At 32.2% G+C, this 118,021-nt stretch overlaps 1 protein-coding gene and 2 long non-coding RNA genes across 5 annotated transcripts in view; 1 reads left to right on the top strand and 2 right to left on the bottom strand.

Annotated features, from left to right (window-relative positions):
* Positions 1–16,353: 16,353 nt before the first annotated feature.
* On the bottom strand, positions 16,354–31,393 carry LOC127712510 (uncharacterized). Of its 2 annotated transcripts, none has more exons than XR_007987111.1 (2): positions 31,331–31,393; positions 16,354–16,862 (listed from the first exon to the last, which is right to left on the bottom strand). It is a non-coding gene; the product is annotated as an uncharacterized LOC127712510 (long non-coding RNA). The 2 variants fall into 2 exon arrangements; XR_007987110.1 differs by lacking the exon at positions 31,331–31,393 and adding an exon at positions 24,996–25,055.
* Positions 31,394–44,271: 12,878 nt separating this feature from the next.
* LOC127712507 (uncharacterized) lies at positions 44,272–88,576 on the bottom strand. 2 transcript variants are annotated; one of them, XR_007987107.1, is made up of 9 exons: positions 88,357–88,576; positions 70,371–70,459; positions 59,679–59,767; positions 57,719–57,790; positions 51,738–52,043; positions 49,506–49,612; positions 48,709–48,910; positions 46,138–46,251; positions 44,272–44,922 (listed from the first exon to the last, which is right to left on the bottom strand). XR_007987107.1 is itself a non-coding variant. In XM_052218983.1 (7 exons), exons 2-7 carry the CDS (start codon positions 57,786–57,788, stop codon positions 44,846–44,848), a joined length of 876 nt encoding a protein of 291 aa, XP_052074943.1. In that variant the 5' UTR covers positions 57,789–57,790; positions 59,679–59,761; the 3' UTR covers positions 44,272–44,845. The 2 variants fall into 2 exon arrangements, 1 of the variants encoding a protein (XP_052074943.1); XM_052218983.1 differs by lacking the exons at positions 70,371–70,459; positions 88,357–88,576 and having other exon boundaries at positions 59,679–59,761.
* Positions 88,577–113,687: 25,111 nt separating this feature from the next.
* LOC127711640 (uncharacterized) overlaps positions 113,688–118,021 on the top strand; it is a 10,198-nt gene continuing 5,864 nt past the window's right edge. Inside the window, exons 1-2 of the long non-coding RNA XR_007986818.1 lie at positions 113,688–113,779; positions 116,884–116,905. This is a non-coding gene — a long non-coding RNA (uncharacterized LOC127711640). The remainder of the gene's footprint in view (positions 113,780–116,883; positions 116,906–118,021) is intronic.

Raw genomic sequence — 118,021 nt, 5'->3', positions numbered from 1 at the left:
TATAAATGCAGTATGCCAAATATATAAACTGATTGTCTGTATACTGAATTAACGTTTTTCAGAAGTTCTGTCGTGTAAAAACGATTTTCCAGTATCAATAATGATTAATGATTTAAAGTTTTACAGAAATATCTTAATCGTGACTTTATACATTTAGCATTTGGAGTTTTAAACTTTTAGGTTAGGTCCTTTGCATCTGCAAAAAAAATCAAACATAAATATGTAATGTATACCTTTATATCGAATAACGATTTACACCGATAGTGCGCATGGTATATTATATTACATGATATAAAATCCAAAACCTTAATACAAACATAGACATCGGACTCGGACTTCTCTTGAACTGAGTTGAACTGTGCGTACTGTTGTGCCTTTGTTTTTTTCTACATTGGCTAGAGGTATAGGGGAGGGTTGAGATCTCAAAAAACATGTTAAACCCCGCCGCATTTTTGCGCCTGTCCCAAGTCAGGAGCCTCTGGCCTTTGTTAGTCTTGTATCATTTTTAATTTTAGTTTCTTGTGTATAATTTGGAGTTTAGTATGACGTCCATTATCACTGAACTAGTATACATATTTGTTTAGGGGCCAGCTGAAGGACGCCTCCGGGTGCGGGAGTTTCTCGCTGCATTGAAGACCCATTGGTGGCCTTCAGCTGTTGTCTGCTCTATGGTCGGGTTGTTGTCTCTTTGACACATTTCCCATTTCCATTCTCAATTTTATTGAACAGCTGATGTATCAAAAAGGACAACAATAGCAACCAAATAAGGCACAGGACATGAATGAGCTTAATCTAGGAATTTACAGGTATACAAACGTCATTAGGTTTTATTAAGCTTAAACATATGCAGTAAAAGCTTAAATGTTAGCATTTGTTTTTTTTTTAAATTTCTTAAAAGATCTGTACACAACCTGCAATTTTGAATGGATAAGTTATTTTGAGTGGATAAGTTAATATCTCAACGGCACAACTTTACATTTTGAATAAACCGTTTGTCACCATATAAGCAAATCAAATATTCGGTAGTGGATACCTCCTTGGGAGAAGACTTTATAAGTTTTATTAACTTGTGTCTCATCCCTTTTCCATACTAAAGCAAATAAAATATGTTTAAACTAATAGTTTTTTTTTTAAATAAACATTAATGTTTCAGTCTCTTTTGTGACTGATTTAACTCATTATTTATAACTCCTATGCAAGACCATAAATCAACAAACTCACAAACATAACATGTTTAATCTCATGCGTAAACTATCGAAGTCAATTAGCATATCCAGAGCCTCACGCGGGAGAGGATAGGCATGACACCATGGAACTTTCCAGGTGTGGTCATTTACCCCCCATCAAGTGCACTTTTTTGCTAATTTTTGTTCTTTTGCAATATGCCCATATTTTATCAAAGTAGTCAATGTATTAAGTTTAATTAAAAATTCTTAATCAAATGAACATGTTAAAACTTGCATGTAGTTTAATCTCCCGTTTATAACTTAACATTTTAAAACGTTTAATGCCGGCTGAAGTGATTTATTGCAAGATTCTTTATATTTTCAAATTATTAAAATGCACTTATATAATTAGTCACATTGTTTTCTAATTTGCTAACCAAAATATTTCTGACCCATACAATCAAATTACTTGTTTTTGTAAATATTTAACCAACGGATTGATCACTTATGAAGGCACATATATATTGAAAAAAATACCAAATTCCTGCAATCCCGTATGAATTTGCTAAATAAGAATTGTACATACATTGTAAGTCTCTGTCGATAAGTTCGATAACTTGGAATAGCTCTTTTACCTAAAATCTAACATTTTCATTTGTATTACCCAGATTGATTGAGTGTGTTTTTGTTTTTGAGTGTTCATTAATTAAAACAACATCTGATACAAAAATGTAATAATATTTGTAGATATTTGGATGATTTCTTAGCTCTCAATATACTTATGTATTTACACTCGAGGGATCTGTTAAACTTACTTTAAATAAAGCTAATACTTACTAATGGAATGAAGACTGCCCTTTCCTTTATCGTGATATCTTTATATCAAACGGGAAGATTAATACTAAAATTTACAATAAAGAGATGATTTTACATTTCCTATTGTTGATTAGGTGTTTTAAGATAAAGACTTCCCTTGGCACGAAAAACATCTAACTACCTTCGCAGGTTCTCCGAACCAAAATCGGCAGAAGTTACTAACTGAAATCCTTTATGCTTGACATTGGTGTATCTGTTATCTTGCCGTCCCTAGAGGCAATTTATTGCGCCTCTATCCTGTAGACGTTTTCCGTAAACCACAGGCATTTGGGGAATGGTGTTAAGGTTAATCTTTTTTTCATTTTTACTTATTTTCGCTTAATTTAAATCAACGTAAGGCCTTCAACAATGAGTAAAGCCCACACCGCATAGTCAGCTATAAAAGGCCCCGAAATGACAAATGTAAAACAATTCAAACGAGAAAACTAATATATTTCAGTAAATGAGATATGGTGCATGTAAAATTACTTTGTCCTTTAAGCTGTACTTGGTTTTGAAATAAAGTATCATTATTAGAAATACCAGGACCGTAATATAAGCTGCATATACGCATATTGTCATGACCACACATGCATGTTCCAAATATATTTTTTGTTCTCATATGGTCCGGAACATATTATTAACAAGCACTCATTGTTATATGCTTCCGTACGAGTTTTAAAAGTTGAAAGAATTTCAGGTTATTAGGTCATTAAATCATAATTGAATATATTCTAAATATATCATGGTTGATAATGTTAAATATTTAAAGCTTTAAACCTAAAAAATGTAAGGTTATCTTTATAAGTTCCACTGGGGGTAAAATTCTTTCAATTGATAAAATTCAACAGTTAAAAAACCAATTTACAATTATATTACTAAAAAAACTATGTTTATGACCGTAAAAATAGTGATATCCATAAATTTGTCGGATATTTTGTATTTATGTAGTCTGTCACATAAAATTTTTTACACCGAAAGTAATGCAGGAAATAATTTTTTAATAAAAAGTAGTAATTCGTAAAATTGTTAGTCCATTACAAAAAACAAAATTGTAAAATATGAAATGGAAAGCATTTTGTTGTGTGGGGAATGGATTAAGGAACTAAAGGGAAACTTAATATTACTTTGCGTCTTATGGTATGGAGAGGTCCTGCTGGCCAGGGAGAGCAGAGAGCATGGAGAGATTGGAGGGGAGGTGGAGGAGGTCGTCTAACAATGTCAGCTCTGATAATTTTAACCGCATTAGTTTAATGTCATTGGGAAGTCAAGAAAAAGAAAATGTCAAAAATAAAACGGACGCCGTATTCCTAGACCTTTACATAATGTTCAAATCATGAAGCCCTGTACAAAAAAGTAATTATGAAATGAGGGCCGGACAACAATATACAACTGCAGACTCGGCTTTGATTAACAATTCTTTCTGGCATAAGTTTAAACTTTCCAAACAGGCATAGGGTGATTCGCATTATCATTAATTTACTTTAGGTTCTGTATTGGTGACTTAAAACTAAGACAAGACAGTTTGATTTTTTGCATCAGTATTTATCACTGTTTTCGGGTACCTTTATCTTGAATTCAGGTTAGATATTATAACTAGTAAGGTATACAAAGTGCAACACCAAAGAGAACATGCTCGGTTCTAAAGGTCACGGATAAGGACTGCGAAGGGACAATTTAACATGGAATAGTTTAAATTAAAAGTCATTAGAAAAAGAAGGATACAGTTTGATCTCCTTGATAAGACTGACACACGATATCGCGATATCGTAATCCTGAAATATTTTCGATATCTCTGATGAAAAAATATTTCTGATAAATGGAAGTAAATTGATACAACGACTCATTGAACATGTGACGCTTAGAAACAGTACTAAGAAATAGTACTGTTTGAAAAGAAAATCCGAAAGCATCGTTTGAAGGTTATTATAGAATAAATTGGATATCAAACCTTTATATTACATGCACTTCAGACAATAAAATAAATGTAGGGGAAGGAAACACCAATATTTCCGTATACAATCCCATATAATCATAATCTCCTATCTTATATATACGGAAGACCGGTAGGGACATTCTGTTGTTAAATCTTGAAATTTCTCATTTCCAAAGTTGGAACTCTGGAAGTCAACTTGTAACTAAGAATGAAAAACATTAAGTTCGAAGTGAAAAATTGCAACTTGTAAGTGAGAAAAGTCAAGTTGGAAGTGAGAAGAGTTAAGTAGGTAGTGAGAATTATCAAGTTGGGTATGGAAAGAGTCAATTTGGAAGTGAGAAATATTCAGTTGGAAGTATAAAAAATCAACTTCGAAGTGAGAAATGTCAAGTTGAAAGTGATAAATGTCACCTTGTAAGTGAGAAATATCCAGTTGGAAGTGGAAAGAATCAACTTCTAAGAGAGAAATGTCAAGTTGAAAGTGATAAATGTCACCTTGTAAGTGAGAAATATCCAGTTGGAAGTGGAAAGAATCAACTTCTAAGTGAGAAATGTCAACTTAGAAATGAGAAATATCAGGTTGGAAGTAAGGAGAGTCAACTTGGAACGGAGAAATATCCAGTCCAAAGTGAGAAATATCAAGTAGGAAGTCAGAAGAATCAACTTGGAAGAGAGAAATTTCAAGTTAGAAGTGAGAAGAACCAAATTGGAAGAGAGAAATATCAAGTGGGAAGTCAGATGAATCAACTTGGAACAACGAAATATCAAGTGGGAAGTCAGAAGAATCATCTTGGAAAAGGGAAATATCAAGTGGGAAGTCAGAAGAATCATCTTGGAAGAGATAAATTTTAAGTTGGAAGTTAGAAGAATCAACATAAAAGTGAAAAATATCATATCAAAAGTCAGAAGAAGCAACTTAGAACCGAGAAATATCAAGTTGGAAGTGAGAAATATCAAGTAAGAACTGAGACTATCAAGTAGGAACTGAGAATATCAAGTCGCAAGTGAGGAGAGGTAACGATGAACTGAGAAATATCAAGTTAGAAGTGAGAAGAATCAGCTTGGACATGTTGGACGAGAGAAATATCAAATCCGAAGTGAGAAGATGGAACTTAAAATTGAAAAATATCAAGTTGGAAGTGAGAGTTGTCAACTTAGCAGTGAGAAATATCAAATTAGATGCGGAAAATATTAAGCTGCAAGTAAGAAATGTTAAAATTGAAATCAGAACTTTCAAAGATTAAATTTCTATAACATGCTTTTCTTGTTATATGACATGTAAAATATATTTGAATACCCCTTGGCCAAAAAAAAAAAACGAAATTGAAAGCCACATAACTAAGAAAAGGAACTGATCCATCGTCATTCTTCTATAAATCGTTAGTAATTAATTATCTTCAAGAACAATTTATGACATTATTCACTTTGAAATTCAGTAAAATTCATTAACATAGTACATAATATAAAAAATCAGTCACATCGTGTTGAATAATGTTTTAATACCTTTACTAACAAAATAATCTTGTGTAGTTGTTGTCTGACTACTTAGCTCTTAGTTTCGGCTTTCAAATTCACAAAATCGCCTAGCAAGTTTTGATTAAAAGATGGGTGACGTCATGAACTGCAATAGAAATTCGTAAGTAATTTAAAACGTTGTTGTTCATTTTGTAAATGACTTACGTTACAGCGAGTTATGCCTACATAGAAACACAGTTTCAAAGTTTATGATGGTAAAGCTTGCACTTTGTAAATACAGCTGTTTCACAAACCACGTCTTTTTTGGGGAGAAATTTAATATTCATAGATATTTTTTTTGTTTGCTTACTGGTTCCCAGATATTATCTTTATGCTTCATCTCGTAGAGACACAACTTGAGAATGTTACCTATATAAATACACATGGAAAGTGGCCATATTGAATTCTTAGGAATACCCAAAGTGAAGGGATGGGGTAGTACAGAATTTTAGTGTAAGTTTAAACTCTTAGAAATCCGAGGCATATAAATGTTGAAAATATGCCGCACACCCTTATGTTCTGACCTTTGAATAAAATATAAACTTCTATTCTAGGAAATAATTTTTCACGAAATTTCATAGTAAAAGTGGCACATTTTTATCCGCAAAGAGGGTTCCTATGGGAAATTGCATTGTCTATATTTACAGAAGTGCAACTTATAGTGGATGTCACTTATTGATAAGATCTTGAGCCCACATGACAGCTTTTAGGCAACCCAATAGTCTGCGGAACTTGTTGTTGCTGGCTGAAGCGTCTGAGTTCAGTATTACTTCTGGAGAATTCCTTTTGTGTTGTGACGAACGCTGTACATTTTGCCTACAGATGCACCATTCGTCAACATTCCACAGTAAGGCCATCAAAAATAACTATAACATCTTTTGCAATGTGACCTGCAAAAGTATGAATGTTATTTACATTCATTCTAGAATGTTCGATTCGTGGCCTCTACTATGCCAAACCAGCCTTTCCACAAACGCCTCGATGGCCATAGACGTGAAATATCTAAGTAGCCACCTCTCCCAGTTAGACATTTCAGATAGTGGGATAATTAACTCGATGACTTTAACCACATTAAAGTCCTAGTTATTTAGCAAAACATTCCCTAGAGTGACGTGGTTCCCAGCGAGAGGTTTTGGAACGCTTCTAGATAAAGGAACTAAATGTACCTCAACCTGGAGATTTGTCTCACTGGCAATCATACCACATCTTCTTTGATACAATAATATTGTTTTACATTTATTGAAAATACATACACTGACAAAGGCTATTTTTCAGCCGAAATGTTTGACAACAATGATTTGATATCATCCTCTTCGTACATCACCATTTGAAATTAGTATCGTTGCGCTAAACTTTTATTAATATTTTCCTTATCTGTGCTGTATCGGTAATTCTAAACGATCCAGTACATGTTACATTTGCTGGTTGATCATTTTTATAGACTTCTATATATGTATATGTATGTGAAGTGTTTGTTTGAACAGTATGGGGAAATCGATATGAAACGCATGGAAAAAACTTTAGTGATACAATTAATTTCATATACAATAAAACGATAAAAGATATTGCTTTCAAAAAAATGACAAGGGTCTATAATAAACGTTGATCTTTCATTGACAGCGGTTTTACTATAACGGAGCCTATCACACATCAGCCACAGAGAACAATATATATTCAAAGACATTACATCCTTAGAAATGACCACAAACAGGCACTAATACTGAATAGATTCCTCATTTTTTGACAAGCACATTCCTCTGAAGCAGATTTTGTGTTTACTCAACCCTACAACTTTCGAATTATATTCAGCAGAATTAACAAAAAGCACACCAAACCACACAGTCAAAGTTTTCAGAATACAAAACGGTAACACTATAGGGTAAGTAAAACAACCTAGTAAATGATATTGTTTATAATCCTAACAGTTAACGAATGCAAGCTGAATGAACCTTTTATACTGATAAAGAATGTAGAAACAATAGTTTATACACTTTGATTGTGGCTGTTTTACATTTTATTTTTTAAAGGCACCCACAAATAGTGCAGCAAACAAGATATTGTGCATTGTTCAAGGGTGAAAATTTACTTTTCATCAAAGTAAGCATATAAATATGTCTATCGTACATATTTCCATTTTGACATTAATATTGAAGTAATAAATCGTTACTGAAAACATAGATAAAATAATACATTTATCAACTGACAGGTTATACAATTTTTTTTTTTAAGAGCGTCAAGACTCATTGACCGACTGAAACAGAAGCAGGAGTTATAAAGTTTTTGTTTTACAAAAGGATACCAGATAAGAATTTTCCTTTTTGCGAATTATATAGTCTAGACTGGTGATACTTGTAATATTATATGAATGACTTTGCATGATATAAATTATAGCGACGGCATCAACATGATTATCAAATAAAACCTTAATATGCTTGATCTTGATTTATTATTCAAACTATCATTATGTAATAGTATTTATTCGTTGCATATACATATCTTTTTAATTCAGTTGACCTATATAAAAAAGCGTACGTACTGAAAAAAAACCCTCATCTAGACCTTTGTATATCGAGGGTAAACCGTCTTTATTATATTCTTTCGTTTCGACCTCATGCAAAGACTTTTACTGTTATTTAAGTATTGTCAAAATGAATTGAGGTTTTTAGATTTCTATTATTCCATATTTTTAAAAATAACTGCAATAACACTTTTCTATCTGCTTTTTTAAGTCTACTTTTAAAAATACAGTTAAACATTTTACTCAATCAAAGTAGTTAAAATATACAAAATAATACTACATTATATTAATCCTTGTTTTAAAAACACATGTGCTTATGTTATAAATTGCGTTAAAATAAATAATTTAGTTACAGGAATTTTGAAGAAAGGAGAGTTTATATCTAATTAGTTGTTGTTTTTTCTTTTACTTTCTTGACTTTTTTGTACTTCGATTATTGTATAGATGTTTTTGCTTACGAAAATGTATATAGAAACTAAAAATCAGGGAATCAGATTCGTAGATGAGCAGGAAAATTACATTCACGTTAAGATTGTATTCGAAGTTAATGATTGTACATTCAATTTTCTTAATATTTATTGTGAAAGGTGTATGTTTTAGTCTTTATTTGTACGACAGCATACATTCCAAATAATTTAACAAAATCTAAAACATAATTTGAAAAAAAATATATAAGTCGATAGTTACCAAAGTCATAACGGTAACATTAAAGTCATATGCAACTTCAAATTAAAAGAAACATGTTGATTATATTTTATTTACAGAATGGCTTTTACTATAAAACAAGTGTACGTGAACTTTCTTGAAAAAAATCCTTTATTTCAAAATCTTTATAAATGTACTGCTATAGAATTATTGTCTTCCCGTACATTAATTCGTCGGTGTTTTCCGTATTCAGTGACCCTAACTACGAGACCACTCGTTAAAACTTTGGCCATCGCACAGAGCATGTGGATAACAGGTCCGCTGACGTAGGACCTCAGGTAATAGGTGGCCTAAGGTAACCGGTGGAATTTGTCATCGATTAATTCGCACGAAAATATAGTTCCCTATTTAGATCAATCTTAATACCAAAGGAGTATGGCCACGAAGTGCCGATATTGGCCCTGTGAGGTGACAAAAAATAAAAGAGAAATTAGGTGGATCCTTTATAACTAAAACATACCTACGTATATCGTTATTTGTTATTATAGTATAAAATATTTTTATTATGACGTCATCAATGTGACGTAATACCCGGAATCAAACCGGAATGCTCAAAATGTCCAAATTATTAAAGAATTTCACACTTCCTGGTTAAAATTCGCATTGGCCACAGGCCTCGACCAAAGTGATTTTACTCTTATTTTGCTTGTTTGACACTTTGACTCAGTTTGCAACAATATTTAGCGTGGTCGAGGCCTGTGGTCACATCGAAAATTTAACTTTTGCTAACATTTAGTAACAAGCAAATCCTGATTCAACGCCGCCATTTTCGAAGTACGATAGATTCTCTGACGGAAAATAACTGTACCAAGAAATTGTACAATTGATATAAATAGAATAAATTCTATAATTTTATTATTTTCTTATTTATAACAAAAAAAAAAAAAAGAAAATGGAATAACAAGTCTTTGTTTTTAGCTTCGTTAACCGCCGATCCGGCGAGGTTTTTAAACACGGATAGATACGTCCTGACAACTGTTTTCAGCCGGGCAGCAATTCTCATAATGGCGTCAAAAATGCGACAAAGCTCACGTGCTTTTCCATTCAAAAAATTGCATTTTTTAGAAACGGCATTGACGTCACGAAAAAGGCTGCGTAAAGGCATTTAACCTGTTTCCCATTCTAAACGAAGTATACCCTTTGATGCGGCAGGTTCCAAACTTTAACTACGTTATTATTAAAAGGCTGAAAATACAATATTCATTGCAAATTTGGTGGTGAAAGATGAAAATACGGGCCGCGGAAGTGACACTTAAAAATAAATAAATGTAAATTGAAATGACACACGAAATAGTAACGTCTATTCCTATAGATGAGATGATAACTATTGATATTTTGTTGAAGAAAAGCCCAACGATAGAAAAACTCGACAGGTAAACCGGCCCAGTGACGATTCAACAAGTCGAAAAATCGGACGTTTAAAAGGGAATAACTCGATCCGAAAACAACAATAATACGACGGTGATCATAAATGGCTGATTGAAAAAATGTTTCCCCCTTATTATAGATCTGTAAACAGTGTTACTGGGCACAAAATGGAAAGTTTAATAAAAATGTGAGTTTCAGTTTATAAAAATATCATTGAAAAGCTGTCATTTGTTAAATATCGTGTCTGCCAGCTGTTAGTGTATGATCTGATAACTGTAAAGTGTAATTGGAAGGAGGTTTAAGTCCCGTCAGGATATAAACAGTGATCATCATGCCCCTCATCTGTTACAAATTTATGTATTTAATTGAAGTAAATGGTGGTCTCTAGAAGCTGACTGTTTGAATTTAACACGTCCACCAGTTTTAATGGTGGATAAACTCCTGATATTTGTACGTCTTAGAATGGATTGAAATATATTTCATGGAATCATGGTTTTTATTTCAGTTAGAATCTACTCTTCCCATAAAAAATGTCATCCCTATTTTAACAAGAAAAGTTCATAGTTGTGATTCTTAATTGAATTAATCAGAGACATATTAAACCACATATCTCAGGTTAAATAATTGTTTCTGAATAAATGTCAATGAAAAAAACATTGTTTTTATATTTATTTTTTTTAACTGAAATTGAAACCACAGAAATATATTTTTTGTCCATACTTTTCTAACAATATCCAGAGGATATTTTATTCGGGTAATTTAACTAGCAAAAAATAAATTGAAAAAAATATATTAATGATCTTCATCTTCCTTTAAAAAAAATCCAGAGGAAATAAATTAAAGTAACTAGATTATATCTGACATACAGAATATTTTGCAAAGTGCATTTACATGTAATAAATTTTATATTAAATTTTTCAATAAAAAATAACCAGATCCTTTGAACTGAATCATGAGCAGATCTCTTGTTCATTACCCCTTCATTGATAATTCAAAAACCCTTCTTCAATCATTAAAAGGGGAAAAAATGCATTTGAAAAATATTGTCATCTTCGATATCTACGGAGGGCTTAGATTGTCACTTTTCAGCTAAAATTGTCAAACTTTCAGGACAAAGGGCACAGGGGAATGGTGAGAGCCCCCTGATCTCTCAATCTTTCTAATATTATACAGACATTTAGTAAATATGTAGATACAAACGTGACTAAAAGGAATTTGGGTAAACTTCCTGTTTTGCATATTTACGGAGGGCCCAAAGTGCCAGTTTGATAATCAAAATATATAGTGAAAACTTACCCGAGACCGTTTAAATGAGGGTGAGACCCTCTGGTCTTTCAATGTCCATAAAATTCAACTAAATCACAGACTCTGTATATATAGAGGTTGTATCAGAAGGATTTCCCAGAATATTGTCATCTTCGATATCTTTGGAGGGCTTAGATTGTCACTTTTCAGCTAAAAATTGTCAACATTTCAGGACAAAGAGCACAGGGCAATGATAAGAGCCCCCTGATCTCTCAATCTTTCTAATATTATGCAGACATTTAGTTAATAGGTAGATACAAATCTCACTAAAAGGAATTTGGGTAGACTTTATGTCTTATATATTTACGGAGGGCCCAAACTGCCAGTTTGATATTCAAAATATACGGTGAAAACCTACCTGTGACCGCTTAAATGAGGATGATACCCCCTGGTCTTTCAATGTCCATAAAATTCAACCAAATCATAGACTCTGTATATATATAAAGGTTGTATCAGAAGCATTTTGCAGAATATTGTCATCTTCGATATCTACGGAGGGCTTAGATTGTCACTTTGCAGCTAAAAATTGTCAGAATTTCAGGACAAAGGACACAGGGCAATGGTAAGAGCCCCCTGATCTCTCAATCTTTCTAATATTACGCAGACATTTAGTTAATAGGTAGATACAAACGTGACTAAAAGGATTTTGGGAAAAATTCCTGTCTTCTATATTTACGGAGAGCCCAAAGTGCCAGTTTGATAATCAAAATATATAATGAAAACAACCGTTATATATACAAATTCTATGATTTAGTTGAATTTTATTGACATTGAAAAACCAGGGGGGTCTCACTCTCATTTAAGCGGTCTCAGGTAGGTTTTCACTATATATTTTGAATATCAAACTGGCACTTTTGGTCCTCTGTTAATATAGAAGACAGGAAGTTTTACCATATTCCTTTTAGTCACTTTTGTATCTGCCTATTTCCTAAATGTCTGCATAATATTAGAAAGATTGAGAGATCATTGGGCTCTCACCATTGCCCTGTGCACTTTGTCCTGACATTTTGACAATTTTTAGCTGAAAAGTGACAATCTAAGCCCTCCGTAGATATCGAAGATGACATTATTCTGGGAAATCCTTCTGATACAACCTTTATATGTAAAGAGTCTGTGATTTAGTTGAAATTTATGGACATTGAAAGACCAGGGGGTCTCACCCTCATTTAAACGGTCTCAGGAAGGTTTTCACTATATATTTTGAATATCAAACTGGCACTTTGGGCCCTCCGTAAATATAAAAGACAGGAAGTCTACCCAAATCCCTTTTAGTCACGTTTGTATCTATCTATTAACTAAATGTCTGCATAATATTAGAAATATTGAGAGATCAGGGGGCTCTCACCATTGCCCTGCGCCCTTTGTACTGAAATTTAGACAATTTTTTAGCTGAAAAGTGACAATCTAAGCCCTCCGTAGATATCGAAGATGACATTATTCTGTAAAATCCTTCTGATACAACCTTTATATATACAGAGTCTATGATGTAGTTGAATTGTAAGGACATTGAAAGACCAGGGGGTCCCACCCTCATTTAAGCGGTCTCAGGTAGCCTTTCACTATATATTTGGAATATCAAACTGGCACATTTGGCCCTCCGTAAATATAGAAGACAGGAAGTTTACCCAAATCCCTTTTAGTCACGTTTGTATCTACTTATTAACTAAATGTTTGCATAATATTAGAAAAATTGTGAGATCAGGGGGCTCTCACCAATGACCTGTGCCCTTTGTCCTTAAATTTTGACAATTTGTAGCTGAAAAGTGACAATCTAAGCCCTCCGTAGATATCGAAGATGACAATATTCTGGGAAATCCTTCTAATACAACCTTGACATATATAGAGTTAATGATTGAGTGGAATGTTTTGGACATTGAATGACCAGGGGGTCTCACTCTTATTTAAGCGGTGTCAGGTAGGCTTTCACTATATATTTTGAATATCAAACTGGCACTTTGGGCCCTCCGTAAATATGAAAGACAGGAAGTTTACCCAAATCCCTTTTAGTCACGTTTGTATCTACCTATTAACTAAATGTCTGCATAATATTAAAAAGATTGAGAGATCATGGAGCTCTCACTATTGCCCTGTGCCCTTTGTCCTGAAATTTTGACAAATTTTAGCTGAAAAGTGACAATCAAAGCCCTCCGTAGATATCGAAGATGACATTATTCTGGGAAATCCTTCTAATAAAATCTTGACATATACAGAGTCTATGATTTAGTTGAATTTTTTGGACATTGAAAGACCAGGGGGTCTCACCCTCATTTAAGCGGTCTAAGGTAGTCTTTCACTATATATTTTGAATATCAAACTGGCACTTTGGGCCCTCCGTAAATATGAAAGACAGGAAGTTTACCCAAATCCCTTTTAGTCACGTTTGAATCTACCTATTAACTAAATGTCTGCATAATATTAAAAAGATTGAGAGATCATGGGGCTCTCACTATTGCCCTGTGCCCTTTGTCCTGAAATTTTGACAAATTTTAGCTGAAAAGTGACAATCAAAGCCCTCCGTAGTAACGAAGATGACATTATTCTAGGAAATCCTTCTAATAAAATCTTGACATATACAGAGTCTATGATTTAGTTGAATTTTTTGGACATTGAAAGACCAGGGGGTCTCACCCTCATTTAAGCGGTCTAAGGTAGCCTTTCACTATATATTTTGAATATCAAACTGGCACTTTGGGCCCTCCGTAAATATAAAAGACAGAAAGTGTACCCAATCCCTTGAATTCACGTTTGTATCTACTTATTAACTAACTGTCTGAATAATATTAGAAAGATTGACAGATCAGGGGGCTCTCACCATGGCCCTGTGCCGTTTGTCCTGAAATTTTGACAATTCGTAGCTGAAAAGTGACAATCTAAGCCCTCCGTAGATATCGAAGATGACATTATTCTTAGAAATCCTTCTGATACAACCTTTATATATATACAGAGTCTATGATTTAGTTGAATTTTATGGGCATTGAAAAAATCAGGGGGGTCTCACCCTCATTTAAGCGGTCACAGGTAGGCTTTCACTTTATATTTTGAATATCAAACTGGCACTTTGGGACCTCCGTAAATATGGAAGACAGAAAGTTTACCCAAATCCCTTTTAGTCACGTTTGTATCTACCTATTAACTAAATGTCTGCATAATATTAGAAAGATTGAGATATACGGTGATCTATAGCTGTTAATTTCTATTTTATTTGGTCTCTGGTGAAGAATTATCTCATTGGCAATCATGCCACATTTTCTTATTTTTGTATCTATACATATCACGGTAGGTATAGTGACCGGCAGAGATCGTGTTTTTTTTTTCGTCTGAAATGGTCCACTTTTTTCGAGTTATAAAACATGCGATCAGGTCAATTAAATGCTATTTCGCAATTATAATAGTTTTATTCATGACTGTCCATCTTATTTTGAATACTATACATGTGTTTGAACACAAAAGACGCACAATTTCGTTGTATTTAACCTTTAATTCAGTGTTTTTAATTGTCTGTGTTTTTTCGAGAGGAACAGTTAAAACGTCCGGGTTTTTTAACAAATGGTCTGGGTTTTTCAAAAAAAATGTAACTGAGAAATAAGGCATTCTTGACCTTAAAAACTAACTTTTTCTAGTTTATAACTGTAATTAAGTGAGGGACAATATTATATATTCCCACTAATTCACTAAAGCAAAAAACCCATTTTTTTTTATCTCATGATAAAATTTAACCTTTTTCAATTTAATGATAACTTTATGATCTGATTTTACCATAACCTAGCAGCATGGCGATATTCAGTGCGTTTTAAAACGGTCTTGAGAACCCAGTACAGGGACGTTCCACTTTGTCAAGAAGAGGACTTAAATCAAAATATTTCTATTCACCTGTCCCCATGGGAGGTGAATATTTTTCAAAAGGTTTGTTGTAAATCATGTCAATACCGAAGTACTGACTACTAAGCTGATGATAAACTCGGGGAGTTGTCCAATGTATTCAGTAAACAACGAAATAAATAACCTAAGGTTCAATACAATTCTTTTGATATAATAATATAAAAAAAACCAATCAAATCACTCGAAAAACCACGATCCCAGTTGGACACTATACCTACCTGAGTTAAATATAAATTTATCATTGGGTAGATTTACCTATCTTTACATTTAAATGCCTTTGCAGATCGATAATTTCTGAAACATATGTATTGCTCAAATACACTGTCATTACAAAATCAACCAAATAGTTTGCTTTGTCAATGTTATACCAACGGATTGATGGCATGTGGCCCCATACACATATTAAAGTACTAAAATATTGATTACCCGTATGAAAAATGATTCTCTATATGGATATTATATTTAATTCATTGTAACAATGTTAATGAAAAAAACCTCAATCATGAAAATGTATTTGTTAGAATTAGGTATACAAAATATGGATTGATTAATATTTTCAACAGAGTACACACGCTTGATTTCAAAGTCAAATGCGTATGATCCTATAAATGTGTTTAACAAAAAAGTGAAATAACAAAAATACTGAATATTTGAAAAATTACTTAAACTTTCATAGTAATTATTTGTTGTATATATCTTTTATTCAATCGACATTTAGAAGCATATTAAAAGTATAAAGAAAAATAAAAAAAAATCCCTTATCAAATGGCAAAATCAAAAGCTCAAACACATTAAACGAATAGAAATCAACTGTCATATTCCTGACTTGGTACAGGAATTTCTTTATGTTGAAAATAGTGGATTAAATCTGGTTTTATAGCTAGCTAGACCTATCACTTGTATAACAGTCGCATAAAATACCATTATATTGGTACCATACATGTATGTATCAATAATTCTAAATTCAATCAAAATGACGTTCATTCTATTTCAAAGCAAGAAAACTGTTGCATGTCTACATTCCGAACGAATATCTTCTCATCTAAATATAGGGATAGGAAATCAGAAATATTTCAAAATTCTTCGGTCACCTATGTGCGTGTCAATACAATACAATATTTTATTTACGTCTCACATTTAACAAACAATCACAAAAGAATTTGATTAAAACACAGTACAAATATTTAAAAGCCATTATTATAGAATGACGAGAGACGATTATTTACACCTAAGAAACAAATTACTAAACATAGTGTCAACCATAAGAGGAGAAGAGACAGACAAATGGCACACAAACGTTTGTTGCTTACTAATTACAGAATCAAAGAAAGGTTAATATCTTGGATAGAAAACTTATCAAACCCATCAACAATTGAGTTATTAAAACAACTGTCTCTAATGACGAATATAAGTACATGTTCTTTGTTCGTAGTGGAATTCGGAAAGCCACAACAAGTCCTTTCTGATACTCGTAAATTCTCATATCTTCCGGTCTCGATACGATTAACGGGTACTCCACTTCTAAATTTGGCGTACTCACTTCCAATATATATCACTTCAATATTATCTTGGCACGTTCACCTTTAGTTATGATTCAGATAGAAATGGAGTCGTTCTGCAATTTATAAACAATTTATTGTGAAATTAATAAACGGGAATATGGTATTATTCCCAATACAGGTATTCATTTGAAATCAAAAAGAAGCAGCACGATTTGCTTTACAGCAATAAACTAAGAAACTAAAATTTCAGACAGCACCAACAAAAAAAAATGGATCACAAGTTTATGACACGGACAAGCACATAGAACAATGTGAAAGTCTGCGCATTGGTGAAACAACACAACACAATTAAAAAGTGTAAATACCAGTTGGAAAGGGTTTGTAACACCAAATCGGTACAAAACACAAAAACAAGCAACAAAATATTCAAATCACGGGCCCAAGAGCACTCACAGCCACCAAAAGCCAATTCAAAGCCCAACCCAAACAAAAAATACACAAAAGTAGTCTTTCGGTGGTCGATGTAATGCCTTTCCTCGTCGGCTTTATCTAGAGTTGTTACACAGTACATGATGTATAGTGGCAAGTAGACGATCTACCTTTCAGACCAGCTATTTTGTCTGTCATAGAGGATGATAATGTTTAATTACTATGCCGCCACATCCAATTTTGATTTTATTATACATAATGTTAGATCTTCAAATTTGCACAAGCGGGATTCGAACCCTTGAATCTATGACATCGTGGCAACACCGCTTGTGTCCAGCGCGCTAGACCATTCAACCATCCGGGCTACATAAAGATATAGCTTTCGGTGGTCGATGTAATGCCCTTCATCGTCGGCTTTATCTAGGGTTGTAACACAGTACATGATGTACATCATCTATACAGCACGTACCGTGTTACAACCCTAGATAAACCACCAGAAGCTCTATTTTCATGATGCAGTCGAAGAGCTATATAACCGAATAAGAACCTAATGAAATAACTAAACACATCTAAGATCAACTTTGCCTGAGGTAGTTAAAACCTTAGTATCCTTGTGATTTCAAATTTTATAAAGGATAATTTTGCAAAGGTTTTTTAAAAATAATGTTAGTACCGAATGACTGACTACTGGGCTGATAATATCCCCAGATACTGATAGTCCACCAGCGGAGGTATCGACTGAGTGCAGTAAAAAAATGAAAACAACACGTAATAAATTTTATGCGTCCAAAGCGCTCTTCTGGATTTACCTTCAGCAGGAACGCTCAAAGCGATATGATACGATATATTAATGTGCACTGTTCAAGGTTAACTTGTGAATTTTAATAGAGTGAACAGATATATATGTTTATCGTACATATTAACATTTACAAAAATATAATTATCTTGTGAGTGTTATCATTCGGAGATATTATTAAATGTCCTTTAAAATGCACCAATACTCCTTGACCGACTGAAACAGATCAAAGGGGTATGTAATACGGTACGGTTTAAAATAGGATACCTGATATTGAATTTCTCAAATTGCGCGTGTTTGTGAATTGTATAATGCACTTCAGGAGATCATTTGCTTTAAAAAAATGAAAATAACTTTACAAAAATAGAGAAAAGATTAGAATGATATTCAATTAGGCATATCATCAGATTACTACTACCAAGAATATCTTAATAACAGTATCATTTGATTTTTTTCATTGCGTCTTTAAACCATTTAATATGAGAAAGTCTAGAATGATGATGACTTTGCATGATAGGAATGATATCAACATGAATTTGATATAACATTAAATTTTATAAGAACTTAAACTTTCAAAGCATTTATTTGATGCAAACATTTTTCATTCAAGATATTCAGAAGCATATGTTATATAAAACTTATCTAGGCCTCTGTATATCGATTTGTAAAATCATGAAAATAACTCTTCATAATTGTATGCGTCCGAAGCTATGTTCTGAAATCACCTTCATCTGGAACCTTCAAAACCAAATGTTTGAAAGCAAGTTATGTATAAAAGCCGAAATATTTGAAGAGCTAAACGACAAAAATGGACATACAAATAATAGCCTAATCAATTTAAGGTCAACTTGAATATAGGTATGTTATAAATCCTGCAAGTAACCAGTCCTTATAATATAATATTCTTATTATTAAGAATTCTCGGCTGCAAACGTTATTCAATGTGCTTAGATAAATCTGTATATAGTCTGTCTCTTATTCGTCCACCAAACGTCGACTAGATTATAAGAAAATTGTAACGCAACAACAGTATAAAGACACGATCAAAATGGTTTTCGTGAAGGACTATAATGTCCACATCTGTAGCTAAACGTCTTCGTTGTTAAGCAAAATAGTTTAGCCTGTTCTTTGGACGTACTGTAGACTATAATAGTAAATGGCACAAATTGCTCAGCTATTTGTTATTAGAATTTTGCTTTTACTTTGTTTATATTATTCAATATTTTCTTGAAGCATTAGACTGATCACCGGATTTGTACTTGCATGAGCAACTCGACGGTTGCCACATGTGAAGCAAGATATTATTTCTCTTCTGGAGCACCTGAGATTACATTCGGTTTTTGGTGGGGTTCGTGTTCCCCAGTCTTTAGCTTTCTATGTTGTGTTTTGTATACTGCATGTTTGTCTTTTGGCCTTTTTTGTTTGGCTTAGTAAGTTTATTTTTGACTTATGAGCGTTAATGTCCTTTTAGTATCTTTTGCCTTTCTTTTGTTTTTTTTATATTATTCAGTTATTTTCATGAAGCATTCGCGTGTTAATGATAGTGAAGTAAAGATGAAAAATCATGGGATATATGCACAAAAGTTGTCTTGGGTAGATTATTGAATAAATTTGAAATAAAGGACGACATGGCAAAATCAATGAGAAACATGAATTGCCAGTCTCCTCTAATTCAATTATGCGCAGTGTCGTTTTTAAGACCGCATTTAATCTGCTAAAACGCACATTTATAGATCGAGTAAATAGTTTGAACCTTTTGTTTTTAAGTGGTTATGACTATCTCCAACCACGGGACTTAAAACAAAACATTTTACAAAAAATTAATTAAGAAAAATGTATAAACTAATCTGAATTTTAATGGAGGGAAATTTATGTATCAAAAATATCTTAAATAGAATGTACGTACAGAGGTGAACATTTCAATAATATGGGAAAACATCTTTTCAATATTGATTCTGTTAGAGAAATAAGCATAAGTACAATTGTTCACCATCTTTAGTATTCAAAGTCCTGCTTTGAGTTCAGATAATACATCTTGAAAAGTTTGTATGGCTTCAGATTTAAATCTCATTTACTAGTAATTAAACTCTTGTGTATTCAACAAGACGAATATCCCTAATATTAATGGCATGAAAGACACAAAAAAAAAAAACAACAAGTATGACAAACGTTTGATCTGAAACTTCTACACATCCTTCTATTTCAAAAGCAACTTAGCGCCAACGTCTCAATATGACCATTAACGTAAACAGGGCATTCGTTAATAATACAAAATGTCTAATGCCTTGGATTTTACACGTCTTGATGATAATTTCAGATTGCAATACATCTTTTCAAACCTTATGATAAGATAACCAATGGTCATTTTCAATTATCCATAATAATGTCAACCCGCCGTCTTGATACAGTAACAATTGGTCCTAAAACATGAACAATGTAAACTACATTTCAAGTGCTTACCTCAACTTAAAAAAAGTCTATTTGTAAGAAATAGAAACGTGAGGACAAGAAACTTTGAAGAGTAGGTACTTATATGTTCTAAACTCCTGTGTAATATGTACAGATGCAATGTTGAATTTCGTTGACTTTTTATTTTATTTTAATACAAATACAATTTGAATTATAGACATGATAGAAATAAGAAATGGTTCATCGAATTATTGAGTCAATATAATATCGATATCAGGTCTAGATGATATAAATTCCATACAGTCATATTGTAAAAAGTAAATTACGTATAGATACTGAACTCCAATGTAAATTAAAAACAGGGTAGTCGAAAAAACCTGACAAAATATAACATTATCAAAACACAGAAAGAGATAAAAAAAAGCTGTCATAATTTGGATTTGGTACAGACTTTTTGTGCAGAAAATTGTGGATTAAACCTTGTTTTATAGCCATTTTCAAATGTATCTAAAATTCCGATTAATGGATTGGGCGTTCCGTTTTGCAAATAGTTATTATTTCCCTATTATTTCCGTGTTCCAAAGTCAATCATATTTTCCAATCTTTTGTTTTGCTCCACCAACGGACAATGTTTTATATATACACAAATTAAAGATATAAATAAACGGACTGAATTCTCGACAAACCGAGGACAACGTGGTTTTTATTAAAAGCAAATATAATACAACCCTTATTATATTGTCAGCTAATATCAACAAAACCGGGTATTTCAAATTTACCAATGACGCATTTAAAGTACTTACAGATGTTATCATGTTACTGAATAATACCAAGGTCTTTCTAAAACTTTATTGTAGTGATAAATCATCAACAACTTACAAGGACATATTTATTCCTGATCATGAGACGTTACTTACACGAGAAAGATTGAATTCGTTTTATTTGCCTGAATATAACCGTAGTCTTTTAATTTACAAATTTAATGTCTTGGTTACTCGGGCTATGTTAGTTGCTACACTTTAAATCATACTTGATGAAGGCAATTGTGATTGTTAAAAAGGATAAAATGTTTCCATTGCAAATTTTAAAGGTTCAAAACATAGCAAAGCATTCATAGATAATATGAAGTTAAGCTGCTTAAACATACATTTTCAAACAATCAAGGTAGAAAGATGTTACGAGGCATTAGCTGTCAAATTCATGTTCACAGATTTCACTCCAATTCTCAGATTTTGATTAATAACATACTAAAACGTATATTCAATAAATAACAACTCAGAATTTGGGTGTATTTGGTTAGACGCCATCTAATTAACTATCGATATAACCTCCAAAGACTGTCGACGGTCACACAACCCGATATAAACATAAACATAAATTTAAATAAATAGCGATCTCGTGCAGTTGAATTCTTCTAGGTTTGTTTGATTATCATGTTATAGATTAAAAAATACGTTGATTATCGTTTTTAACTGTAAAAGAATGATTTTTGTGGATCGAATCAGTCAACGAAATGGTTCACCTTTGTTTTACTTTCAATGCTCACATTATTTTTCATTAAATGGCTGTACATGACTAATAAATGCGCAACCAATCTCTAGCTATTGTGTTAAATTTAGGGTCACATGAATACGGATTCAATGAGGTCGACATATTCACTTGCAAGTGAATAATTAATCAGCGATATTTCTTAGCTTATTTTGACAAATCTGAACCAAATTGGTTGCTAAATGCCAATTATTATTTCATAATTAACCTTTATCAATGATCGAAACAAATAAAATTACAATCATTTCTTTCATATCTCGTAGGTTTACAATTTAATGTCCCTTTAATACTCACAATAAAAATTAAGAGACTAAGGTTATACTCCTTCAGGCAAAGACAAATGCATTCAATCTACTAAAACCCATATTTATAGATTAAGTATTTACTTTGAGACTACAACAGTGATTGTGCTTATCTCTAACCACGCGATTCAAGCAAAGTCTGTGATTTTGGCAAATTTGAATAATTACCAGATCTATTAGAAGCAAATGTGTAGCCGAAATCAAATTATAACGAAATGTTATTAGTTAAACAGTTTTACATGATCGTTATATCATGTACATGGCGGCATTTTGTTCAAGGATATGGTTGACTTTCTGAAATTGTTTATTATCTCACCCCCTATTTCATTGATTTTGTATTTACATTGTGTCATAGATCAAATTTATTCGTTCAGTGTATATTCACTTGTTTGTTTTCATATGTCTTTTGATTGAGTTAAGCCATTTCGATTGATATTTTATAGTGTGTTTTTCTATGTTGTGATGTTACACTATTGTTCCAGGTAAGGGTGAAGGTTGGTACCTATAAAAACGTTTAAACCCGCTGCATGTATTTGCACCTGTCATAAGTCGGGAAAAATGATGTTCAGTGGTTGTCTTTTGTTGATGTGGTTCATAAATATTTCTCGTTTCTCGTTTTTTATATAGATTAGACAGTTGGTTTTCCCGTTTGAATGGTTTTACACTAGTCATTTTTTTGGGCCCTTTATAGCTTGCTATTCGGTGTGAGCCAAGGCTTCGTGTTGAAGACCGTACTTTGACCTATAATGGTTTACTTTTACAAATTATGACTTGGATGGAGAGTTGTCTCATTGGCACTCATACCACATCTTCTTCTATCTATTAATATGAATTGAACAGGAAGAGCAAAGTTGAACAACTTGATTTTATAAAAACAAGAAACACATATTGACAAATTATATTAGATAGAATCTATAATGTTCAAACTGCAGTGAGTTTCCATTTGAAAAAAAGGGAAATAAGAAATAATTCTTTCGATATATCGATTTCTGGATTAGTTGATCCCAATATCATACAGTGATATAGTAGAAGACAAAAATATATGGTGAATATGTTTCTTTTTTAACAAACATAACAAATTCAAGTTAATTAATTGGGCGTTTTGCAAATGATTATTATTGTCCAAGTTTCATGCTTTCAAAGTCAATTTCATTTTCCCCCATCATTCTCATTACTCCAACAACGGGTCAAATTGCGTATATACCCATACAGAAGATACTTAACGGGCCGAAGTCTTGATAAACCGTGGATAACGTGCTGTATGAAATTCAAATGTACTTAAACGAGATTTAAATTATCTGATAAAATAAATCATGTCACAATGTCAACAATACCTGGTGTTTTTCTAGTGCACATTGACTTTTCATTGATTCTTTTTTGTTTTTATTTTTTGAAAAAATTACAATCGGCATTGTTTCATAAGCTTCTTATTTTCTTCATTCATTGAGCGTTGTAGATAAACTCTTAAGTTTAAGACAAAAACAATAAATCGATTTCAAAGCGGCCCACAATGTAGATTAGACTACATTCAAATCGACCACCTCGATGCAAAATACAATTAGTAATAATCACCAGATATTTTGTTGTTATAAACAAGTGTGGACACAGATTAGTGTGGATAGTAGGTCATTTTTTACATGAGTTTGTCCACAAGAACTGTAAATTAGTTTTTAGATTTTCCCAGTATCATTATCAAGATTTTGATTAAATGTAGAAATTGTTTCTCAGAAGATATTTAATGGTTTTAAGTAATGACAATGCCTCACATGATGCTTGGGGCTTGATGAGCTAGAAAGTAAACGTCTGTGTTATTTTTGTTTTAGTTCTTTCTTCGAAAATGTCTTCTCCAAAGCCTGGTCTAAGTTTAAAAAAGTTTTGACCAGTATCAAAATAATATCAATAAAAGAACCTTTGTGAGCATGCTTCAAAGACTCATAACTGCTATAAAAGTCAAATGAAAAAATTTCTAGTGGATATGAACATCTTCTTTATATGTTCTAATTATCTAAAAAGTTATAGTATTCTAAATGAAAAAAAGTATTGCAAAGCAATTCTTGTTTCAAGTTTTTTTTTCTTATATGGATACAAATATAAGTGATACCAGTACAGTAAGCTAGTTTTGTTGTGGAATGAAAGAGCTGTAATTATAGATTATCGTTGGTCATCTCAACGAGATTGATTTTCTCGCCTGAGCCGGAACGGCTAAAGTGAGAAAAGTAATCGAGTTGAGATGACCAATGAGAATCTGTTTGTCGCTATTTAACATATGAAGACGTTGTTAATTTTATTGACAACGGCACATGCTCCCATAGTTTCAAGCGATACATTTTCATATCACTCTACTGTGCTGAGAAAGGAAATTATCAGTCAGTAAGAACAAAGGAAAATTTCGTAAATTAGCGATAATTACAATTTACTGTTAATTCACACAAATTATTAAGAATTTAACGAATGAATGATAAACATGATAAATGTTGAACAATTAAATATTATAAACAAAAATCAATTAGGCCAGATAGGCCTTGTTAATTTTGTCCTTTTCTTTTAAATAGTGAATGGCCATTTTCACTCAGGACTGAGTCGTCAGTAAGCAGTCCAGATGTTTAAAAAAAGTGCAACAAAACTACCTAGCATCATATTGCTAGTAGCACGAGTACAGCATTGTTTGGTAAATTTGTGATTTTTTTTTAATTTTGCTTCTGGACATAAAATATTTGGATCAAATGTAAATAAAATGCTTTTATTTCCCCATTACTACTTACATAGAATGGATACTACTATAATTCTATGTGCAGATGAGAGTTGTCTGTCGAATCTTTATTTCACAAAGAATGAATTGCATAACAATGAACTGAGCTTTAAGCAAAGCACTTTAATCATACACTTAGACAAAGAGCTCAATCCAGTGATATACATTGTACTACAGGTCTTTCATGAACATCCATCTAAAATAACCACATCTCACAAACATGCCATACTACATGGATCAGAAGTCCTGAAAAAGACATGATTTTATTTGCATATTTTCAGTATAAACACCTGTTAAAAGTTTTACAAATTGTAGTAAAATCATTCGCACCTAGTAAGTAACAATCGCTTCAACCACATATTGATATAGGCTGAGTGCCCCTCTGTTTGAAATAAGAACATACTTCCACCAAATCATAGTAAACTGGTTGAAAAACAATCATAGACCAAACAGAATTTAAGGTCTGTGTTGTCATTTACATTCCGGTCAATTTACACGGTTGAATATAATATATATGTTAACTATACTTATATTGGTTTTGAATTTAGTTACTTTATCAGAAAAATTATTTATTTCTCACATACAACGCTAAATATAACACATTAACTCGACACTGAATCTATAAACCCCTATAACATAATGGTATATGGAATCGTCCAAACAGATTTTCTAAGGTGAAAAACGTAGAATCAGAATTGTGCACACAGAAAAAAGATCAGAAATAAAGCCCTTTGTTAAGTAAAAACCCATAAACACGTGTATAATATCATTCTTTATTAAATTTGCTTGCATAAGAACCTTGCAGTTGAAACTAATAACGATCACGTTTATCATGTCAACCCCTGAAAAAACAATACTGTCTTCTGCTCTACTTCCGCGCGCCATGGACTGATTTTTTAATATATTGTTATGGAGTATGTTAATTAATATATTGTTATATAGTATGTTAATTAATATATTGTTATATAGTATGTTAATTAATATATTGTTATATAGTATGTTAATCGGTAATTAATTTATTTGTTATAGAGTATGTTAATTAAGTTCAATAATCTACTGCGTAAAATATACAGTTGTTAATATTCTTTAAAGATATCACAATTCATTCTTCGATTTGTGTTTAACTATATGGTACATGTATACATACACATGATTTTTGGTTTATTGATCGAAGGGTTCGTTAATCTCAATGGCAAACAGTTTTAATAGAAAGTAATTCTGCCAAAAAAATGTGGAAATCTAAATCGACTTTTATAGATCGAAAATATTTATTTATTTATAAGACTTTGATAAATTCAAAATTTTGATTTATTCATAAGACTTTTATAAATTAAAAAAATTGATTTATTCATAAAACTTTTATAAATTAAAAATCTTGATTTATTCATAAGGCGTTTTGCAAATCGTAATTATTCACCAAGCATTCGAAGTCTATATAGCTACTAACACAGTCCTTCACATTATTTAAAACTTTTAATTTCTCATAACTGCATTAACGGATCAAACTACATATACACACAAACAGAAAATTATCAACGGACCGAAGTCTTGCTTACCTGAGCATAACGTACTTTAGTTGTAATTCTGAATAAAGATTTGAAGATTGTTTAATAAGAACATTGATTGAAAAATGTCAAAATGTCAAAACCATAGTGTTTAGAAATTTTTCAATAGGGCATTTAAAGTATTTGTTGTTGTTATCTGGTTACTAAACTATATTTAGGTCTTTTGAAACTTTGATATAATTCACGGAACTAGAACTGAAAGTAATAACTTTGTATTTACGTCCTGTAAATTTTCCGAAAACTGAGCGATATCATAAAATGATTGTCGTATTTGAATGACATAGGATTGTCAAGGTAATACCAATGTCAGTCAATTCTCGGTAAGAGGTATTCAAACTTTTACTATGCCATCAATGACAAAGCAACTGAGGTATTAATAAAGATATGTCTGTCTCATTTGTATTTCGTCAATTGTTTTGTTATCAATAAAGATATGTCTGTCTCATTTGTATTTCGTCAATTGTTTTGTTATTAATAAAGATATGTCTGTCTCTGTTGTATTTCGTCAATTGTTTTGTTATTAATTAGGCCGTTAGCTTCCTTAATTGTATTGTTTAATATTTTCTATGTCGGGGCCTTTTTGATAGTCGACTATACGGTACGGGTTTTTCTCATTGTTGAAGGTTGTACGGTTGCCAATAAATTACATCTACTTCATTTGAACTTTGGTGGTTATTTGTCTTATTTGCAATTGTACCACATCTCCTTTTTTATATATAAAGATTAATGCTATTTAGAATACAAACACGGACAAAATAATGTTGCACTATACAGAATTAAGGTGGCTCGGGTGTCTTCCTCCATCTTAGATTCTGAAGTAGCAGATAACGTTGGTCTAGATCTTTGATTAAATGTGCAAATTTTGAGAGTAGTATGCAATTTATGTGTAAGACTTTTGATATCATTATAGAAAATTGGATGTTTTATCATAACTATTGCTGTAATTTCTCAAAAACACCTTATTTGTGTTTGATTAATTTTTTTTCAACTTTGCCAAATAAGGGGAGATAACTCCGATAAAGTCATTTTTATAATAGAAAGTGTTGTGAATTCACCTATTTTCATCTGTAGCAAGAAAACAAGTTCGGTGACCCCATTTTTTCTTTTTCTTATCTGAAAGCATGTTATAAGAGCTATCTTCTCACATTATATCTTAAAATTCTATCAGGTAGTTTTTTTTTATCAAACAAAATTTGATCTTCCATGCATTATCTATACAAAATCTGACAATTTTGCACTACCTGTAGCATGAAAAAAAGTCCGGTGACCCATACTTTTTATTATATTTTTGAAAAAAGCATGATAAAAACTTCATTTTGACAAATTATTAAAAAATTCTATCAATTTTAATTAAGACGCCCTAGCCACCTTAAAGACTAGGATTGTTTTGTTCAATCCAACGTTGAGTATGATAAAACTTTATAAAGACTAGAACACACCCGCGAAATCGCGGGTCTGTGACTGAATTAAAGTTCCTTTGCCATATTCCCAGCCTGGATTTTTAGTATTCGTATTGTCATTTGATGAAGTCATAATGATTATGAGGTGCACTGTGTTTCTGCTTTCAACTAACTGGTAGATATTTTTTGGGTCAATGATTGAATTTAGTAGTAGCAATCCCTGTACAAAGCCGAAGTTTAGGTGTGATAATGACCCGTGTATATAGCAAATCCCAATTACACCGTTTAGTAGTGCGCCTGACAGAGGCTTAAGGTGGCACGGTAGTATTTACATTCCGCAATTTAGGTAGCTCTTTTGTGTATCCTTCTTAAGTCAATGTATCTGAACAGTATGATTAGACAAAAATACAGTATCTACTGAACATACTTTCCCAAACGTTCGATTTCTAGGTTTATCATTCAAAAATTTATTAAGGGCAACTAGAATAAAAACAACCCTTAAATTCCACCTTTGGGAGTGAAAATGCCAATTCAGCAAATTTTGCCTGAAATGTGAGTAATAATGTTAAAATTTACCTATAAAGTAGAACTTTATAATTCTTATGTAACTTGCAATATATTTCTTATCATGAATGCTCGCTTTAAAGTCATATGAAACGAGTGACTGGTGAAAAAAATGTTAATCCAATTATTGAACCAATGCATGCATATATCATAAACTTAGTCTTCTGTGCACGAATTTATCATGTTTTATGCATTCATTTCGTATAATAGTCGAAAAAAATTTTCACTCCGTCAGTTTTGTTGTGAAAATATGGTAGCTACATGTAATTAATTGTCGTGTTTTGAAGCTGAAATGTACCGATAGTCATCTTTGTAAACAATTTACAAAGAAGCATGGTTATCCAGGTAAGCAAGTGTATAACATGTACATTGTACAATGTTCATTGATTTTGTATTTACATTGTGTCATAGATCAAATTTATTCGTTCAGTGTATATTCACTTGTTTGTTTTCATATGTCTTTTGATTGAGTTAAGCCATTTCAATTGATATTTTATAGTGTGTTTTTCTATGTTGTGATGTTACACTATTGTTCCAGGTAAGGGTGAAGGTTGGTACCTATAAAAACGTTTAAACCCGCTGCATGTATTTGCACCTGTCATAAGTCGGGAAAAATGATGTTCAGTGGTTGTCTTTTGTTGATGTGGTTCATAAATATTTCTCGTTTCTCGTTTTTTATATAGATTAGACAGTTGGTTTTCCCGTTTGAATGGTTTTACACTAGTCATTTTTTCGGGCCCTTTATAGCTTGCTATTCGGTGTGAGCCAAGGCTTCGTGTTGAAGACCGTACTTTGACCTATAATGGTTTACTTTTACAAATTATGACTTGGATGGAGAGTTGTCTCATTGGCACTCATACCACATCTTCTTCTGTCTATTAATATGAATTGAACAGGAAGAGCAAAGTTGAACAACTTGATTTTATAAAAACAAGAAACACATATTGACAAATTATATTAGATAGAATCTATAATGTTCAAACTGCAGTGAGTTTCCATTTGAAAAAAAGGGAAATAAGAAATGATTCTTTCGATATATCGATTTCTGGATTAGTTGATCCCAATATCATACAGTGATATAGTAGAAGACAAAAATATATGGTGAATATGTTTCTTTTTTAACAAACATAACAAATTCAAGTTAATTAATTGGGCGTTTTGCAAATGATTATTATTGTCCAAGTTTCATGCTTTCAAAGTCAATTTCATTTTCCCCCATCATTCTCATTACTCCAACAACGGGTCAAATTGCGTATATACCCATACAGAAGATACTTAACGGGCCGAAGTCTTGATAAACCGTGGATAACGTGCTGTATGAAATTCAAATGTACTTAAACGAGATTTAAATTATCTGATAAAATAAATCATGTCACAATGTCAACAATACCTGGTGTTTTTCTAGTGCACATTGACTTTTCATTGATTCTTTTTTGTTTTTATTTTTTGAAAAAATTACAATCGGCATTGTTTCATAAGCTTCTTATTTTCTTCATTCATTGAGCGTTGTAGATAAACTCTTAAGTTTAAGACAAAAACAATAAATCGATTTCAAAGCGGCCCACAATGTAGATAAGACTACATTCAAATCGACCACCTCGATGCAAAATACAATTAGTAATAATCACCAGATATTTTGTTGTTATAAACAAGTGTGGACACAGATTAGTGTGGATAGTAGGTCATTTTTTACATGAGTTTGTCCACAAGAACTGTAAATTAGTTTTTAGATTTTCCCAGTATCATTATCAAGATTTTGATTAAATGTAGAAATTGTTTCTCAGAAGATATTTAATGGTTTTAAGTAATGACAATGCCTCACATGATGCTTGGGGCTTGATGAGCTAGAAAGTAAACGTCTGTGTTATTTTTGTTTTAGTTCTTTCTTCGAAAATGTCTTCTCCAAAGCCTGGTCTAAGTTTAAAAAAGTTTTGACCAGTATCAAAATAATATCAATAAAAGAACCTTTGTGAGCATGCTTCAAAGACTCATAACTGCTATAAAAGTCAAATGAAAAAATTTCTAGTGGATATGAACATCTTCTTTATATGTTCTAATTATCTAAAAAGTTATAGTATTCTAAATGAAAAAAAGTATTGCAAAGCAATTCTTGTTTCAAGTTTTTTTTTTCTTATATGGATACAAATATAAGTGATACCAGTACAGTAAGCTAGTTTTGTTGTGGAATGAAAGAGCTGTAATTATAGATTATCGTTGGTCATCTCAACGAGATTGATTTTCTCGCCTGAGCCGGAACGGCTAAAGTGAGAAAAGTAATCGAGTTGAGATGACCAATGAGAATCTGTTTGTCGCTATTTAACATATGAAGACGTTGTTAATTTTATTGACAACGGCACATGCTCCCATAGTTTCAAGCGATACATTTTCATATCACTCTACTGTGCTGAGAAAGGAAATTATCAGTCAGTAAGAACAAAGGAAAATTTCGTAAATTAGCGATAATTACAATTTACTGTTAATTCACACAAATTATTAAGAATTTAACGAATGAATGATAAACATGATAAATGTTGAACAATTAAATATTATAAACAAAAATCAATTAGGCCAGATAGGCCTTGTTAATTTTGTCCTTTTCTTTTAAATAGTGAATGGCCATTTTCACTCAGGACTGAGTCGTCAGTAAGCAGTCCAGATGTTTAAAAAAAGTGCAACAAAACTACCTAGCATCATATTGCTAGTAGCACGAGTACAGCATTGTTTGGTAAATTTGTGATTTTTTTTTAATTTTGCTTCTGGACATAAAATATTTGGATCAAATGTAAATAAAATGCTTTTATTTCCCCATTACTACTTACATAGAATGGATACTACTATAATTCTATGTGCAGATGAGAGTTGTCTGTCGAATCTTTATTTCACAAAGAATGAATTGCATAACAATGAACTGAGCTTTAAGCAAAGCACTTTAATCATACACTTAGACAAAGAGCTCAATCCAGTGATATACATTGTACTACAGGTCTTTCATGAACATCCATCTAAAATAACCACATCTCACAAACATGCCATACTACATGGATCAGAAGTCCTGAAAAAGACATGATTTTATTTGCATATTTTCAGTATAAACACCTGTTAAAATTTTTACAAATTGTAGTAAAATCATTCGCACCTAGTAAGTAACAATCGCTTCAACCACATATTGATATAGGCTGAGTGCCCCTCTGTTTGAAATAAGAACATACTTCCACCAAATCATAGTAAACTGGTTGAAAAACAACCATAGACCAAACAGAATTTAAGGTCTGTGTTGTCATTTACATTCCGGTCAATTTACACGGTTGAATATAATATATATGTTAACTATACTTATATTGGTTTTGAATTTAGTTACTTTATCAGAAAAATTATTTATTTCTCACATACAACGCTAAATATTACACATTAACTCGACACTGAATCTATAAACCCCTATAACATAATGGTATATGGAATCGTCCAAACAGATTTTCTAAGGTGAAAAACGTAGAATCAGAATTGTGCACACAGAAAAAAGATCAGAAATAAAGCGCTTTGTTAAGTAAAAACCCATAAACACGTGTATAATATCATTCTTTATTAAATTTGCTTGCATAAGAACCTTGCAGTTGAAACTAATAACGATCACGTTTATCATGTCAACCCCTGAAAAAACAATACTGTCTTCTGCTCTACTTCCGCGCGCCATGGACTGATTTTTTAATATATTGTTATGGAGTATGTTAATTAATATATTGTTATATAGTATGTTAATTAATATATTGTTATATAGTATGTTAATTAATATATTGTTATATAGTATGTTAATCGGTAATTAATTTATTTGTTATAGAGTATGTTAATTAAGTTCAATAATCTACTGCGTAAAATATACAGTTGTTAATATTCTTTAAAGATATCACAATTCATTCTTCGATTTGTGTTTAACTATATGGTACATGTATACATACACATGATTTTTGGTTTATTGATCGAAGGGTTCGTTAATCTCAATGGCAAACAGTTTTAATAGAAAGTAATTCTGCCAAAAAAATGTGGAAATCTAAATCGACTTTTATAGATCGAAAATATTTATTTATTTATAAGACTTTGATAAATTCAAAATTTTGATTTATTCATAAGACTTTTATAAATTAAAAAAATTGATTTATTCATAAAACTTTTATAAATTAAAAATCTTGATTTATTCATAAGGCGTTTTGCAAATCGTAATTATTCACCAAGCATTCGAAGTCTATATAGCTACTAACACAGTCCTTCACATTATTTAAAACTTTTAATTTCTCATAACTGCATTAACGGATCAAACTACATATACACACAAACAGAAAATTATCAACGGACCGAAGTCTTGCTTACCTGAGCATAACGTACTTTAGTTGTAATTCTGAATAAAGATTTGAAGATTGTTTAATAAGAACATTGATTGAAAAATGTCAAAATGTCAAAACCATAGTGTTTAGAAATTTTTCAATAGGGCATTTAAAGTATTTGTTGTTGTTATCTGGTTACTAAACTATATTTAGGTCTTTTGAAACTTTGATATAATTCACGGAACTAGAACTGAAAGTAATAACTTTGTATTTACGTCCTGTAAATTTTCCGAAAACTGAGCGATATCATAAAATGATTGTCGTATTTGAATGACATAGGATTGTCAAGGTAATACCAATGTCAGTCAATTCTCGGTAAGAGGTATTCAAACTTTTACTATGCCATCAATGACAAAGCAACTGAGGTATTAATAAAGATATGTCTGTCTCATTTGTATTTCGTCAATTGTTTTGTTATCAATAAAGATATGTCTGTCTCATTTGTATTTCGTCAATTGTTTTGTTATTAATAAAGATATGTCTGTCTCTGTTGTATTTCGTCAATTGTTTTGTTATTAATTAGGCCGTTAGCTTCCTTAATTGTATTGTTTAATATTTTCTATGTCGGGGCCTTTTTGATAGTCGACTATACGGTACGGGTTTTTCTCATTGTTGAAGGTTGTACGGTTGCCAATAAATTACATCTACTTCATTTGAACTTTGGTGGTTATTTGTCTTATTTGCAATTGTACCACATCTCCTTTTTTATATATAAAGATTAATGCTATTTAGAATACAAACACGGACAAAATAATGTTGCACTATACAGAATTAAGGTGGCTCGGGTGTCTTCCTCCATCTTAGATTCTGAAGTAGCAGATAACGTTGGTCTAGATCTTTGATTAAATGTGCAAATTTTGAGAGTAGTATGCAATTTATGTGTAAGACTTTTGATATCATTATAGAAAATTGGATGTTTTATCATAACTATTGCTGTAATTTCTCAAAAACACCTTATTTGTGTTTGATTAATTTTTTTTCAACTTTGCCAAATAAGGGGAGATAACTCCGATAAAGTCATTTTTATAATAGAAAGTGTTGTGAATTCACCTATTTTCATCTGTAGCAAGAAAACAAGTTCGGTGACCCCATTTTTTCTTTTTCTTATCTGAAAGCATGTTATAAGAGCTATCTTCTCACATTATATCTTAAAATTCTATCAGGTAGTTTTCTTTTTATCAAACAAAATTTGATCTTCCATGCATTATCTATACAAAATCTGACAATTTTGCACTACCTGTAGCATGAAAAAAAGTCCGGTGACCCATACTTTTTATTATATTTTTGAAAAAAGCATGATAAAAACTTCATTTTGACAAATTATTAAAAAATTCTATCAATTTTAATTAAGACGCCCTAGCCACCTTAAAGACTAGGATTGTTTTGTTCAATCCAACGTTGAGTATGATAAAACTTTATAAAGACTAGAACACACCCGCGAAATCGCGGGTCTGTGACTGAATTAAAGTTCCTTTGCCATATTCCCAGCCTGGATTTTTAGTATTCGTATTGTCATTTGATGAAGTCATAATGATTATGAGGTGCACTGTGTTTCTGCTTTCAACTAACTGGTAGATATTTTTTGGGTCAATGATTGAATTTAGTAGTAGCAATCCCTGTACAAAGCCGAAGTTTAGGTGTGATAATGACCCGTGTATATAGCAAATCCCAATTACACCGTTTAGTAGTGCGCCTGACAGAGGCTTAAGGTGGCACGGTAGTATTTACATTCCGCAATTTAGGTAGCTCTTTTGTGTATCCTTCTTAAGTCAATGTATCTGAACAGTATGATTAGACAAAAATACAGTATCTACTGAACATACTTTCCCAAACGTTCGATTTCTAGGTTTATCATTCAAAAATTTATTAAGGGCAACTAGAATAAAAACAACCCTTAAATTCCACCTTTGGGAGTGAAAATGCCAATTCAGCAAATTTTGCCTGAAATGTGAGTAATAATGTTAAAATTTACCTATAAAGTAGAACTTTATAATTCTTATGTAACTTGCAATATATTTCTTATCATGAATGCTCGCTTTAAAGTCATATGAAACGAGTGACTGGTGAAAAAAATGTTAATCCAATTATTGAACCAATGCATGCATATATCATAAACTTAGTCTTCTGTGCACGAATTTATCATGTTTTATGCATTCATTTCGTATAATAGTCGAAAAAAATTTTCACTCCGTCAGTTTTGTTGTGAAAATATGGTAGCTACATGTAATTAATTGTCGTGTTTTGAAGCTGAAATGTACCGATAGTCATCTTTGTAAACAATTTACAAAGAAGCATGGTTATCCAGGTAAGCAAGTGTATAACATGTACAATAAGATATAGTTAATTTCGATGACGGAGCGATGTTAACGTTTGTTGACTCTTTCTGCCAATTTGGTTTTCTCCTTCGCACTTGCTTATTGCGATCAACGAATGTTTACGAGAATGATCACGCTGAGGTAACCGCACACGGAGAACATGTAGGCAGATTGTTGTCTGGAAGCCAACAATTAAAAAAAAGGAAATTTCATTTGAATTTGGACGAATTAAAGAATTTTCTTCAGAAAAAAAGTATATTTATATAAGTTTTATTATAAAAACTAGCCATCTAGTTATAAAAACAAATGCATCATTTTTTTCTAATTTGAAGTTTCATATGATTTTATCTTTTTGCAGTGTTAGAAACATGTGTAACAACTAAAATTTGTAACGCGACATATTTTATGTGCCTGTACATCCTATAATTTTCACCGAAATAAGTCAAGTTCATTATTTTTTATTTTTTATCCAAACAAGTACAGCTATACTAGTTTTCTTCAGGTTTATTTGTAGCTCTGTGGTAACATGACACCAGTAAGATATTCTTGGGACCAGTAAGTGGTTAAGGGGTCCTTACTTATTCAATTAGCCCCCATATTTAGCTAAAATAGATGAATTTAATTGAAAAGACAAAAGAGACAAACAGTCAACTTAGAGATATATTCTAGTACATATATTGTAAAAAGATTTAAGAATAATAGCTTACTGTCATCTAAAGAATTTCGTTATGTTGCCTTCATAATCTAGAAATGCTTATAGGAATGTAAGGCGTGCTGTTAAATATGGAATGGACTTGACAATCTTTTTTCAAGATTTGATACTTCTACTATTTCTTTCAGTCAGTTTAACTCGAAATAGTGTTGGCAATCCAAACATTCATCTTGAAGCACAATGCTTTACTTCTGTGCTGATTTGAAACATTATATATTTGGCTTTAGTTCACTCCTTTAGTGAAAGTGGTAAGATGAAAAAAAGTTTATTTTGTATTAGTAAGTAATTACTTAAGTCAATGTATCTAAAATGTGATTGGATAAAAAATACATCATCTACTGAACATACTTTCCCAAACTGAGGGATGAATCAGGTGTAGAAAAATATGAAATAATTTTACATGCAGGGGAAAAAGAATTTGTGTATTCATTGCTTGATAAAAGACATAAAAGAACTAGTGGCCTTCGGTTTATAAAGATAGCATAAAAAGTAAACGGTCATGACACATATTCAAATAAATTTCTGAATGTTATATTGCGTATATAAAGTGGTGAAAATTCTAAAAAGGCTATCATTATCCCTACGTGCAAGAAAATAATACCATGCTCCTGAACGTATATTTTAATAGGTGACAGATACTATAGGTTTCGGTGACGGATTCGACCCAGAACTTGTTAACTATTGGTAATGTTAATTATGTAAAAAAAGGCCCTGAAATGGTGAAATTTTTAACCAACACCATAGTGCTATTATATTAGTTATAAATACAGTTGAACTCTTTGATTCGTCGAATTTACGTCATGCCGGCTAACGAATCTGACCTCGTTATTTTAGTAGTATGGATAAGGAGATATGGCACAATGAATGAATAGCAATGAAACACCTTAAAAAAACCGCCATATAGACAGCAGTGGATCACCATAAAGCCTTCAACAATAACCACAATTAACAAGTAAAATACTATTAGAGCATTTCACTATTGACACGACATGACCTTGTGTCTACTTAATACTTTTCCTTCCCCTGAATATGACTTATTTATCACGGATATCGAAACGTCGATTGAACTTCAACTGGATATGTGAAAGATAAGAAGATGTTATATAAATGACAAGAAGGAAACTGTCGTTACCACATGAATCCATATGAGGTACATTTAAACAATTATCTATCCGATTTTACGACCTTCAATAACGAGTTGACCAATGTCGTATAGGCAGCTATATTGAAAAGCATCGACATGACGAAACATGAAACAGTTCAAACGACAAAACAATCGGTTCGTCTTAAATGACAAACTAATTCAAGAAATTATATAACAATTCAGATGTATGTACTCAATAAATCGTCGTAACACGCAAATATCCAACTTCATATCTGCTTTGCTGCAGAATCGCTGTGCTAATCTCTTCTTTTCTCTAAGCTGTCTGCATCGATATTACACGTTCATGAACACATCTTTTAAACGCTCTAAAGATGTAAAGAACTGGTTCAGTTTACTCTTATTCATTAAACGCCTCTGATAACTAACAGGACACTTGAGAACCATTGTGGAGATAAAATACGGATAACGGATCCTAACTGTGCAAATTTTCAAAGACAATAATTTTTTTGACAAATCAATAGCCGGCAAAAAAAAAAAAACGAAAAAGGATGCAGATTCCTTTCCAGTTGCCGACTCATTTTATGTCTCGACTGCAATGAAGGTCACAGAAATCGACACATATGGGTTGTTTTGTCTTCGACGAGGACGAACGCTACGGCGACGGCGTCAACAATTGCTATGTTTTCTGCTTATTTCAGTTTGATAGGAACTACTTGTGATAGATCGTTGATAGTTACTATGAATTTGCATTACCATCAGTACATATCAGTTTTACGACTATTTTAGGCCCTACTCTCTATGAAATGGTCCATTGACTTTGAATTAGTACACCATTTTCAATGTTAAGTTTTCTGCTTACGTTAGTTTGATTGGTATTACTTGTGAAAGATCAAAGATATTCTGTATGAAGTCGCGTTTTGTCAGTAAATATCAGTTTAACGACTATTTTCAGAGACCCTTCCCCTTAGGATATGGTCCAGTGACTTTGAATGAATTAGCAATTTTCAATTTTAAGTTTTCTGCTCAAGTCAGTTCAATAGGATCTACGTATGATAGGTCAATGATATTCTGTTTGAAGTCGCATTTCAATAAGTACATATCAGTTTAACGACTATTTTGAGAGGCCCTGCTCCCTAGAACATGGTTCAGTAACTTTGAATTAATTAGCAATTTTCAATGTTAAGTTTTAATGCTTAAGTTATATTGTTGAAACTATTTTCAGTAGACAATGATATTTGCTATATAATTACATTTCTGTCTCTACAGCTCAGTTTGTCGACCATTTTTAGGCCCTGCCCACTAGATCATGATTCAGTGACTGGACTGATAAGCAATGTAGCTGTCCATCAGATAGTCTTTTTCGGAGTTCTTTGCCAATAGGTGAGACATATCTTTGTGTTTACAGTTTTGTAAATACTGCCGCCGCGGACGGATGTCATGGAAATGAAAGTGACATTTTTATAAATCCAGTGGCCAAGCTACAGTATAAATAACCACTGTGAATCTTAGAGTTTAGGTTAACAATATGTTTAAGAAAAAGTTATATGTTTTGTCATAAAATTAAAACTGTTTTAACAAAACCTTAGACTATCAAATCCGTGGTAAAACGTAGATCGTTCTTTCTTATTTTATAGATTATTTGAGCTTTTTGTTTGGTGGAGGGGGGATTGAAAGATTTTTCAACACATTGTCTGTTTTGCTATGACACCTCATTTTGTTTTATTCGTAAATTACCTCATGAACACATCTTTGAAACGCTCTAAAATTGTAAAGATATGGTTCAGTTTACTCTTATTCATTAAACGCTTCTGATAACTTACAGGAGACTTGAGAAGCATTCTGGAGATAAAATACAGATGACCGATCCTAACTATGCACATTTTTAAGGACAAGAGTTTTTTTGATAAACTGATAGCCGGCAAATAAACGAAAAAGGATGCAGAATTTTTTCAAGTTGCCGACTCATTTGATGATTCCACTGCGATGAAGTTCACAGAAATCGACACATAAGGGTTATTTTGTCTTCGACGACGACGAGGTCGACGGCGACAGCGTCAACAGTTGTAAAGTTTTTTGCTTATTTCAGTTTGATAGGAACTACTTGTGATAGATCGTTGATATTTACTTTTGAGTTACATAATTATCAGTACATATCAGTTTGACGACTTTTTTTAGGCCCCGCTCCTTAGGACATGGTAACTATATTGACTTTGAAGTAATAAGTAATTTTCAATTTTTAGTTTTCTGAATAAGTTAGTTTGATTGGATCTACTTGTGCATGTTGTGGTAAACATTAAAAAATCAATGATATTTTGTATGAAGTCGCATTTTATCGGTCTAGTGACTTGGAATTAATTAGCAATTTTTAATGTTGAGTTTTAATGCTTAAGTTATATTTGTAGGAATTTTTTACAGTTAACAACCATATTTTTTATAAAGTTAAATTATGTCTGTAGATCTCAGTTTGTCAACCATTTTTAGGCCCTGACCACAATTTATGTTTACAATATTTTTAAGAAACAGTTCAATGTGTATCATAAAATGAAAAAAGTTGTAAATAAAACCTTACACTATCAAATCAGTGGTGAAAAGGAAATTGCTATTGCTGATTTTATAGATTATTAGAGCTTTTTGTTTGAAGGGATTGAGAGATTTTTCAATATATTGTCTGTTTTTCAATTGGAATTAACTGGTATGACGCCTCAATTTGTTTTATTCTCAAATAATCTTGATGCTTATTCTATGGGCTTTGGTCAACAATAACAAGGTCGTAGATCCCCGCGTTCCTCTATGCATGATATATTTTCGTCATTATTAGTTTGGTGACTTTAATGTTCACTGTTTTTATCCACATTTACTAAACATAGTCATACAAACAAACAAATCTGATTCACACATTGACATAAATGTAGAACAGTGCGGATCGGCTGATATTTGACTTTACGTCAAAAGAAGAGACTTTAATATAGATATACTCTGTTGAAACCTTGAAGCAATACCTTGAGTAGTTAAATATTCGACATATCGTGCTTGTGTGGAAGTTACTTGGCTTGTGGTTGTTTCCGGATTCTATCTACGAAAGTGGTCTCAGAATGTATATGCAATAGGTTACCACTAAAATATTGTTGTGTTTTAGTTCCTCTCGTTTGTTTCACCATAGGCAAATTGTCATAAGATGGATGCATATATTAACAAAAAGGCAATTACTGATTTCCATTCCGTTTAACATGCATGTAGGTTTAAACATTAATTTTTCAAGTTTAAATGAAGTATGTTTGGCTATTTTGTTAATGTATAGTCATATTATTTTTAACGTATGTAAAGATTATATTGGGCTGTCTGTCATATTTGTCTCTTTTTGTTGTTTCTTCACAGTTACTCATTCTTATGAATAACATCTGTCGATGGTATATATTTATTTTGATTTGACATTAAACATCTGAATGCATCTACCAATCCGGTACCATGGTATGCCCAATTGACAAATATGGCTATAATTTGAACATCAGTTGACCCACTGGTGTTAAAAGAAATACTATAATTTAAAGTAGACTTTGGTGTTTAGTATTAGAATGCAACAAAATATAAAATCTATCTTTGACGGTTTATATCTCGATCAAAGATAGATTTATATTTTAAGTTTGATAGCAAGATATTTATTGCATTTTGCGGCAAAGCAGGTCAAGCGAACTTCTTTGATATTATGTACTTCACAGACACAATATTACATGCATGCACATGAATCAGACTCAGATTGATTAACTTCATTGTATTTTTAAAATTAGTGTATTTCGTTATGTTAAAGTTATTATTTTTATCAATCAAAGTATCTAATTACTTACAGAAATATGATTGAAATTAAATTTGGCAAAAGACTAATACAATAACTGCATGATATGGTTTGACATTGGTATTTGAGTTTCTTATAACTTGCATCTTGACAAAATTGTAATGGCTTTTCCAATGAATGATTTTATAACGTTTGATGACCAGAAACAATTATTCATAAAAAAAAACCAGACAGCACCTTGGTAAAAAAAGAAGGAAAAAGAAAGAAAGTACAAAACAAACCAAAATAATAATTCTCAAAAACTAACGATTAATTGGCATTCTCCGTGTTGCTTATTTCGTTTGAAAAATACGTGCTCAATTGCATCGTTGAAGTCAAAAAGGAAAATAACAAGACGAAAGTGTAAAGCGGATATCGTTTCAATTTACTGGGAACACTTTTTATTTGAAGCGGTCATTTTGTTCTGAACAGTTCCTAACAGAGTGAACGGAAAATCGTTATGTCAACGTTCACTAGAGTATAAGGACGTGTGCTCGAAGAACAATCTAATGTGTATTATCAAAACAGTGTTTGCAAGATTTATTTTCATTTGCACTGCATGTGTTAGCTGTTTCTCGCAATATTAGATTCAGAAAATATACAAATTACTTCTTGCACACGCGTTATCGTGTCGATGGACGAATACCCTTATATCTTTAAAGTTTTCAAAGCAAGTTTGTTGACACGCGAGATTTTGTCAATTTACCTCTAAAATAAACTATTTGAATTACACACACATATTTGTTCTTAGTGAATTTCCCTTATAAACAATACTCACAATAGTTAACCTTCATGTATCTAACAATCTTGAAAACAAACTATTGTATACTTTCGTTGATAAGGGATGTTTATACCGTTTTATCTGTCCATCTTAAAAAAATGTCCGTAACATGTTTACTCAATATCAGAGTAATTTATTATTATGCTCTATGTGAACATGCAATACCATGAGATGCGGTTTCAGATTCATCAATCCTAAACTACTTTGTCTACGAAATACTTATATATTCAATTAGATAATGGCTCTAAATGAAAGTATCGACGCATTATATCGGTTACTAATAAGCGAGACTTTCTGAGGTTTCTCATCATGCTTCATGCTTCACGGTTTAATTTCTTTTATACATGTTCCGATTTATCACTCACTAACATTTTTTAACTAAGTACCTATATACTCAACCAAATAATTACCTTGTACAGATCTTTTCGCACTTTCTTATGTAACTACCCATTAGATCATCCTTACAATTTATTTTAGGTTATGTGAACATGTTTTGTGATTTATTTTCCAGGTTAATCGAGAATCGAATTCCTTTTTATTGAATACTCATTTATCTAAAACATAGTTGCATAATATGATTGTGGTATGATATTGGTCTAGAAATCAACAAAACATATTTAACATCTTGGATTTTCTTGTTCACCGGCTTAACAGAATTACATGCGTTGTCATGCTAAGCATACCCTACTTGCAATGTCAGGTATCGACAATAAGAACGTAGATGCTCATAGACCAAAAAGAGCGCTCACATGATACAATTCATCATTGAAAAGGCGATGACCAGCTCTAAAGCCATTCAGTTTAGATAATCTTGAGAAGTCCATTCCCCATATTGAAATATCTAAAGTTTAGACAAACAGAAAATTAGGGTTTTACAGATCCGAGAAGTATTCATAAGTAAGAACTTAGTATTGTAAAGCTTCTGTGTTCTAATCATTGGTCCTTAATCAAAATGTGAAGTATAACATCTATAGTTGGACACCATGCGTTGCCGATATCAGATAAAAAAAACTCAGCTATATTGCTTGCTTTCAAATGTACTCTAATATTACAATTAACAGAGTTTCAAAGACAACTTTCTTGCAAGACATCGTCATAAGTTTAGTTTAAATTCAACAAACCATTTTATTAATTTAGATGTAAAGGGATTAAAGATTTTCCCATACCTCACAAACATATGAAAAAAAATTATTTCTGCATTTGCACCTAGTGCAAGAACTGCTGTCCTGCGTATAAGTTGATGTATGTCTGGTTCTGCTTTATAGTTGGCGACGAGACCATTGACTGCACTTTACGCCTAATACACTAAGTATGGCGGATTAACAACCGTGGTCAGAATAATCTGACAGAATTATGGACAGCAGCTTTTTAATAAATGACGAAAGTTGTTGGGTGCTGGTGAATGTGCTGTTGGGTGCAAGAAGTCCTTAGTAGCGTAACGACCCTTGTGTAGATGTTCCCTGGTGAAAGTGCAAAGGACAGTGGAAAAATATCTCAATCAACAAGTGCATGTAAAGTAGATCAGTGTAAATGAGTTTTATACATTTTTTAAATTGCATGCCTTATTTCTAAATTGATTAAAAAAAAATGTTATAAAAAATACGGTATTGATATGTGTTTTATAAATTAATGCAACATTATAGATATATTTCATAACTAAGAAATGCTATACTATTGTATCAAAAGTGAATTAATCTGATGATTTAACCATATCCTATTTTCTACATTTAGGCAATTGATATAACAATAGTTTCAAATGCAACATACAATATCATTTTTTTTTTATTTACCTTTATTAACGAATTGTTATTCTAAAATTAAAAACCTCATATAACATTTTGTTGAATATATATATTAAAAAAAAACTGATTAGGAAGTAAGGTATTGATAATTACTTGGAATCCATCATATACGCCAATTAATCACATTAAAAAGAAAATCCAAGGCAACCATAGAGTTTTTTTTATGCTATGAGCATAAGATAAAGAACGGATTTCTCTCCACTGGATAGTTATGTTACAAATGTTTCAACAAAACATACTAGGTAAAGATGCAATAATACTTAAAGTTACTGGCAGATAGTTCAAATCCAATAATAACTTATACATGTTATAAAAATCATACTTAAATATCATAAATCAGAATTGTTAAACACAGATGGTATTAAATGAATCCAGCGAACCGATCCTGTGTATTGTTATTCAGATCCTATTTGAGAAATTTGGTTCTCGCATTTAATATAAGTCAGATAGCATTTCTAGTGCAATTTTTTTTCTTCTACTGATGGACATAGTTTGTGTATTTGCATTTAGCAAATGTAATTTTGTCTGTCGTGAATAATGAATGGAACGATGGAGTTATAACTTAACTTACAACCTCACCATATAGCTTATTAAATATTAAAAAAATCAATTGATCATTATAGATAAAGGATTCCAAACATCAAGTTAAGTTTGATTCATATATATATATACATTGATGAGATGTTTATTTCAATACGCCCATTTCGGAATTATCCACTTTTAAGAAGAAAAAACTCCTGCAGAAAGATATTGGACAGCATTGAAATAAATTCTATGATAAACTTGTACATGTTTTATCATATAACCAGATCGAGTTTTGTTTCGATTAAAAACTGGAGATTTAGAGTTGCAAACTTCTTTACTTGTTTTTAATGAAAAAGAAACAAACAAGATAACACACATGTGCAAACATATAAATTGTCTGTTCTTATAACCGAGTAAATGTTATAGTATGCGGACAAAATGAAAGTGCATGTGTTTTTCGTAACCTATAATAACGAATATAAGAATAAAAATCGTCTATATCGGCATTGTCCTACTCTCTACGACAATAAGGAGATATGGTAGGATTTTAATTGAGAAAACTATCCAACAGAGTCCAAGTGGAACGGATCTTCAACAATCATAAAAAACCCAAACCGTCTAAATAAGTTAATTTTCAGACGTTGATTACTTTTTTCTATCTTGTATTTTACCCAGGCCAAATATATCATTTTCTTTTAGAATCTTAAACAAATTTTGTTCTGGTTTTTTTTCCATTTTTCATGTCGGGGCCTTTTATAGCCAACTATACGGTATGGTTCTTTCTCATTGTTGAAGGCCGTATAGTTGTCCAATTATTGCTTAAATCCACTTCATTTGAACAAGTGGTGAGTGGTTGTCCCATTGGCTATGGTACCATATCTCCTTATTGTTATCTATAAATCATTGGCTGTCTATAATTATAATACACACTCATCTCCGTCTGGTCATGACGGCGTCTTCTTTTTACTAAAAAAATAAATACATATTTAACAATGGACCAACAATAAACAAAGTTATAAGTACTAAACAATATATGCGTAGTGTAATACATAAAATGAAAATTAGTGTGAGAAAAAAGAAAATACAATTAAAAGGTGGCTGAAAAGAAACCCGAGATTAACATATAAAGGTATTAAAGATAGCCCAGAGTCTTTTTTCATGTATCAGATAATGCAAGTTTCAACAGTTACACCCATCTGGATTTAAGTAAGTGTATTTCTTCAATGAATTTTAAGCTGTGATGACAATATATTACGTTTTGAAAATGTTGTTTCAAAATAGTAATAGAGAACATTGAAAGATGGAGAAACAAAACACGTTTTATAAGTTTTTCGATGTTTTATTGATTATTAATAACAGCAATAAAATAATCAGTGATTACTATAATATGTTATTTAATATTTTACATATACTCTATCACTAAAGTGACCTTAGATAGATTTGTGAACTTTTTGTCAATTATGAATGAGGTTAATTTTCAGCATAAGCAATTGAATACAGTGAGCTTGCATAAGAAAACGACAAGAATTAATTGAAACGGTGTTCATGAGTATTGTATATATATTTTTAACCTATGATCGCTGGTCATTCACCCTATATATCGATTGAAATATTTTGTTTTGAAATGATATGTATCGAACTCTCCTTTATTTTACCACCATTGGAGGTTGATTGAATGCTCATAACATGTTATTTAAAACTGCAACATGTGTATATGCACATCATAAGCAAAGTAAGGAACTTCTGTGTTTGTCTGAAGCTTTATTTTTATGTTATTGCATTGTTCTGTTAAACCCTTGGTATTGATTACAGTTCTATCTTATAGTGTTGATCAATTCATTTTAAAATTTTCATGTTTTTTTAAAACCGGACCAGATAAAAAGGACACAAATCTATTTTGAAAAGCTGTTTTTCATGGTTTTTAAGCAACATTTCTTTTATTTTTATTAAATACGATTAAACTGACACAGTTTTATATTTTTTACCAAAATCTATGAATTCAGTGAGGTATTGTACAAATGTCAATGAGACATCAAACAAACTAGAAAAAAGAAAACAATATTATCTAGAGTCAATAAACAGTCTGTTCTCCAATAGACATGTTTCTATAACAAATGTCAAGCTTCTAATCGCCTCGTGTTTATAATATCAAAAATCTGCCAGCTCAATTAAAATACTTACCGTATATCCACAACAGTATTATAACCACCAATACGAATAGAAATATCAAAGCTACTATTCCAATCAATTTTACAGGCGTTGACCAGTAAGGGTTATTCACATTAGAAAATGGTACTGAAAATATAAACAAATGTTCATAATTTGAATGAAATATCTTGATTGACTATGTTCGACACTAGTAAAATGTCTATGTATATAACTGCGTTCATCTCCAAAATGGTTGTCACTGTTTCTGTATATATTTAATACACTATTTAGTGTTGGTTTTTGTTACTGTTTGTTTCCAAAAGGCAATGTGGTGCCCTGAACCAAACATAAAATTTCAGTTTCAAATGGCAAACTTGAAATAAAAATCATGGAAGCCATTTTTTTTCTAAATCATTTTATAGCAGTTAAACAAGAGCCACAACGAACAGACAAATAAAACATCCAGTGACAAAAATTCAAATACGTTTGCCTTAAAATGTACGTCTTAGACGTTAATCCATCGTTGTAAGCCATTTTTTTTTTTATTAACTTTACCTTTTCACCTGTCAATTTTTGGGAATAGACACGCTTGCTGTTGAATAGAATTTAACATATACCTTAAATTCATTGAAAAGTGACCAATATATTGTCATGATTATATCTTTAATCTTTAAGAGAGTAAAAATATTAATTAATACAGATTTTTTTGTGACAAAAATCTTGTTTATATAAATAAGAACAAAAGCAAACGCCGCACATTTCTGATAGGACTTTAGCATACGCAATTTACATGATTTACACATGTTTCATCAAAACTTGATACAACTTTGTATGAAGAAAGGCGGCAGTCTTTTGAGTTTTTTTTTGTAGTTATTAAATAAATCAAAATGAAGGAATTAAGTATGTTGAGGACTAAAGGTAAACTAATTACTTATGGTATGTCACCAGTGGAATTCAAGGCAAGTAGAATACCAATTAAAATGCATTGCATGTAAAAAGTAAAATTACAAAAATACTGCACTCCGAGGAAAATTCAAAAAGGAAAGTCCCTTATTTAACGGCAACATCAAAAGTTCAAACACATCAAACAAATGGATGTCTCATTGGCAATCATACCACATCTTCTTTTTATATCAAACAGGAAAACCAACGCTCTAATCTATATAAAAAACGAGAAACCAGAAACATCTATGAACCACACCAACAAACGACAACCACATAACAACACGCTCCTCACTTGGGACAATTGCACACAACTTAGCAGGTTTAAACGTTTTACTAAGCCACAACCTTTACCCTAACCATAAACAGTAGTGTAACATTACAACATAAGAAGAATAAAGGCAACAGTAGTATACCGCTGTTTGAAACTCATAAATCGATAGAGATAAAAACAAATCCGGGTTACAAACTAAAAGTGAGGGAAACGCATCAAATATAAGAGGAGAACAACGACACAACAAAAACACAACATTAAAATGTAACACACACAGAAACGAACTATAATATAACAATGGCCATTTTCCTGACTTGGTACAGGACATTTTAAGAAAAAAATGGTGGGTTGAACCTGGTTTTGTGGCATTATTACTATCAATTTTTAATTCTTCGTACTATGAACATCAAAATTATTTCCTCTCTCCTTTTAAACTGTATATACATCACACGTCCAGCACCTGTACATGAAGAACACGAAGTTTTATCGAGCACCAATTTTATAGTTTTTTTGTTGACATACACCCCACATGTACCAAGTTTTAGAATAGTTCATTGATATACAAGAAACTTCTTTGTATTCCTAAACGGAAGATTATACAGACATAAGAAGATGTATACTTAACAACAAAATTATTTTCATTTACCTGTGTATAATATGACGTATTTTTTTCAAAGTTGATGTTTTTCTGAAATTGTTTAGCATTTCACAGCGGTATAATACATTACTTTAATTATTCATCCCTTATTTTTATTAACTTTGTATTTACATTGTATTATAGATCAAATTTATTTGTCAGTGTATGTTCATTTGTTTTACTACGTTTGTTTATTGATATTTTATAGTCTTTATATGTTGTGATGTTACACTATTGTTTCAGATAAGGGAGAAGGTTTAGTACCATTAAAACGTTTAATCCCGCTGCAATTGTTTGCACCTGTCCTAAGTCGGGAATCTGATGTTCAGTAGTTGTCGTTTGTTGATGTGTTTCATAAGTGTTTCTCGTTTTTTATATAGATTAGACCGTTGGTTTCCCCGTTTGAATGGTTTTACTCTAGTAATATTTTGGGGCCCTTTATAGCTGGCTGTTCGGTGTGAGCCAAGGCTCCGTGTTGAAGACCGTACCTTGACCTATGATGGTTTACTTTTATAAATTGTGACTTGGATGGAGAGTTGTTTCATTGGCACTCATACCACATCTTCCTGTATCTATGACATTGTGTTAACTTGCTGAATTTAGTTTTAGTTTAAGATCTCATAATATTTAAACAGAAAGCTGCCAAAAAATGCACAATTGACACGTTTAGATCATGTCGATAACACACAATTATATTCCAGGTAGATTGTCTCCCCGGGAACTGACATGATTGATATCTGAATAACCATACCTTTTGTACATGAATCAATGTTCTTTTCAGTAAGGGTGTAATTTCGATCTGCAACTTTACAAGTCAAATTGATATTTCCACTACAGCTAACGTGATTTATATCTACTATTTGTTGTATCCTAATGTCATACAATGTACAACAGCCCGTGTGATTGTACGTCTTTGTGGTGTAGTTTGTTATTTTAAGTGGTATATTCATTTCCTTAAACGATACAATAAAACATTCCATTTTTAAGCTGCATCATCTAGTTTACACATTTGCCATTTACTATTATTTTGAAATCCTATTAATATTATACGGCATATTGCGATAACAATTAAAAAAGGAAAGAAAATCTAGACTTGACGAAATTTTTCACGTGTATCTTGTTCAATTAATTAGATTCTTACCCCAAAAAAAGGTATGCACGCTTTATGTATTTATATATATTACTCTCAGTCATTGTCTTTATATGAACATTGAAATTGGCATTGATCTAATTCAAACTGGGACAATGACACAAAGAAGACATGCGTCACAAAGAATCTGACTATACAATTTTCTCCAAATAAAAGCAATGAAGCTGGAAACAAGGATTGTCAACTAAATGAATAGTCAACTCATTTATTTGTACTGTTTTATTTGTATAGTACAAACTATATTATAGTTAAGTGGCCGATTGCAAGATAGGACATAACTCCAAAGAAGTCCATTAGACAGAAACGCTCGACAAACACACGCACACTAGTGATTCCTTTAATATAGTTCTAAACAACTCAAGAAAAAAAGTAAGCTTCAAGCATTCCTTATTAAGTACCTGATATATAATGTTGCAATTTGGTAAAGGATATACTTTCATCAACAGGTCAATCTGAAATTTGTTTGCTATTGCCTCCTGAGAATTTTCTTTTAAGACTGGCGGATCTGAAACATTTTATAACACAAAACGTTAATGAAAAGAATAAAACGTTCAATTGTCATAGAAAAACGTCTCTTCAACATGGTCAAATAAAGACTGCATACATGAACGTAAAATGGGGTAGTAAGACAAATCCTCTTTAAACCTGAAGGACGTGTAAAACATAACATGTACAAGCAACTTTTTTTCGCATTTGGAAATCTATTTCATCTGCAAAAGAGAATGTAACATTTTTTTAACTCTATGTTTTTTCCTGTTTAGGAGTAGGGCTAAAATGAATTCAGACTTCAACATCATAAACTCTACAAATAACCTTCATTAAAAAGTAAAATCACAAAAATACTGAACTCCGAGGAAAATTTAATCAAAAAACAGAATCAAATGATAAAACACATCAAACGAATGGACAACAACTGTCATATTCCTGACTTACTACAGGCATTTTCAATTGTAGAAAATGGTAGATTGAACCTGGTTTTATAGCGCTAAACATTTCACTTGTACGACAGTCGCATCAAATTCCATTATATTGACATCGATGCGTGAACAAAGTGTCACAAATAGTTGTTAATTTCTGTATCATTTTTGTCTCTTGTGGAGAGTTGTCTCATTAGCAATCATACCACATCTTCTGTTTTTATATGTACAACAACAACACGAACCCAACCAAAAACTGGGGGTGATTTCAGGTGCTCCAGAAGGGTAAGTATATCCTGCTCCACATGTGGCACCCGTCGTGCTGCTCATGTTATTACAAAGCCGGTAAATAGTCTTATTCGGCAGGTCATATTCGTGAAAAGGGAACGCTATTGTAGTTATGACATATTAAAGGAACATATCCGATATCATCTGTACAACGGATATTCCATAACGGTCATCCAACTCGTGACGGCGTCCGTAAAATTTACGAAGTGATGATTTCAACTTCACCATTTGGAACTCTTGGTTTGAAAATGAAAAGGTCACAATTGGGAATCTGAAATCATCTCTTTTGTCGTAAAGTTTTGTTTTCAACCGACCCTCATAGTCAATTTCTAGATATAAGTGCTAATCAAATGGCAAAATCAAAAGCTCAAACACATCAAACGAATAGATAACAACTGTCATATTCCTGACTTGGTACAGGCATTTTCTTATGTAGAAAATGGTGGATTCAACCTGGTTTTATAGCGCTAAACCTCCAACTTGTATGACAGTCGCATCAAATTCCAATATATTTACAACGATGCGGGAACAAAACAGACATAATAGGTGAAATTGTCAAAATAGGGGTACAACAGTCATCACTGTGTCACAATCTCAATTAGAACAAAAACAAACAAATATTTAACAAAGAAGCACAAAAGGCATCTATCAAATTTAACAACCATGTTCATTGCTAAGAGTCTTGTGTTTGGCGTCAGAATGTAAACGTCAATATAAAATAATTTTGTCATTCAAAGTATTTTCAAAATTATAATTTCACATGGGGAATGGTGGTATACAGGGTTAAAAAATCAAAAGTTTTGTTAGAAATAATTTCAGTAAAAGACCGATTTAAAATTATCCAGAAGTTCTTGAGAATTTTTAAGAATCCACATATGGTTAATACCACTAAGCGAGTAAATAATTTTGTCGTTCAAAGTATTTTCAAAATTATAATAGAACAATAACATAATGCATTATAATAAACATAATGGCGGGATCTTTAAAAGTACAGAGCCACGTCATATGTACCAAAGAAACACAAAAATTCACAGGTAAAACAGGTGTCCCTTTCAAATAGTTTTAAACGATTGCAGTTCGATTATATGATTTTTACGATGACATTTACGACAAAATGTATTTTGATTATACATACTAAATGACTTAATGAAAGTAAAAAGTCTATAGAAGAGATATGTCTAATTATTTTTTTTTTAATTCTTCTTACCCTTTGTTCCCTATGCAATCGGTTCTAAAAAATTTACAGACGACCGTGTGGATAAATCGAAAATAGGTCGTCTGTGTAGTGTACCTTTAGAGTTCAACCTTGTTGTTGGTGGGTGTAGTGTTGGGCAAGTTTTATGTATTATAGACTGGATTTTCTTTTTTTTACTTTTTTCTAGATCTTTTTGACACATAACTAATATACAGTAAAATTACACTTACAAATGAAATCTAAACTATTCAATGTCAGCATTTTTGTAAAGTGTAGCAACCCACAAACGCAGGTATATTTACAATCTGCGTCACTAAATGTGAAGTTTTTTATCATGAGATCAAAGTTAGGACTGGTAGATTCCACCACCATTTCATATTTATATGGATTTGCTGTGTAATCGTCTGAGCACAACAAATCGTAGTTTGGACCTCCAAACCACTGCTTACTTGAGTAAGGTAAACATGTATTTGCATTGCAGGTGAGAGTCGTATCTTCGCCGTAGGTGACAGATTTGGTTTTTACATCCCATTTTACTACAACAAGTAAGATGATGATCAATATAATATATATAATATGTAGATTAAGAAATCTGATATACCATATAATACTTTTTAACTGTTTTTAATATTATATTGTTTAGAAAATTTATTTCTAATCAATGCTTATGTCAGGGAGCTATAATTAAATGATCATCAGAATTGTGTTGACCACCTGTCAAAAGTTTGGTTTGTAATTACATTTGCATATATTGAATATGATGACGTCTTTGTTTATTTTGATTGGTTTATAAGTAAGACAGCAAATGTAACACAATGTTGCTTTGTAACATATGTTTTTTGCTCATTATTTTGTACATAATTTAGGTCGTTCATTTTCTCGTTTGAAGTGTTTAACATTTCTCATTTCGGGGTCTTTTATAGCTGACTATGCGGCATGGACTTTGCTTATTGTTATGGGACGACTGTTTTATTTATTCGTTTGAAGTAAATAAACTCATCATAGATACCAGGATTAAATTTTGTATTTACGCGAGACGCGCGTTTCGTCTACAAAAGACTCATCAGTGACGCTCGAATCCAAAAAAGTTAAAAAGGCCAAATAAAGTACGAAGTTGTAGAGCATTGAGGACCAAAATTCCTAAAAGTTTTGCCAAGTACAGCTAAGGTAATCTATAATTGTTTATGTAAAATGTAAATAGTTTTTATACTAACCATTGACAAGCTATGAGGTTGTTTTTTACAGTAGGGTTTTACGTTTGTATTGTTTCATGATTTTTCATGTCGAGGCCTTTAAAAGCTTAGAATATGGTATGTAAAAGATAAAGAATTATTATTAACTGCAAACATTCCATGTAAATTGCAGAAAGTGTAATGCATTACCAAGGCTCATTTCTACATGTATAAGACGTAAACCAAAAAACCGTTATTCAATCAACTGCAGACTTCTATGAGTTTGCAGAGTCTAGAAACCATAAATATTAGCGATGAAAATGAAAGAAAAATTTAGTCTTAAATCTGTTAAAGTACATCAACGATTTCCCCCTCAACACACCCCCTCCCCACCAAAAAAATATACAATTAAAATAACAAAATAAAATGGATACACAATAACAAATACAGTTCCTGTATATAACCGATAAGGACGACAGCTTTTTATCTAAGAACTGAACGCAAAAAATCTAGGCTGAGCAAAACCTGAATATTTAGAATGCGTCATCGTTGTATTGAATAAGATACACTAATATTTCTGCATTCATTCTTGCATGTTAGGTTTTGATTACCACAGTAAGCCTGACTATATGTTGTGCAATTTCAAATATTTTTAAGCTGCCGTAGATTCACATACATATTTAATTGCCTCAATGAACAGAAGATTATTTTATATGTATCATACTGATAGAGTTAAGAGAAACCCGTTTTAATTGAACAAGTTCATGTCATTTGATCGTGCAGCAATATCATGATTATAATTCGGGTTATCTCCATGATGATTATTGCAAGGATTTGACGTCAACACTTTAGGATCAAGTTGTTTGATATGTGTTTACTGGCAAATTGGCGTAGGGACCAACAAAGTAAATGTCGTTAAATGCCACTAGTTTTGGTTAAATGTCTTTATGACACACTTAGATGAAATAATATTAATTGTAAAAAAAACAGCTATGACCCGGTAAGAATTAAAATCCAATCTAAAATGATATAATATAGGAATATTGATTGCATTGACATATATCCGTTAATGTATAAAACCTAAGTGCATACATTTGTAATATAAACTTTAACTGTCGAGTTTTCGTAAAAATGGTATTTCGGAGTAAAGTTATGTGATGAATAATAAAGGGTTTTCTACGGCAATTTTGCTATTTTAATTTATAAATGAATAAGGTAAATGTATTATCTTGACACTTTTCATTCAACATACATGTAGACTCCTAACTTTCTTGGTGGAAATTTTAGCTATAAACAAAGGCTAAACAAGGTTTATCAAAAGAATGGTCACGTCATTTATTGAGTACTAAAGACAAGGAAGCAACTGTACTGTAGATAAAGTAGCAGACATGACCATTTATATATATATATATTAATATATGGCCCGTTATAGACCCGTACATGTATCTACCTATTTTCCACTCCCATTCAAACTGAGAACCTAGCATGCTATGATAGGACAACAAATGTTTCATGTGGTCAATTTAGGCTGCTTTATATCCAGTCAAACACCACCAAGAACATTTGTGGAACGCATGGTTGAAGGACAAGAAAAAATACAGCAGAAATTCAAACATTGTAAACAATAAAGATGACTGGGAGATATTCACAAAATTTTAAACACGCCGTAAAATGGCATATACATGTATGTCACAGAGATCTTGGAGAAGAAAAAGTTAGAGATCATTGTCACGTGACACGAACATCAAGAGGGGCGGTTTATAACGAATGTAAAATCAAGTTTAACTTGACCGATCGGATTTCGGTTGCGTTTAATAACTTAAGAGGATATGATAGTCACCTGATCATGCAAGCCATTGGTAAAATTCAAGGGGAACAACTGAAATGTATTTCAACAATATTGGGAAATATATTTCTTTTTCATTTAGATACATGGACTTTATTGAATTGTTTCTATTCATTTCTTTGTCTTTAGAAAAACTTGTGGATAATCTTGCCAAAGAAGATTCAGTAGTAGGATTTGTTGAGACACAACTTTCATCAAAAGAGGCCTTTCATAGCTCCCAATCGATTTAAAAAATAAATGATGAAGATTATGAACATGCAGAAAACGTGCTGATGGAGTTGGAATAATAAAACCTGGGATAATATCATAGCCTATATGTTCTCACTGATGTTATTGCATTAGCTGACGTCTTTGAAAATTTCAGGAAGATATCAATGATAACACTCCGACATGCTAAAGCAAACAACAGTTATATACGACACTGATCATGATCATTCACATAACTTATTTGGACGCCAATTACCTCCACGGACGAGTCAAGTACAGTCTCAGTCACTGCTAGTGTCTGGTTTTCGGTGGTTAGACAACGACGAGATGAATATATCGTCAATAGAGTTTCGATTGATGATAACAATAAGAATGACTACATTTAAGAAGTCGATTTGGATTACCCGAAGAAATTAAACGATCTTCATAATGACTAGTATCCTCTGGCTCCTAAAAGAATGAAGATAACAGAAGATATGCTATCACTATATGCAAAATAACTGCTGCAAGATCTTGAAATGCAAGGAAATGCAAATCTTCCATCAAAGAGCAAATACGTATTCAATTCTTTTTTAGCCATGGCGTTGTCAGTTTATTTTCGATCTATGAGTTTGAATGTTCCTCTGGTATCTTTTGCCCCTCTTTTAGAAACCTGAAGCAATGTATAAGTCCAAGAATGAAGATGATATAGAATTCAAAGGATTACAAACAGTATTTCAACAACGACCATGGTTGAAAACCTACATCGATTTTAACACAGAAAATAGAAAACTTGCTGTCAACAAATTTGGGAAAGCTGTTTTAAAACCTATAGATACCACCGTCTTCGGTAAAAATATGGAAAATTTGGAGAAAAGCATCGATATTCAATTTGTAAACAACCATTCAAAAGCCAGAAACTCAACCACAAACGTGCATTTTATGCCTTCAAAATATTTGATGAGGATTTGGCAGCCGTGCATTTGTTTAAACAGAAGCTATACTTAAACAGCCCGATCTATGTTGGATTTAGCATACTCGACATATCGCTGATTCACGTCGTTCATTTTAATTATATGAAACACAAATACGGATGCAAAGCACAACTGTTGTTTACAGATATGGACAGCTTATTTAATAACGTTTACACAGAAGACATTTATGCAGACATGTTACAAGACCAACACCTGTTTGATACATAGGAATATGATTATGGAAACCTAATATTTAGTATCAATAATCAGAAAGTAGTTGGTAAAATGAAAGACGATACCAACGGAATTTCTATTAAAGAATTCGTCGGTCTTAAATAAAAGATATATTTCCTAATCTACGAAGAAAACGGACTAATAAAAGGAAAGAAGACAGCAAAGAGGATCAAAAAGAGTGTTGTTAAACACCACACTAAACATGAACACTAAACGCATTGTTTGATTGAAAAGACATTGCATATGTCAACGATGAAATATATAAGATAGTGTAACCATCAGTTGTATAACACTACTAACAAACTTGGTCTCTATCCATATTTTAGACGAAGGTGTAAGTACTACTTACGGTCATTGAGGAATATAAAATATCTTTTAGTTGACGAAATTTCAATAAACACTTAGTATAGCGAAGACGGACCTGTTTAAAGAGCTCTACAAGATCAATACAAAATGTCCAGAATGGTATAGAAATTTCGAATAAAAAAAGACATTACAGGAACAAAAAACCAACATCAAAGCACCATATCCACCGTGCAATCATGTGTATCCACCACCACCAACTTCACCACAGCCACCACCACCATAGTATACACTATTGTGTAATTATTACTAGTGTGGTACCAAGAAATAGATATTTAAAAAAAATATGTAAGGGATACTATCACACAGAAGGAAAACATATTGGACAATCTCGTGCTCATTTTTTGCAATACAAATATAAAATCGACACACACAGACGCATACGCACACAAAAAAATTATAAACATCTGTACATTTATCAATAATAGTCTCAAAACCCTAAAAATAACGTAATAGAAATCAACTCATATTGGGAGGCTACATCTCAGGAGGCTATCTTTTCCCCTAGGGTTAACATTAGACAATACCAGAAGATGTCTGCGAAATCGCGGTACAGTTTGGCAAGTGTTGAAACAAAGAGTGTGGACACAGTAAGGATTTGGACGTTTATGCATGCAATTCTATTTCTTCAATGAGATGAAAGTGAGGAACATTATGCAAAAAGACCCTATTCATTTCGGTTGAAAAATTAAAAAAAACATTGGGTAGGGGGTTTACACATAAACAGGGGGAGGGTCTGGACGTCGGGTAGATGATCACCTCAGACTAGTTCAACGCCCATTTCATTTTTGGACAATTTTAAATTTCATTTAGTTTTAAAAAAAGTCCCCGTTACATGTAATAAATAAAGATATAACTAAGACAATTAGGTCCCAATATCATTTGCCAAATTTCACTCCAGATGAATTTTGCATTTCTATTTAGATGCCTTTTGGTCATCTAGCTTCTTATGTTTTAGCGTATTAACGGATCCCTTACTTTCAGGTTTGTGTGCTCTTATGTGATTTGTTTTCTTTTTAAATTTTGCAATTTGATTAATGTGTATCATTGTAAAAGGGACGCTTTTTTGTTCCCTATTGTTAATTTTCTCTTTTTGGATGGTGATGTTCCTTTGGCACAATCTTACTATACGGTGTTTATATTTCACAACTTGTGAATATTAATTTAGTAATAGACTATGTATAACATCAAGATGCAACTCCTCGTGAACAATAATTTTGTTATCCCATTCCGATTCTTCATTGATTAAATTGAATAAATAAAGTTTTTTTTTTGTTTCTACCATGATGTAAATGATAGAAAACTGCTGTTTTCATGTCAATTTATCATATGAAACTATTGCTCTGCATCAAATTTATACAATGCATTTGACCCAACAAGACAGAGCATTACCATTACACATACTCTTTTTAAGCTATGTTTCTGTTCTGACTTACTTGATGTTTCTGTTGCGGCCATACATTCACATAGACACACGGCAATATATAAGTTGATAAGGAGAAACATATCTGAAAATGTTTATTAACCAAGGTACATTCATGAAAAAAATAACTTTCAGTGTGCCTTACCAGTTAACCAAATTATGAACCCCAATTTCAGATCAAACCAGTTTATTTGAATGATTTTATTCTCATATACTAGTACATAGCTACAGAGAAAATAACAGTTCATATATAATATCGGATCTAATTGTTAAATTATAAAAATACATTTAAAATTGTTTTTATGCTCGATTTTACGATTACTAACGCTCTTTTAAAATATGTTTTACGCGACAGCCTTACTCCAACTTAGTTAATACTTTTTCTGAGGTCAGTATGTTACATACACATTTATTTTCTTACATTACTTCGTACAAAATAAGTAGTTGAGAGCAGATATATCACCTGTCGTCTAGATATCACTTTCTCAATAACCTAGATAAATATATTGTATTCAGCACAATAATACACTTGTTTGTTATAAATATATGGGCAATGAGGACAATTATTATTAGCTTATAACTCTCGAAGGTTAAATACAAGCTTATGTTATCACTTGGCGTCTGAAATTAAAGTCTATCGTCTGTTCGAAAATTATATCCATTTAACATCAAGCAAATGTAAACAGGATGTCAAATAGCTAACATTAACTAGCGACCCTAAATAATTCAATTTATTTAATATATTAAGTTTTGTTTTCATTTACTATCACCGGGTTGATACCACAGTTGTTGTACTGTTAGTCCCATTCGCACCTCAGTAGTCTGTTCTTTGGCACTGACATACATAACATTTCTTTCCATATATCAATCGATACATAGAAAAGTTACTGAGAAAGTGAGGTTTCAACTACCCAATGCAATTTTTGAAGTTACATGAATTTATTGTATCTTTTTAGTGCTCTCTTAAGCTGCTATATATGTATTTTTACATCACGGAATTACAACTGCTTGAGTTACAGTGATCCTGATAAAGGTAACTTCAAAAAATAATGTTAGCCACACGAGATTTATAAAGGGCATCCAATCCCCTTCCCTTGACATAATCTGATGAGACTAATCTCAAATTTATTATACATGCAATAAGTTACATGAAGTGTTCCACTTACTCTTCCGGAACAACTGTTTTCACTTATGGTTTAAAGATAGATTTGCATTGATATATTTGTGGTTTTTTGTGTTATGTTATGTTTGTTCATTTTTGTTTGTCTTTTTTAGCGGTTTCCTTTATCATGTTAATGATCATGAGATTGTCTGCTTTAGTTGCACTTTTGAATTTCGTTTTTCTCGCTACCTTGGAGTTTCTTGATATTTTCACAATATACATTGTAACAGTTAAGATTAAGCAAATTAAATGATTGCGTAAGTTTTACATGTTTAAGTGGATATTATTATCATGATTATAATCATTTGGTTTAACCTCGAAAGAAACAGTACAGTTTGGTAACATGAAATGACACTGTATACTAGTTGCTTATTCTAATGCATTACATTTGAAACGTCGATTTTCTTTTAAAGACGACAGGAGCACAAGTGATGATTAACCTATCTGTTACTCATGACCGCCTCAATTTTAAATTCATAACTGATTTTGTTTTATAAAGGTTCCAATATTCAATTGAAGATAATCTTTCTATACCGAAATTGAAATCTTTTTAAATTGTTCATAAAGCCTACAAACGTCTTTTATTTTGTATTCAACCCATATACCGTTCAACTGTTAAATGCCTGAAACAGCAACAAAGGTTCGTCGAATTTATATGAGATCATAACTTTAACCAAATAACCCCAATCTACGTTGCTAGGAAATCTCAGTTTGCGTCAGTAAGTCATCCATAGTACGAAGTTTAGGTGTGAAATGCAATGCTTCATTACCCCAATAAACAAACATAACCTCAAGGATATTCAATACTTACTGGTGTGTAAGGAGTTAGCCAGCGTGATGTTAAGCCGTTTCCAAATCTCACCACGTGGAGGTCCCTTACTCGAGATTCGTATCTGAGTTCTGAAAGAAAAGAAAATATATTCAAATCAGTTGTTTGTGATATATATATTTTTTTTATTAAGCAGATAATAATTTAATTTCGATATCAATAAATAATACATTGTACTCGAAACTTAGCCAAATATGTTACGCTTTGTTCATCAGAAGGTACCAAGACCTTGTTGATAAATATTCCATGTTTCAACTTCAAAAATAATAAAGAATGGTCTTGAAGTAAAGATTCTGGATACTGGTGTTGTTTATCATCTTAATAACGTGTTATAGTATTTTTTTTAATTATCTTTGTGAATATTACCTTTGTACTGTTTAGTCTATTTTTTGGTGATATCCATTTTATCCTGTACTTATACATCCCGTCATTGTGTAATTGTGTTATGGTAATTATTTGTTTCCAAGTCTTTAATTTTTGCTAATTAGCTTTGGAGATAAGATGTGGTATGAGTGCCAAGGATACAACTCTCCATCCAAGTCACAATTTGTAAAAGTAAACCATTATAGGTCAAAGTACCGTATTCAACACGGAGTATTGGCTAACAACGAACAGCAAGCAATAAAGGGCCCAAAATGACTATTGTTAAACCATTCAATCAGGAATACTTACGGTCTTATCCATATAGAAACGAGAAAAACTTATGAACCACATCAACAAACGACAACCGCTGAACGTCAGGCAACTGACCTAGAACAGGTGCAAACAAATGCATCGGGTTTAAACGTTTTGATAGGTACCAACCTTCGCCCCTACCTGGATAAATAGTGTAAAACCACAACATAGAACGCCACACTATAACAAAATCAATTGAAATGTCTTAAATCTATCAAAATACATAACAAACAAAAAAAACAAGTGCACATACACTGAACGAATAAATTTTACATATGACACCATGTAAATACAAAATTAATGAAATAAGGGATGAGATGTTAAACAATTTCAGAAAGACAACCATAACCTTGGACAATGTGCCGCAAAATAAAACAACGTACACAGGTAAATAAACATAATTTTATTTTAAGGTATACAGTTATAGAGTCAACAAATATATTATATCGAATAAATAATATAAGCCTTTGTGTGTTTCTTTGTTTTATATTTGTTTGTTTTTATAGTGATTCAGATAATAACACAATGTTTACCCCTACTTTTTTACATTTGTGCCTGTTTCGTCTGCTTGTGTTGTTCGCGAATCGTTGTCGCTATAATGGAATGTTATGCGACTGTCATACAAGAAAGAGGTTAAGCAAGCTAAAACATCAGGTTTAATCCACTAGTTTAAACATATTTTATTTGCTGAATTAAAGCAAAGTGGATTAGACACAAGTAAATCATACTTATGAAGTCTTCTCCATAATACAATATAAGATTACAATAATAGTATAATATAATGGACATGCATATAAAGCAAACAGTTTATAGAATATAATACTAGCTTTCATAGGTAAAAAGAGGAGAGAGAGAGAGAAATAAAAAGCGAAAAAGAAAGTTTGAAAAGTCATATAATTCTGTGATGATGACGTGTGTGTTGATGATGACGATGATGTTCCGTGCCAGTAACAATAACGCTCTATCAAGGCATAAGAAATCTGTTTGACCTTTTTATGAAATTTTGAACAATATTCCACTATTCTCTACGTACTAAGTTAGGAATATGACAGTTGTTCATTGAATACCACATGATTTAAACTTAAAATGACGTAATCAGTACAACTTTTGAACTGAAATGTTTTTTTCAGACAGTCAATTAGAATTAGCTTGTTGCTTAATTTTAACCTCTTTTACACCTATCAAAAGCCGGAGTTCGTGAAGATTTTTTATCAAGTTATGAGTTCAGGCCGTCGTAAGTAGGATAGATGAAGTACGGGTAGGGACTGAATTATTCGGGTTAATCTTTCTATATATAGTGTTTAAGAATATGGAAAACGTTTCATGTTGTGAAAAATCAACATTCAAGGGCCATAACTTCATTTAAGAGTCCACTTATGACTTCAATTACTTCAATGCAATTTTATCATAAGAGAGAGGCAGATTTTTTATTGGACTTCAAAATTTTAATAACTCTAATTTCTAAGCCGTTTCAATGTTTTCGTTTGAGAATTCTTGAAGGATCATGACCGGATTTTTAGAAAGATATACTATATTATTATATGTCTATCTTAAATATGAATAGAGCAATTTTATAAACTTCCATGTTAAAATCGAAAATAAAATTTGGACGCTTTACACAGAATATCATCCACATTATTCATTTCAAGAATAGAAGCAAAAATTAAAGACGAGAATACACAATGGAGTAAGTCCAGTAAGACCCCTTTTTGGCCCCAAAATAAAGCAGTTTTACAAAATTGTTAAAATGAAAACTTTTAGTTATTTATTGGAAAGTAGAATGCTTCTGCTACATAAATATGGGCTGTTTTTGACAATACAATGCACATATATCGGCAACTAGCATCATTAAGTCATGCTAAGTTACTGAAATCTTCACAATTTTAGCATTTTAGTTAAATTTTAGACGGTTTCCGTCTTAAATGAAAGTGGCCGCATTTGTGTTCATTCTTAATATTGAAATGTAAGTTGTAATTCATGATAACACATAACATATATAAAGGTTGAGGATGAAAACGGATGCGGCCATTTTCATTTTTGGCAAAAACCATCTGAAAAGTGACATTTTTTGGCATATTTGATAGATTTTTCACATTTAAGCTTGAATCGGAGTGTTTTTAATAAGTAAATCAGTTAAAATCTTTCACATAAACTAATAGAGTCAACCAAAATAGACACTTAAGTGTTTAAAAAGTGTCCAAAATCTTTCGTCAGATGAACCTGAAATTTGAGGCCAAAATTGGCCCATACCGGACCTACTCCTTAACCATAGTACAATAACACAATGATGTACTTAGTATAGATACGAAGCTACGTCATATATGTATCAAACAAACATAAAAAAGCATATAGACAAAGCACATTAGCAAATATGAAAGACAAGAAGAAAAGAATTATCATAGAAAATTAACACAATGACGGGATGTATAAGTACCGAGCCACGTCAAATGGATATCAATTAAAACAGAGATATAAACAGGAAGTTGATAAGTATGATATGTATGATCTGCCATTTTTTTGGTGCAAAATTTGATATTGTATGAATGAAAGAATCACAGCAACCAAAAAAAACTTATTTTCATATTTTGAAAATGGAACCTTCTCTCTTAATTTTGACTATTTTGACCAAAATTATCAAAATTGAGCTGATTTGTCATCGACTGCCGCATATCAAAAAATACATTACAGACAAACTATGACTTTTAAGTTCATAACTAGGACTGTTTATCATGGTATATCAAGCTTCCCACAGTATTGATCAGTTATGAATAATGTAATAAAACTTTCTAACAGTGTCTGTTATATAAAACACAATTGCAGCCAACATAATGAAGCTTATGACACCAACATCATCAATACAAAAATAATCTTTCTAAATCTCCATTAATTTATTAATGTCTATAAAAAAAAACACATATTAAAGACTTTTGTTGCTTAATTTCTTTATGTGAACTCTACCATGGACAGGAACGGGGATCCAATTATTTCCCATTTTACTTCAATGCAATTTGATCATAATTGAGGGTCAGATTATTTGTTGCCTTTATTAGACAGCTTCAATTACTTTGTCGTATTAGTAGTCTCCTCCATGTGTTCTTGAAGAATTTTTTTTAAAGGGTTATGGCCGATATTTAAGAGAGAACTACTATCATGAGTATAAATAGGATAATTTTATCAACTTCCTGGTCAAAAGCTAAAATTAAAGTATTGATCATTGACCCTATACATTTCAGAATTACTTATACTTAAAATGTAACAGATATTGAAAATTAATAAGCCCTATAAATATATTACAAAGGAATAGGCCCGGTAAGACCCTATTTTGGCCAAAAAATATAGCGTTGTTACAAAGTTGTTAAATTGTAAAATATTACTTATTTATTGGAAAGAAAACTATTTTTGTTAAAGAAATATGGGCTGTTTAACATAATACAATGGACATACATCAGGTACTAGCATCATTACTCCATGCAAACATACTCACGGTAGATATAGTGTCCGGCTTTGATCGTGTTTTATCGAGAAAAGCGGTCCTTTTTTTCCCGAGTAAATATCGGGCTTTTTCGAGTGATAAAACATGAGATGAGGTCAATTAACTGCTATTTCGTAATTCTGATAGTTTTTTTACCTGACTACCCACCTTATTTTGAATACTATATATGCTTTGAGCAAGAAAGAAGCACAATTTCCGTGTATTTTACCAAACAATTCAGTGTTTAATATTGTCCGGGTTTTACCGAGAGCAATATTGTAACAGTCCGGGTTTTTAAACAAATGGTCCGGGTTTTATAAAAGAAAATTTGATTAAGAAAAAAGTTATTCCTCACTCTAAAAAAATGACTTTTTATAGTCTATAACTGTAATTAAGTGAAGAACAATATCTTATATTCCCAATAAACTACAAAAACATATTACTACGTAAATCAAAATTAACCTTTTTTAATTCAATGCAAATTCGGAAAACGTTCTACCACAACTGTTCAGTGTTAAATAAAAGTAAGTGGATCCTTTATAAAACGGTCTTTAGGACATAATGCAGGGGACTCACAATCTTTTCAACTTCATTTCATTCTACTTTTGTTTTTACAGTTAATAATATATTTTGTGGTGAGCTCCGTAGTATTTAAAAAGCCTGTGTCGCTCATCTTGGTGCATATCAAACAAAGGACACTCTACAACATTGAATCTAAAAAAAATGATGTGGTATGATCGCCAATGAGTCAACCCTCCACAAGAGACCAAACGACACAGAAATTAACAACAATAGGTCACCGTACGGCCTTCAACAATGAGCAAAGCCCATACCGCATAGTCAGCTATAAAATGCCGCGAAATGACAAATGTAATACAATTCAAACGAGAAAACTAAAGGCTATATTTATGTACAATAAAATGAACGAAACACAAATTTGTAACACACCAACAAACGACAACCTCTGAATTACAGGCTTCTGACTTGGGACAGGCACATACATACATAATGTGGCGGGGTTAAACATGTTAGTGGGATTCCAGCCCTCCCCCTAACCTGGGAGAGTGGTGTAAAAGTACAACATAAGAACGAACTATAAAAATCAGTTAAAAAGGCTAAGTTAGTTGTTAGTGACTTTGAACTAGCTGTCAGTAACTGCGAGTAATCTCAGATCTTTACTTTGTGTCTTTTTGTTGTATGGATATTCAAGTACACGGCCACGTCCACTCTGTGTAGTATTTCTGTTTGTATCCATCTGATGAGTTAAGCCTTTTTCAACTAATTTTTATAGTTAGTTCTCATGTTGTACTGTTACACCACTATCCCAGGTTAGGAGGAATGTTGGGACCCCGCTAATATGTTTAACCCCGCCACATTCTGTAAAATATCTCAATTCATAGATGGTAGATTAATCGAGAGACTTTATTCATATAAAAGATGGGCGAAAGATACCAGAGTGACGTTAAAACTCCTAAATCGAAAATAAACTGACAACGCCGTGGCTAAAAATAAAAAACACAAACAGACACACAAAAACACACAAAACACAACATAGAAAAATAAAGACTGACCAACACGAACCCCACCAAAAACTGGGGGTGATATCAGGTGCTCCGGTAGGGTAAATAGTACCTGCTCCACATGTACAACCCGTCGTGTGGCCCATGTTAATACAAATCCGGTAATAAGTCTAATTCGGTAGGTCACATTCGTGAAAAGAGATCCTATGACAGCATGCTGACATATTTGTAGATTTTGTCTTTTTGATAATTTTTTATTTCTTAAAATTATATCTATCTTAAATAGTTTCCAATTTAACATGCAAATATGCAAAATGTTGAAAAGAAATAAAATCATCATCAAAAAGTTATTACTTCAATAAGGTGTTGAATTATGCTCTCGATCATCTGACTAATTTGTAGATTTTCTTGCCTTGCTGATCATTTTTTCTTTTAAAATTTCTGTTTAGCTATAATAATGTTTACCATAATATGCAAACATGAATAAAAATGGTAAAACTTCATAATTCTTTTTGTTTGATAAAGGTCACCCCATTTAATTTAACATGTCTTTTTTGTGCCAAATTTGATATCAATATCAGTCGTTCATAAAGCCTTTTAACGTCTTTGTTTTGAATATGACCTATATATCGTTCAACTGTTATGGTGCCAAAAACCAGAATTTGTATAAAGTCATAACTTTTTCGAAATCTTACACCAAAACAATGATTAAAACAAAGCATTTTGTATTTTTTAAATTCAAATGGAGATTATAGTCCGAGGTTTCATCAAGAATTCTTGAAAGCTCATGACCGGCATTTCAGAGTGCACTACTATCATGAGTACAAATAGGATAATTTCATCAACGTCCTGGTTAAAATGTGGAAAATTTTCGAAGACAATCGTCATTATTTTCCTAAGTAGCCTTTTAGATAACCCTAATCATCGTCGTTAGGTAGCCTCCGTAGTTTGCAACAGAAAGTCCTCCACTTAATTCGCCACATTTCTTTTCCCATTGACAATGAAATTTGAATTAAATTTCATACATGATTAAAAATGAAATGAATACTTCATCGGCTTAATAAAGGCAACAGTAGTATACCGTTGTTCGAAAGTCATAAATTGATTGAGAAAAATCAAATCCGGGTTACAAACTAAAACTGAGGGAAACACATCAAAATATAAGAGGAAAACAACGAAACAACAGAAACACTAAAAGAGGGACGAAAGATACCAGAGGGACAGTCAAACTCATAGATCGAAAACAAACTGACAACGCCATGGCCAAAAATAAAAAGACAAACAGACAAATAATAGTACAGATGACACAACATAGAAAACTAAAGACTAATCAACACGAACCCCACCAAAAACTGTGGGTGGTCTCAGGTGCTCCGGAAGGGTAAGCAGATCCTGCTCCACATGTGGCACCCGTCGTGTTGCTTATGTTATTACCAATCCGGTAAATAGTCTAATTCGGTAAGTCACATTCGTGAAAAGGGAAGGGTATTGTAGTTACGACATAAGGAACATATCAGATATCATCTGTGAAACGGTTATTCCATAACGGTCAACCAACTCGTGATGTCGTCCGTAAAATTTACGAAGGGATGATTTCAACTTCACCATTTGGAACTCTTAGTTTAATAGCTTCCTTGTGAGCAGCAATCCTCTACCAAGGAAATCATGATAGGAAACACAAGCCCGGGAATATCGTATCAATTGGGAGATATATACTCCATATGCAGGCGCTGCTGGAATGTTGCTACATAGAAATGGAAAGTTCACAATTGGGAAGCCGAAATCATCTCTTTTGTCGTAAAGTTTTGTTTTCAACCGACCCTCATTGTCAATTTCTAGATGTAAGTCAAGATATGAGGCAGACGTAACTGTATCTATAGTATCCTTTATCTATAGTTCGATTGGATAGATTCGTTCAACATAGTCACCAAATTTTGTATTATTTAGTGAGAGAACATCATCTATATAGCGGAACGTAGAGTTAAAGGATATTGCTAACTTCTTATCTTTCTTCCTAAGAAGTTCCTGTATGAAGTCAGCCTCATAATAATAAAGAAACAAGTCGTCAAGAAGAGGGCACAATTGGTTCCCATTGGAATTCCGACGGTATGTTGAAAAACACGTCCCCAAAGTGCAACAAAAAACCAAACGACAATGCAACACACACAGAAACGAACTATAAGATAACAATTGCCATTTTCATGACTTGGTACAGGACGTTTTAAGAAAAAATTGTGGGTTGAATCTGGTTTTTTGGTTAGCTAAACCTCCCATTTTTATGGCAATGTTAAATTTAACACTAAAATGACAACATTACATGACAGGACTACAATGCAAACAAATGGAAGAACATTCAGGACAGAGAAATACAAAATTTAACAATACAATAGAACATTACGACATGTATGTAAGTCTATATGTATGTAAGTCAGAATCCAAATTGTTTATGCTTACATTATATTGTTGACATCACGAATATTTATTGTATATGTAATTTATTAGCTTTTTTTTAACATGTTAGTGTAAGTACGCAATTATCAAATTTATGAATGCATTGGTTTCATGCCTTGAAAAGTACTTAATTTGAACCTTTGTTTTATTGCTTAAAAACGTAAATAGACTGACAGATAACATGTTAAGCTATAGGAAAATTGTATAATCACTCGATAAAACACAGGCGCAATCGAAAAAGCCCGGACTTCTCTCGAAAAAACCCGATTACATAGAAATGAACTTAGTCTCAAAATGTCAGTTTTCAATGCAATAAAAAGAATTTTATGTACAGTGTCTGTATATTTAAGTATCTATAGATTCCATGTATGCATTTTATCCGACATTTGCATTGGTATGTGTATAAAATGGTTTTTTTCTGTATTTTCGAATAAAAGCATTGTGAGGCTTAATTTACGTTTTTTAACGAAAAAAAAATGTCGTATTGATAATATTTGTTTATCTCCAATGCTTACATACCTTGTATAACATTGTATATTAAACTAAGGCCTTTATATCACGTTTTTTGTTTTAAAGGAAGTCTGTTTGTCTACATTTTTTATCATATGTACTCGAAAAAAGTGGTCATACTCGAAAAAATTCGATCAAAATACTCGAATAACCACGATCCTAGCCGGCCACTATACCTACCGTGATACTGGTATCTTCACAATTTAAATATTTGTGCTAATACTAAAACTAGTTTTGTCTAAAATGAATGTGGCCGCACTTGTGTTCAGTCTAAATATTTACATATATGGTGTATTCAATGATAATACACAACATATATAAATGTTGAGGGTGAACACGAATGCGGCCACTTCCATTTTAAACAAAATCCGTCTGAAAAGTGCGGTTAAATGGCATAATTAATGGATTTTTCTCATTTAAACTTGAATGTAAGCGTTTTAAATGACCAAGTCGGTCCAATACTTTTACAATAACCAATTTAATCGAATGAAGTAGATACTTAAGGGTTTAAAAAATGTCAAAAATCTTTAGTTAGACGTACTTCGAATTTATGCCGAAATTAACCCTTATATACTTACCGGACCTTCTCCTGTAATCATCTTTTCGTAATTTCCATCGCGGTAAAATATCTCAATTCAAAGATGGTCAAGGGACTTCATTTTTGTAAAAGAGGGGCGAAAGATACCAGTGTGACGTTTAAACTCCTAAATCGAAAATAAACTGACAAAGCCGTGGCTCAAAAGAAAAAAACAAACAGACACACAACATAGAAAAAAAAAGACTGATCAACCCGTACCCCACCACAAAAACTGGGGTGATCTCAGGTGCTCCTGACGGGTAAGCAGTACCTGCTCCACATGTAGCACCCGTCGAGTTGCTCATGTTCATACAAATCCGGTAATAAGTCTAATTCGGTAGGTCAAATTCGTGAAAAGAGATCCTATGACAGCATGCTGACATATTTGTAGATTTTGTCTTTTTGATAATTTTTGATCTCTTAAGATTATATCATAGTTTCAAATATAACATGCAAATATGCAAAAGGTTGAAAAGAAATAAAATCATCATCAAAAAGTTATTTCTTGAATAAGTTGTTGAATAATGCCTTCGTTCATCTGACTAATTTGTAGATTTGCCTTGCTGATCATTTTTGGTTTTCAAATTTTTGTTTACCTAATAGGCAAATACGATAAAATGGTAAAAGTTCATAATTTTTTTTGTTTTTTGTTTTTACCCCGACACATTCTGTATGTATGTATGTGCCTGTCCCAAGTCAAGAGCCTGTAATTCAGTGGTTGTTGTTTGTTGATGTGTTACATATCTATTTTCGTTCATTTTTTGTACATAAATTAGGTCGTTAGTTTTCTCATTTGAATTGTTTTACATTTTTCATTTCTGGGCCTTTTATAGCTGACTATGCGGTATGGGCTGTGCACATTGATGTAGGCCGTACGGAGAACTATAGCAGTTAATTTCTGTGTCATTTGGGCTCTTGTGAGTTGTCTCATCTTCTTTCTTACATTTATAAAGGTCACCCCATTTAATTGAACATGTCTTTTTTGTGCCAAATTTGATATCAATATCAGTCGTTCATAAAGCCTTTTAACGTCTTTGTTTTGAATATGACCTATTTATCGTTCAACTGTTATGGTGCCAAAAACTAGAATTTGTATAAAGTCATAACTTTTACGAAATCCAAAACAATGATTAAAACAAAGCAGTTTGTATATTTTTAAATTCAAATGGAGATTATAGTCCAATCCGAGGTTTCATCGAGAATTTTTGAAAGGTCATTTCAAAGAGCACTACTATCATGAGTATAAATAGGATAATTTCATCAACGTCCTGGTTATAATATGGACCATTTTCTAAAGCCGTTGTTTTTGCAAATATCCGTTTAGATAACCCCAATCGTCGTCGCTACAAATGAAGGTAACCATCGTAGTTTGCAACAGAAAGTCCTCCATGGTATTTAGCTTAGTGATACATGTACTGAACCTTTACACCCAATATATAAACATGACCTCATGGAAATTTAATACTTACTGGTTTGTATGGAGTTAGACAGCGGGATAGCTAGCCGTTTCCAAATCTCACAACGTGGAGGTCACCTACTGTGGATTTTAATCTCAGTTCTGTTAAAAAAGAAAACATATTCAAATTAGTTGTTTGTAATATGTTTTTTTTTTCATTAACAAAATCATGATTTAATTTCTATATCAATAAATGTTCACATTGTACACAAAACTTAGCAATGTATACATTACGCTTTGTTCACCACTTCCAATCTCATGTATTAGCTTTGGCCACACTGTTTCCAAATATATATGTTTTTTTATAATTAACTAGTTAACAGTCTAACTAGTTGCACAAATATCTTATGCATATCAAAGTCTTAAAACCTGACACGATTTCAGGTCTTTCACAAAAGTTACATTTCATTTAAACTAAGATATATATACATGTACCTAACAGTCTACAACAACTGTGTTTTTCTAATCTGTCAATGTGACTAGAATGATCAAGGGTTAGGGCAGAAATTTACATTTACCGAATCATTACCCATGTATCTATCACGTATAGACGAGACTATCAGATGATGACCTATTTTTTTTACGATTTAGATTAATGTTTCAAATTCGACATTCTACATGTAGCTACATGTACAACATTACCTACATTATCATGTTAAACACTTTGTTATATAAATTTTCACTAAACTATCTAGTAGCAATCTTGAGAATACAATAATCTCAACTAAATATCTTGTTAAATCAGCTTCATCGAGTTGTTATATCTAGAAACTATAAATAAGTTGTGTTTCCAAATTGAATTGCAAATCGATGTTACAAGTGTTGCTTCTCTGGTAACTTAATATATTGTCAAATCCGCATACACACACTTTTTTTAGTTTAGAATCAATATATACCCAATTAAAATGTGATACTTCAATCTAAATCATTCATATTTAGTGAACTTAATCATGTTAATTGCTGCTTGACTTTTCTACCCTAATATGTTTTAATCGCAAATGGAAAACTATGTACATTAGGCTTGATTTACAAATATTTTTTTTTTCAAAAGTACAAAGTTCTTCCTTCTTTACATCTTTAGAAATACAAAAAATGGTAAAACAAGATAGAAGGTAAATATATAACAATGGTTTTGCAATCACAATTAAACCGATTTTTTTTTCATTTTCAACATATATAAGATTGCAATTTGTTAGAGATTTTGAACTGTCCACAGTTCTATAAAGCTTTTGAGCTTATTATTTAAATACATTATGTAAAAATAAATGTCCAAGAAAGCATATTGTTAGGAGCTTAATATGCATCCTACCCCTTATACTATCATTTTGTTTCTTCCCTGGTTTTATAAAAAACATGTGCCAAACTAGATGGTTAGATATACACATTTATGTATTAAATCTGTTTGAGGTTTGAACTGTCCTTCATTTTATAGAGCTTATGACTTTTTATTTCTTATACTTAAGGAGAAGGTTATAATAAATGTCCAAGAAAGCAGAATGGGATGAGTTAAATATGCATCCTACCACTAATGATATCATGTTGTTCCTTTCACGGTTTTGTAATAACTTTGTTCTTCTCCATTCGATAGCTGTACACATTTCGTATTTTCGCTCATGTTACGCAGTTACTGCGTGTGAATTTATATTTCGAAATAAACATCTGAACATTAAACATCTCTATTACACAAAACAAACAAAAAATGTAATGAAATGATAAAGTCAATTAAAAAAGCATAACAAAAATATTGAGGTCCAAGGTAAATTAAGAAAATAAAAGTCCATAAAAACTGCCAAAACCGAACACTATCAATCAACGATCAAGTGAAACAACCGCCCTTAACCTGTCTTGGTACCGCCTTAATTTGAAGAAAAATGGAGAATTGTATAGCTGGCTTAATCTCTTACTTGTTTTCTGCACGGGATAATGCCTGTACAAAGTCAGGAATATGACAGTTGTTTTCCTTTCGTTTGATGTATTTGAGCTTTGAAAAAAATTACAGGGCATGGGCTCGATAATGTGTAGCTTTGTTTTATGTGTTGTAGTCTGTACGCCATCTAATTAATTATCGAGTTGACCTGGGAAGACTTCCGATGGTCATATAAACGATATATTATCAAAAATGTATATATAAATAGAAAGTGAACTCGTGCAATTGCATTTTTCTAGGTCTGTCTAAGTTTATATTATAGATTGAAAATATACCTGTATAAGAATGATATATTGAAATCTAATAAGATAATCAGAGGATTTACCTTTGTTTCACTTTTAATGTTGACATTCTTTCCCTTTAAATAACCGAACACACACATTGCATGCGTTATCCATCTCTAGCTAAGATGTTAGATTGATGTTCATATGAATACGCATTCAATAAGATCGAATTATTCACTCGCTAGGGAAAAATTCATCATCAATGTTTCTTAGCTTAACTTGACAAAATTGAACCATACTGGATGCTTAAAGTTAAATATTCTTTCACTAATATTTTACTTTCATTAATGATTGAACAAAAACAAAATCCTATTTCAGGAGTTTTATAAATTCTTGTAGCTAGTGCACCTTTAAAAAGAAAAACTATAATAATCATGATAATCATCTATTTGATATTACAACTAGAGGCTCCAAGAAGCCTGTGTCGCTCACCTGATATTTTTATTTACAATTGATGCATGCTATAATGCTGCTGTTACACGTTTGCTTAAGTTTCAGATATATAAGCCAAAAACTGCATTTTACCCCAATGTTTTATTTTTAGCCATGTCGGCCATCTTTGTTGGCAGTTGGGATCATCGGACACAGTTTTTAAACTAGATACCCTAATGATGATTGTGACCAAGTGTGGTTAAATATGTCTCAGTAGTTTCAGAGGAGAAGATTTTTATAAGATAACAAAAATTTACAAAATCCTGTTAAAAATTTTACTATAAAGGACAATAACTCCTTAAGGGTTCAATTGACCATTTTGGTCATGTTGACTTATTTGTAGATTTTATTTTGCTGAACTTTATTGCTGTTTACAGTTTATCTCTATCTGTAATAATATTCAATATAATAACCAAAAACTCAAAATTTCATTACAATTACTAATTCAGGGGCAGCAACCCAACAATGAGTTGTCCGATTTGTCTGAAAGTTTCAAAGATATAAGCCAAAAACTGCATTTTACCCTTATGTTCTATTTTTAGCCGTGGCGGCCATCTTGGTTGGTAGGTCGGGTCATCGGACACATTTTTAAACTACATACCCCAATGATGATTGTGGCTAAGTTTATTTATATTTGGCCCAGTAGTTTCAGAGGAGAATATTTTTGTAAAAGTTAACGATGGACGACGGACGACAGACGACGAACGACAAGTGATGAGAAAAGCTCACTTTGCCCTCTGGGCCAGGTGAACTTATAAATTTCTGTCTAAGAACATTACAAGTTTTTTTTTTTTTTCATAGCCGTAATTCTAAAAAAACGTATGTATTTCAAAAATGCAAGTACTAGTTTTGTGGACATTCAAAATGCCTTTCAACAAGTCAATGAATGTAGGCTAAAGACTCATTACAAAATCAGCAATAATTTCTGACATAATTAACTATCTCAAAAATATAGAGCTTTACGATACAAAATGATAATGACTCAATACAAATATTCTTTTCAGCTCATGTATAAATTGACAAGAATCAAACATTTGTTTCGACTTGTGTCCTTTTAAAAAATCAAACACTCACATTATATAAAGCCTCTATCGACTTACAGTTGAATAACAATGAATTTGTACTTAAATAAATTGAATACATGATTGTTTATAAAACAAAATCTACATCCTGCCAATATCGGCTTGTATTCAATATAAACTATGGAAAATTCTCAGGGATGGATTCGTGTGAATTGATTGGAGCTTTTTGACTGAACTAGCTTTCTTTATCATTTTCCATCGGTTTTTTTTTATAAAGGGAAGTATGTTGTTTTATCTGCAACTATAATGAGTTTATTTATAACGAAAATGAATAACAAAATATTGTTAAGCACATTCTTATCAGACGTTATTGATAAAAGTTCCTCAGCTGTCCCTGTTTTATCATACATAAATACAATTAAACTTTCATTATATCATCTTTTAAGCAAAACAAACCCAGTGATTTGCTGCTACTAATAAAGAAGATGCTTGTTGTACGAACAATAAACTAGATAATATGTTTTTCTTATGATGATCTTGTTATTTTTTTATTCTTATTAAAATCGGCTAATGTCGCAATAAAAAAAACTGAAATCAACACGTTAAAAATCCGATGCGTCCAAAGGGCTTTCCTGGATTTACCTCCAACAGGAACGCACAAAGCCAAGTATGCATTAAACCGAAACAGTTGAATAGCTATTTAATCAGTAATGCATAACAAGGCAAAGGTTTTACAATCATGTCTTCCCATACTGGTAACTTGCAAACTAGTAATTAAACATCTGAAGCAAGGCCCCAAAACAAAGCAATGTATGGCAATGTATGTTCTCTACACCCAAAATCAACATAATGATGTGCAATAAGTATAGAAACAACATTGATGAAATTACCAAACGCGAATAGTTAACCTGTTTATGCTAGGCATGTTAACCGACGACTGTTGCTTTTTTTAAATTTTATTTTGTTATATACAGTTGTCAAAACTTGCCCCTTTCTAAATTACGGTACAAATCTCTGAAATTATGAAATTGGGCACTAGAAATGTACAAAGTTGCATTTCTGAAAAGAATAAAAAAAACCAAAATAAACTGCGATGCGCCACAGGCAAATAGCATGGCGATGTGTAAAAATCTTGAGATGTTCAAGAAATCAAGAAACAAAATTTCAAGCATAACCTCATTCAACGCAAAGCACCCCTTTTTTCCGGTACTTTATAGTGTGTCGTTCTATGTTGTGATGTTACACGATTGGTTCATGTAAGGGTAAAGGTTAGTACCTACTAAAACGTTTAAACCCACCTCATGTATTTGCACCTGTCCTGTTGATTGTGCGTGTTATTGCGTGTGTTTGTGTTGTATTTCTGTCACGTAGTTTTAATCGATATTTTTTTTATCATGGTCATAAAGCGGGAGGTTTGGCATACCATAACATCAGGTTCAACCAACCATTTTGTTTAAAATGTCCTGTACCAAGTCGGGAATATTGCAGTTTTTATCAATTAGATTGTTTCTATATGTGTGTTGACGTTTGTTTTTGTTGCACGTCGGTGTTCCTGTTGTTCCTTTGGTTTCAACTTATAGTTGATGTGTTTCCCTCGGTCTTGGTTTGTAACCCGGATTTGTACACCGGTATACTACTGTAGCCTTCATGTAAGTCAAGAACCTGGTGTTCAGTGGTTGTCGTTTGTTTATGTGGTTCATATGTGTTTCTCGTTTCTCTCTTTTATATAGATTAGACCGTTTGTTTTCCTGATTGAATGGCTTACATTAGTCATTTTAGGGGCCCTTTATAGCTTGCTGTTCGGTGTGAGAGAAGGCTCCGTGTTGAAGACTGTACTTTGACCAATCATATTTTTTTACAAATTGTGATTTGGAAGTAGAGTTGTCTAATCGGCACTCATTCATTTTCTACTTATATCTACATCTGTTATTGTTTTCCAATTTTCTTTAAATTGTTTTCGTATTCATTATAGATACAACATATATTAATTTCGGTAATATAGCATCTCTCGTGTTCAAGTCTTAAACATCCTAGTGGTTTCGAATGTGGATGTATGGGCGTTTCTGATAAGGAAAATAAAAACGGTCGATTTGAACGGCAGAAACATGTTATTTGATATTAAGAAATAAGACGGTAAGACAGCGTATTAAAGTAGGCCATTGGTTCTACAATTCGATATCGCTAAACAAAATTAGGTACTAGTATTTGCTGGTCATTTACTAGGACCACCAGATATAGGACCACAGGTATAGTTAGTTGCCAGTCACAGTAACATTTTCTTGTAGAGTCATCAACATATGTAATTAATTTATTTATGTTTCATACTTCAGTTTTACACAGTTTAAAAAAAATATGAATTCAACTGAACATTGTACGATATAACGATAGTAGCAAAAACCTCACTATATGTCGCTTTTGGAATATGAAAGGTTTTCCTATTTTGCACATTAAAACAGATGACCCTACTCGAAAAAAATCGGCCTTCTCATACCTGTAATAGATAAAATCAGAAAAAAAATAAAAGCTCCCGGCAGGAGTAGTTTAGTACATGTGAGGTACAAAATGAAACAACGGTACATATTACATGACTTCAAAAGTCTATTACATTAACCGTTAAATAACATTTTCTTACCTGTAGCTTGCACCTTTATCAGAGTTTATCTACGCTTATGACAAAGTGGAATATGACCTGAATTATATACTGCTATCAAAATTTGAATAAAACATCTGACAGAGGGTTTTGATAAAACATTATATACTAGGCAAAACAAAACAAAAAGAAACGTTAAACATGCTTGTTAGATCATTTAAATTTTTATAAAAAATTGATAACAATAAATTAATGGAATAGTTAGCTAACATCATTTTAAAGAGAACAATAACAGGTTTTCTCTATTTAAAACAAAGTTGCACATTTTCGGACAATTTTAACAGGACGAGTAAAGAATTCAGGTTAACATGTCAATACCTTGTATGACCACCTCTTGCATTTATGACCACCTGACACCTCTGTCGCATTAAATCAATAAGACGTCGAATAAAGTCTTGAGGGATGTTGTTCCATTCCCTGAAAAGTGCTGTTCGGAGCTGGGCGAGCGTTTCTGGTAGATTTTGGCTATTTCTGATACGTCGTCCAAGTTCGTCTCAAAGATGTTCAATTGGCGATAAATCTGCCTATAGGTTATCAACGGTGATTTTTGGCTCTGTGCGTTCATGGTAGATTATTCTGCCCCATACCATAATTCCGCCCCCACTTAACCGATCTGTTTTCTGTACGCACGCATCAGAAAATCGTTCATTGCGGCTCCGGTAGACCCTGGCTCAGCCGTCTCTAAATTTCTAGTTGAAGTTAGATTAATCGGTGAAAAGAACCTGTCTCCATGTTTGCCTATTCCATCGAATCCGTACCTGAGTCCATTGAAGTCGCGCCATCCTGTGACGTTGCGTAAGGATAGGTCTCTTCAACGGACGAAGAGCTCTTATACCAACTTGACCAAATCGATTACGAACTGTTTGAGCATATTTTTTGTTGTAATGTCTTGTGATGTTTGTGACGCGTTTACAAATCGATTCCGGAGATGAATGATGCGGATCTGCCTGTCTTGACGTAACGTCAGGTCACGTGGCCTGCTACTTCGGGGCGATCATTTGTCGTGCCAGTATCTCTTAGACGAGTCTTAAGCCTTGCAATAGTCATTCTAGAGACATTAAAAAGTAAAATAACAAAAATACTGAACTCCGAGGAAAATTCAAAACGGAAAGTCCCTAATCAAATGGCAAAATCAAATGATAAAACACATGAAACGAATGGACAACAACTGTCATATTCCTGACTTGGTACAGGCATTCTCAAATGTAGAAAATGGTGGATCAAACCTGGTTTTATAGCGCCAAACCTCTCACTTGTATGACAGTCGCATCAAGTTCAATTTTATTTATTACGATGCGTGAAGAAAACAGAAAGAATAGGTAAAATTGTCAAAATAGGGATACAGCCATCAATATCGTGTCACAATCTCAATCAGAACAAAACAAACAAATATATAACAAAGAAACACAAAAAAAGAAGTATAAAATTAAACAACCACATGCATTACTACTTATATATGTATTTAAAATCAACCCAAAATGACTGCATGGCGAGGTTCCGTATGTTTGATGTTGGAATGTGACGTCACACAGGAAGAGATATAAGATAATTTTGTCGTTCAAAGTATTTTCAATATTATAATAGAACAATAACATAATGACATTATATTAGGACAATAACATATATGGTGGGATGTTAAAAGTACAAAACTACGTCATATGTACCAAAGAAACACAAAAAGTAGCACGTACAAAGCACACCAGCAAAAATAAAAAGATATTACAAACAACACATTGATATAAAATAATTTTGTAGTTCAAAGTATTTTCAAAGTCATAATAGAACATAAGATAATGGCCTTTTAATAGAGTAAAAAACATAATGACGGGATGTTTAAAAGTACAGAGCCACGTAATGTGTACCAAAAAAAACACGAAAAGTCACAAGTACAAAGCATACCAGCAAATAAAGAAAGATAATACAAACACATTGACGGGATGTATAAGTACCGAGCCAAACAGACCAAACAGTAAAAGTAATACAAATGAAAGGAATCCAACGTGGGGGTATGGTGTACATTGTTATGAAAAATCCAATTAGTTCAAAATATATCCCTATGGAGAGCTTTACCTAAATTATGATCATAAACATAAAATAAAAAAATAAATATATTGTATTCAATTTCTTATCCATTGCATTGAAATATTTTTCATTATTACAATTGCAACGACTGTTTGTACAAATTTATAATATATTGGGTCTGAGTCTTATTCTTTAACTTGATCATATAATGAGAGATTTTGTGTTTTAAAAATAGCAACCCCCCAACCCCGACTCACTACCTGAATTGTTTCAAATATTGGGTAATGTGTGTCATCTATATTTTGATCAGATGAACAGTTTTGATGAACGTTTTTGTAATTCATGCATATTACTAGAACATTACCGATCACAATGAAATTAATATTAATTATGTTCTTGTAATTTGCATAAAACAATGAGTATGCTTAATTTGTATTTGATTTAAAACAATATGCATTTTGAAAGCTTATTTGTCTATGCATACTTTTTCTGTTGTTAGTCAGCACTTCGGTGTTGACATGAATATCAATTATATGGTCATGTTTATAAATTTACTGTTTGCAAAAGTATGAATTATTCTAAATACTAAGGATTTTCTTATCCCAAGCATAAATAATCTTAGCCGTATTTGGCACAACTTTTTGGAATTTTGGGTCATCAATGCTCTTTAACTATATACTTGTTGGAATTTCTGACTATTTTGATCTGAGTGTCAGTGATGAGTCTTATGTACATGAAACGCGCGTTTTAAATTTTAAGCCTGGTACCTTGAATAACTATTAGCATGTCGAAATGTACTATTGTATTGTTTATTTGTATATTTCTCTGTCCTAAATGTTCTTGCATTTTTTTTGTACTGTTAGTCATGTCATGTAATGTTGGCATTTAGTGGTTTAGTCCAGCGGCTAAGTCCATGTTTTGGCACATTTGATCACATTATGGTAAAAGCATGAAACTTTGCACATTGTTAGATATGATGATAATAAACATTTTGGGATATGGAGCCATCTGAAAAAAATCCATAATGGCCGCCATAATTAAAAATGGTCGCCATTTGTCAAGAAGCTATATCCTATATGTTGGTTTGATTGATCCCTTTATAGGAAAAGCATAAAACTTTGCACAATGATAGTCATGATGCTAAAAAACATTTTTCGATTATGGAGTCATCTAAAAAAAATCCAAAATTGCCGCCAATAGTCAAGAGACTTATTCAATATATTGGTATAATTAATCACTCTACAGTAGATGCATACACCCTTAAAAAGTGGTAGTTATGAAGCATTTAAACATATTTGGAAATGAACCCATCTTTAAAAAATCCAAAATAGCTGCCAAATTCAAAATGGCCCCCAATAGTTCCACTAAGAATATGAACGATCCTGAATGTTGGGTCCAAACTGAATCAGCCTGACCAACCATTTATACTTGGGTACAGAAACTTCTTAAGGATTTTCATAAATGTCAACATATACTAAAATGTTCATTATTACCATAACAAACACTGTAGAAAGTGTCATGCCTTTTCTTTAAAGAGGTCAATAATACCAATGTATTGGAATTAGACTCTTGACTGCTTGGCGGCTATTTCAATATGCCGACCATAAAGGATTAAAATGGCTTCAAATTCAAAAGTGTTCATTAGCATCATTACTAACAAAAGAGGGGCGAAAGATACCTAAGGGACAGTCAATGTACACAGTTTCATGTTTTACACCTAAGTGGCCGATATATTGGACTTATAAAGTCTTATTAACAATAGTGCCGGTTTGAATAATTCGCGTTTCATAAACAGGAAATTTACAGAAAAGGAATATACTCATCAATAATAATTTATGTTAGCAAACATGTGCTGACTACATTGATAAGAACAAAATGTTCACCAGCAGTGGCTTCGATCTAATGGTTGTAAAAACACACCAAAGATCGCAGGCTTAATTTGATACCGGTGATGTAAGTTTCGTTCAAAAACAGTTGGGATAATTAAAAAAATGAAATAGCCTTATGAACCGAATTTCCTCAAAATTATGTCAATACGAATAAGGTAATATACACCTCCTGGTAAAATAAAATTGTTTTTATTATATTTATTTCTCTTATGAACGGCAAATACAATTATGTCAACAAAAAGTGCTGACTACAAGTCTGGAAATATAACTTTCTGAGACCAACCCAACCGTCACATGGAAGATCATAAACCCCCAATGTGTGCTTATATGGGAATCATGATCCGTTGTAAGACTAGAAAAAAGTAATCATGTTAAGAATTTCGCCAAACTTGCACTATCTGTTTCTTACGACAGAGTGTTAGACCTGTCTACTTCGATGGCAACTGAGACTTATTGTCGTAATTATATCCAGAAAGGTATTGTTTGCCCTTTCCATCTACTACAAAATACATTAACTTCATCTGATGACAACATTGATCATAATCCAAGCAGTATATTACCAGTATTAGAAGACTCATTTCATGATACCAGTATGTCTTTATAACATCATATTTGGAAGGAAATTCAAGCAGTTTTGTAAAGTTTTACCACAGAGCTAGTAATCGAATTTCCCACCAGCTGTATTAAGATTCAACAAACCAGATATACCATTGGAAAGAGAGCTGTCAATGGATTTGTGTTCATTCCCAAGGGGAACTAGAATGGTTCAAACATCATGGGATAATTCAAGTGTTAAGGCAGCACTAGGGACATCAATTTCATGGTCCACCTATCATGCTTTATGGTTGTCAGATGGGAATAAACTACCTGTAATGTTTGCCTTTCTATCTCTGTTTCACTGGCAAGCTAAATCTATTGCAATGAGACGACATTCATTGGACATTTTTCTAAGAGCAGTAAGAAAGCTAAATTGAGGTCAAACTCCCCTTGCGGCCTTTGACCAACCACTTTTCAAAGTATCACAACTAATACAATGGAACTGGCCTCGAATGTAGAAGTTGGCTTGGAGATAATATAAGTGGATGGACTAATGTTTTAGTATATGCCCACGTTACATCATCCGGTACAGTAGATTCATTCTTGAGGGCTTCTTATTTTACAAAATCATGTAGAGCACACCACGTTACAGCATGTACACTTTATCGTTTATTATCAAACACTTACTGCCGGAACATATATTCTTCGAGTGATGGTAAGGTGATCTAGGAATCAGATAGGTGCTGTTCGGAAAAATCTAAAGAATCCCCACATTTTAAATTATGGTAAGTTACCCTGCCATTTGAATTAACAGTATTGGTATTTGTAAGATCTATATATGTAAGACTACCTTCTTTGTATATCTAGAAGCTCTCGCGAAAATTATCCCTCGGTTCTTTGCTTTGAATCACACCAACTATTCACGATGGTGCCAATTCATTAACGTGATATGCTTTATTTATCGAGATCGAATTAGGAAATTAATAGAGTAGTTCCTTGACTGAAATTGTGTGGTTAAGAAGAAATTTTCTGGTATGGCTATTGACCAAACCCACGACGATAATAAAGCGTGGCTGCTCTATGGTCGGGTTGTTGTCTCTTTGACACATTCCCCATTTCCATTCTCAATTTTAAAGAAGGGTATGTTGTGCTTCTGTGTGGTCGGTCTAGTTCATTTAATAAAGTGAGTGAACATAGAACAAATCATTCACACAGAAGACAAGAACAATTGACAATATTCCTCCGACACGAAATGCACTACTATGACACAGGAAACGTGCAGCTTACAAAGTTAGTGGTGTTTGGGATTATTTTTAGTCGCAAATCCTGGTATGTCATCACCAGATTCATCTGGTTGGCAAAAACTTTATGATACATGGGTGCCATTCTGGTCGTTGCTTGCAAAAGCTGCGATGTAATATTAAGAACGAATCCACTGTAGCTGAACGAAATTGTTTCGAGGCACATACAAATGCGTGAAAGCAGCAGTAAAATGCAAAGCATTATGTAACTGCGCATCGGACTGTGAGAGGGAAACTGTGCTAAATTTGATTTCCTACATTTGAATCTTATTTGATTATCAATAATTTGAATGTGTTCTTTAAAGTTTTTATGCCAAATAATTATTTTTGATGCACCCTTTTTATTTTCGCTCCAATCCAAGTATAATACGTGTCTTGTATCTTTGTAAGGTTTGAAACATATTTTTCATCGATACATTTTGTCAAGTCATGTAAATATTAACTAAAACTGAAAATTTAGAGCTTGTCAGAGACGCCAATTTGTATGGTATCGGCAATTTTTATTATATAGTTTATGTCATCTCTTATATACATATAATTTATTCGTTGGTATTGGTATCCAAAACATTTTGTATCTATCATAGTGTTATTTGTGTATCAATTTATACCACATTATTACACAATATTTTTTTTGGCATTTTCCACGGCATCATTTTGAATTTAGCTGCAATTTTGAAAACATGATATATGTTCCCTGGTATAATTAATACACTGTAGGCATATGTCTAAATCTCATGATCAGCTTCGCAAATCTGTTAACTTTCTATTCATTATTGATAGTGAATATATATAAATACCTTCAAACTTTGCCATTTTTTACGGCGCCATTTTGAATTTAACCGCCATTTTGATTAATTGTGTATTTCATTAAGTTGAAAAAATATTTATTGACATGTCTTGCATGTTTTTCCTTAAATTTGTTGTATCTACTGAACTCTTGCATATTGGTATACTTCATCATATGTTTTATGTTGTAATCCCTGTACCTTATGTCAGCCATTTTGGATATTTTGTCGTGGCTTCATATCTCAATTTTGTTTATACCCCTTAACCTTTCATTGTGCTAAGTTTCATGCTTTTACCATAAAGTGATCAATTATTCTTATATCCGCTGGACTATTATAGTTGATGTGTTTCTTTCGGTTTTCGTTTGTAACCCTGATTTGTTTTCTCTCATCAATCGATTTATGACTTTCGAAAAGCTGTATACTACTGTTGCCTTTATTTATACAAATACGATGAATGACTGGAGTTTTACAAATGATACACGACGGTCTTAAAGTATAGATTCTAGGTACTGACGTTGTTTATCATCTTAATAAACTGTTTTTGTTTGTCTGTGTAAATTAATACTTTTACTGTTCAGTCTATTTTAGCTTCCGTTTGACATGGCTCGATACTTATACATCTTGTCATTGTGTTATTGTGCTATTGTGAATTTGTGTATTCTTCTTAATCGTTTTTGCTAATGTGATTTGTCTATATTCCTTTTTGTTTGTCTTTATTAGCATATTTGTTTGTTTTGATAGTTATTAGTATAATAACACTATGTTGACTGTTGTCCCATTATTTTTTTACATCATTACCTATAATGTCTGTTTGTTTTGTTCACAATGTGACACATCGTTGTCAATATAATGGAATTGTATGCAACTATCATAACAGTTAGAGATTTAGCTAGCTTCAATGGTAAAATCCACCATTTTCTACATAAGAAAATTCCTGTACCAAGTCAGGATTACGACTGTTATTATCCATTTGTTTGATGTGTTTTATTTTTGATTTTACTCTGAGTTATGTATTTTGCTTATTTTACTTTTTGGTAGCTGTTCATGCAGTGATAATTTTTGAACAAAGGAGAATACTTCTTCATAATTTTTAGCGGTTTGAGTTTCATAGCAAATCATTCGTTATCTTTATTTTCCTTTTCATAATTTTCACCCGAAAAAAATATAGAACATAACCGTAAGCACTAATTTCATGCCTAAACAAGATATAAAAAAAAATGTCAATTTATATCAATACTACTATAATAACGAAGTGTAATGTGTTAGACGGCATGACGTAAAAACGACAATTTAAAGAATAAAACTTTATATATAACTAATGTTGTACAATGGTGCTGATTAAATACTACACCATTCCAGGTCTTATTGTTTTCCGCATGATTAATATAATAATTATTAAAAAAACAAGTCCCAGTTCGAATCTGATGCCAGGCCGTGACGGGTCTTACTATCAGTAAGCAAACCTTCCATATAGTTGCGAGAGAAACAGGACGGGTTCAAACAGAAAGCTTTTGAAAGTAGAAAATTTTGCTCCTTACATCAGCATGACTTTATCAGTGACAATACAAATATTAAAAATCCAGGCTAAAAATTAGGCGTAAGTATTTTAATTATGTCACGAACCTGTGATGTCGCAGGTGTGTTCTAAAAGTTATGAAGATTATACAAGTGAAGGGATATGGTGTCTTATTTCCCAACTCTGATACCCAGTATGCTTTATGTTAATGCCATTTGAGAGAAGATTAATCAGCCACCTAAATTGTATAAAGAAATCTATTTTAATTCATTTACTTATTGTTATCGTTTTATGTAAGATAACCAGAATGATTGTCCCTTTTTTCTTAACACATAGAAAGAGCTGTCTGCTCATATGTTAAGCCTAAACTTTGTTGTGCTTTCACATTGCTTTAGCCTGATTGATGTCAATTGAAAATTGACTATTTGATTTATGATGATAGAATATGGACAGTGAAATAACAGCACAACATTTGTTCTTACAATAAACATGATTTAAAAACGACCTGCCTTTATAATAAAACAAAAATGACAAAAGATGAAAACAACTGACTACTCTTTAACCGAAAGCTAGTTAAAAGCGTAAATTAAACAACCAAATATACCATAGTTTACCCGATTGAAAGATCAATTACGTATAAAATGTAAAGACCCCACCATCAGTCTAATGCAGCGGTATAAGTTATAGGATGGGTTAGGTTACTTAGGTGTATTCTAATTTGGAAATGATTCGTGTATATTTTTTTCACGATATCAAATCGTATCAAACTTTGTGCAAGTCTACAAGGATTATATCCTTAATCTAAACATATAAGGTCTTTGAGTTCATTAAGTAAAACAAATATATCAACACATTAATGAATGTTGCACGTCTGTGTTGACGTGAACTATCATTGATGTGGTCATAATTAAATTTTTACTGTTTATAAAACGTCGAATTAGAAAATTCTAATGATTTTCTACACCAGGAATAGATTATCTTGGCTGTATTTGGCCAAACAATTCGCCATTTTGGGGCCTCAATGCTCTTCAGCTGAGACTCTATTTGACATTTTAACTTTTTTTATTCGAGCGTCACTAAATACTCCTTTGTAGACGAAACGCGCGTCTGCCATACAACATTTGAATCCTGACATCTATGTCGAGTTTATTTATAGACTGTTAATAAAATGCCTTTTATTATGTTCATGTCTTGTCAATATGAAGAAATAACCCGGTGACTGATACACATGGCTCAATGGACAAGTCTAAGGAAATCCGCCTTGTGATCAAATCACTAGAACAATGTGGAAGTCAGATGTGTTCATTTTTGTTAGGTTCATGAGAATACAGCTTTGTGTAAGACAAACAAGGATTGAATTGTAATTAGTTAGTCATGTAGACACCTTTCGTAATTTCGCAACGCAACCTTGTGAAATGAATAAACAGGAAAAAATAAATGTCTCATAACCAATATCAAACGCAAATTTGACATTGCATCAAAAGGATATGATCAGATAAGAAATCTTAGCCATGTATTTGTCTGTTATCATACATGTTATTATAGAACAGCTAACATGAAATATCGACATTGTGAATCAATTTCATTTTATTACCAGATGCGGCGTAACTGTAAGAAATATGACTTACCATTATGCGATGTTAATAAATATATGATCGATCGCTTAACTCGTCCCAATTAGTTTCTACATCTTCTTTTATTTATAAACAGTTTCTTATTTGCCAAATGCCGTATGATTATGCCATATTGTCTGCATGGTCATATTAAAATGATGTGACTTTATATTCTTTTACTGCACTACTTATGATTTTGATACAAAGTCAAGGATTACGTGCAATATTTCCAGAGTTGATTATAACAACAATGCGTTGGTCATAGAGCTCACGTGTTCCTTCAAAGTCGGATTAACTTGTTTGCAATATGGTACATTCTAGCACATTTACAAATAATACCACCTGTTTTTCTTATCCACCAATACTCAATTAGACGGTAAGCAAACACATACAAAATCAATTATTAACTTATAAACGGTTTTCTAGATAGTATCTGACAAATTTTGCGTAAACTATCACAATTACCTTGAACGGGATTTGCTGTTTGCATGAAAATTGAATAAGAGGTAGAAGCGGTAAAGTTGAAGTCGTTCTGTTGAAGTTTTACATCTTTTACGGAGTTCATTGACACTGATTGCATATACAGTTTTAACATGTATCATAATTTCAGATTAACTCGGATAATTTCCAACTGTCGTTACCACAATCCGATACCTCTTTCCTTAATTGTCACATCACAGAATGAGATGTATCCCCTAATTTGTACTGACCGTGATCAACTGACTAACAATCTATGTTGTGTTTGCATTTTTTCAATAAAAAAGCAGAAATTAATACAAAATATTCGCATCCTTTGCAACTCATATCTTAAAATTACACACATACATATAGCGCCAGAACCCCACTAAAACCATGAAGTTCATCTATTTGCTCTTTTGGCAATGTTCCTATATCCTAATAATTCATTTTGACATAATATACTTTTTTGGTTAAAATGAATTACAAGTTAAATCTTGATATCCAATAAATAACTACAAATGGGCAAAATGTACCAAACAGGACAAACCACAATGGCAATACCTTGACATAGAAGACTAGCGGAAAATCCAAGAGTCTACAAAACACTGCACGAACATCAAAATTCGAGCAATGCAAAACCCACAGCGATACCGGATGGGTTGGTGATCTGGGATTTCCAAATTTTAATTTTTAAGAACAAAATGTGATTTATACAGCACTTAGAAATCTCTACAAAAATAATTATATCATATATTTATAGAGAAAAAAATCAGAACAAATATAATAATAATTGACTAGAAAAGCATTTTATCTTCTAATTGCTTATTTGTCTGTTGAAATATTTGTATATACTATAGAATAAAACACAAGTCAGGAGCATCTGGTCTTTGTGAGTCTTGTATGTTTTTTTTTTTTAATTTTAGTTAATTCATATGTTTTTATATATATATATATGGAATTTAGTATGACGTCCATTTTTACTGAGCTGGTACACATTTTTATTTAGGGGCCAGCTGAGGCACACCTCATGGTACGGGTTTTTCTCGCTGTGGTAAAGATAAACTTATCGTAGATACCAGGATTGAAATTTTGTATTTTCGATAGACGCGCGTTTCGTCTACAAGAGACTCATCAGTGACGCTCCAATAAAAAAAAGTAAAAAGGCCAAATAAAGTACGAAGTTGAAGAGCACTGAGGACAAAAAAATCCAAAATTATTTGCCAAATACAGCTCAGGTAATCTAGTCCTGAAGTAGAACATGTAGAAAAGCCTTAGTGTTTCAAAAAATTCAAAATTTTGTAGACAGTTAATTTAAAATAATGACCATATCAATGATAATCATGTCAACACAGAAGTGCTGACCCATAGGTGGCCTTCAGCTGTAATCTGCTCTTTTGTCGGACTGTTGTCTCTTTGACATATTCCCTATTTCCATTCTCTATTTTATTTGTTTAAAAACACGTCATGTACAATTTCATTATTTCATACGTATCAGTAAAAAAATAGGAACAATCTAGAATTAAATGTTTATACCCATTTCATAATGTTATCATACATACCTTTCACTTTTAAATAAAAAACAAAACATCCAATACACCTCTCTTGTAACTTATGAATATATTACGGATTTTAACAACACACTTTTAGTCACTACTATATATAGCGTAAATGCATCTGTCTAATAATATAAATACACATTAGTTCGAAATCTTGAAAAAAATCTGTGTTGCTTTAAGCTTCAACAAAAAAACATGTCTTGTTATTCAAATGCTGTTTGTTGACTACTGAAAAACCTAACACGTGACATTAAGTTGTGCGAACAGTATTTATTAGTAGTCAAGGTCATAAAACAACCCTGAATAGTTTGTGTGTAAAAATATAATAAGAACTACTTTCTTTACTTTTTGAGGCAAATTTGATCATTTTGGTAACATATTTGATGTAAATTTTGAAATAAAAAAATATAGCCTAATATTTACAAGAATTGTAAACACAAATTAAAACCTGAACATCTTACTATTAAACAAATGACATATGTCGTAAATACTCTCTTCGATTGGTAAATGATCCGATAGTTCAATATCTTTACATTCATATTCATATATAACTATATAAATATCTCTCTTACAAATGAAAATCTATTGATTCAAACAGTCAAGTGAAAATTCAAATGGTTAATGTTAAATTAAACTTATTTTTTGTTTTTAAATGCATTTTTTACTATGATACCAATTAAGAAGTGCAAATAGCCTGTTTGATTTGATTTGACAACTTTGGAAACTTTGTCAGTTTTGTTGTGTAAAAAAAGAAATAAAAAATCTCGCTTTCGAATAGCTAATGCTATTAATTAATGAACTCAAATAACACTAGATAACAAAAACTTATATACTTGACAAACAATTTTAATTTTACTATTTTCTAACTTTACCTGTCACAAAACTTTTAAAGTATATTAATGTGTTACCTATTATAACTATACACAAGAACTTTTAAAAGCATATTATGTTCCATTAATAGTGTTAACTGAAAGAGCGATAACTCTTTTTATATTTCTTACTATTATGGAATGAATGACACATTTCTTCTATAGTCTTTTTGTTTAGTTTCTGTAAAAAAAAAAAAAACGGCACGCACAATATTTAATTGTTTTATGTATCAATAAAATAGAATATAAATATTTCTTAAATCTGAATTTGTTATTAAATTCTATTAATATATAAATCTTTGTTTTTAATGAATAATTGATATTCAATAAAATCTTCATACCACTAACTGACTAAAGCAAATCTGCTTTGTTTATAAGTATAGCATATCATAGTGTCGTATAGTAAAGTGACTTCAAAAAATACTTGAAGCACCAGATAACCTGAATCACAAATCCCCTCAAGGTTTGTGGTTGGGTTCGTGTTGCTCAGTTGTGTTTTGTGTACTGATGTTTGTCAGTTTGTCTTTTTCTAATTTAGCCATGACGTTGCCAGTTCAATTTTGTCCTCTGAGTATGAATGTCCCTTCTGCGGTGACATGAATTAGCATTGATATGATCATAATTATAAATAAACTGTTTATAAAACTTAGAATACTAAGGCCTTTCTACCTCAGCAACATATAAGCTTGGCTGTATCATTTATGCTCTTCAACTTCGTACTTAATTTGGCCTTTTTAACTTTTTTGGATTCGAGCGTCACTGATGAATCTTTTGTAGATGAAATGCGCAACAGGCGCAAATACAAAATTTCAATCCTGGTATCTATGATGAGTTTATTTACAACCACTGGGTCGATGCCACTACTAGACGAGTTTTTTTTTTCCGAGGGTATCACCAGCCCAGTAGTTACCATTTCTGTATTGACATGACTAATCATTAGTATTGTCATAATAATAAATAAATGGTTTAATTATAAATTTTTGAAATACTAAGACTTTTCTACCACAGGAACAGATAACCTTAGATGTATTTAGCATAACGTTTAGGAATATTTGGTCCTTAATGCTCTTTAGCTCCATACATTATTTGGTCGTTTAAACTAATTTTTTTTATTAGAGCGTCTTTGTTGAGTCTCTTGTAGACGAATCGCGAGTCTGGCGCATATACAAAATTTCAATCCTGGTTCATGATAAGTTTATTATCAGTCACTGGGTCGATTACAGTGCCGTTGGAGTTTTAATTTCCTGAAGGTATCACCAGCCCAGTAGTCCGCACTTCTGTTTCGACATGAATTATCATTGATATGGTCATAATTATAAATTAAATGTTTATAAAACATTTAATTTTTGAAATACTGAGACTATTCTACCTCAGGAACAGATTATCTTAGCTGTATTTGGCAAAACATTTAAGACTTTTTGGTCCTCAATGCTCTTCAACTTCGTACTTTATTTGGCCTTTTTAACTTTTTTTGATTGGAGCGTCACTAATGAGTCTTTTGCATGTTTTGTAATACAAAATTGCAATCCTGGTATCTATGATGAGTTTGTTTGGTATCTTTCAACTCTCTTTTGTAATTTTGGGTTCTCAATGCTCTTCAACTTTGTACTTGTTTGGCTTTATAACTATTTTGATCTGAGCGTCACTGATGAGTCTTATGTAGACGAAACGCGCGTCTGGCGTATTCAATTATAATCTTGGTACCTTTGATAACTATTGTAATACTAAAATACTTCAAATCAAGTTTCATGTTGAAAAGCGAAGAAAAAATTTTCCCGGGATTTTGGCATTTGTAAACAATTTACTAAGCTAAATTATTGCAGACATTTTTCATATTAGGACATTAACATATATATTGGGTGTTTCAAAGTTCCATTTTTTGTAAACTTGAAAAGGTCCCTTTATAGAACACCCGACATCAGAGTTTCACTAATACTCAGAGGAATAAACATCAATTGAAAATTATACAAAGCAGCCCTATTAAGGTATAAAAATTCGGATGAAATATTTATTTGAGATAAGGACGCCTGAAGTTTTTTTGTTTTATTGGCGCAGATTAAACCAAAAAAAAAAAAAAAGAAAAAAAGATTGTCAGCACGCTAGCAAATATTTTACTCTAGTCCTGAGGTACAGGACATACTGTGCTACATAAAACGAATTTTTCGAATTAGTGTCATTAAATAGACAAAATGAACACTACCTTCTCGTTTGATCATTTTTAGAAAAAAACACAGTAGTCTCACATAGTGAATAAATCTAAAAGAATATAAAAAGGGCAGTTGACGCCTTATATCAAAGACTTATCGCAATACAAAATCATAATACGAATTGTCTGCTTAAAATTTCTCAAGTGAACTTAGAAAGCAGTCAACAAGTCTCCTCCAAGTTAACTTTTGTACAGGTTAGGACCGCACCCATCTGTACAAGGGGAAAACATATTTAGAGGAGACAGCAGGTACGAAAAGGGATATGCATGTCGAAAAGAATTGACAATGCGATCGAGAAAAAAATAACAAAAAAATATCAAACAAACTTCATACATTTACATGTATCATATTTGTATTTCATTGATTGTTATTACTTGATTTATTTCACTTGACTGGGCGGAGTTTAACCAGATCGCTCATCATAGACCAGTCCATATATAGACAGGTGTTTTGGGATAAACTCATCAATGAAGTGTCTACTGTCTAGTTATCACTGTTATGGTCATTGATCCGGATAAAATATGTAAATACTATATATCTGTTCGCTAAATAAATAGTGAGACACAACCGTTGATTTTCTTGTAAAGCAACGTTTAAAAACATATTCTATAACGTTTTGAAATTTCTTCTTTATATTCCAAATATGTTTTGGGGGAGGTTGCACGGGGGAAAGTTGCAAATAGAATTGAACATATTTAAGGAAGGAAAATACTATAGGGTCTAAATATTTTTATTTTTTATATATATATTTTTTTTATTGATCACGTTTAAAATAAATCTCATAATCAGAAAAGTTTCAAACAGAATAATAGCATAGCCGATACTTTAAAATACTCTGCTTCAGCCCATATAAATGCTATAAATTTCAAACTATTTTATTCATCCCATATCGTACACCTAGTTCTTTTATATATCTGTTTGGTGGTACTGATAGGGGATTAGAAATCAGTAATAATAGTTATAACGGCAATCATCCTTATCACACACATCTTCGAATAGACCGGCCTTATGCAAATTCAAACGTAAGCTCTGCCCGATCAGATGAAATAACATAAGTAATACTATGATGTATGGCCATGGGTTTTGTTCATTGCTGAAGGCCTTATTGTGAACTTTAGATGCTAATTTCTGTGTCATTTGGTTTCTGATGGAAAGTTGTCTCATTTGTAATTAAACCTCTTCTTTTTATTTGTACATATGACATTAGTACACAAAAAACAACATTCAAAACAAAAAGACTCAGCAACACGAACCTAACACAAACCGGGGCTGATTTCATTTTCTCAGAATGGTAGGTAAATCATGCTCCGCATTGAACACCTTTCATTGTCTTCATGTAAGTTCAAATCCGGTGATAACACTTATTCAGTAGGTCATATTCGAGAAAAGTATGGAATGATTGTGATTTCGACAATTTGATCAAAAACACCGTCCTCTTTGAAACCAATATATCATGCGATCACCCAACTTGTGATGGCGTCCACAAAATTGCTGAAGGAATGATGTCTACTTTAACCGCTTAGAACTCTTGATTCAAAAACTTTTTTGCAAGCAGGAACCTTTTTTTGAAAGAATTCATGATAAGAAATGCAAGCTCTGGAATATCCTATCAAATGGGAGACTTGTATCCCATATACAGGCGCTGCTGGAATATTGCTACATTTTATAAATGATGCTTCCTTTTCGCGAATATTATATAAAACGGTAACTGATTATACTACAAGACTCACATACCTCGATAGGACAGTTACTACATGCAGAAATAAGCAATGTCAATATCAGGATCCTAGTACTTCATTACTGTTGACATGGTTATGACAAGATAACTTGCCTATGATAAATGAATAACTAAATTTTAATCTAACAGTAAAACATTTAAGCAATATTATATGTCAGCCATAACTTTATTTGTACATGTATGGATACGAGATGTCATATTGAACAATTGTTGGGAAGTTCCCATATCACCACAATTGTTATAAAGACCTCAGAAAAACTACCGCATGAATTGTGCGAGAATTGTCAACTCGTATGTCAAATCTCTAGCAAAACAATTAAAGTAAATAATATGGCTGGTATCATGGAAAAATAAACAAATAATCAAGAAAAAGAACAAAAATGTTGCTCGTGATGTCGATTTTTTTACCTAATGATTGGAATGTTTTTGAATTCCAGGTCAAAATGTTGAAAAAGTTGAAGAACAACATTTCATAGTTTTATCTCTAGCTAGAATTGGTTGTCTATTAGGTTTATACATATTAATTAATAGAGATTGGAGGTACATACAAGACAGGAACCGCAACCTATCAACCAGCTATTAATGCACATTTGGAAAGACATAACAGTACACCTCTACAAAAGATTTCTTAATATCAAACCATGTTAATAGGATTTGCCTTTGTAATAATTTAAAGGTGTTGCATAAAAGTGGATATGATTGGTAAATAGCTATTTGAACATGTTGAAGATAATAAAAAATTAAAACAACACGTATAAATTTAAAGCATCTGACGCGCTTTTCTGTATTTACCTTCATCAGGAACGCTCAAATTGAAATACATGAAAGCCAATGTTGTATAAAACCGAAACAGTAAAATAGCTTTAAAATAAAAATGATCTAAAATAACAACCGAATCCTTCCAAGGCCAATTCTGCCTGAGGGAGTTGAAACCTAAGTTTCTCTAAAATTTAAAATTTATAGAACGGTTTGTTACTAATTATGTCATTACCGAAGTACTGACTAACATTAGGATTTAAAGACATTGCTTACGCTGAGATCATATAAACCAAAACAAATTCTTAAAACTAATCACGCAATTCCAAATTTCTTGATGAAGACACGTCTCCTATACTGATAACTACTAATATCAGCTATTTAGAACAGGATACCGCATTGATTAAAACCACACCAAGTAGTTTCTATTTTACTCTTCTTCATTAGATAGGGCTTTCCTTAATATTGTGGACTCCGGATGCTATGTCATAACTAGCAAAGAAAACAATGAAGCTAAATATACCACCAGTAATCGTCATTTATGTATTCCCTTATTTCACATTGCCAAATTAAGGTTCATCTTATTTTTCCACAATTCAACTCAGAAAGCGATCAAATAAAAAAAAAATGTCTACGGTTTGGAATTTGGAATTATTGCTTTTCAAAGCATAGAAGGGACCACAGAACAAACTTTCTACAGTTTGTAATTTCTAATCATTGCTCCTCAAAGCATTTGCTAATTAGTTCTGATCGAAAAGAATGAAAAAACAAATGAAGGATGACAAGACTTTTGGCAAATGTTTGGCTTGCCCCTATTATTACTTACATGTAAGTATGAATAACCCAAGAATTCTGTGGATATGACTTGAGGATTTCATAGTTATTTTGAACGTAAAACAAGTGGAAGCAGTATAATCAAAGGAAATAAATATTTTAATATATATTCGGATCGCTTCGGTCCAAGTTCAAAATATCATTCATTGGAAGACATGAACATGAACCGAAAGTAAAAAAAAACAGTCTACGGGAGGTAACTTCGATGTGGAAAAGTGTTAAGGTGAATTGGGTGACTTTCAATAACGCAATAACTGTTCGTTTTTATATACAAAAAATCTGACCAGAATGAGACAAACTGACAGAAAAAGAAAAACAAAGAATAAGGCCGGTAAGACCCTTCTTAGCCTCAAAATATATCATTTTAAACAGTTATCAAAATGTAAGCTCTAAGGTTTTAATTGAATAGTAGACACTTTTTGTTACATAAAACAGGGCTGTTTTTGACATTACACCACACATGCATCAGGTACTAGCATCATTAATTCATGCAAAATTACTGAAATCTTCACAATTTTAGCATTTGTGCTCATTCTAGGACGGTTTTTCGACCAAAATAGAAGTTACCGCACTTGTGTTCAGTTTAAATATTTAAACATATGCTGTATATAATGATGATACATAATATTTATAAAGATTGAGACTAAACACGAATGCGGCCACTTTCCAACAAAAAAAACACATCTGCAAAGATACGTTCTGTAGCATTTTTATTTGATAAAATTTCATATCTGAGCCTGAATTGTTAGGCGATTTTTAATAATGATTCCAAAAAGATATGTTTTTCATATTTTACTTTTACTTGAAAGAATGGAGATTATTTGCTACAAGGTCACTTCCGTTTAAATTGGTAGGTGAATTAACACTAATACCAACGCTATATGGTTTTAGTTTCTTTAACCGGATGTTTGTTCAAAATATGGCTACTTCCGATTAACATGAGGTTAACATTTTATAGGCATATGTTTTCAAACGTAACTTTAAAACACCAGGCGGCTTTATCATATACCAGAATAAATTTAATATAAAGCTTTGAGGAAATCATTTTTCAAATGAAACAAGCTGATTTTTAAAAAAATACCCAAAATTTCAATGCTGGGACCCAATATTTTAGATATGAAGAAATGTCACAGTATGGCCCTCAACAATGATTAAAATCCATATTGTATTGTCGGCTATTACAGTCCATGTAACAAAATTTGAAACAATTCATAATAGAAATTTGTAAATGCTTCATTTCCTCTTGACCTGTGACGGAGATGTTACAGCTCTACACACGAACAACCAATAAACAAATTTAATGTCTTTCCACCATTGTTTTTCCAAAACCATTGATAGTAAGTCACTTTCCATTTACTTAAAGTTACTACTAGTGTCAAATCATGGGTTTCATAGCTTCATTCTGATTCCACAAATCTATTGTTTCTATGTATTTTTGCTTAAAATAAGGTAGTTAATTTGCTACTCAAGGTTAAGAACATTCACTTCCAGTCTCACAAGATATCTTGTTCACATTGGTCGCGTTCACTTAAAACTCTCGAGTTAATCCATTTTACCCAAGATCTAACACCAACTGAGTCAGGGTTAAACTCCAGTAACTGTAAATGACGACAAACCAATCAGATTTCTTCCTTTTTCATGCTTGGTCGGGCCTTACTCTGATTTTACTTAGAGTTGTTCCGAATAGTGTTTGTTTACATGAGACTCTTAAAGCCGACCTTAGAGTTTCAAGTGACCTCGGCCACTGATTCCAAAAATATATGGTTTCAATATAATATTGTCGGCAATAAGAGAGACAACTTGCTACTTCCCGTATACAGAAGGTTAGGTCTGATCCTAAATTACAGGTTTAGGCATGCCGATTAAAACAAATTTGGTTTCTCATTACTTTTCAATGAAGGAAGTACAGAAATTGCCACTTCCAGTTTACTCAAGATTACTTCCGGTTGACAAAAAAACTCTCCAAACCTAATGCAAAAAATCCTTCGACTTAATCATGTACCAATATGAAGTTATACCAAAGGTCAAAATCTAATTTCTCATTTGACCTTTACCTTGATTTCAAGGTCATAAAGAGAGGATCTGAAATCAATACATCATAGGTCTCTTCTATGTATGGTTCATGAGTAATTTAACTTAAACATCTTATTTTAAACTTCTCAGGGGAGAAAATTTCTATTAGAAGGAATGGTGATCAGTCCACCAAAATTTACGACATGCCGAAACCAACAATTTGGTAAACATGTTTGTCATTACTTATTACCATTTTTGAAGAATAGTGAAAAAAAAATCAACAGGTAAAATTAAGATAATGAATTTGACCTTTGGCCTTGATCTTAAATTTCTCTTGGTGGACCGAGGACATCAAATCAAAATACCCTTGGTCTCTTTAATATACAGTTCATGAGTAACATTTTAATATCAAAATGAATAATACAGAAGGGTAAATAATATCATCTAGAGTCTCCGTGTCAATTCGGATAAAATGTGTATCGCTGTTTATTTGCTTATTCTGCATTGTCTAGAGGTATAGGGGAGGGTTGAAATCTCACAAAACAAGTTTTACCCTGCCGCATTGTTGCACCTGTACCAAGTCAGGAGCCTCTGGCCTTTGTTAATCTAGTAAGTTTTTTTAATTTAAGTTCATGTATATGTTTCGGAGTTTAGTGTGACGTCTGTTTTCATTGAACTTGTACATATTTTTGGTTAGGGGCCAGTTGAAGCCCGCCTGCGGGTGCGGGATTCATCGCTGTGTTGGAGATCAATTGCTGGCCTTGGGGTGTTTTCTGATTTTTGGTCGGGTTATTGTCTGTTTGACATTCGCAATTTCCACTTTCAATTTTGAAACAAGAAGAACAGTGTATAGGAAGATAATTATCAGAGGGTCAACTGTGCACACGTATTCATTGTTCGATATCATTTGCCAAAAATATTGTGATATCTTGGGAATAAAAATAATTTAAACATCTAAAAGTGGCGGACGCAAAAAAAATAATCAATCATAACAAAATCAAAGGGTCTTTACACAAAAAGGTGGAAGGACCATATGATTGAAAAGACTTAACTCATGAAATTGACACAAAACACACAAGAACAAACTCTACAAACAGATTTATGATTTAGGAGCGTAAGTGTTCATAGCTGTGTTTTAATACATACGAATGCTTAAATTTGTTTATACCCAACCGAATGTTAGAATCGACAAAACAATAATCTTTTTTAAGATAGTATTACAATATTTTGTTGATAATCTTTTAGAATAAGTTGATTATAAGTTGAGCTTTCAAAGCACAGTTTTTTTCATGGTTTTCATTGACGTATATCAATTGTTTTGTAATTTATTTTAAGATAAGTTAAATTGGTCAGACAAGAAATAAAGAATAATGTACGTATACATTTATTTCACCACTGCAATGGTTAATTGTGTATCTAGGAAATGCAGTAGCTTGCAGACTACTGGACATTTCGGAAAAAGTCATACACATAGATGAAGACCTTCTTTCATGTAATTCTTACCTTAGAATGCTAGATGCTGTCCGCATGCTGTTAAGTGTTGCAACTAGTCCACTTCAGATAATGATAAGGCAGAAAACCCTAGTACCCAAGCACATTGTAGGGACAAGCAATTAACACCTTTGCCCACACGAGCGGATCCATTGTAAATTACATAGAAATAGTATTGTAAATTGCTCAAATTTTTCACCTCACACTGCTATATATAAAGTGTCAAAAGAAGTTTTGAGAAGGAATAACCCACAAAGAGAAGGGTACCATGACCAGTGAATACTGGGCGTATTTTGTTGCAGTCCATCATCCTTTCCTTTTACATGTTTTATGAATGTATTACTCAAGCAATGAAAAGTGCTGTGATAGTAGAATTGTTTTACATTTTTATCAAGTATGCACGGTTATGTTTACATATCTCAATAATGGGATATGACACTGTTTATAGTAGGTATTTGCATTTTTTATAAGAAAATATATAATTAGTCTTTGTTTGTGCCTTTTTCGTTATTCATTTTAAGATCTATTTCGGTGAAAGTTTAAAAGCTCTTTCGTACATACTGCACTGGTATTTTGAGTAGTGAATATTTTGTTGACATTCAATACAGGTGTAATAAGTGAATAAGAAGCGTTTCAGTGGGATATAGGGGGTTAAGAGGACTTTTTCTTATACATGTTATAGAAACCAGGGGTTATGCATCGTTATAACTGATATATTGCTGAAGGAGAATCTGATGGAATTGTTTATACCATTATATCGCGACGGCTAAATGACCTACGATAGAAAAGAGGATAAAACAAATATCGACAGTTATAAACGCAGGAACAATTGCCCTGGCTTTCAATAACGATAAAAACATGAAACTCCACTAAAGTATGGCAGAAGCAAAATTAGATATTAATAAGGGTAATAAAGGTTTCAAATTAAAGATTCATGTTAGCACTATGATCCCACGATTTAAATTAACGACTTTCTGTTTTCAAGTTTTTAATTTTGACAGGAGTCGCGTTTAGATTCCTTTAGGCCAATACTTTAAGTCAAGCCTTATAAATAATGTGTTCTTCAAAAAGATAGTTATAGTTGATCACAATTAAAAGAAGGCTTCCTTCACAGAAGAAAAAAATCGTTACAACTTTACTGTTAAAGTGAGTACTAGTAGTTCAAACACCATATTGGGTACATGTTACTTAGGCTGTGCTTTTATGAAATATTTATCGCAGCAGTGTGATGAAATTTGCAAACTAATTTAGCACCAAATACTTTCAGGAACAAAAACATCAAGTGCAAACAAATTTTTAACACATATTCATCCTGTACTAAGTGATTAAAAACGACGGAAATTGAAACTTGAACAGAATGATGATAAACGTTTATTGATTATTAATCATGTCATGCAATAAAACTTCCGCAAACTCTATTGATCGAATAATCCGGCATGCTCTTAATGGACATTTGATCAAATACCACTACACTCATGACATACACCGATATTCTTAGCGACGAAAATACTTTTTTTTTTAATTCGTACCATTTCATCTTAACGTAGGTTCAGTGTATAATGATTTAAAAATAATAAGAAAAAAGTTATACTGATTTTAATGAGAATAAGATATATTCAATACTAAATTTGACATCAATATTGTAAAAATGGCCCATTTCATAAGTATTGATTATATCAAAGCAAGGTGTTCAGAATGCCATGTAAAATTATATTTACTAAGTTGAAAGCAGAAATTTCATTTTAAACAACACGTTTTACGGCATATATTAGGCCACACCAATTTAATTTCTTGTTGTGCGGATTATCCAATACCAGAAATTGGTGCGGGCGAGCGATTTAAAAATTGTGATAAAAAAAAATATTTTTCTTTTTGGCACTTTGTATATAAATAAGATGTGGTATGAGTGTCAATGAGACAACTCTCCATCAAAGTCAAAATTTATTTAACGTTAACAATTACAGGTTAAAGTACGGCTTTTAACACGGAGCTTGGCTCACACCAAACAGCGAGCTATAAAGGGCCCCAAATTGACTAATGTAAAACAATTCAAACAGGAAAACCAACGGTATAATCTGTATACAAAACGAAAACCACTTCTAAACAAACAAGTACTGAACAACAGGCTCCTGACTTAGAACATCTTCTGCGTCCTTTATTCTAACAATAAAAATCTGCATAATTTTGTGAAGAATATGGAGTATGATAAGAAATCTGTGTTTATGCTCGAAACAGTTTAAAGGGTCGCGATTTGACGTTGACTAATACGCTCTGGCGATCGCTTTTTTTGTTTAAATGTTTACAAGAAATCGGCACGGGAAATAGACACGATTACTTTTCCGGATGCGGGAAGCGGGAATAATAAAAACAATTTTTTCCGTTTAGTAAAAATATTGGCGGGCGTGTCTATCGAACAAGGAATTTAATTAGCGTGGCCTTTCGAGTATTGTATTCAATTGTCAAAGATGTATAAATTGTAAAAAAAAAATTAGTGTGTACGACTGTGGTCGAAAACGTAGACAACACAATGGTCAAAAGAAAAACGACAAAAAGACGAACAAATATCTAAAAGACACTAGGTAGAGAATATTGATAAAGCAACACAATACCACTTAAAATTGGGATACAAGTAGATGTTTTGAAAGGGTTAATAATTCCATTATTTGCTCTGCCAAGTAAATCTACGATGCTAAGGTGCATACTGTTGTGTAACACGTTGAGCATATCGTGTCATCTGTGACAGAGATGTTTAATAAAAGTCAACCAAATGATAAACCGTACAATCAATGCCATGTAAACTTATTTGTTAATAACAATACAGATCTTTGTCATAAACCTGTGAGTAAATAACATACAAGTTGCAGTATAATATCATTGAATTTACGTTATTTCTATCTTTGCCTAAAATATGGTTAACGACTAGGGTTACAAGCGAGAAAAAAAAACATCAATAAAGGAGGATGAAAGACAATTCACATAATAATCAAACGAGCATTCAATTAAAGAATCAGAATTTGAATATATATTTTCAAACTGTTTCGGGTAATTTTGTAGTAACAACAAACAAACAAACTATATCAATTGGTTTGATAGAATAACTGTAATTGAAGTTTTACATGATACCATTTGTGTTGATATCGTATATTGCCAAGTGATCGGAATTCAAATGGGGGCTTACTGTGCACCACTTATTGTGGACCCGTTTCTATATTGCTACGAATAACAATGTATGTCTAAAATCGGCAAATACTAATCGAAACAACATCTGATACAAAACATAAATAACGCTTTTCTAAATTTGATGATATTTTGGCTCCTAATGATAACGAAATCAGTATGTACGCAAAAGAGATTTACCCTGTTGAACTCAATTAAGATAAAGCTAATACTAACAATGAACACTGCCCTTTCCTTAATTTTGGTATCTATATCTTTAACGGGGAGCGTAATACTACAATTGTTCTTCAAAAGTTAACGAATAAAGAGACATTTGGGGTACAATGTATAAGTCAATTCTTAAAGACATTACCCCAACCCATCGAAAATTTCTATACAACTCGATAAAAGACATGATTTGTCATTTCCTATGGTTAATTTTTCGTTTTAACATGATGACGTTCACTTGGCAGCATCGTGAGGTGTTTGTATATCTCAACTTGTTCAATTTGCTTGTGTATGCACCATTTTTTTTTTTATTTTACCTAGAGAAATCCGTGTATTACAGTAAAAGTATTTCACATCCAATCTTTTATGGTAATTTTCTATACAACGTAAACAAAAACTATCCAAATATTTGCATTTGTGAGGAAATAATATTGATTCACTCATACGTTCATTGCATCGAAAAGAAACACATGTTTTCTAAAACAAGTTATGTTCTTCTCGTATAATATATCATGCAATGATACCCAACCCCGAACAAGAGGGAATGTGCTTGAATTACATTTAATGAAGATATAATCTTTATATGAGTGTAATTCATGTCTGGAGCTGGCATGTCAGTAAAATGAATTATGAAAATGCCAAATATATAATACAATTTATTTAAGTTTTAAAACATTGATATGCTTTTCGAAAGTGTTGAGAACTTTTAACTATTCTAGCAATAAAGGTGTATCTAAAATGTCTGAATACATTTTGGTGTCACTAAAATATTCGTCTGAAATCTCTAGAAAGTATAAGTACGTATGAGTATTCTACAATCTTATATTTCTTTGATAGAAATAACTTTATCTAATTGCCTATGTTTTTGACTTTCAGTATCAATTGCGTAGTTGAGCTTGATATTAATAGTAAAGCATTGTTATACAATGGTATTTTTTTTTAATTGAAGTATAATAAATAGATCATAACATGACGTAATAATCTGATAATATCTTGTGATACAGTCTGTGAAAATTAAACTTTCTATAACGTTTGTGTCGTGCAAAACATGCCATCCTATCATAAAGCCTTGATTATCAGCAATGTGAACTAACAGTTCTTTGTCTGTACATTAGATATATGTTAATGACATTGATGAAGGAAGTTAATAACGGTCTAAATAAAACATTAATAAGGACGGAAGAACTTAGAACGATTTGAATGTGTCGTTTTTGTAGGAAATACAATGAAGTACATTTATACTAGTCCAATGATCAGATACCCATAATTGCCATCTGTAACAATGGGATTTGGTTCAACTGATACATGTATATTTAAATGGTGCTTACTTTTCGTTTTTCTGAAAAAAGGTAATTATTACATCTGAATTTTATGAAATGATATAAAAAGTTAATTATTGATTTATTTCTACGTTCAGTTTCTTATTTTACTTTGCAATTAATTCAAAAAGTGCGAGTTATTACTATCCTTTGGAAATTTGGCAATTCGTGTTATATCTATTTTGATATTGCTACAAACATTTCGTTTATTTTGTATACCATTAATACGGTAAACCCTTAGGTCTACATATCTAAATTGTAAGTCTCTATTATTACCACAAATCTTTGTACATATCAATATTAACGAAACATTGACTAGATTGATACAATGAACGTAAGTTTCACAAATTGTTCTCGTTTTGTGTCAATCAGACGAAACACATGGGGCCAGATCAATCATTAATTCTGATCGATTAACCAATTTTCAAAAATCCTCTTCTTTTAGCTTCTTTTGGGAATTTCTAAGAAATTTAAGAAAATTGGTCATTGGGAGACATTGAGACTGAAGAGGATTTATTACTTGAAGCATTATAGAATATTACCAAGTTTACGTTTATCTGATGACAAACTATTGTCAGTTTTTATGTATAAATACTACAGGAGATCACATTTTCATCATCTACGTTTTAACAACCTAGCTAATAATACACATATTTTAATTGAAAGCTGCTCTACAAAGATCTTCATATATATTCGTTTGAGAACCTATTTTTTGATAAATAGAAAAACTTATGTATAGAAACAGGTAACATATCTATACTACAAAAATAACGAGGTCCAATGTGTTAGCCGGCATGACTATAAAACGACGAATCAAAGATTTCAACTTTGTATATAACTTATATAGGACAATTTTTGTGCTGATTAAAAATTACACCATTCCAGGACCTTTTGTTTTCCATATGATTATTATTACCAATAGTTAACAAGTTCCGGGTCGAATCCGATAATGGTACCGATAGTATATTTGTCACATGTTACCTGTTACCCAATCTATACGTTCCGCCTCTGTCAGGCGAACCACTAAACGGTGCACGTGTATATGGGATTTGCTTTAAACACGGGTAATAGTTACACATGAACTTCGCCAAAATACAGGGTTTGGCACTAAGTAGTGTCCGGTTGTAGTAAGAAAATCAAAACGGCTTCAAACAGAAAGATTTTGAAAGCAGAGAAAACTGTGCACCTTATAATCAGATGACTTTATCAAATAACGATATGAATTCTAAAAATCAAGGCTGGAAATAAGATGGACAGTCATGGATCGACCTGCGATGTCGCGGGTGTGTTCTAGTTTTACAATGTATATAAGTTTCTTGCTTAAAGGACATATATCAAGACACACAGTCTATCTAAACATAACGAGGGGCACTGATCTACTGGTTTAATTATTGTCTTTGTACAACAAAATATTGATTACCTCTTCAAATCCACGCCACAAGAATGACATGACACAAGGAAGCTCATGTTAGACCCATTCAAAAGGCCTTAGTGTTCCACTCAAAATTATCATAAAATCTTAAATTCTTCAAGTGAAGCTATTGACTATCTCCTATGAATTAATTAACTCCTGAACCCGTATGTGGACTTCCAGATGTCACTGTTAATAGTTTAAGGTTTTGTGCTAAATGTACTGTCACATGAAGTACGAAACTCAAATGCCTTGATTTACAAAATTATATAGTGTACACACTGTTTGTCAGACAAAAAAAAAAGAAAATACCGCTACATTGATTAATAAAAACAAGATTCTTATTAAATAGCATATGCATTTCTTAGATTCGCTGATAAAGTATTTAATAATCTAACAGATATTGTCAATTTCAAAACAGCTTCATTTTGCCTATTATTGGCTATTTCAAATAAGGTAAACATGCGTTCGTTATACCTACTGTCTGGGTTGTATTTACAACGACATTGCAAATCGTTAGGTCTATTAAGGTTGTCCAATGCCTATGAACGTAGTTAATTCGAAATGTGATTTACAAACAATTCCTGTGATTTAATGCAGTTTATTACTAGTTGCAAAACAGTTTTGAGTGCGTACTTCAACAATTTATTGTTCTGAGCTAGATTTTCACGTCTCTTTTGCGATTTTGGGCTACCTTCACAACCAGCAATTACTATAATTAACGACACTTAAGGGTGTACGTCCTAAAGCTTACAAGTGTTAATTAACTTAAAATAGGCGTTCCCTAATCAAGAAATACTATTTTGTTGTAATTGAGCAAATGCACTTTTTGTCTGGAATTCTTATCTCCATTTTAAAATATTTACATTACATGTAGGTGTACATTCATAAAAGTACTAATTTTATTGGCTACAAGACGAATCACATCATGCCGCCATATACTACCAATTCATGTAAAAGCAATCAGAGGAACATGATTATAAGGTCCGCCCACCTAATTCATTGCGCAATGAGAGAGATCGTGTTTAGGTTACTGCATATGGAAAAAACGTTATCAAGTAATACGGGAACATTACGTGATACGATATGACATAAGGAGTAGTTTCCTTACAAAATGCTCGGGATTACATAAGGGATAATTTGTTTATAAAAATGGTATGTAATTTACTACACGTGTTTTATAATTATACAAATCAGAGATTCAATTATTTATAAATCTTTTTTGTCAAATTTGAGGGATCATCTAATATTTGATATAAAAATCTTAGTTACCTTTTTTTTGCAGTGCATTGTATTTACATGAATGTATCTTGCAAATATTTCTTCAAGCTGTGACAAATTATTTCTGAATTTTTGATCGACTAAGTTAAAAACTTACGATTGAATACAAGTTCAATGTAACTCGAAAGGAGTCCATCCTGGTCAAGCCTCCATTATTTGTAGTAATTTCAATGTATATGGAACTGTAAAAGATAGGCAAATGATTGATTCCAAAGGGACATTCAAAATCATAAGTTGTAGATAAACTGATAAACTGATAAACAACAGTACACAAAACACAGCATAGTAAACTGAAGACTGAGCAACACGAACCCCACCAAAAGCTGGGGTGATCTCAGGTGCTCAGGAAGGTTAAGCAGATCCTGCTCCATATGTGGCACCTGTCATGTTGCTCATGTTAGTACAAACCTGTTGATAAATCTAATTCGGTAGATCACATTCGGGGAAAAGGGGATGGTATTGTAGTTACGACAATTGAAACATATCCGTTGTCATCTGTCAAACGGATATTCCATAACGGTCAACCAACTCGTGATGGCGTCCGTAAAATGTACGAAGGGACGATATTAACTTCACCACTTGCAACTCTTGGTTTAATAGCTTCCTTGCGAGCAGCAACCCTAATCAAGGAAATCATGATAGGAAATACAAGCCCGGGAATATCGTATCAACTCGCCATGGGAGATATATACTCCGTATCCAGGTTCTGCTGGAATGTTGCTACATATAAATTGAAAGTTCACAAATTAGAAGCTGGTATCATCTCTTTTGTCGTAGAAGTTTGTTTTCAACCGATTATCAGTGTTGATTTCTACATGCAAGTCAATATATGAGGGCTACTTAACTATCTCTGGTGTATCTCTTATCTCAAGTTCGATGGGATAAATGCGTTCAACATAGTCACAAAATTTTTAATTATTTAGTGAATGAACATCATCTTTATAGCGAAAAGTAAGGTAAATAATACTGATAACTTCTTTTCTTTCTTCCTAAGATATAAATAAAGGAACAAGTCGGCAAGAAGAGGAGCACAGTTGGTCCCCATGGGAATGCCGATTGTTTGTTGAAAAAGACACAATATGTTGTCAATCAAGAAATCAACTTGATCAAGCATCTTGATAATATCAGTTTTAAAGCATTGTTTGTTTGAATCAGAGTGTTTTGTTTACAAAGCACTATTTATCCCTCCCTAAGACAAGAAACGTGTATCTACGTAGGCCATTCTGTATTATAAAACAAAGCAGTATCAACTCTTTCAATTTGTCTTTTAGTTTGGAATGGGAAATACTTGTGTAAAGTGTAGAAATGTCAAAGGTTTTAATACTATTGCAAGAAGACAAGGAAAGAGTCTTAGATTTATGTACTCTAAAAGATCTTTGGATTTTGTAGTATCAGTGACTGCATAATGGCTGTTGTGATCATGACATGTGCCTCCTTTGTAAATACATATTGACTATATACACCGACACGCCAACTTTGGTAATAAAACTCTTACACAAAACAGATTTGAAATTAAATGGAATACCAAATTTGAAAATGGGATTTAGAAAAAATGCTTTTGATGTTTTTTAAAAACATAAATATTTATTTCATGATATCATACGATCATTATATCATGAAATATCTAGTAACTGTCAATTTTTCAATTTTCAAATCTTGGAATGCTTATGCAAGCATTTCCAAATATGACAAGTTTATTATCTTCAGTTTCAAAATAATACATTGGGTATAATTCCACGTGTAAGAATCTCTTAGGGACATATTTTGCTCACCTGGTATCAATATGCTTTACAAACATTCAATCTGTGTATATAACTGTCAATAACAGTACTGTTCTGCAGAAGCAGTTTTTCAATTAAATTGATTAATATATTGGTAGCAATATGTGTTATATCACCATGGCATGTGTCACATGTAGAGCAGATTCTACTAATCCTTCCGGACCAACTGTGATCATTCCTAGTTTTACCTGGGTTCCTTTTTGCTCAGTGTTTAGTTACGGATATGTAGTGTTGTACGGGCTTGTTTGTCTTTTCATCGTTTTTTTCGGTTTTAGCCATGGTGTTGTCGGTTTCTCTCCGACTGTTATCTACTGTCTCTTTTGTTAAAATCTAATCATTTGTTTAAACATGCCTAATATTTTTTTTGTATATATTAATATATTATGTATATGTCAACCCATACGTTGTGCTTTCTCTTTTCCTCCTTTTATGTAGAAAGATTAATCAACCTGAAAAATAAATAATATTCAAGAAGTAATTAAGATTAAATATACAAAAGTCGTTTTTTTTAGTTGTTGTGAAACATGTTATCAATGCATTTTACTTACAACATAAAGAAATAGAGAATGGATACCAATAAGGTTGCTCAGCTGCGTTGTAAAAAATAATAAGTTCTCACTCATCAATTTTCTATTTTCTTCTTTTACATAGGTCTAAGTACGATTGCTTATGTCCGTGAAGGTAAAAATATTTCCATAACATGTCCAACGTCAAATAACGTATATACATGGATAAAGCTTCCTTCTTTTGCAATATTGGCCGATTGTAATATTGCAATGCGACAGATATCTACAGGTGTATTTGTAACTGATGACTGCAAGAATTTGATTATAAACAATCTTACAATAAAAGATGAAGGCACTTATCGTTGCGTATCTGGAATTGACCAAAACAGAACAAAGCATGATGTTACATTGAAAACCAAATGTGAGTATTTATTTTTTTTAATTCTGGTTTACTGTTTGGCAAAAGGGAGATGAAAGATACAAAAGGAATAAACAAGATCATAATTCGAAAATGAACTGACAATGATATGGTAAACAACGAAAAACTACCAAAAGACAAATAACAGTATACACAACACAACATACAAAACTAAAGACTAAGCAACACGAGCCATAAAAAACGAGGGTGATCTCAAGTGCTCTCTAATGTAAGGAAATCTTGCTTACATGTACATGTGACATCCGTTTTGTGTTGCTCATATAAGAACGAACTCAGTGATAATTCTAATTCGGTATCATACATTTGAGGAGAAGAGGACGGGACTTGGTTACGACAATTGGAACATTTCCGTTGCCATCTGTGAAGATATTCCGTAATTTGTTAAATTCAAAAGGAAATACTGTTGCAGGAATGGACATTCGAGTAGGTCTGTTGAGATGAGTTTAAATGTCTGCTTAATGTGTATGTGAAAGTGTGTGAAATTTAAGAAAATATATCTTCTGCTAGGTATCAAAATTTTCTGACTGCTTTTTATTCTTTCTTCGAATCATTGGTATTAGTGCCGTCTTTGTAACTTCTAAATTGTTGTTATTCCTGCGCAAAACTTACTCTACAACCTTATATACAAACTTGGTATGCAGGGAAAGCATGTTATTTACATCTGCTGCTTTGCATGTAGGTGGTTACAAAGCAAATTGTTATAATCTTAAAATATTTCGTTTTCAAATGGAATGAAAAGCTGTGTTTAGAGGTCACATGTTTTTATTTTTTAACTAATGATATTGACGAATATATATATACATGTATATATGCATATAACATACAAAACATAAAACATAAAACATAATATAAATATGCATTTTAAGGATGAATTAAACATTTTCTTTTTAATCAAATATCATAGCAGTGTAAAAGTAAACATTTTCATCACTGAATAGAAATACAAATTTATTGTCATCTGATATACTACAAAATGTGACATTTTTGTGATTAAGTGCATTTCTTAATTACTATAAGCTTTATGTTACCTTTTTTCATTATTTATGTAATTTATAAATTTGAGAATGGAAAAGGGGACTGTGTCAAAGAGACAACAACCCGACCAAAGAGCAGAAAACAGCTCAAAGCCACCAATGGGTCTTCAACACACTGAGAAAATCCCGCACCCGGAGGCGAGCTTCAGCTGGTCACTAAACAAAAATTTGCACAAGTTCAGTGAAAATGGACGTCACACTTAACTCCGAAACATATAAATGAACTAAAATTAGAAAGAAAAAAACATACAAGACTAACAAAGGCCAGAGGCTCCTGATTTGGGACAGGCGCAAAAATGCGGCGATCTTTAACATGTTTTTTGATATCTCAACTCTCCTCTTATACCACTAGCCAATGTAAAATTAAAAAACACACGGCAATACGCACAGTAAACCTCAGCTGAAAAGAAGTCCGAGTCCAATGTCAGAATAGGTAACAGAAGAAACTAAGCAAAATCGCAATTATACATAAATTAACAAAGGACTACTGGCGGTTACTGACATGCCAGCTCCAGACCTCAGTTAAGCATGTGTACGTGTCCTTATTGCAGAGTAAACCTGACCTATAACTCATTTTTCAGTAAAAAAAAATGATATAGGGCTTATAATACGCATTATGTTTTTGTTTTCTGATTTTCAAGATCCACCTGTTGTTCAAGACATGAAAGTCATCTTCAGAACAAACAATACAGCGAGAATTCTGAAATGCAATGCATCAGGTGAACCAGAAAGATATACGTTTAGTGCATGGCAACATCACACATACAATCACGATTGGATTAGAGATCTTAATGGAGATGCCAATGGAAATTTGATATTACCAGATAATCCCACAAGAAAAGATCATTCGTACGAGGACAGTGGTGTATATACGTGTAATGTAACAAATGGCATTTCAGACGAGAGCGACAATTTATGGCAGAGTGGAAAAATCACAGTAATCGTTGAAGGTATTGTAATAAACCCTATTTAAATTTGACAGACATACAGAAATTGAGATATAATATCATTTTGAAGTTAATATGCTATTTTGCACAATTATAATTTCGATCGAAACAACACTGTGAAATATCTATTCAAAAGTATACATGTATAGATCATTAAAAGACTCGCATTTCGACAAATGATGTTTCTTCAATGATACTCGCTTCAAAAATATTAGGAAATCTAAAACCTTCCAAAAAAGCTGAAGAGCTGATATTACCAAAAAGGCCAATAATATGTTTATTTAAACTTATAAATCAATAGTAACGATAATGAATGATAATGATAAATCAGTAACACAAGGATAAAAAGGGGTCTGAATATCAAGTGAGGTGCAAACATTCGCTAGATTCTTAAGAATCTGGCATGTTTTCACTAGATTCGGCTTCCTATGAAAACAAAAGAAAAACAAACCGGCTATTTAATAAAAGCTATTAATGATATTCATTTCAGTAGAAAAGCGCAGTTCGGCACGTGGGATAGTAACTTAAAACGTGGAAAATCAAATGCGTTTGAAATTTTAGCTAACTTCGAATGATATGTCATATATAATAACAAACGGATGCTACAAAGATGATATTCAAAACTCGATGAGAACTGACAACGCCATGGCAAAGAAAAAACGAAAGACGACAAAAAGTTCAAAACGCGCTACCTATAAAGAATGACTGAGACACAGAAACCCCATTTTGATTGGGGTTATCTCCAGTGCTCTTGAGTGTTACGCAGATCTTGCTCCACTAGTGGCACCGCCAGTCTGTCATGTTGCTCATAGCAAGTACACATTGGTTGATGTTACAATCGACGAAAAGATGACGGGATAGTAGTTACAACAATTGGAAAAGAGAAGCAACAGATGCCAGAGGGACATTCCAACTCATAAGTCGAAAATAAACTGACAATGCCATCACTAAAAGAGAAAAAGACCGACAGACAAACAATAGAACACAAAACACACAATAGAAAACTAACGTCTGAGCAACACTAACCCCACAAAAATCTGGGGGTGATCTCAGATGCTCCGGAAGGGTAAGCAGATCCTGCTCCACATGGGCACCAGTCGTGTTGTTCATGTTAGTACACACCAAGTAATAAGTCTTAATTTTGAAGGTCATATTCGTGAAAAGTGGACGGGGTTGTAGTTACGACATTAGGAACATATCCGCTATCATTAGTGAAACGGATATTCCATAATGGTCGACCGACTCGTGATGGCGTTCGTAAAATTTACGAAGGGATGATGTTAACTTCACCACTTGGAATTCTTGGTTTAATAGCTTCCTTGTGAGCAGCCACCCTCTATCAAGGAAATGATGATAGGAAATACAAGCATTGACATTTCGTATCAACTGGAACATATCTGTGGTCATCTGTAGCCCGGATATTCCACAACGGCCAACTAATGCGTGATTGTGTCCGCACTTTCTCTATCACGGAAATCATGATAGAAAACGCAAGATTTTGAATATCATATCAACTGGGAGATTTTATAAATTTTGGAATTATAAAGATACTAAGCTTTCAACTCCCTTAGATGGATTTAGCTTTTTTTAAAGTTCTTTTTGATTATATACATGTAGCTCTTCAATTGTTTCGGTTCTTATAAATCATTGGCTTTCAGCGTTCCTGATGAAGGTAAATCCAGAAAAGCGCTTTATACACATGAAAGTTATATAACGTGTTGCTTTCATCTTTTATTTACTCCATATGCATACGGTGCTGGAATGTTGCTACGGGAAGCTGAAAAAAACACTTTTTTGTAAAGTTTGGTCCTTGACTCACCTTCATTGTAAATTACTAGATATACTGTCAATATATGAGGCAGACTTATCTGTTTCTGTTGATTTTTTTTTACAAATTTGTAGGGATAGAAGAGTGAAATATAAATATCAATTTTAAGTTATTTAGTGAGATTACACATGTATATGTTTACTGGATCGAGGGAACCATTTGTCAACTTCATAACGGTTGATTTTTCGATTTGACCTAGATAATTACAAAATTGTTACCAAATGTTTATTAGGAGGTAAAAAGGTAATAATTTTCTATCTTATATAAAATTTCTGCCATTAAATTATAGATAAACCAGTATTAGAAAAACCAACGACACGTCTTTTTTATGGAGATATCAATAAAACCTCCACTATTAGTATATTTGTTTTAAGTTCTTCAAACATATCTACGGCAAAGTGGTTTAATGCTAGTAAAGATCTTCTAGCAAACAAGACCTGCGCTTCATCTGAAGCTGAAACAGAGTTCCATGGACAGTTAGTCAATGTATCCGGTTATGAATGCGAGATTCTATTACCGCAAATTATAAATAAAGATTTTCAAACCTATGCAGTTGAAATTTCAAATCAATTTGGGAGAAGTATATTTGAAGTGTCGCTCAAGTCTTCAAGTAAGTTTATTGAAGTCAATATTTTTTTCTGATCTGGACAAAAACATCAATAATTCGTAAAAGATTAAAACGTCAGACATATATGCTGTTAAACTCATTAATGTAAAATATAATTAGATGAGAAAAAGATAACTTGTACATGTATTAAGCAACATGATTTCAAAGAAAACAAATGCTTTATTTTGTTTTGTAAAGCCTGTCGTCTTGGCCTTCGTATATGTACGACATGTTTTTACATTGTTTCCTTATATGAATTTGTATACTTGTATTCCTTATTAAGTAAAATATTGGGGGGGGGGGGTTAATATATTTTTTTAAACTATTTTTATATGTCAATCTAATTAATTGCTATCAATTTATTTTAAGTGTACATACATTGTAGGAGCATTAGATGAACCACCGAACGCTGCAGGTAAAATTCTTTTGATAACATTTCCAAAACTATCCGAACAGGGTATATGTTCGATTTCAAATAAAACGGTGTTTTATAACCTATACTTGGTATATTTTTATATAGAAATTACTCATTCTACAAATGTATTGGGTTTTCAAATGTGCAGGAAATATGAACAGGCTTTTATTATAAAAGGCATTGTTTTATTTCGGAATACGTCTTCATCATGCCCATTAAAGACGCACTAGTAAATTGAACAATTAGAAGCGTCTGAATGGTTAACAAAGATTAAAAGCAATCAAAAAAGAAAACCCGTGCACTCCTCTTGAAGGACATATTATTAGTTCTTTGTGATTTATATATTATATCAATCTGCATGTACAAAATGCAAGACGTATCCCAATCAACATGATCTTATATAGAATTTTTACTAATAACCTAAATTCTTCACGCATAGCTAATTACTCGCAATTTCTATATTTCAGATGATATTAAAGTATCTGGAAGGCGATATATCTTCGGTTTTATTCTTGCAGTTATCATATCTGGCTGTCTTCTTGTTATATGGTGGCGCTTGAAAAAAGGTTTGTTTTGACAAACATAAAGTTTAAGCTCTCTGAAAAGCTGTGGAGTTCTTTGCAGTATCATACTTTGAAGTAAGATGTGGACGATATGGTTGTTTACGTATTAGGAAGATGTAATATATCCCATTTGTGTATATAATTATAAGTGTGGTATTAAACGACGATCTTCAACGGGACCTATGGTGGAATACCGAAATCCGTCCATCCACATGTTCCTCACTACCACTTACAAAATCTCAATATTATTGTTAATAATTCCCACACAAGTTTTAACGATAATGAAGGATGAGTTTATCGACATTGACTGGCTATAAAGCCCTCGCATGGTTGGTAATGTTGACGCAATATCAGGATTGACAGAAAAATTCTTTGGTGATGTCTTTTCAGAGTTACAAGACTTAACCGTTTGATTTGAGAACATGTTTCGCCTACCATGCACTTACTCTTAGACTAATATTCTTTGATTGATTTCCTAAACATTTTACATTCTTTAAGGATTGATAAATTGAAGCCCTTTTGATTTGGATGATTTTCTGGGTCGGCTTTCCAGAGTTGCGAGACTTAAATGTCAGATTAGAGTAAAATGTTTACATATTGTACCATCAATTGCGTATGCTTGAATTCTTTACTGGAAACTTTCCACATTTGTTTGAATAAGTGATAGTAGGATACCGTACAATTTTCTTCTTTTATTCCATATTTTTTGGACTTTGACCGTCAGATCAATAAAAGGCAATAATCTACATGTTATACACTAGATCTAGTATGATGCAAAATATAGCAATGTTAACCAGAAAAAACAAAAGTATTCATTTTTCGAGGGTTTCACACACATCAGTGTCTTTATTTACATGTTTGCTGTGTTGTTGTTCTTTTTGGATGCTCTTTCGTGACCAAGGATTTCTAAATTGTATTATATGATAGTAAAATAAAAGTAACCAGAACTAACTAAACCCATCAGTGAACAGAGAAAGGTGTCTTTTCATACATGATTATTATGACTGATGATATATCATTAAATATCGAACATAGGAAAACGAATCTTGTATACTGTTGATAAATTAAGCAGAGGAAATGCGTAATTAAATACGTCAGCGCTCAACCAACAATGTGCATCCAAAAACAAACATGAAGTAAAAAGTGTCGGTCGGGTCTTGAATACTCATGTTGTAATTTAATACCCTATCTTCCGTTTTTAATAACGTCTCCAGTCCATGACAGGTTCAAAATTCTGAATATCTCATTCTAGCCACAAAAAAAAAAAACAAAAAAAACAAAAAAAAAAAACAATTTTGCAACATCATAACGCAACCAATCTTAACCGGTATTTGTTATGTAATAATTTCAAGATCGCGTGAATATCGAATGAAACTAATAGCTTCTCACCGTGAGGCGAGGCAACAAGTAAACATGTTGTGATGACGATTGTTCAGATCATCGTTACAGTGACTTTAAAGAAATTTCCGTTTTTGGCGATCTATTCCTAATTATCATATGACCGATTTACTCATCGGCATTCCAAAAAAAAAAGGAAGATTCCAACTTTACCGGTGCATCATTTTTCATTTATACTTTTTTTAGCATTATCTATAAATTATGCTGTTAAAACGTTTTCTGCTTTGAAATTTGAAAACTAATTTTACAACATCAGACGTTCTACTTCTTGAATCATGTGTGCAGTCCTGATATTAATGTAGCAGATTCAGTTTTAAAAAGAAGGCAAAAGATACTAAGGGGACCATAAAAAAAAAATCGAAGTCAAATACAACAGGACAACACCGCGGCTAAAATGAATACAACGTAAATACAGACAACAGTATATAATAGATTACACAGAAAACTAAAGACTGATCAACACAGATCCTCACAAAGCCGGTGTGATATCAGGTACTCCGGAAAAGAAAACAAAACTTGTTTTCTTTTGATTCAACTTCTAAAAGTGTTGTCTTTAGTATGCATGAGATACAGGTTATTTCAGAAACACTCAGTTCATTGTCATGTTTTTTGTTTTTGTTTTATTTTTATTATATAATGAAATAGTTCAGTGGCAATTGTCAATGCGTTATATAAAATGTTGTGTCATGATGTTTAGGCACTAAAGTCTTCATTTGTTTTGGCTGATTTTATGATATGTTGGGCTTTGTCATTTTGTTAATAATAAATGAAATTATATTTTCTATAATTCATTTACACGTGAATAGCAGACTGAGTATGGATTCAGAGGTAGCAACCACAGTATCATTAGAGATGCGCCGATCTTAAAAACGCATTAATTATCCTTGCATAAGTTATTAAAAAAGGGAATTTTCTCTTTACGGCTACCTACAATGAATGATTTTATTTAGTTCAGCGTCAAGTATAATGTTAATATATTACCAGCCTGCCAGGCACTAAACTTAGCATGTATACATAATTTTTAAATGCAATGGGGTTTGTTAAATAAAATTAGTTCGCAAACTATCAGTCAGTATATAAGGCTTTTTTATTTTAACTAAATAATGAATTAAGAGTTTAGACTTGGATACTGTTCAATACTCTTACAAATCGCTCTTTTTGCATTCAATCGATTTGTTTTAATCTCAGACCATTAAAACAAACCTTGCCAGCATTGTACATAAAACAATGTAAACACCGTCTTAAACTAATTGCACAAATCATGAATTGAACGTAGCATATAGGGAATAGTTGTCTTTACAGGACCTTTCAAGTGAAATAGTTCTAACTAGAGAGAGACTTTGCTAATCTCATTTATGTGGGGAAATTTTAAGTTTAAATCAAACATTGTGTTACACGTCAAACAATCTGATATAAATATGGATCATGTGTTCAAGCTTATCTGATAATGATCTGACATCACTCCGTTCTACTTTCTGTTCTGGTGTTTATATCATCAGCCAAAGAAATTTCAGCCTTTAAGTATTTTGATGTTGTGTATCATTACAACTAAACCAGAGAATTCTCTAAAACGGAAAATAGAACGATGCGTTATCTTTCCATTGTATGCTCAGCGTTTATACGTGATTTTTCATTTCATTCAGATTGCACGTCAAACTAACTTAAAAGTATAATATTCCTTTAAAATTTGTTTGCATTATTTCAAAAAGCAAAGAAAAAGGAATCACATAGGTAACGTATTTTGATATACTTCAAATTAACAGTATGCAACCCTTGTGATTGAGTCGAAATAATCCGTAAATTAATAACTGCCTACTTTGGAGCATTCAATTTTGGAGAAAAACATTACATTTGATGTACTGTTCTTTAAAAAAATCATTGTTTTGCGCATGTCTCTTCCTAACGTCTTTTTTAATAAATCTTACTGTAACAAAACATGCCTTCAATATACACAACTGTCTTCGCCGGCAAATTTGGATTATTTCTATGTTAAAGTAGAGTTATTCCAAACTGAAGTAATATGTTATGAAAGATAATATGGTGATTTAGATGCAAGTTTTTTTTCCAATATAATCAAGTAGTTCCATGTATAAGCTCATTCATATTAGAATGTACATGATCTGTAATAATGACAAAATCAATTTGAAAATAACACGGCTTTATCATATATTGAAAAATTTATAAAAACATTAAATGTGTTTTCATTTTCTTCACGATAAATGAAATGAGGAGACCGGAAGGTTGTTTTCTTAAAATTATTTTAAAAAGTGTTGCTGTGTTTAATTGTTTACAAAACTTTTGAAATTTTGAAATACTAAGGCTTTTCTACCTCAGGAATAGATTACCTTAGCTGTATTTGGCAAAACTTTTAGGAATTTTGGTCCTCAATGCTTTTCAACTTCGTGCTTTATTTGGCTTTTTAAACTTGTTTGGATTCGAGCGTCACTGATGAGTCTTTTGTAGACGAAACGCGCGTCTTGCGTAAATACAAAATTTAATCCTGGTATCTATGATGAGTTTATTTATATCAAATTTTGATACCAGCAATGTCTCGAACAAGTTCAAAAATCAGCGCCTATCAACATTTTACAAAGGAGTTATGTCCCTTGGAAATAGTAATTATATGGAAAATTGCTTTGGAAGCGCTCTCAAGGCTACATTTCTTGAAGGGTCGTTAAAATAATCCACATCCACGTTAATAAATTTTGAATAGCATATTATACCTATATATCAATTTCATTGAAATCCAATGTTAAAAAGATGTTAGTGAATTTTTGGCAGCTACATATTTAAAAATAGTTGCCGACAGACATTTTACGTGCAAGGAATGAAATTGTAATAGCAAAT

The sequence above is a fragment of the Mytilus californianus genome, unplaced genomic scaffold (assembly GCF_021869535.1).
Source record: "Mytilus californianus isolate M0D057914Y unplaced genomic scaffold, xbMytCali1.0.p SCAF_8, whole genome shotgun sequence".
Classification (NCBI taxonomy): domain Eukaryota; kingdom Metazoa; phylum Mollusca; class Bivalvia; order Mytilida; family Mytilidae; genus Mytilus; species Mytilus californianus.
This window is presented reverse-complemented; position numbering and strand designations above follow the sequence as displayed.

Excerpts from the sequence above, each read along its gene's own strand:
- LOC127712507 (XM_052218983.1), bottom strand. The coding sequence starts at position 57,788 with ATGTTTCTCCTTATCAACTTATATATTGCCGTGTGTCTATGTGAATGT. Across the intron at positions 52,044-57,718 it reads GGCCGCAACAGAAACATCAA|TAAAATGGGATGTAAAAACC; the intron begins GTAAGTCAGAAC and ends TACTTGTTGTAG. Across the intron at positions 44,923-46,137 it reads AATACTGTTGTGGATATACG|TAAAAAGAAGACGCCGTCAT; the intron begins GTAAGTATTTTA and ends TTATTTTTTTAG.